The sequence below is a fragment of the Vanellus vanellus genome (genome assembly GCF_965231255.1).
Source record: "Vanellus vanellus genome assembly, chromosome: 3".
NCBI classification, from domain to species: Eukaryota; Metazoa; Chordata; class Aves; order Charadriiformes; family Charadriidae; genus Vanellus; species Vanellus vanellus.
The window spans coordinates 88,825,031-88,969,209 of record NC_138907.1 but is presented as its reverse complement, the minus strand read 5'-3'; the positions used below and the strand labels follow the sequence as shown (position 1 = coordinate 88,969,209).

At 41.3% G+C, this 144,179-nt stretch overlaps 3 protein-coding genes across 3 annotated transcripts; 2 read left to right on the top strand and 1 right to left on the bottom strand.

Moving 5' to 3' along the window:
• Window positions 1-16,119: 16,119 nt before the first annotated feature.
• Window positions 16,120-17,226, top strand: HTR1E (5-hydroxytryptamine receptor 1E; the record flags this gene model as incomplete). Its single annotated transcript, XM_082480828.1, has 1 exon — window positions 16,120-17,226. Exon 1 carries the CDS (start codon window positions 16,132-16,134, stop codon window positions 17,224-17,226), a length of 1,095 nt encoding a protein of 364 aa, XP_082336954.1. The 5' UTR covers window positions 16,120-16,131.
• A 37,760-nt stretch (window positions 17,227-54,986) lies between these two features.
• Window positions 54,987-57,764, bottom strand: CGA (glycoprotein hormones, alpha polypeptide; the record flags this gene model as incomplete). The annotated part of the gene is made up of 3 exons (XM_082481583.1): window positions 54,987-55,064; window positions 56,548-56,732; window positions 57,665-57,764. The coding sequence occupies 3 exons, from the start codon at window positions 57,762-57,764 to the stop codon at window positions 54,987-54,989; spliced, it is 363 nt and encodes a 120-aa protein (XP_082337709.1).
• A 27,709-nt stretch (window positions 57,765-85,473) lies between these two features.
• On the top strand, window positions 85,474-139,717 carry ZNF292 (zinc finger protein 292). Its single transcript, XM_082480517.1, has 8 exons — window positions 85,474-85,662; window positions 112,770-112,924; window positions 113,462-113,540; window positions 114,939-115,074; window positions 125,117-125,319; window positions 128,155-128,291; window positions 129,546-129,687; window positions 131,412-139,717. Exons 1-8 carry the CDS (start codon window positions 85,501-85,503, stop codon window positions 138,591-138,593), a joined length of 8,196 nt encoding a protein of 2,731 aa, XP_082336643.1. The 5' UTR covers window positions 85,474-85,500; the 3' UTR covers window positions 138,594-139,717.
• Window positions 139,718-144,179: the final 4,462 nt, after the last annotated feature.

Below are 144,179 nucleotides of genomic sequence, written 5' to 3'. Positions count from 1 at the left end.
GACACTACTAGCCTCCCCACTGCTGGGGGAAGCAGTGGAGGAGGGATCCTGGTTGATTTTGGGTGGCTTTTTGTGACCCTCTCCTTGTTAGCATGATATTAATATCTCTTACTTGTTACGAGTATTAGCTGCTGCAGCAAAACCTAACCAAGGGCAGGACAAATGATCACATAAGCATTTTTCTAGTTAATAAAAGGATACGATGTGCTAGTCATCATAGGATGTTATTAGCATGAACCACAGTCTCCTGTATTCAGTATAACCAATTTGTGACAAAAAGGGAAAGTAGAAACATGGTGTATATACAGCATATAGCTGAAAAACCTATGACTTCCAGTGGCATTCTGCTAAGAACTAGAGCCAAATACTGTCCTTTCTCTTTCTCCAACATGCACACCAACTCCTGCTATCTTAATATATATTACCTTCAGCAGAGTTTGATTCATCATATTTTATTACACCTGTTAAAATACAGCTCAATCTTTATAGTGGATGAACTTTTGTAATTACTCTGTATTTATGTTGTATTTGTGGGTTAATTATATTGTGCTTATGGGTTTTGACAGCTAATTACCACTAATTCATTTAATGACATGTCTGAAATGCTTGATATTCAATTGTTTTCATAATGATATATTTTGCTTATCTTGTATTTACATGGTAATTGCTCCAGACATGTAGTTACAGTGCCAGTTATGGGAGCTTAGGTGCAACTAAAAGTCTCCAAAAGCAGAGATGGTTTAGTTACCCCAGGCAATGGACAAAATTAAACATTTTAGCTTGGTTGTGTGTATAGTAAAGGTTTCAGAGAAAAAGCATGCCTTCATATGAAAACTATAGCTAGAACTAGTTATCGCTAAGGTCCTGAAGAATGTACCTGCAGTATCACAACAGTGGCTGTATTATATGGGTGACCAAAAAATTGCCCATATGTGCTGTCAGCTCAGCGAGTGACTGGTATTGATCTATCAGTTCCCGTGGCTTCCACTACCAACAGCAAAGTTCCAGAAATAAAAGCAGTAATTCTCTTTTTCGTGTGATTTTTCAGGAGCTATTGACCAAGTTTAGCCTGAGGTTTTTGTTCAAATCATGGCCCAGGGCCCAAGCCCCACAAGCGTTTGCCTTAAGGCTGCGGTGGTAGCATGAGTTTGGTTCAAATACAAATTCACACTACCATAAAGGTACTGCAGCGCCCTTGGAACTTCTTCCCATGTGGCAAACTGAGGGTGCATCAGGCCACTGTGGAGGTCAGAGCTCAGACAGTCTAATATCTGAATGTCTCTTCATCAGCGGGATTTGCACCCAGGACTTGCACGAGAAGTGTTTTCTCATACTAAACAGGAGTCTGTCCTTGACCTTTAGGGTGTTGTACACCACGTAGGCTGTCAGTAACTCATTTCTCCTGCGCTTGCTGCAAGCACACTGGCCAGATGGAAACCCCACGCTCACAGTCCCCAGCAGCAGTCTCATGCCACCAGCCCAGTGCTTTTCACCAACGTGAGACATTTTTCAACATGAGTAAGGACCCACAGCACCTTCTGCTACAATAAAACTATTTGTTCAGTCATACAAAATTTTCCTTTCAAAGCAAGTCTAGAGCCATTGTGTGAGTCATCTGCTTTATTTTTTCAGCGAGAAATTGGGCATGTATTCACTAAGGCTTAATCTGAAACCTTTTGCTCGCAGTGGAAATAGTTCCATTGATTTCAAAGGGTCTCATATCAAGCTTCAAGGTCCTTAATACACTGTTTGGTTTTAGTATGTCAAATTTGGTCATTTGAGGCCTTTATGTATTGCAGAGCAGTTGTGTACAGAACCAAGTCACGTGGAGATTAAATAAACCCCATCGACATCAGTCTCCTGCCATAGAATAGCAGCAAGAAACAAATATTGACTTGAAAAACAACACATGTACAGTGACATTTAGCTTGCATAAAGTGATAGTCTCCATATAAATACAAATAGCACCATTTCCCCAGAACTAAATAAATGATATTCATCAGTAAATATTTGTGTGTCTTTGACATGTCTCTAAGCAGCAAGATGAGAAATTGCATTCTCAGGTGCATTCAGTGCGGATTTTTCTTACCGTTTTTCTCAATGCATTCAGGAGACCTTGAAAAGCAGATGTTTCTTTTTCTAGTTAGTAGCTTAAATGCAAAGCGACAAAACTGTAACAGACAATGGTGTAATAGGTTCTTGCCAGTAGTTTCCTGACCCTGCCACTCATGCTGTGCTAAGCTGCAGGGCTCCAAGCCTGAAAACACTCCTTAGAAAGAAAACCTAAAGTAGCTAATTAGTTTAGGAGCCTCGTACCCATCTTCAGAAAGGATTTATGGACCTGGGAGCTAATGTTTCGCTGTTTTTATATGAGAGTCAGTGATTTTACGGACCAGGGTTCTTTTCGGTCGGAGTTAAGTGACCTAAGCATCTTTGATAACGTAGCACCTGTACAATGGGCTTTTTCCTCTATTTGAGGAACAACAGCAGAGTTCATCAATATAAGGAATGAGTGCACGGGCCCAGACTCTTCGGACAGTAAAGAGAAGACTGAGGGTCCAACTGATGACAACAGAGGTCTTTAAAACCACAGGTGACGCAGGAAAGGTGGGTGGGCAATAACTGTTCACCATAGGGAATGAGTCTTCCCTATGAGGTGCAGTCTTAGAAACATAATTGCGTTCCCTTTAGGCCATAAAACAATGAAGATAAAGTAGGATTTCAGGCATGTGCCTAGCGGTAAGCCCAGTTCATCGGCAGGTTGTAGTGCTGCTGAATTTCTAGCGTCGGCTCAGCATTGACGCAGCAGGGACTGCAGGACAAGTCAATCCCGTTGTCTTTACACAGTCTCCCACTCACAAACTGCATTTCCCCTCCCCGAGGTGTTAATAAGTGAAGAATTGGACCGTGCCTCCTGCGGGGCCTGTGTGCAGTATGCGAAGTGTTAGGCTTGCAAACAGCATTGCGATCTTCAACTCAAAGAGAGTAAAAATAAAGATTGCCAGCTGGGGAGAAAACCCAACTGTTCCTTCAGCAACTTTTTCTAGTTATATCAGACGTAGTCCTCTTATTCTTCAGAGGAATTTTTAAGATGTTCCAGTGAGGTGCTTTAGTAGTTGACAAATGAAACAGATTTCTTTCTACTGAAGGAAATTTTTTTTAAATAGTTTTCCTACATAGGATTTTTCTCCATCAAAATCGTCTTTATTTACAACAATTTTACAAGTTCTTCATTATTTCTGTTCCAAAAAGACCATGGCAGTAGAGTCAGAATAAGGCAGTTTTGTTTCTAGTTACAAAACAAACAAAAAGTTATATTAGTTCAAAGGATATTAAGCTTCATAACAGCTCATATTATTTCAAAAGTTACCATTCCTGAAGCTCTATGAATAGTTCTTTCATTCTCCATATAACTGCAACCTCTGGGAAAGTCGAGAATTTTAATTTTTTTTTTAAAAGAGTAAATCATTCATCAAAATGGAGTTTGAATAATGCATTTTCTTTTTGTAAGACCATTCAAAGAGGGAAGCAAAGGGAGATTAAACTGTTAGTGACCAAGAGGACACTGAAATATTTTGCCTCTGGATCTATTTTTTAAAGCAAGAGAATTTTTTTCAGAAGATAATAGAGCAAACTCCTCTTCTCCCAACCCCTCCAGCGCCTTGTTGTGTCATTCTCTATTTCCTTCAAGCACCAAGAAGCTGTCTATGGTATTCTTAGCTAAGAAATGTGGATCTCTTCAGCGCTGATCTTCCCATTTCACGAAAACATGGTCCCTAGTTAGAATTACTGTTGGTTTGTTGGTTTGTTTGTTTTTTAAGGCAAATGTGACTGCAGTTCATTTTGCTTTGGTAAAACATTGCTGGGACTTGTTATGGAGGGATCTGCATCTAGCTGCCGCCTGGCTGATGGAGTAATGTGGCTGCAGGCAGACACCTGCTCAGGACCATTCACATGCTATCGGGAGAGCAAACATTGAGGGGCTTCACTTACAGTTCAACCTTACTAACCAGCTTCACAAATACCTGTCCCTGAGCCACCCATCGGTCAAACATCATCCCAAGCGTTGTTCCCCAAAGGAGGGCTGTAAGTGCTGGAAATGTGTCGCGGATGGAAGTATTTGACACAGTTATGATTTAGCAGCGATTTAAAATTTATTAGTGGTTTGAGGTAGATCAAGAGGTTGAATTTTTGCAGCACTTAACCGTTAACTGATTTAAAGGTTTACAAAGTGATTTAGCTGAATAACTGAACAGCAACTTAATTACAGATTCAAAGATAGCAACATTCACACTTACTATAAAGTATCCCAAATCAATACATATACATATGAGCAAAACCACAGATCTCGAATTAATGCATACATATATAAGTAAAGCATATAATTGTGCACACACACACACACGCACCCCAGTCTATAACCACTGAGATCAAAGATCTCTTAATGTCATATGACTCTAATGAGCCAGTGGGTACCCCTTCCAGCTCCTATGTGCGCGCGGACGAATGGAAGAACATCCACATCCATAAAGCTAATGTATATTTATCATAAACATATAAGTGGAGAGGCGGATGAAAGAGGAATAGCCTATACTTAAAATTTCCCTTTTCTCGACTTAGAGTACATACTCACAATACTTCGGCATTCCTCAAGGGCGGATAATTGAGGCTTGAGAGGGGTTGTCTTGCCCTGGCCTTCTAGTCCTCAAGGTGTTTGCCCAAGCAGCATCCCAAATCAGGGGAGGTACTGGCCACAGCCCACTGCAATCCAGAAGAGCTCAAAGGTTCTTTACTAGAATCACTACTTATAGGACCCAAGATAATTGACTTTTATCAGGTACTTTTCCACTCTGGTCCTGCTCAGACAATGGAGTATTCCGGTACTTCCCATCGGTTACGCAAGCCCAGGACTTGTTAGGAGTTGTGGTCTTTGTAACCCCTCTCTGTGGCCACGATCCATATGTTGTCAGGAGTGATTGATTACTGTTGTTATCTTCAAATGGCAGGAGCCATGGGGACCAGGCACACTAGGGGGTTGCCATAGTGTTCTAGTTTGTTGCTCTCCACCCTTTCTTTCTTTCATGTTAGACCATTATGTATTGCTCTGGTCGTTGTATTTTTACGTGACCCAGGTGGGGAGGAAATCAGGCCAAGTACCGAGAGGCCTAAGGAGGGGGCGGGGGCGAATTACACCACCACCAAATGGCATACTCCTCTGCCCTTCCCCCTCACGAATTACACAGAGCCATCACAGTGTTTAGCTGCCAGTGTCTGATAGGGTATCTCATTATCCAAGCTGTCCTCCCACCTGTATCTTATCTGATTGCGGGTCTTAGTCATACAGTCAATGAACAAACAGTCTGAATGGAAGGTGGAGCGGTAGGAGGAAGGATTATGGAGGGCTCCACAGATCTGCCAATACTCAGCATCTGCGCTCCTTGTGCCTGCGCGTGTGCCTTGCTGAACCATTCAGTAAAGCAAAAGGGAAGAGCAGAGCAAAGCAGCCATGCCAAAACCAGCAGTGGGTACAGTAGCAGCACAAAAGCTGGGGCAAAAGTCTTCCCTTGGAATGGCCGCCTGTTCCACAAGAGATTTGAGTCTACCACCAGATCTTTGAAGTTTATACGTTTTCCTGAAGCAGGTTTTGTGTTTGTCATCTTTAAAAATCCATAGCAGGGATCAGTGCCATGGTCAACCTTATAAACCAACATAAGTTAAGAAAAAATTAAAAGCTTTAAAAATTGAATTAAGAACACAGGAGAGGGCATGCTGGTAACACGACATCTTGTAAAGATGCATGTACAAAGACAGGTAAAACGGAAAGTGCAGAGAAAATGTCTTCTTTAGTGGTGAAAAACATTTAGAAATATGCGGTTCAAGTAAGACAGTCTAAGGTGTTTTTTTTTTTTAAAATTAATCAGAGAACAAGCTCTTTATGTGAGAGTAACTGCTAAGCACGAAGGTTGCAAGGGTTGGCAACCTGTGCAGACCGTATTTTTCTTTCCCAGATGAGAGGTTAAGTGTGTGGGTTACCTGTCTCCTGGCTCTAGCTATCTACTAAATTAGGAAATCACCAGGGATCAAAAGCCCTTTCTTTGCATTGAGACACAAGATCTGCTGATAATCGTAGCTTTGGAGCAGCCAAATGCTGCTGTGGGGCAATCAAGCAAGCTTGCACGTGTCTGTTAATGTAGATGTCCCACGTATCAGGGAAGAGCATGTCAGCTAGCTTTCCTCAGGTTAACTCCATGACAAGGCTGTCCAGCTGCAGGGACCAGGAACTCTTTGGAAACTCCCTGTTTCTTGGATGGGTGAATTAATCCATTCAGCACTCCGTGCCGATGTAGCATGATGTTTCTGGTACAAAAGTTATCTAATTTCAGCACTTAAACAAATACTGTCTGCACAACAAATGGATATCTTTTTATTTTCTGCGCTGTCAGGCACAGATTTACAGTGGAAGAAGATTTCTATTTCCATAACTCATCTCTGGAGAAAGAGGAGGCAGTCTTCCTGCCACAACTTGGTGGGAAAGGCAGCACTTGTTTTGCAACACATGTTTTGACAGTGTAGGGCTGTACAACTGATTACTATCAATTCTGCCCCAAAAAAGGTTGCAAGATCCAACTACCCATGTCTCTTGGCTCCATGGTATGGGAAAATACAGCCTTCAATGTTCATAGGTTAAACATCTCAGGATTTAATGTAATGCACGAAAAGGGGAAAGGGAAGTGAACTACAAGGAATGAGCTGAAGCTTAAACAATTGTTTTGTGTAGTATAAAACAAAAGGGACCTTTTAAATATACAGTGCTAAGAGCTTAAAGTGTTATAAGAAGTGATGATGAGACTTGAGGTGACAGTGAGGTGGATTGAGAGTTGGCTGTGTGACAGAACTCAGAGGGTTGTGATCAGCGGCACAGAGTCTAGTTGGAGGCCTGTAACCAGTGGTGTCCCCCAGGGGTCAATACTCGGTCCAATTTTGTTTAATATATTCATTAATAACCTGGATGAGGGGACAGAGTGTATCCTCAGCAAGTTCGCTGATGATACCAAACTGGGTGGGGTGGCTGACACCCCAGAGGGCCGTGCTGCCATCCAGCGTGACCTAGACAGGCTGGAGAGCTGGGCAGAGAAGAACCTAATGAGGTTCAACAAAAGCAAGTGCAAGGTCCTGCACCTGGGGAGGAAGAATGCTAAGCACCAGTATAGGTTAGGGGTGGACCTGCTGGGAAGTAGCTCGGAGGAGAAGGATCTGGGGGTCCTGGTAGACAGTAAATTATCCATGGCCCAGCAATGTGCCCTTGTTGCCAAAAAGGCCAATGGAATCCTGGGCTGCATAGGGAAGAGTGTGGCCAGTAGGTCGAGGGAGGTCATTCTCCCCCTCTACTCTGCACTGGTGAGGCCACAACTGGAATACTGTGTCCAATTTTGGGCTCCCCAGTTCAAGAGGGACAGGGAACTGCTGGAGAGAGTCCAGCGAAGGGCAACTAAGATGATTAAGGGATTGGAGCATCTCCCTTATGAGGAAAGGCTGAGAGAGCTGGGACTCTTTAGCGTGGAGAAGAGAAGGCTGAGGGGAGACCTTATTATGGCGTACAAGTATCTAAAGGGTGGGTTGAAGGAGGATGGAGCCAGGCTCTTTTCAATGGTTCCCAGTGACAGGACGAGGGACAATGGGCACAAGTTAGAACACAGGAAGTTCCGTTCAAATACACGGAAAAACTTCTTTAAGGTGAGGGTGACAGAGCACTGGCACAGGCTGCCCAGGGGGGTTGTGGAGTCCACTTCTCTGGAGATTTTCAAGACCCGCCTGGACGCAGTCCTGAGCAATGTGCTCTAGGCAATCCTGCTTTGGCAGGGGAGTTGGACTAGATGATCTCTAGAGGTCCCTTCCAACTCTGATAATTCTGTGATTCTGACTTTTTTAAATTCAATAGCCTCTTTAATGCAAATTATTATAAATTTAGAGTATTATTTATTACAACTAGAGTAGACATCTACTCTCGTTGTTTACGAGAAATCTGGGTATTTTACCATCACAGAGAATTTTATTTATGTCTGCTAAAGACAGGATGAAATCTGCATCGAATCCTATTTTGTATGAGGTCGTAGCTCAGCAGCATTTTATGAGCTTTCACTGCCTAACATTTACTATTTTTTTTATTGAAAGTAGATAAAAATGAGTAATCATCTGTGAATGATAATTATACCACTGCTTGTGGGAGGAAGCATGGTTTGAAGATCGTCACTAATTGTTGTTTCTCATTTGCATGTGTGAAGACCGACACCAGAAAAGCTTACCTCTGAAGTGTGATCCTGGAAGGATTTTTGTAAAAATAGCTTTGCAAAACTGCCGGTTTGCGGTCTTTCATTGATTCCGGGTCAGATTGGTTCAGGCCCAGGTTTGCAGTGGTTAGGTAAAAGGGTGCATTTTCATATGAGCTAGTTACACCATGGCAAAACTCATCCTGGAGATTCTTAAATGAGTTTAAAATACGTGTACATCAATTTGGCTTAAAAGGGTGCCTTACCAATTGAAAAGATATCCATAAGCCCAGCCTGAAGCATTCGACCTAACAGTATGCACTTTCTTGTAATTGGAATTTCAGGTTAGAGTATACTTGTTTTCATCTATAAGGATCTTGAGCGTTGCTAACATGACGCGTCTGTAGGAAGCTGCATACCTGTAGCAAAATGCATCACTGTATAATTTTTGTTAGAGAAGAGTGCAGCCAAGAATTTCAGCAATGAAAAAAACAAATTTCTCCCATTTTGAGGACATAAAGGCTGGGAACTGGGACATACTAAGGGAGGCGCATCTTAGTCCTAAACTAACCCTGAGCCAGAGCATCTCTTGCCCCTCCAGAGAGAAAATATTGATGGCCTACTGACAGCACCATGGCTTTTGGGGAGGCAGCACCTACATCTCGCGTCAGTTTTCCCCTGGACTCCTAACTGGGAAGGAAATCCTCCAGGCTGGTGGTGTCCATTAGGAAGGGAGGTTAAGCCACCCTGACAAGCAGGGGCAGATCCAGTTTCCAGTGCTGAGAGAGTTAAAACATCATGGTCATGTTGGCGGTCATCCTAAGCTTTTCAGCAAAAGAGCTGGAGAGCAACAAAACAGCAGATCCAGGGACAGAAATAACAGTGCTAAAGCATCGCTTCACAGCTTGCCACTTCGGAAACCCCGTAGGCAGCATTTAGGTTTCAATGGATGTTATTCAGAGCCACTCGGGCAAGCGCACACACACAAAACTGGACTGCATGAGCACTTTTTGCTCTTGCACAGACGAGAGGACACGGTCACACCTCATTGCCCTGAGGAGGTGGTGGGTAGATCCCAATGCCATCAGGTCTGGTGCAGGTACTGACATGGTGGCAACAGGGTGCTGCATCCTCCCGTCTCCTGGTTTCCCATGTCGGACAGCACCTGACCATGGTGGCAGGTTTGACTCATCCTCTGGTCTGAACAACAGTTTGGGCTATTGTCCTGATTTCAGCTGTGGGTGAGCAATGTGTACCTCCTTTTATCCTTGTTATCCCTTCTTCTACTTCTCAGCCCTCCTTTTCACCAGCCTTGACCCTCCCTTTATGCATCCCAGTCTCCTCCCAGGTGGACAACCCTGCCCGAATTACCTCCTCCCCATCAGTACCCATTTTGCAACATCCACACCCAAATCTGGTATTTCTGTTACATAGGCAAGTTCAGCCTTATATGCAATTACTGATACAGTGACGAGGTGCTGTAGGTCTTGCAAGGCTGTTCTCCCAAAAGGGTCCCAAACATCCCTCTCCACTTACCCGTGAAGCCATTTCTCACATAACTCCATCTCAACCACCTGCAAAACCCAGCCATATCCCTTGAGGCACCATCTATGACTTCTGTCAGGTGCCTGTGTGTATCTGTCACGTCCAGCGATTTCTCATGTCATGCCCAGCAGTGTTCCCTGCGCTGTTCACTCAGCCCATGCTCTGGCCAGGACCGAGCTGGGGGGCTCCCTGCAGCCCTAGCAATCTTCATTACACAAATACGCTGGAGAACAGGCTGCTGGCCATTATATCCTTGATTACAACGTAGTGTGCTCTGGTTATTTATATCAGGGTGGGTACACATATACGCATTAGTCGGATGCCCACAGGTACAAACAGCTGTGCCTCCACACGCCTTGCTTAGTGCTGAGTTCCTCCAACCTGTCTTTCCACCATGCTGCTCACTTCACCGGTGTGCAAAGGTCAAATTCATAGCTCGGTTCATACAAACTTCGTAGTAACTTCATTCTCAGGCTCATTCAGTCTGTGTAGAGAAAGGTCTCATCCCTAAATCTGAGGCCCCATAATGCAGCTAGGAATTTCTCAAAGGCAGGTTCTTGCAAAATGTCATATGTCACACAAAAATAGCCATTTCATTTATTGTCCTATCCCATTTTATGCTGTTGTAAGGCAACCTTGACCCACCTTCTGATAGTTTGCCTTCATTTTGCCTACAATACAGCTGGCATCAAAACCTCCTCCTGTGAGTGTGAATGTGAGCTGCCTGGTGACAGCAAGATTTTATTTTGCTGACGATCCTGCCACAGATTGGTGTGATTCTGACCATCTTCACTTTCTCAGCTTCTGGGTACTGCTTTTCCCAATATGGCATGTCACTAACAGCATCAGTGCTTGTATAAATTGCAGTCAATTAAGACCGCTGCCATAACATGACCTCTGCAGCACTGAGATCCGCAGAAGCCCAAAGCAACACCAGCATGCCAGAATACAATACAAAGTATTTGGAAACCTATAACCTTCAGTTAAACTTAGCTCTATCAGTTGGCGACCAAGGAGCCAAGAAGTCCAAGAAGATGGGCTGACTTTACAGGAGCAAGATGATCTACAAAGTTGTAAAATAAATTTGAAGTGAAAGGCTTGAATTTCAGTGCTTTGTATATGAACTTGGAAGAGACAACCTCTTTGATATAACAAGGAAGAATATTGGAAGTTTAGCATCTTTCCATAGTTTGAAATATTAATATTATCATAAATGTGCTAAGTCATATTTTGCATAAGATAACCACCTGTTCCACAAAGTGTGCCACAGATTCTTGCCCTTCACAGCTACAATCATGGAAATATAGAAAGTGAAAAGCACTCAGATCAATTCAGGGTTTAACAAAGTCAAATTGACTTACTGCTGCCAAGGGCACAAAGTTGCATCATTTGCACAGTGATGTAATTGCTTAAAGGAAATGTGAAACTGTGGATGTAAAAGAACTAACCTGCCCTGCTTACACATGTGTACATGTACACACGCACACAGTGTGTACGCACACACACATGCACACATGTGCAAAGCCAGTTCCCCTTTTTCTCTGCAAGTGATGTGATTCCATTTCTTATGAAACAGTGAAGAGTTCAGTGGCCAAGGAGTTGGAGTCAGGCTGTCCACAAGAAAGAGTATTCTGCTACATGGTGGTCCTCTGCTGAGAAGATGGAGGTATTTTCTGGCAGGCGCAGGTATGAACGTTGCCATCTCACAGCCTAAACCTGTCCAGCTGATTTTAAGGAACAATTAATCATCCTCTTCCCCCTTTCCTCCTCCGAGGCAGCACTCAATGCCTTTACCAATAATCAGCTAATACTAAATGTAATTGATTCCCATTTGGAGGAACTCATCTGAGTTTCTCCCAGCAAATCAGTAAAATTAGTCTATGTGTGTAAAATTCACTCTGTACGAAATGACTGACAGCCTAAAGGGATACAGCTACAAAACATAAACACGGCAGTGCTTTTAGTGAGAGTACTTTAAATAACTATGTTATTAATGTCCCGTCCAAGAAGTCACTTAAAAAAACACACAGTCATTTACCATAGTACTATCCTATATATAGCAATAGTTCGCAAGTGATACAGATACTGGACACCAGCTGTTATTGACTAGAGATAGTAAAATTCTCCTTGTTAACATACATGGCTTTTTCACTGGATCCTTTGTAGCTAGTCTCTCTACATGTGTTTGTCATAAATGACCTAACACTCAGACTATGAATTTTCCAATACTGTGTTTTCATAAGACCAGTTCTCAGAGTTCCTGTGCCCCTTCCCCAGTGCCGCAGGACTGGTACCTGTCCCGGTCACACCGGCCCTGCCTTTCATGCAGCCTCAGCTGAGAAGCAAATCGTGGAGGTGTCCTAGCCAGACCAGCAAATGAGTGCAAAGAATATGAAGCCACATCAGTTCCTCAAGCTAATCCTAAACTGAGCAATGGGAACCCCTTACACTGGGATTACCCCACGAAGCTTTGCCTTCCTGAATCACAGCGTGGGTTCTTTTGTTCTGTTTTGGACTGGATGGTCCCTGGCTTTGCTCAGGGGCTGCCAGGTACCACCAAAGACAGGCAGTAAACAAAGAATTAAAATACAAGACCTACAAAGTATATGACCACAACCACACCTGCATTTTTAAAGATTAATCATAGAATCGTAGAATGGTTTAGGTTGGAAGGGACCTTGAAGATCATCGAGTTCCACCCCCGCTGCCATAGTCATGGACACCTCCCACGAAACCAGGTTGCTCAAAGCCCCATCCAGCCTGGCCTTAAAAACCTCCAGGGATGGAGCTTCCACAACTTCTCTGGGCAACCTGTTCCAGTGCCTTACATGATAAGCATCATTTAAATCCTGCTCTTTATTAATAAGCAAGGTCAATCACTCATATTTTCTAGTAAATCGTTTCCCATTTTAAGACCCCATCTCTTTTCTGGGCCAAAATATTCTACATAAGCACCCTCTAATTCAAAAGCAGAGAGACCGAAGCTGAACAAGCAAGGACAGTGAGGGACAGGCAGGGGCACAGGCACTGCGGGAGGCTGGGCACGAGCCCTGGCCGAGCTGCCGGAGATAGCAGCTGAGATGGCAGCAGCTGGTCAGGGTATCCTCAGGCTGCTCCAGCACAGGAGGTGAGCTGGGAGGCGAACAGTGAGGGCTCAGGGACAGTGTGTGCACTGGGAGGAAGGAGTTGGGATTACGTTGTACAGAAACAAGGATGGCTTGGAAAGAGGCTCAGCAAGGGAAACAGCAGGAGAAAGGAAACACAGTGTCCACAGTCAATGTTACTAATTAATGTTATAATACCAGTGTGTACCCTCATAATGTGGGTAAGGGATGAGAAGAGGCGCAGCCTTAAGCCACAGAGGAAACCTTCAGGCCAACACCTCTAGACTTTTCAGCATGTGAATATACTCCCTTAATAATGTTGGTTTAATACAGTTCTTGTATGTGGTATTTATATTGTCTGAGTTGCTAAGGGCTCATAAGGAGCACAGGAATTAAAACCAAATAACTCCCCAGTGATGGGTTTTGACATGAAGCAATGGGCCTGCCTGATCTGAGGTACCTGCAGGCTCATGTTCTGCACGGAAGGCACTTTGTGTATGTTTTTCCTCATTTTCAATTATTGCAGTGGTTTTCCAAGGAAAAAAATGTTGGCCCCGCTGAGCAGTGAGCAGACTTAAACAGCCAAACTCCCCTGCGTGGTCAGCGTACCCTTTGTCCCAATGGAAACCTGGTGCTTGGGTCTGATAAGGTGTGATGGGGTTTGTTTAAAGACCAGTTCATTAAGGAAATTAAGAATTTATTTTTCAGAGTATCCTTGTGGTGCAGAGAGCGGATAGAGCTCAGAAAGGATTTCCTTGGGGCTATGTGGGTGTGCAGGGCCATTTGGGGAGAGAATCATTGCAATTCAGTTCCTATTGGATTAAAGATGCATATAGGCAGTGCTCAGCAGAGAACAAGGTGGGGACCACGCAGGATGGGGAGAAATGCTGAGGCCAGGAAACTTCAGAGCTCCCAGAGAAGTGAAGGACAAGCAGAAAAAAAATGCTGCTTACATCAAGCAGCAGCAGGATCTGTCTTGTGCATGAACCACATCAATAGGTGGTTGTGGAGGACATGTGAATCTCATGGTATCTTCCAGTACCTCCAAGTGTGCTTGTGGACCAGGGGGCACTTGCTAAGTAATGATGCTGAGGGAAGCATATGGACTACAATTGCTTATGGTTGGTGCTCCAAGAGTGCAGAGAGGTAGAGAAAGCCTCTTTGCTTTATCCTCTGGTCAAAGCGTCAGACATAATGAGGGTGCAAACTAATGAAATCAAGATCTGGCTTGACAGAGAAGATTCCCATCAACAATTTGTGAAGAAGGTTTGAGCTGAAGTTTGGCTTTAGGCCTAGATGACCAAATTGGCATTTCCAGTGCAGTAACAACCTGAAGACTGATTGATGAATTTCCATCTGGCTTGTGCAGTCTATTCTTAATAAGCAGACCTGATATTCTCTCCAAAGCTACTGATACTTTGAAGCAGTTTCTGAAAAGTGGAGTGTAGTTCTCGGGGGGCTTCTGCTGTCCTTTGGGTAGAATTTAAAACTCGTATTTTGCTAACCCTGAGTCTACAACAATACAGATCTGCTTTCCTAGGGCCTATCTGCAAAGAACAGGGTTTTTTATCTGAAGTTTCTATTTTTGATTGTTCCTCATTCAGCTCATTCAGAAGACAGCACTCCAATTCCTGAATAAGAGCATATGTACACAGAGCTAAGCAGCTGACTAGCTTTAAATTCATAATTCCTCATTCAAATTCTTAGTTCCCCATTAGCTTGCATGTGAAAACTCTCTCTCAGAGCCTAATCCAAGTCCCACTGGTGTCAGTGAGAATAGGTTTTACCTCTCAAATTTAGCCGTCTAAAAATCAGGCATGTATTCTAAATGCAATAGTGGAGGAGCCACTTGTAGTCAAAAGAGAGAAAGATCAGCGTTTCCAGGATGTGATTCACACCATCTGCCTTAAAGACTTGTCTTGAGAGGGGACAAGTGGATTCTCATTCCCCTGACTGTTGAGGGACCCTGTACCCTGGCCTGTAGGACTCCTTATTCTTTGATAAGTGAAGCCAGGGGAAAGAAACTTTCTGTTTATTTTAATGGAAAAGGATTCAGGCTTTCAGTCTCCTACATCCTTTATGCCAAGATAAATTACCAACGAGAAAGCAAAGCCCCAGAGGGTGTCCCAAGTTGCATCTCACAGCCTGCTAACTCTGGCTTCAGTCAGCATCTGGGATGTATGGAAAAGACATAAGAATTCCTGAAACAAAATTAAACCATTTTGTTTGTTTTTTTTTTTTTAATTATTGTTTGTACATTGCATCATACTGAACTGCCCGACAGGGAGCACAATTTGATAGAAATCTCAAAGCAGAGGCAAAAGCTTTTTGCCTGTCTCCTCTAAAGACACACACAGTGGGATACGTGAAACGTCAGGAATAATTAGACAAAACTATATAAGCTCCTAGCAACACTAATGCGCTGTGTAAAACTAAGCGTTTGCCATAAAGCTTTAAACATTGTTTGAAAGCTGCATGTTAAAGGTAACCTGAGTAATTTTTAAGTACCGTTTCCAAGATATTAATACAGACATGGATATGCAAAAGCAGAATAGAAAACTATGAAATGCTGGCATGCCTTTGCTGAGATAGGCTGCTCTCTTTCTTTTTTCCAAAGGTGATATCTAGAAGTAAATGATCCCTCTCATTCACCAATTAAAATGAAAAGGCAGTTTCCTCAGCTCTTCATCTGCTGTGGCTTATTTAACAAGCAGGAAAAGGACTAGCTCGCAGTATCAATAATTCACAGAGATCATAGAAGTGTTTGTTGAAAGTTAGTTCAACCTCCCACTTCAAGTGAGATCTCCAAAACCAAAGGAGAAACAACCAGTTCACATCAGCAGGAAATCTCACCCAAAGCACCCTTTAGAGAAGAAAAGGAAATGAACTATGAATGCAGAGAAAGAGGGGAAGAAGAGAAGGAAAATCAGACCAAAATTTTTATTTGAGGTGGTAATATTAGAAGCATAGGACTTTTTGCCGAAAGGTGGGTTTTCTAAGTTCACTAACAGATGTGTTTTTGTCTTCCAGGAAACAATGAACAAGAGGAAACCTGAAAGCTTTTTGCTGCTCTGTTGAATACGGGATTATAAAAAAAAATAAAATTGCGCCTGGAGCATCTCTGTCCCTCTTTCAAATGGGTGACTTCTGAACCTGGACCTATTCGCTACCTGAAGCAGCAACTTCTTCTTTCACTGTGCATCCTGGAGGGGAAAATGAATTTCACAAATTGCACCACTGAAGCCAATGTGGCTGCGAAGCCAAAAACAGTAACTGAAAAGATGCTCATTACCATGACCTTGGCCACAATCACAACCTTGACTATGCTGCTGAATTCTGCTGTAATTGCGGCAATCTCCACAACCAAGAAGCTCCACCAGCCGGCAAATTATTTGATATGTTCACTAGCCGTGACAGATCTCCTTGTTGCTGTTCTTGTCATGCCCTTGAGCATCACTTACATAATGATAGGTAAATGGACTTTGGGATACTTCATCTGTGAGATATGGCTTAGCGTTGACATGACATGTTGCACATGTTCAATTCTTCATCTCTGTGTCATTGCTCTGGACAGGTACTGGGCAATCACAGATGCTATTGAATACGCAAGGAAAAGAACAGCAAAAAGGGCTGGGCTGATGATAGTCACTGTGTGGACTATCTCCATTTTCATATCAATGCCCCCTTTGTTTTGGAGAAATCACCACAGCGTCAATATTCCCAGTGAGTGTCGCATTCAGCACGATCATGTCATCTACACTATTTATTCCACATTTGGGGCATTTTACATCCCCTTGACTTTGATTCTGATCCTGTACTACAGAATTTACCACGCTGCAAAGAGCCTTTACCAAAAGCGGGGTTCGAGCCGCCACCTCAGCAACAGGAGCACTGACAGCCAAAATTCCTTTGCCAGCTGCAAGCTCACACAGACGTTCTGCGTCTCGGATTTCTCCACGTCTGACCCAACCACAGAATTCGATAAAATCAATGCGTCCGTGAGGATCCCTCCTTTCGAGAATGACCTGGACCTGGCTGGTGACCGGCAACAGATCTCCACGACACGGGAACGAAAGGCTGCTCGCATTCTGGGCCTGATTTTAGGTGCTTTCATTTTGTCCTGGTTGCCCTTTTTCATCAAGGAGCTGCTGGTGGGCCTCCACGTTTGCACTGTCTCTCCAGAAGTAGCAGACTTCTTGACCTGGCTGGGATATGTCAACTCCCTTGTCAACCCTTTGCTGTACACTAGCTTTAACGAGGATTTCAAGCTGGCCTTTAGAAAGCTCATCAGGTGTCGGGAACATACTTAAAAGTACTGGGAGATGATGATGATGACATGACTCCCGGCCTTAAGAATGAGCAAAATAATTTGACTCTGTCACCATGTCCCTTGATAAAGGGGATTTTTGTGTTTGCTTATTTGCTTTACTTAACTTTAGCCTGTAATTCGTTCTGCCATTTTTTACCTCTGGTGTTATTCATGGTAAAGAGTTTGAAATAAATTTATTCTACAAAGGGACAGATTTTTTAGCAATGAAACAACAAGAAAAAAGAAACTATTAGATACTCATATTGAAGACATTTTGTGTAATCAAGGATTCAAGAAGCAAATAACGATATTCACTTTTATACTTTTTTCATGTAAGAATCAAATGTCTGAATTATCGTGCACTGTAGTAATATAAAGGCTTATAAACTGAACCCCATAAGTACATGTTCTAAAGTTAATAAATACTTCATGGTCATGACATCTAAACAGCAAATCTTTACTGTGGCGTTCTGAGAAAACTGTAACAGTCATTCAGAAGGAAAACAACCACCATTTCCAGAATAAACCATTCTTTTCTTCAGGAATAAACTCCCAAAACGCAAAGCAAAGTTCAGTTTGTTCCATCTAAAAATGGATCCTACTTCACACTCCAAAGTAATGATTTAAGTGGCTTTTTTTGTGTAACATTCCTGATTTATGTTCAAAGTATTAGACAGACACCTGTGCAGTTTGTCTGGCAGCTGAGAGGACGCAGCTAGTAAGTGTCACGCTTGTGAGACCAGCTGCACATCTGGCTGGTCACGCTTTTAATACCACTAACCATATCTCTTCAGGGCTCAGGCCTTGTGCCTTTGTCGATTCTGGGGCACCATTATTCACTTTTGCCACACTTCACCTGGACCTAATGGTGCACAGCCCCATGGATCGACTGATCTTACCCTGCCGACTAAAACCACTGGATATCTTCTCAGCAGGCCAGAAATATACAGAAATTCAGAAACATCATCTAATCCCAAATTATTTTCTGTTTAAACAGCAGCAAAAATAAAATTAGGGAAAATAATTTTTTTAAATAGCAGTCTGCATGTCTGCCTTATTGTCATCTTACAATTCACAATGGCATTCTTGTCAGCTTGACCTGTGATCAGGTCCTCTGACAGGATTTCTTGTTCTGGGAGTCCTTCACAGAGTTATTTCCCTTGTCTTGAGAGACAGACAGACAGTCCTTCCTATTGTGTCTTCTGTACGTAGGAAAGTTAAAACGTCCTGGTTCATATAATGTGGAAATCAGGCTGGGAAGGGGCAAAATCAAAGCTGAGAATCTGTTATTGTCCATTAGCAACTCCTAAGCACTGTTTAAATATTGCTGACTTACCTTGCACCATAATTTTCTTCCTCGTCCATCTTTCTGGACAACTTCTTTTTGAATTATACCGATATACCATATAGAAAATACCACATACATCAACCTGACATGCAATATCAGTGAACTATAGCATGGCAGCTCCAAATCCATCAAAACAAATATTAGGTGTAGCAAAAGCGTTGCAACAGCACTGGAAGCCATCTCTGAAAAATGTTTTGAAAATTTACAAGACGACAATCATTTTTCTTATCAAGACTCAAGGAAGTGTAAGTAACGTGAGTAATAAACTCTAGATGGAGCTGAGAAATGACATCCTCATTTCTGAGAGAAAGCGTTCGGTTGGAAATACGCAGTGCTGCAAGCTGAGTGTAAATCAAGTCTGAAGGTGACAAAAGTGCGACCTACCGCTTACCCACATGCAGGATTCTTCTTTAAGGACTCCAAGTTGTCCGTGCCTGAGTTTAGGAGGTTTATCTCCAGCTGCCCTTCTGAAGCTATTGTCACAGCTGCCTCCTCCAACTGCCTTTGGGTTCCCTGCTAGCTAACATTAATATCTAAAAAGAGGGAAAAAATAATCTCAGCCACTGAAAATGTCTTCTAGTGAGGAACCCTAGAGATCCATTATTGATTTCCCTTTTTGCAGCTTGTTGGAGGTAGAAACTGTTGAATGAAGCTGGAGATGAGTGGCCTGACCCTGCCTATTTATAAAACTTCCAAAGCAGCTCCTAAGGGTGCATACACTATTAGAAAAAAAAAAAAAAAAAGCCAGGAATTAAAATAAAAAGTAGTATTTGTAAGAATTGCTGCATAATATTTTTTTTTCCTTCAGCAAGCTCAATAGAAATTATTAATAAAGAACAAGGATTGTGCATAATTTCCCCAAACAAGGTGACTGCTGCAGGGAAGACAGGACACACAGGCAGTTGTTGCTAGAAGAGAGCAGGTTTTGGTGTTCCTTGGGCCATTTGCTGGTCGGCTACCAGGGTGCCCAGCTAGAGTAATTATCAGAAAAGGGAAAGTAAATACACAAGACTGCTCCAGCAGACAGTTCGAGTCACTCCGAGGCACCCACCCAAGACGAGGCAGAAGCTGCTCCCCAGCCAGGCAAGAGCTTGGGTTCAGCCATGGGGTGGGCTGCATGGAGGTCCTTGCTAGGATAAGGGAAGAGGTGGGAGTGACAATGCTGGTGAAGGGTTTTTCAGAAGGGAAATCCCCCAATATGAGATAGACTGTCAGCTCTGACTGCTGCCCCTAAGGCCACATCAGCGCACAGAATAATTTAGGTTGGAAGGGATCTCTGGAGGCCAACGAGTCCATCCGCCACGACCAACCCCCCCACCAAGGTGGGACCAACCCCACAGCTAGACAATGCTACTGGCACACGACATCCAGTCACATTTCTCACGAAAGAGTAATGGCTCAGTTTACTCTGTCACCTATACTGATGCTCATTTAGAACCAAAAATATGGCTGAAGGACCAGAAATTATGAACATGACCTCCACAACAGCTGTTGTAGGTAGGTAGAAATGTTTCAGAGACAGCTATGAAAGCTGTAAAATACAGGAGCTGCATCACCTTCATTTCTACTAATGTTTTTCTTTTAGTATCTGATCTCCACTGTTACCACTGAATCTACCAATCAGGTTGAAGACTGTATTCAATTTTAATATTTAGAGGTAATTAACAGGAAAAAACAGATGGATGGCTAATTTTCATGCTTCCCTGTTAAATAGAGACTCACTATTCACTGCCAGCTGACTACTGCTTTTCTAATTATGTCATTAGATAAACACAGAGATATGTTTTCCAACACATGCCACTAGACTGATGAAGATGTCCTGTACGTCTTCCCCACACTCAGACTCAAAGCCAGGAACAATTTAAAGGGTTGTTTACTTAAAACAATTTAACTTGATCAGAAATTACCTGTTGTCTCATGGAAATAGAAACTTTTGCTAGTCTGGCACCGTTGTTTGGCAACTTCATTTTTTTCTCTGTTAAGTATTTGCTGATTTTACGAAGGGCTTGTAGACATTTCCTAAACTTTGACTTCTTGTCCATGGCAACTTCCCATTCATATCCATCCTGGATCAGGCCCAGCCACACCACTCTCTGCAATGCAAGCTCTTCCCTGAGTGCTCTTAATGACGCATCCAAGACATTCAGCCTACATCCATCTTCCTTAGCCTCTCTATAACATCTTTCCTCCTCAAAGTCTTATTTTCTCTAATGCTTCCCTTGCTTAATTGTCTTCCTGCCTTTCCTCCTATACTTCTTGAAAGGTTTTTCCTCCCCTCTCCTCCCCTCTCTCCAGCAGGGTTCATACAGACCTGCCTATTCAGCCCCTCTCATCACTTCTACGTATTTTCTCTGAGTACTGTTTCCTCCTACCTTTGCACCCCAAACTCACCATCCTGCCTTTGGGTTTCTGATTCTCTGTAACCCCTAAATTTATCGAGGTCCTACTGGAGCGAGCCTCCACTCTCTCCCTCCATCTCAGCCCCGGTCTCAGTGCTGTTATCAGGATTCCCATGATTGTGGGTGTTCAAGTCTGCCAGGTTCTACTCTGTCTTATGTATGCCCAGGCTGTATCCGAAAGCTTTTTGCTTTGTGTAAATCAGCCAGTGCTTTGTGTAAAGCAGCCAGTGCTTTGGAGTGAGTTCATATATCCCTAGCCCAGAAGACTGCACCCATCAACCAGCTGGCCTCCCCAAAAGACATACTCTTCAAATGCTATTTTACCTGCTATTTTTATCTTGTCACCCTCCTTCTGTACACTATCTTTGTTGTTCCCTTTCTACCACATTAAAATTGACCCTCATATTATCATTTTAGGGGCTTGCACCTGCACGGGTAACAGTTTGCACTCTGTTTCTGCTCTTCTGCTTGTGCCAGCCTCAGCTCTCTTCTCTGCAAGGTTTATCTTCACCACCTCCCCACAGCACAACCTCTCTCCTGTTCCTTACAGCTGATGTTTTTTTCCTTCTTAAACCCACTTCTGACATGACTCCTGAAAGGAAAGATGTCGACATGGGGAGTAGAGGAATTATTGTACATGTATCATTTTTAATTTTTCTCCATCTTTCGCACATAGATGACATTGTCTCCCGAGGTGAGCTCTGTCTCTCTAGTCCATAGCCCATCCTAGACACAGCAAAAACACGTTAAGAGCTACACATGTCCTGAGACACTTAGATCTGGCTCGTCCACATCCTTTTAAAGCTTGGGGGGTCACCACCACAATGACACACTGAGCTGTTTGTAGCACGTGAGATTAATTTTGTTGATCTTCCTGAATGGAGATAGATGATGGGATTGAACTTTCCTAAGGGGAAAGTTTCACCAAGTTTATGTAAAAGGCTGCCACTATTCAGACTCGCCTGCCACTTACCCAAGCTGTCTACTTTGCCATAGTTGCCACTTCTTATTTTTCTATACTGCCAGCAGACTCTGTCTGTATGTGCCAGGAGGGAATAAAGAAATGCAGCTTTGCTTGAGACAAAAGAAAAAGGGAATCTTTTCTAAGGTGTCTATTTCCACTCCTCTGTTTTCAACGCCAGTTATCAAAAAGTAAACAGCATTGCAGTTTTGAGGGGAAATACAGGCTTCCAGCACAAGTGTAGAGATTGTCCTTGTGCCTGCGTATTGTTTAACCACTGCAAATATCAATAACAGACAGACTGGTTTACGTTCAAATTTTACACACCCAAATGGTTTGTATGAAGAATTATCTTAAATTGCTTTATTGTTTAAGTGGGCACAGTAAATATTGTGATATCTTTTATTGGTCTAACCAATATATTACAAGTTGTATTTCATAAAAGACCCATACAACACATACTCCCTTTGTAATTGCTGTTTTTCTCTTAAGGCCAAAAAGAATAAAATCCTTAAAAAAATATCTGTTTTGATAAATGCCAGGTTCATCAACTGTAGAATTGTTCTTTAACATTCTCTATTTTACGCTATGTACATAATATTGCCAATATTGCTTTTTTGCCCCTCTTTTCCTCCCCCTTCCCCCCGCCCCTTGCTAAGGGATTTTTACTTTTTTATTAATCTCATGTAGGTGATCACATGTAAATGATATCATATGATGAAATTATTCCTTCCCACTCAGTCTAAACTAACCATTTGCTACATTCAAATTAATGTAAACTGGAAATGGTATCCTGCCATCTCTATCAGCCCTCGAGAACAATTCATAAAATTTCTCGTGGTTTGATGTGTCTCTGCCCAAGGATGCGATAAATCCACTGCTGATCACTACTCGGTAAGTGTGACTGGGAAGAATTCTGCTAATTTCTGTAAGCACTGAATCAGCCCTTAAAGGTAAACTTTTAGTGTTGCTACTGTGTAACCGTGAGTAAGCCCTGAGAAAAAACACATCCTGGGAAATCATATGAATCTCTGCTCAAAGACCTAAGGAAGAATGATTTGTTTCAACTTTTTTCCTTCTGAATCACTTTTCTTTCCTCCTCGTCTCCCCCTTTCCTGGTCTGTGGCTCCTGTTCATTAATTTTTCCCTCCGTTTCTTGTCCCTCTCTCCTTCCTTTCCTTTGCAGCCTTCCTCTGCACTACCGCAGCATCTAGTAACCTGTACAAGAAGCAAGGCTACTTTGTGCTGTGTGGATACACACTACTTAGGCATCACTCCGCTCTTGATTTTAGGAAATCAGGTTGCAGGCTCTGTTCCACATCAGCGCTCTGCACAGCCTCTGCTACTGTTCTATTGCAGTTTTACTACAAATAAGACTTCTAATGTGTGTCAAGATTCTTCCAAATGAAAAATGCTGCGTAATACAGCACGATGTCTTCCCATGTGTCGTGATTTTTAAGATCTCTTTTTAATAATTCTCTCTCCTCTCCTCTCCCATGGGGCTTCTATCAGTAGAAACTAAAGCCACAGCTGATATGGTTACCAGATGCAATAAGCAGTGTTGGAAATACACCCCTGCACCACTCACCCCCCCCTCGCCTCCCCCCATATTTCACCCTCTTCCAGTTACCCACACTGCATTCTTAAAATACATTATTAGCATATAGATCAGCTCTCTGAAGTTTTCGTGGATTAATTTCCTGCATGACAAATTCTCACCCTCATTTCCCTCTGGTGCAAGATCCCATGTCATTGGGGTACTCAAATCTTCTAAACCACTATGTTTCCAATACTCATTTCATACACCCCATGACTGCAAATGGACACATTTCTATGAGGCGAGGCACAAAGCACTGTCTCCTTTCAACTACACTTTATAAAATACACACGTTGATTAAGAAACAAAATGTAACTTCTGGGAAGAGGGAGGACAGAATTACTATTTCTTTGTAAACTGTTGTTTTGCACGTAATTTGAAATGACTCAGCTTCTGGCTATTAATTTTAAAGAAGCACTATGAAGCAAAACACGAAATCACACGTGCATGCCTGAACTACCTGCAGCAAGCAGAGTGACCTTCCAGTGGATTTTACAATAAAAAAACATTGTTTCTTTCCAAAGCTTTCTACAACAACCTTTTCAGTGGAATAGAAAGTTCCACACAAATGCCTTCCAATTCTGTGATGCCACTAGAAATAATATCTTAGTCCTTTGTAGGAGGAACAGCCTGACCAGCTGCTAGAGTGCTGGGATAAGCCTCAACAAGCTTATTTCTCCAATAAATAAAAAAGCAAGCTAACAGCTCCAGCTTGAGAGTTTTTAATTTGGAGAATCTGACCACTGAATTCAGGCCTATCAGCTAGAGCTTTATTTTTATTAATACATATTCCAGTGCAATTCCTCATTATTGTATCGCTAAGTCTGGATATGAGAAATAAAAAGAATCACTTTTTAAATTTAGAGTAACAAGAAAATACTCTCCCTCTTAATTTTGCAATTTCAGGAGAAGATTTTTGTTATTATGGCTGGCTGGTCATTCTGAAGCAGGCAGAAAGGAAAAATTAATCCAATTAGGTCACAGAAGTTAATCTAGGATTGCAAAATTAAGAGTGGTTGTCTTGGTCCGATGCTTGCATATACACACAAGTCACAGATCATAACCCTTTAATTTTTCACTATGGCAGTTTTGCTTCTTGCTAAAGAGCAGGTGATCTGTGGTTTTAATTAAGATCGGTGGGAGGCCGTATCCCTTCCTACCATGCATGCAGGGCCCATGGGTGGGCAGGGGCTGAGTCCCAGAGCTTTGTGGATGGCAGAGGCTGCGCCTTGTCTTCCCCTGCGCAGTGGGGACACGGTGTCACCACTGTCACCTGCCTTCCACAGAGCCTCCAGTCAAACTGCTGCTTCCACCTTCACCCAGGGGACTCAGGGCACCTTTGACTAAAATAAAAATGGAGGGGGTGAAGGACAGGGCCACCGCTCCCCTGGGCTGTGCACTAAGCAAGTGGCCACAGCTCTGTCACCCAACCCCGTTGCACCAGCACGCAGGTGACAGCGCAGGACCGGTGTCCAGACAGGTGACAGACAGCAAACAAGCTGCCTACATCAGCATTGTGGCCTGGGCACTTCTCAGGGAGGCACAGCCCCAAGGCAGCCACTGTCCCCCTCTCTGTGGCATGGCCATACCCATGGCTCCACTCGGACCTGCAACAGAAACCCCCGGGAGAGCAGTCCCGCCTGGGCTGAGCACGTGCTACTATATCCCTGCTACTTTAATCCAGCACAAGGCAGACAACAGAAAGGGCCGACTGTCATTCCTCACAGGGTTGTACACATGCGTCAGCCCATACAAAAGCTTGGGCCACAGCATCTTGACCAGCAGTACCCCAGTTAACATAGAAAGGACATGTGAGCTCATGTTACAGGGATGCTTTTGCTTCGCTCAGCTGACCTGCGCTTTTTGCCACCAAACTCTTCTTCATACTGCAGGGAGGCACATATACCGTGGGCAGTAACAGATCAACTGAGGTGGTAAAACAAACACACCGGGGACAGTTTCTAAACCTCCCTATTCCATAAACCAGGATAACAAGTCCTGATTTTCCACAGAGCAAAACACTACCAAGCAGGAGGTTCAAACCCAGAGTTAATATCTTTATCAATGACCTGGACGAGGGGATCGAGTGCACTCTCAGTAAGTTTGCAGATGACATTAAGTTAGGCAGGAATGTCGATCTTCTTGAGGGTAGGATGGCTCTACAGAGAGATCTGGACAGGTTGGATCGATGAGCCGAGGCCAATGGTATGAGGTTCAACAAGGCCAAGTGCCAGGTCCTGCACTTGGGTCACAACAACCCCATGCAGCGCTACAGGCTTGGGGAAGAGTGGCTGGAAAGCTGCCCGGCAGAGAAGAACATGGGGGTATTGTTTGACAGCTGGCTGAATACAAGTCAGCAGTGTGCACAGGTGGCCAAGAAGGCCAATAGCATTCTGGCTTGTATCAGGAATAGTGTGGCCAGCAGGACTAGGCACCTGTAAGGCCCCACCTTGAGTACTGTGTTCACTTTTGGGCCCCTCAGTACAAGAAAGACATTGAGGTGCTGGAGCATGTCCAGAGAAGGACAACAAAGCTGGTGAGGGGTCTGGAGAACAAGTGTTATGAGGAGTGGCTGAGGGAACTGGGGTTGTTTAGTTTGGAGAAAAGGAGGCCGAGGGGAGACCTTAACACTCTACAGCTACCTCAAAGGAGGTTGTAGGGAGGTGGAGGTCAACCTCTTCTCACTAGTAACAAGTGATAGGACAAGAGGAAATGGCCTCAAGTTACACCAGGGTAGGTTTAGGATGGATATTAGGAAATAGTTCTTCACAGAAAGGGTTGTTAAGCATTGGAACAGGCCGCCCAGGGAACTGGCAGAGTTGCTATCCCTGGAGGTATTTAAAAGACTGGTAGACGTGGTGCTGAGAGACGTGGTTTAGTGGTGATTTTGGCAGTGTTAGGTTGATGGTTGGACTTGATGATCTTCAAGGTCCCTTCCAACCTAGACAATCCTATGATTCTATGATTCTAAAGGAGAGCACTGCCATTCTCCACATCCACCGGTCCTGGCTGGAAAGAAGCCATTTCCCTAGCACAGACGCCGCACCCACTGGTCAGGCTAACAGAGGTACTGACAGTGCATACACCTTACCGAGGCCAAACCGAGCCTGCACGCAGAAACCCAAGGCACACCAGCCAGTACTCAGCACCAAGACATTTAAAATGTTGTGTTGACAACACCAAAGGAGGGGCTGGTAACACCCACCACTCAGTGACACCAGTAACCCCCAAGCATCACAGCTGGGCTTCTCGTCTCACAGATGGAGTGATGCACTTCACTCATAAGACAGAAGCAGCGAAATATTTATTGATATAAAGCAGTGATTTAACAAAGTTTGATAGTAAATGCGAACAAGGTTCGATGGCAAGGCACACTTGGTTATTTACTGCATGGAGGACAGAGTCAGACAGAACTGTCAGGGAGACCCTCCTGTTGAGTCATGAGGTTCAGAGAGGACCCCCTTGCTTTCTGAACTCCTTCTCAGAGAGGACTCTAGGCGTGGCTGAATCCAATCCTAGTCCCAGACTTGGTCAATGGTTTATGTCTAAAGGGTTATGTATGCGCAATCAATCCTTTATACCACTTAGCTAAGAATTCCAAGTTTAGCATGCTATAAACCAGTGCTGCAGCGAGGAATCTCTCAATCTTGGGAAGTAACCTTGAGAGGCGTCCCTACTCAAGGGGAGATCCTGGCGTGCAGCCTGCTGCTGCTCAGGATAGGTCAACAGGCCCTGGACTGTCCACCATTTATAGAGTGAGATGGTTGATCTACAGTCATATTTGCATACCAGTGAGACATCTAGGTCCCTGTTGCCATCCATCCCCCAAAGTCCAGGTGCAACCTGTCACAACACCTACTGACAGTTATGGCTTGAGCAGGAGCTGGGGGGAGGGAAGAGCTCACTACCACATCCCGACACATCACACAGCAGCCACCGACGTTCAAAACAGCAACCATTGCCAAGGCGTTACCAGTCTTTACAGGGGATGTTGTGGTGACAGTGACTTCGCCTAAACCACGACATCAGCTCAGCACCCAGCTTGAGCAGCCAAAGAACTGCAATGGAAGAAACCAAAGGCCCTTTCTGCCCCCAGGCTAGAGAACCACAAGGTGATGCCACTGCAGGACTGAAGCAGCCACAGACCAGTGGCCCTGCTGCTCTCCACCTCTGGGTGGGCACAAGCATGGGATAAGAGAGTTTTGGACACAGCTGGTAGCTTAGCTTGCCCTTAAATGTGCCGTGTGGCAACCATCAAGAGCAGCTGTGGCACACAGCTGCAGTGAGGCATGTAAAGGTATATGAAATGGGGACTCTGTCGTGGTTTAACCCTAGTCAGCAGCTAGGACCAAACAGCTGCTTGTGCAGTTTTTCCCCTTCCCCCCCAAAACAGCAGGGAGAAGAGGGAGGAAAGGAAGGGAAAGGGAAAGGAAAAAACCTTGTGGGCTGAGATAAAGGCAGTTTAATAGAAACAATACCAGAAAAGGAAAATAACAATGATAATAACAATAATAATAATAATAATGATATAAATCACTGTCACCACCCAGTGTGTTGGCACCATCTGGATCAGTGATCGTGAGTACTCGCCCCCCTGCCAACCCCCACTTATACTAAGCATGACATCTGTGATATGGAATATTCCACTGGCCAGTCTGTTCTTCTGTCTAGGCTCCTTCTCAGCTTCTATGCAAAGCTCAAAAGAGTCCTTGAAAAGTATAAACATTGATTAGCAACAACTAAACCAATATGCATTGTTGACATTCCTTTCAGGGCAATCACTAGAAAGAAAATTAACTCTTTCCTGGCTGAAACCAGGACAGGCACAGAGTGCTGAGCAGCTCCCATTGGCTCTCCTGGCTAATTTACATCCTCTCTTCTTCCATACCCCTGTTTGCTCCTTTTCTTCTTCCTCTTTGGAAAATCAATCATTATTGATGGATCCTGATGGAGTCAACACAGTCACCCCAAATCAATGGTAATGGCCAACAGCACACAACAGCTGGAGGTCCTCTGGGCCAATTGCACTCCCTTTGGAGATTAAAGTTATTTCTATATTGAAGAAACAGCCTGTAGGATATCTTCTAAAGGATAATTGTTTTGAGATGACAAAGTTTTGAGAAATTCTGGAGCATGGTGATCTGCTCATTGTGTATTGCACACCCATAAAATTTTGGGAACCAGATCCGAAGTCACAGAAGTCAGTATTAGACTTGGTACTGTCTTCAGCTGCCTTTGAATCAGTCTCCTGATGCACAAAATTTGGAGCTACTTTTGAAGGTTGCTTGAAAACTTGATTTATAATCTACCTTTCAGAGTTACAATAACCAACGATATCTGAATGCTGATTACTTTAGATGAGACATCTTGTCTTGATTCCGTCTATTTCCTCCTTTTTCCACACATTCCCCCTTCTTATCCTGTTGGACTAATATTTTACTGTGCACCATTATCTTAGAGGCAGTCGTCAGTTTGACTTCAGCAGCAGCCCATAGGTTAGCATGTACATTCCCCAACCAGTTAACTAAAAGCCACAGCAAACACAAGCAGCAGGACGTGAAATACCAGTAGAGTCAGAACATACCCAGAATGAGGGTTGATTTGCCCTCCTGATTTGCTCCCTACATGTCCTCCCTGCATTTCTCAGCAATTCTGTATCTCTGCAAGAGCACTCTGCACTTTGTGCTAGTCCGAGATCAACACTTCTGTCATTGGAGTGACAGGGGGAAAGCTAAGTAAGCTGAAGAAGTGACAGGTGAAATGTATTATGCTTTTACGCATATATGTGCACCATTAGGGACAGAACTACCATCAGTAGCATGAAAACCACGGGTTGCTGTCATCTGAGCTAAAAGGCATACTTTTCTAATAAGAAGTCTTTCTTCCGTGGCAGGTCAGCAGCTGGTGGCAGACGTAATTTCACGCCCCCACACAGACCCTGGCCCCAGCGCCGATATTAGGCTGTCACAGAGCAGAAACTGTCACCCCCACGACACTTGTCAGGGATGCTCCACTCACCTTGAACACTCACATGGCTCAAGTCTGGGTTTAATTCACAGTTGTCAAGTATTGGCTTCCTCTACATAGGGGTGTGATTGCAGAGTGGAGATGATACGTTGCAAGGAAAACAGAAGTATGGAAGTGAACCTCCTGCTGAAGCCTGTTCCTCATTCATCCAACTGCAATGGACTTTGCCATGGGGCTGGGGACCCCAAGGAAGCCGGATGCAGGACTAAGTGCGTTGCTTTCTCATGTGCTATAAGCTACAGCACTTTTACCTGTACTGAGTTTGCCTTTGTTTTCTCCCTTGCAACTGCCATCACATATTTTCTATAACATTGCTGAAGAGTTTGATTCGAAGGGGCAGCCATCGACCGACCTCACCAGGCACACCTCGCTGGGTTCAGAAGCACAGCCGCCAGTCCCGGCAGCACGTCGGTGTCGTGGATGTCACTGCCCTGCGCCAGGGCAGGCAGCGGGAAGGCAGTGGCAGGCAGCGGGAAGGCAGCGGCTGCACACCCGGCACCCACTGCTCCCTGCCTATGCGTGGCCACCACGCAGCAGTCCACAGCCGAAAACTTCCATTTCTCAGGACGGCCATGACCTGAGACCTTGGGAAACATTCTGAAACACCCAGCTTGCTTCGTAATGCCGACAAGTGCTTGTGTTAGAGCTACAGTACCCTGAGGGGAGTTTGGGTTGAAAAAGGAAAGCTGCTGTTTATTAAGTCATCTATTGGGTTCTGTTTAACAGGAGGGTTTATTTCACAACCAGGCTTTGAACATCATTTGTTAGACATATAATTTGCCAAAAAGTGATCAAAAATCAACAAGCACAAGCCTAAAAATCAAGCAAATCCTATTTAAAATTTTCACGGAAAACAGCAGAAAAACATTTTCAAGGGCATTTTGAGCTAAGTAGAAAGAAACAGCCAGGTGTGCTGTGGAGATTAAACTGCTCCTGTAAGCCTTCATTTATGTTGGTGAGTGGCCTCCGTGCCCTAACTTTTCCAGTCACTCGACACTGAATATTTTCCAGTGGTCATTTTCTAGCTTTTTACCAACATAGTACACATGTTGTTTTCACTGCTTATCGGGTGTGTTAGGCACACAGTTCTTCACATCAGTCTTCATTTTTCCTGGTAAGCCACAGTTTCATGATCTTTTAAACCTATCTCTCATTTTATGTAAGGTAAATGACAAGTGAGCATCTTGAGAAACCACATTAATTAAAGAGGAAAAACCAAAAGCTTCCATAGCTACAAGATCTCTCATTGGCTTTAAAGCAGGTTTGCCACTTATTTTTCTAATACCTCCTGCCAATGTAATTGCTACATTATGCCTTACATGAAGTTCATTCTCTTACTATAACAGGGAATGTAGTACCTGGCTTTGTGGGGTATAGAAATTTCAATGATCCAAAACTTTTTGGTGCCCAATTACAGAATCACAGAATGGTTAGGGTTGGAAGGGACCTCTGGACATCATCTAGTCCAACCCCCATTCATGAACACTTGGTTTTCAAAGACAAAAATGAGTTCTCATTATTTCATGTAATCCTCTGCTAAAAAAAGGAGAGAGTGTAGAGCTCAGCCAGCACCTGCCAGCAGATGCAAAACAAATTGAAATCCCAAATGGTCAAGGCTGCATCATATCCCTATCCTAATGAGGCTGAGATTGGGAGCACAAGAGGGATATCAAGATGTGCCGGGAATGGAGACAGATAGGACGGGATCTGGCTGCAGATGAAGACACCAAAATTTAGATATATACTGAGAAGTTCCTACATGTGTGCTGCGTCTGCCTGCTCCCACTGCAGCCAAGAGAGATCTGTCCAGTGCAGTCTTTGGAGTCAGGGGTTGTGATTCGTTTCATCCTGGAACAGACACCTGCACCCAGGTGTGACACAGGCCTCACAGATCTGTACCTTTGCAAAGCAACAGCAGGACACTGCAGGGCATCTCAGGTGTCACTAGATGCCTACCTGTGGGCAACTGAATTAAGGCCTAGATTCTCACTGGCTCCAATGGGAGCTTGGACTCCTGCCTTGTCTGTAGGAAACTGCACATGCACACTTGAACTCTGGAACACAGTCATCCAAGAATGAGTTTTCTAGTTTGACCTTTTTAAAATAAAGTCTTTAAGAAACATGCTCTGTGTGAACAGCCCGTCTTCTAGGGAGAGATAGTTCTCCTCTTCTTCCCACCAAGCACTTGCTTTGGTCTTTCTTTGAATCACATAAAAGTATTTTCTACTTCACTTCTTCAAAATAGTCATGTGTAGATCAACGGGGTGCTCGAAACAGCAAGGCTACCCAAGGAAATAAAGGTGAGAATATATGTTCAGATGAAGGAAATGGCCACCTTTCTGCAGTTAATACATGAGCACACAGGGGAAAAGGGGTGCAAACAAAGCCAGACTTATAAGTCACCTAATTCCAAGCAAAAGACATGAAAACCTGGAGATAAGAATGTTTCTGAACAAAAAAAAAAATAAAGGCTCCATTGTTGCAACCAGGGCAGTACAGCTTCTCTGCTCACAAGCTCGTGTGCTACATGTGTCTGTGTTAACACAATTTTCCTTGAGTTCTGGGTTTTTTTAACTGACAGTGTAGCTGTGTTTTTGAAATATTTGCTAACATACTGTATAAAAACATCCTTGGTCTATAGGCGGAGAAAGGAAATGAAACATGGTGGAAAATCCTTGCCTTGGCAATAGCCATGAATCCATGTGTGACCTGCACCCTTATGCAGCTTCTCTCCAGGACAGCCTGGTTTGCACAGCTGTGCAAGAGAGAGGCACAAGTGCTTTGAGGAACAGCATGGTGAAGGGTACAGTCTCCCAGACCATGGCTTCACTGAGCTGTCAGGTTGTCATGACCACAATGATACCACTGGTCAGTCACAGCAGCTACCCCACAGGCATTTTTAACGCACCAGCTAGGTTCCATCCTCAGCTCATCTCCAGTCAGAGGCTCCTGCCCACCCACAGGCTCCTCATCTTGCTGTGTCAATGCCCCCCACCCACTCAAGAAGGGAGAGAAAGGCAGCAGGAGATGCCTGCACACTCCAGGCACGTGGGGCCATGCCACAATCCTCTTTGTCATCTCTATTGCAGATATCCCAGGGGTATCTTAGGAGCTGGAACTCCAGCAAAACCACCAGCCACAGCCAGTCTTTCACACACGAAAAGCACGGCCCATGGCCAGGAGCTGTTCCTATGTGTTGTAGACCCACTATGTCTTGACCATTACGGATGAGTCACAAGCGCCCTGTTGGGACTCCCCTATGCTCCTGATTTGGCAGTGTTACGCCACTAATTTGAGGATGTGGTTCTTCATGGTCCTGCGCCCAGAGCAGCCATCAGCTTTGTAGCAGCAGCTCACCAATGTCCAGCCCTCAATCCCCATACAGATATAGGTAATTGCTCTCTTTCCTGTCCTCCCTGCCCCCGGTTAGAAGCTCACCATCAGCAAGTTCACGGTGGCCATCCTTATGGAAGCCTACAAGCCATACTGTAATCTGCAGCTTGTTTCCCTCTGTCCCAGCCCAGGCCTCGCCGCCCCCTCCTGTGTGAGTGGTATGCCCGACTATTTTGGAGACATTGACTGGACATCTATACTCCACCCAGTATCCCTCAAGGCAAAGTAGTGGCTATTGCAATCACGGGAGGAGCAATTTCTTCGTGCACTGAGGCCTCACCAGTCACTGCCACAATTCACACACATCAACATCATTTGCAAATACTATGCTGACAGACTCTGGGGCCCTGAATTTTCTCTGAGACATGTACCTATACTGACACCTAGGGTGTAATGATGATGACACTTGCCAATTTTACCACCATTCTGCTGTCCCAGCAATCATGGTGGTTACTGGGAGACTGACCATGTTGTCATTTCCCACCTGATGCTGTCAAGCACAGTTTTTTAGTGGCCAAAGGCCAGCTGGTATGAGCTACAAAACCAACCAGAGGCTGTCTAGGTCACTGTGACCAAACTGTGCATGTCACACACCGTGGGAAGCACATCCTGAGCCTCTGAAAGCAGAGTGGACATTGTGAAAGGCCCTTGCCCAGCCAGCTCACCACCTTGGACACAGCTTTGGTCCACGTGGATCCTATAGGGGACATATATCATGTCACCTGAGGCTCTGTTGAAAGCCCAGTGAGAGAAGGAGAGCCAGGGAGCACAGGGTGCAGGCAGGGAAGGGTTACCGTGCACAGGGCAGTGTCAGGAAGATGCTGTCATTCACGCAGGTCTGTCTAACACCACTCAGGTCTCACCTGAATCAAGAATAACTCACACTTCAAAACCAAACCAAACCAAAACCCCCTCCATAGTTCTTTAGAAGCACCTTATAACCCAATTTGCAATATTAGAAGCAGCAAGTGCTACACTCAGACCTTTTAAAATAGGCTTCCTAAACAGATTCCCCAGTCCCTCACTTCATTTTGGGAAATTAACTGCAATTAAAAATGAAGCATTACACTCGCAGCTGTTAGGCTTAGCGTGTGTACCTGCAGGGGTCTAACAGTCCGACAAACACATTGCTGTGGTGTTGACGCCAACAGACTTGTCCATAGCAGATAATCCATCTCGGACAGCCGGCAGATCATAAGGCTGGAAGGGCCTCATCCATTCCCCAGCCTCAAGACAGGGTCACCTACAGCCATGTCACTTCTGACAAATGTTGGTTCAATCTGTTCTTAAAGTCCTCCAGTGATGGAGATGCCTCATCTTCCTCAGACAGCCTATTTCCCTGCTTCATTTCTTTCAGCAACAGAAAGCTTTATTCGCTATCTAACCTGAATCTCCCTTGCTGCAATTGAAGCATGTTGCTTTTCATCCTGTCTACAACAGACAAAGAGAAAAAAAAAATGCACTATTCTTTGCAGCAGCCTCTGAACACTTATCACTTGACTGATCTTCCTTCCTATTCTGCTTATGTCTTGCCCATAAACAGATTGAAGCTATTCAGACATTATGGTTGGAAAAATCTCCCTCAAAATGTTGTGTATTTTTAAGGCTTCCAGTCTGAATACTGCTGCTTTGCTGCAATTTCTCACACACCCCAATATCTCTCCTGCTCTGTTCAGTTGTGGAAGAAGGCACTAATACTTACACTCCAGCTTCTGCTGATGATGTTTGCTGATAGCAAACTTCAAATTTGCTTAATATTAATATTTGCTGAGTAAACTTTGGCCGCACAAAAATATTTGGGAAGCAAGACAAAAAGTTTGGTTAAAAACACATTTGGTGTTCAGTGCAAGGAACCACACAATGTAAAAGAAGGTATTTAACACCAGTTTCCACCATCATCTCCTACCTGCACCCTCGCTCAGGGTCTGCCTGCTGGCTCCCCAGTGCTCTGTTTCTCCTGACCCATCAGCCTCCTCCTTGAGACACCACCAACCACCTCTTCTTCCTCGGTGTCCTCCTCTCTGCCTCAGAAGTGCCACTGCGGAGCCCAAATTTGCAAGCTGAGCATGGCTCAATAGGGTGGATGCTGCTCTACGGTCATGATGTATAATGAAAGAAGCACTTTGAGGTTCATCTCACCAGTGAGTGCCTGGTGCTGTAGGAAACACTCAGGTGGGGTTCATTTCACCTGCTTTTGGCCATCCATAAATGAGGCACCTGAGCTACTCATGTATTCTTCACTATGCAACAAGGACACAAATGACCCCTATACAGGGACGTGCCTCTCTCTACTGGTTATAGAGGTAGCCCTAGTACCTAGGTAATTGAACAAATCCCACTCCTAGTGAAGAGAAATAGTTTCCATCATCAATGCCAAAGCCATTGGATTTCGTATGGTTTCCAACAAAACTCGAACAAGGAGCAGAGTTTGAACGAAATTTTACTATCTCATCCCTGCTAATGAAGAGATCAAGGTCAGTATCACAGCATCACTGCACAGACAATTACCTATTCTTTAGATGCTTTTTTTTCTGCAGATCTCGGGGCACAAAGAGTCCAAGACCCACAAGTTGTAAGTGAAAAAGACAACAATCAACTTCCCCTCAAGTCAATAGAAGACAAGAAACCAGCCTACATTCAATAAGTGGTTCAGAATGACACTTTCTTTTTATTCCTCTCTAGTTGAGTGCCTATTACAAGAAGTACTTACAAGTATGAAATGCCCCATATGGTGTACATTAAGTTTCAGAATACTCTTCAGCAATTGCTATCTCAGGAGAGAAGTATTCTAGGAAGCACACCACTTTAACAAGCATGTGTTTACCAGAAAAAGAAATGGCCTTTAGCAGCAAGAGAAATCTCTTATGCATATGTCTGAGCTCCAGGTTTTACAGCCAATCGCTTTTCATATGCCTCACATATATGCATGGAAAAGTTGCTTTCCAGTGAAGTACATGAGCCCTGTCTATAAAATAGCCGTTTATCCTCAGGTGGCGTTCTCAAATATCCCTGGCAGGCACTGACTAAGGAAGAAGAGCACAAGTGATTCCCTGCTCAGCCAGCAGATGGGATGTCAATCCACGCGTCTAGCAGGTCTAGGACCAACCTGTACAATAGTGCCAGCCCTTCTCATGAGTCCATCTCCCTCCTTGTTCCACGTACATTGAGTAGCAGAGCCTGTCTGAGGTAAGACAGAATATATCCACACACCTAGGACTGGCTGGGATGTCCATGTGTCTGCCCTGATGTTGTCCCCCAAATGCAGTGCCATACGATCTCTTTTACGAAAAGACCACATACCACCTTAGTCTAGTTTCCCTGATTCTTTGTCCACCTCAGAACAGGAGTTTCTTCCACATTCTCCTGATTTACAGTGTGAGCTGGTGGAAGCTTGGAGCTCAGTGCTCTTCAACCCATGCACTGGGATAAGGCTGTTCCTCAGCAGCCATCTGGTGGCATTATGGATCTGGGCTTACCTTTGCATGATGAGTTTCTGATCTATCAAAACATTGTTGAATGGACAAATGTGACAGTCTACTATTCAATTTCTAGTTCTTCCAGGGCCTCCAAGTACAGCCTGTCCAAGTACAGCCTGGGCTATTACAGCTGCAAGAGGGAGCATGTCGCTGGGAAAGCTGGGAGACTGACTTGTCTGTGACGCACCCTTCTTCTTCCAAGGAATTTGGGACAGTTCCCCCAAATCAGCTCCCAGATTTTGGTAGTCAAGCACTTAAAGACAGCCATTCTCCAAAGCATCATACCATTATCATTACACTGGGCAGCCACTTCTTCCTTCCAGTCCAGGTACAAACCAAGGTAACTGCAAGGGCTGCTGCAGGATGCCGGTACACCATGACTTCCATTGCATGGTGTTGACATACCCTGAGGATCTCTCTCCTACCTCTGTCCCAAGGGACAGTAAGATTCTGTCATGTATATACATGACGATGGAAAAGACCTGGGTTTGTGTCCCTCCATCCCTGAGCCACAGAACTGGCACAAGGAGAAAATGCAGGTTCATTTACTAGCAATCCAGAGGAAAGCTCCAGTTTTGTCACTTTTCTGAGCCTCCTCTTACCAGAGTTCACTGACTGATTTTGGGTGGCGAGGTCAGCTGGCACAGCTGGAGCTCTTACGTGGGTTCCCCACCTCTCTTTCCCAGGTTACCATTCCTGATGCAGGGATGGCTTAAGAGGACAAATATCTGCTCTTGAGTAATTTACAGTTCAGTGATTTAATAATGTATGTAACATAGCATTAATGCTACTATATCCATTCTCCTCATCCTCCTACGTGGCTGCACACTACAGTGGCAGCTGCAACCCGTGGGGTTTAAAAGGCTATCAAAGACAGGCTAGAACGACCATGTTTCCTGAAGTCCATTTTCAAATGTTTAATTCCTCCCTTGGAGAAAAATTAGACAAAGGAATCTATTTCAGGAGATTTTCAATACAAACCAGCAGTATGACCCTTAGCCACTCATGCTTTGGACTTCTTCCCAATTAACCTCAGTGTTAAATCACTAATGTTTATTTGTCAGATCTTAACATTTCCTTGAAAAGAATTTCCACGAAACAAGAGGTAGAAACACTGTGAAAATGTGTTTCCAAAACTGGCAGAGTCCCCAGAAAATCAAAGTCCAGGCTTCATTTGTGGCTGTAGAAGCAACAGGAAAGCAAATGACTTCATGAAGTGTCACCTAAACTTGGGGCTCATTTGCACTTCAGAGGAGCATTGACCGACAGCATTTGTTGGAGAAGCTCTGCAGATGATTTCTAGACAAGAGTGTTGATGCACTTTCCAGCACGGCAGCAGGAAAAGTTTCCTAGTTAAAAGTTTAACAGGCTGACACAGAACAGTAATTTTTCATGCAAGTTCTCCCTTCCATCCTTGATAGACTGAAGTCTGCCAAACTCGCCTTCTACAGAGAAGATGTTTCAGCCCTGGATTTCTCTTGACAAAGAAAATGAGGGGAAAATGGTGTGGTCATCCTCTACAAGGGGAAAGAGCCTTCCAGAGTTCAATCTGATTCAGCTCATTGTCCTGTGGGGTTGTTTAGGTTCAGAGACCTCCAGTCCTTGGGGTCTGCAATGCTGATCAGGGAAGCACCTCAGCACTGGATGCAGTGCTGCTGCAGACACCAATGGTGCCAACAGCGAGTGGGAACAGTCAGACTGCAAGTCGGTGGTGCCGCAGTGAGGTGTGCCACACCAGTGTCCTGCATCTCGGGCTGCTGCAGGACAGGGCAAAGGAGCAATTGTCTGAAGTCATGCCTCTCCCCTGGATGCTGTGCAGAGATGAAGCCTTGAAAGATCCTCCTTGCAAAACCAATTCACAGACAGAAACTCCTGTCATAGTTTATAGCCCTCAGCTGGCAGGAAGAAAAGAAGAGCTGCCTTCACTAGCTCGCTCTTCAGAGCAGTCATCCAGGATCTGAAAGATTTGGGACTAGACTTTCTTTAGCCTACCAAGATTTAAAGTTCCTGTTTCCCAAGAGCTTTCCCAAACCACCAGGGTAGAGCCTCAGCTCTGCACTGACTGGGGTCAGACTGCTTTCTCCTGCTGGATTTGGACTACTTTGCAGTCTCAGTTTTTTATCTGCTATCCATCCACCTTACCCATGTACTCAGGTAATACACCACAACAAGTCTTCAGGAGAATAGGTGAGTTGCATTGCCATAATGATGGAAAAACCCAGATCAGTCCACAGAAGACCAACAAAACCTCGTCTGTTGACTTCAGGTTGGGCACGTTGGGTTCACATGTATGTAACATAAATAAAACTCAAGTGCAACTGAAGGAAACTCAGTGAATTCAGTAATCGCTTCTGGGAAATGCCTTTGTACCTGCAAAGTTTTCTCCGTGAATTTTTTTACCTAAATCTTCCTGGTTGTATATTAAGCTGATTTTTTTTTTTCTCGTCACATCCCACCACCCTGTCTATATAAGAATTTTCTGTCTGCTAGAAGACTATAAAGTTCCCTCCAGTCCCTCTCTTTCCTGGGCTAAACAAGCCCACATCCTCCAGCTTTCCTTCACAGCTCATGTGTCCTGCACCCTTCATGAGATACAGTCTGCCCACAAACGCCTTCTCCCCCAGAGCTGAGCAGAGCCAAGTAAATACCTTTCTCTTGCGTCCAGCTAATTCAGTACAAGGTGTCATCTGCCTTTTTTTTTTTTTGAATTAGCAATGCCAGTTTTACTCCGTGCAGCTTGTGACAAGAGGCTTCTATCTGTTGCTGCAATGCTTTTATACAGATAACTATTTTTAAACATGAGCTTTGCATTAGACTTCCTATGTGTGGCACTTTCACTTGCCTTTGGTTTTATTTTATTTCCTTGATTTTGGAACATTTGCCCAATTTATCAAAATCAGTGTGAATTCTTCTCCTCCAAGGTACATAAAACCACTGACTACTTAATGTCATTCACAAACTTTGCAAGTATCCCATCTAGTTTATCATCCAAGTCATTAATAAAAATGATTAGAGCTGCTCTCAGGTCTTGTCCCATGAGACTGCATTTGCAAAGTCCTCTGTCTTTGATAGTGAATCCTTGAAAATTATTTATGAGCACAGTTTTTCTGCTAGCTGTGCACTTATCTAGGAATGAAAATTTTCTCTAGACTCAGACATGATTTGAAAATAATATATCCAATAACTACAGAAGTTTGACTTAGGTGCTAGGTAAATTACATTTCCCACTTCCCTTCACAGAGTAGGCCATTATCCTGTCAAAGAATGAAAATAGTTTTCTTTGACACAATTTATTTTCAACAAATCTATGCTGACTACTTCTTTTTACTTGAGGAGGTGTATACAGATTGATTGCTTGAAAGTGTGTCCTACATCTTCTCAGGTGTCAGAGTTAGTCTGGTTGGGCCCGTAGAAGGTTTTTTCTTTTTTAGGAATATTGTTCAAGCCCTGTTTGCACTTTTCTAAATGCAGGCACATTAAGTGTGTGTCCCCACACTCCTTTAATTCACTGTGACAGTTGTTAATTACACAGAGGTGGCTTTGGCTAGTTCTTTCTATACTTGTTTAATCAGATGTGGCCAGCCTGAAGACATCAAACTTACATGTTCTTTAACCTGTTCTTCGAATTATTTTTAGTTATTCTTTAATCACTTATTCCCCTTTCTGGCCTTGTTGTGGAAAGCAGAGGAGAAAGCAGAAAATAAGCGGGGCTGTCCTCCTCTCCTGAACCTGTAGCTTCTCATGTTTAATTAGTTTTGATGGCATCTGCTGGCAGACACGGGATATGCCGCTGTGAGGTGGAGAGGAGCCAGCAGACAGACACAGACTGTCAACAGGAATATTTTCACCCCCAGTGACAGAAAACAAAAAGTGAGAAAGAACCGTAAGAATAGGTCCTGATGAAAATGGGGCTGTTTTGTGAGGAAATTATCTCCACCCAGCGTCCAAGCTTGTTCCTGTGCTGCTGGAAACGAGAGTTTAACTACACTATGTGCAAACAGAGAGGAACACATCAAACAGCACAACACTACCCAGACTCGTAAATACTGAGAGATGCCCCAGGCAGAAGCTCTGCCGCAAAGCAGAGAACACGCTTGTGCAGCACTAGGATGGCACAAGTCTCGACGTGGCTGCACAATATACCCGGCAACTTCTTCAGACGTGAGAGCCACAGCCTCTGATTGTGCAGGACTGACAGAAAAGCAGGTGTACCTGCAGGAACTGGGGACGGCTTTGCCCAGACCGGAGATCTGTGCTGCCTGCTGGTATCACCACCGTCCTGAGCACCAGCAGGACACGTGGCTCTGACTGCAGGGTACTGTACACCCACATAGACGGTATCTGTGCCTCTCTGCTGTCAGGATTAACTCAGCATAGAGATCCCATTCCCTCTCTGCTTCCTGAATCAGATTCCTCTATCCCTCTACCAGGAATTACTGGTTAACTCCAAAAATGGAGGGAGACGCTGAACCCCCTGGGCAGCCTGAAGAGGACAGTCAGCACTGGGGACCAGAGGCAGACACTGGAAGGACCAGGGGCCCTGGACCAGCCCTGCCTGTCTCTCTCTCCTCTTGGGTGCCTTCCTCCAAGATGTGGGGGTACAAGGCAGGCAGGGAAGCTTGAAAAGTTGGTACCACTAAAGATTGTAAAACTAGCCGGCAAATGAACTTACAATCTATTGCTGCTAATAATTCCATTACATTTATGCTAGGCTCTTAATTTTCAAGGCTTGATCTGTGCTTGTGCTTATTTTTCAGCACTTGGAGAACTGCTATGAAACCCAGTTTCTAAGAGCACTTTGTTCCTTGAGAGATGCAGCAGATAAAAGAGAGATGTGGTTGGCCTCATCAAGAGAAGTGTATGCAGGATCTTCATGAAAAAGGCATTGGGAATATGCCTGTCAAAGCAAAGGGTAAAGAAAAGTAACATCAACAGAACTGAGCGATACCTCTTTCCTGGGATTAGCGTTCAGAGACAGGCAGACCTGGAGTGTTAATACCAAAACGTATACCACTGTTGTTGCAATAGCTTCCCTGAAAATTACACCTGGGAAGGTGAGTGGCATTGTTGATCCCATCAACATCCCATCCCATAGCAGTCCTCCCAAACATGCAAATTGTTTAAAAACTCAAGACGAAATGAAAACAAGAGTAGTTACCATTTCATGCCTCACCACAACAGCTAAGGATTAAGTAGGCATTAATGTCAATGCCAAACATAATCATAAACACTGTCTGGGATTCAGGATTTATTTAAGTGAGTACTATATTCTGCCCAGCACTTGTACACGAAAGGTACAGACACTCAGCCATCTAACAGTACAAGTCTTTGCTCCCCGCTCCTGAGGCCAGCTGGCACAGTCTGTCCTTCTCCAAACTTGTCCTCCAAAATTGGAGCTACACTGGGGTAATCCCTAATGCTTACTCTTGAACCAGGTCTGGGATTTGTCCTACATGGCATAAACAACACAGTGACATGGAACGTGCTAATAGGTCACCAGTACGAATGACCAGGTCTGACAGTAGCCATGGAGAAGGGAACTGTTAGGTGGAGACAGCGCGAACATCTGTTCATCTCTGCACTCCAAATGCTTGCAAGGCAATCGGTGAGGAAGGGTCTACATAGGAGCCTAAGGCTTCAGGACAAGGGCTGACCCTCACTGCCAAATTGGTGGTCAAGCACTGGGCAGCGTAAATGGTGCCACCTCAGGGGCACCTGGGGAATCTTGCTGGGGGTAAAGAAATCACAGTTTGACATGCATCTCACTGAAAAGCAGAGGTGACTGGGCAGAAATTATCTTAAATAGGAAAATTTGCCCCAAATGACATGAGGTTTAAAAGACTGAAAATCATAGTTTTGCAGAGATATAAAAATGAAGATGCTCTTCTTCGTAAGAAGAAATAATAAAATATTTTAACTTTTTTTTCCTGTTTTCTGGCCATTTACCTCTTTTCTCATTCTATATTGCCATCATTAAGTGGCACGGACGGGGAAAAGCAGAAACTGGGTGTGGAGAAGAAACAGTGAACACTTGGCTTTTTAAGTTGTGATTTGAGAACTGAGCAATGATAATTATTTGAAGAACTGTCCTTATTCTGTACATTTGTTGTTTGGGGTTTTTTAATCAAACCCAAACTTTTCAAAAAACAGTATGTGGTTTTAACTTCCAAACAAACCTGCTGTTTACTGGACAGGCTGAACTGATAGAGATTGTTGTTACCTGCAGTCTGTGTTTTTGTAATTGCATAGAATCAAACCCTTACTGAATCCACACCATAGGAAAATCAGAAAGTACTTTTATTTAAGTAACAATTTACTCTCAAGAAGGCATATTTTGCAATCTCTGCATGTCAAGTTTCTGAAATATCCAGTTATTGCAAAGCCTTGCATGGAAATGGTTAACGAATCAGTGTCCCTCTACGTGAGCTCACGTTTTAGTTCTCTTGATCAAGCAAATCCCAAGAGGAAATTCTGCCAAAAAAAAGATGAAGATTTAAAAGTCAGCTTAAAGTTGTTTAAAGCTGTAGCTTTAAAGCTAGACAAATTCAAACTATAAATAGGGCATATTTCTGTCTCGCATTTTAAAGAACTGTGAAACACCAGATGGCTTTTCTGTTGCTGTAACCTGCCATGTAAAATATATTTTTATGGTTTCTGATTTTACTACAAATAGGGCATAAGAATGATATGCTGTTAATGTAAAAATAATTTTATGTGCCAACTTGGCGTGGCTGGAGGCAGTTTATCAGCAGGCTGGAAGATGCCCTGCCTTTCCACCACTGGATGGCATTCAAGGGCCATAAATACTCACACCGGGAACTGCAGCAAAATAAAATGCCTCTTAGAAAATTAAAACACAAAGCATCCAAAGCCTTTGGATTCTTGGTAATGCTTCTGTAATATATTCATGTTTTCAAAGTTCCAAGGAAATAAATCCGGAAAAATGAAAAAACAGTTTCTGAGGGGAAAGGAGCTTTCCTCTGAGACACAACTGAATATGCATGTAGGATGCAGGACAGGAGATCTGAAAGCAGCATTTCAATTAGGAGAATCCAACAGTCATATCCAGGCATCTCAGTCTACATCAGCATTAATACGGGTTGGCAGGAGACAATTAGATGGGACTTTTTTTGTTTTTCCTTCCAGATATGGATCCAGCAGGGAGAGAAAAAGTGGGATGTATTAACTTGACCTTGGGTCTACACAGACACAACACCCTCGTTGTGTAACACCTGCACACACAAAAAGCTCTTTAAAGCATTTCTGCCTTTGTCTTCCTTCTTTAAAGCTCAGACCGGTCCCAGCATCATTAAAAGCCACCCCATCTCCCAGCTGAGCCAGCTGTGAGCAGGAGGTCGGGCTGGAGACCTCCTGGGGTCCTTTCCCACCTCAACTGCCCTGCGCTTCCACGGCCTCATTAAGAATAAAGACAGATTGATATTTTTTTATAGATGAGAAGAGCACCCTGCAGTGGTAACAATACTTGTGGGGGTGTAGCTGTAAGGGTCTGGGAGTGCAGGTAGGGTCAGGTTTGCGGAGAGACAACTGCTTTTACACGCCAGCTGATATACCTGGGAAAGAAGGGTGAGCTCTGGAACAGCAGAGCATCTCCTCAGGCCTGAAAGAGCACAGCAAGCTTCAGGCTAGCTGCAGGCAGGCAATGCTTGCTGAGTTTCACCAATGAAAGGACTTTAAAGAAAAGGATAGCTTGCACTTCTGTGGTACAAAGAAAGATTTGGAAGAGGAGAGGTAACAGAGCCACAGCCCCTGTGGTGTAAAGACCGGGTAGAAGCAGAGAAAGACTCCTCAGGAAAAGCTGTGGTATTCTAGGCAAGCAGTGTTCCTGCCAAGTCGGTAATTTTTGCTACAACGTCTAGCTATGAATTGTAGTTCTCTTTTTAATTTTTGGAAGTCTGCCTTGGGAAACCACTGTTCCTGCAACTCGCTGAAAGTGTGACTGGTGGTGGTGGTGGTCTGGTCTCACCCCCACAAAGGTGTTTGGTGAGCTGCCAAACTCTACTGCCTGGGGTACTCATCACAGTGTTTCTAGAGGTAGGTGTGCTCAGGACTCTTAGCTCTGCTGCAGTTTAGTTCCATTTAGGGTATAATGTCTAAAGGACACATTTGCTTCTGGACAGGATTTTACCATAGCTCAGGGGATTGATGCCTGAGGGTAAAAGGAGGGGGGGATCTGAGAATACCTAAGTTAAAAGGTGATCTTCTTCAGTTCTTCTGCAACAAAGAAGTGTACCATAGATGGGGCTTCTTCATCTTCCTATTGTTTATGTGCTGTTTAGGTAGTTCATTTTATATATATATTCATATATATTATATATATATACATATATTTTATACATATATTCATGTCCCTGGAGATGTGTCCTTTGTTCAGAGAAGATCCCCAGCACTGCACAGGGTCCTGTCCTCACAACAGGCTGGTGGCATCTTAAAGCTACATACAGCTTTTAGGTGTGTTTTGTTGCTGGTTTTCTGGAGACAATCATGTTGGTCTCTGGGTCTTTGATATATGATGACTTGTAATTACCTCTCTGATATAGATTAGGATGCCTAGAAAGAAGATGATGGAGTTAAAACAGTCCTGCACGTACAGTCTTGTTCTCCCAGCCTTTGCACTGTTCACATCAGGGCTTCAGGGTGGGGAGAGGCCTCATGGAGCAATCTTCTGGTCTTCTTTTACACCATCTGCTTAAAGGACTCCTTATCAGATACAGACTGTGTCCAAACCCTCTTCCCTGTAAGGCCCATTTTGTGTTACCTGAAGAGGTGGAAGTCAGTGCTTGTGGCTTCCAGCCTTAAACTACTGTCCATCTACCATACACAGGATTTTCTGCCCAGTCCATTGAAATGAGGTTTTAAAATAACAAAAGCAGAAACCCACACTTTTTTCCTGGAGGAAAACAGTAACAAATTTACTTGACACTTTATACTACATAGTAATATAAAACAGAAGAAATAGGAAACATCAAGGCCAGAGTTTTAACTATAAGTATCAAAACAGTGATAAAATTGGGTTTTAGAAACTACAAAGCACAGTTCAAATATATGATAATTTCTCAACAGAGATTATGTATACAACAAAGGCATTATGTTTAAACACATTCCTCATTTGAGATTCCCAGCATTATCGCCCCTTAGCCCCTCTCTAATCAAACATGCAAAAGGAAAAAGACCCGCGCTATGTTCATGGACACCCAGAATCCCATCAGCTAATAAGAAATGTTGTTTCACAGTCATCAGCTTCTGCTTGTAGAGACCTAACATCCAGTTCAACAGCCAGGAACTACAACTCCTTCCTGAGCTGATCGAAAACGCAACCACCGCGCTGATCCATAGTATAACCACCGGACTGATCCGTAATGCCACCCCTCTTTCTCTTCCCAAGCACTTCACAGAAAAATATTGCATCTATGGCACCAACAAAAAGCCAATGGGCTGATGCTGCCCAAGGATGGGGAAACTGCAGAGTGCACAAAGTCTAGTTGTTATACTAAATAGCTTTACACTGCCTCCGTGGGTTGCTTTGCTTATTGCGAGCACTCTGCTGTTTTTGTCGCCCCTCTGCCTGGCAACACATGCAGAGCAAGATTATGTTTTCTCTTCTGCTTGGGACAAAAAATATTCAGTAATACTAAGAAACTAGAAAGGATCCTTATTAGGAACCCTGTCTCACTAGGAACACCTGTGTCATTACCCCCAACAATGGTTAATGCCGTATGCCCAAGGAAAGGTAAAAAAAAATTAAAAAAAAAGAAAACCTATCACAAACAAGTATTTGATCTGATCAAAACAGAATGAAGAAAAACATTGCTCCTAATGCCTACAGGGCCAACTTACTTCTTGAAGAGCTGGATTTGTTTCTGCTTGCCATTATCTTTGCATTCATAGCTGAAAACGTTACTAATGGCCATACAATTACCCACCTCTTTTTACATGTTAAATCAGACCCATTTCAGACTCTTACCTCCAGCCCTGTGCTTGGAGGCCCCATCAGCTGGAGCGCCTTCCCCCGGGGCTTCCAGGCAACTGTGCGCCCTTGTGTCTTTTCAAGAATACATGGCTCAATGTTTTGCGCTTTAATTTATTTGGTGACTTTTCAGAATTGCTTTGTTGTTGTATCCTCCTCCGGGAGTATATTTGCATGAAAGGAACATTATGAACCGCTTAGTATAAAGACATAAAACAAGTGAAATGACAAACACATGTAAAAACATAGCTATTCCAAATCAAGCTAACTCAAAAACTTGCAGGGGGAAAAAAATAATTCTCCCTTCGTGCCCTCATCTGGCCTTATCTTACTTGGAAAATTAGTGATGTACACTCATGTAAAGGAATGAGAACAAGGAAGAACATCCTCTAGCACTGTCTGCTGAGGATGAAGGCTGATGGGCATCTGGTCTCACAATGGAGAAGATGGGCAGAGAATGATGAGGGGGCAGAAAATGGAAAGAAAAAAAGAGAGAAAAAGAGCATGTTGACTCTTTCTCTTTAAACACCAGTTAGCTTAGCTGTGACCATGTGGTGGAAGTTATTGTGTTGATGTAGGCTAGCAATGACTTACTATAACAGTTTCTGGAAGGAGGAGAAACAGGCATAGGCACTGTGGTCAGAGTGGTGGTTTTATTTCTGGACCAATTCTTCTCTGGGCTCTCTCCACGCGGAGGTGTAGAAAGTGGCGATGCAGCCAGGAAACTCAAACCTTGCGTTCTCTGAGCCTAACTATAGATAGGCTTGGTCCAAAAGAAAATATTTTTATGAAATTTTCAAGAAAGGAAAACTGACTCAGCTGTAAGGAGACCTGACTCCAAACCCAGCGGCAGGGTAAAGACCATCTTAGCAGCCAGCGGGTGGTCATTCAATCTCTGTCAAGCAGCAGCTTGAGACAACTTGAGCTCGATACTAAGATTTGGAGTGTTTTACAATTATAACACCGCAGAAAATGGAGACATGCCCAAATAATGCTGAAAATGTGTTTTTAAAGAAACTTAAGCGGCCACGGGGTTGGAGGAAAGGTTTCTCTTACAAAGTAAAAGCTGGCTAAAGGATAGGAAACAAAAGGTAAGGCTTAACTGGGCATTTTACTTTCAAGGAAAAATACTGGAACCAGTTTTATTCAACATATTTATCACAGATATAGTGAAGGAAATCCACAGTGAAATTTCCAGATTCACAGATTGTACTAAACTCTTTCAGACAGTCAAATCTTATGCTGATGGTGAAGGATCCCAGAAAGACCACACAAAACTAAATGGGCAAACAGGTGTCAGCTAAGCTTCAGAGCAGATAAATGTAACACATCTAGGGAAAAATAAGCCAAACCACACCTGCATGGTGCTGAATACAGGACTGACAGTGAGCATGTCAGAAAAAAAAGATCTTAGGAGTCATCATTGATAATTCTCTGGTCATCAATAGATGCCAAAACAGTATGATGAAAAAGGGTACTGAGAACACAAGAGGGGGCATCATTTTGCTGCTACGTATAACTTTGGTGTAACCACACTTGAATACAGTTCATGGTCTGCTCTCTGCATCTCAGGAAGAATGCAGTAGAGTTAAAGCACATATGAAAAAAAAAAAAACCAACCAAAATGATCAAGCAGCTGCCTGACAAGGGAAAAACCTAAAAATGCTGGGCTCTTTATGATGGAGAGAAAAACACTAAGAAGAGAAACATTTGGGTATTAGAAAATAATGAAGGCAATATCTAGGACATCAGTTTAAAACAGATTGAAGTAAGTACTTCTTTATACTTCTCTAACTTCCTGTGACAGGAGGTTATGAAGGTAGATAATATCAGCAGGTTCAAACTAGGCTAGATAAATTCATAGAAAAGAAGTGCATGGGTAGATACAAAAAGAACAAAGGCAGAGAAGTACCTTCTAATACCCCCCAGTAAACAAATGTGGATACGGGAGGTGCTACCAGGGGAACTGACTGCAAGTGGCCAAACTCATGTGCTGCCCTAAACAGCATCTGATATTGCCAGAGTCGGAAACAGAGCACTTGGGCTAGAAGAATGATTACTTTGACCAGAAAGGCATTTCTTATGCTTTTAGACCGTCCAAACGATGGAGAGAAACAAGTGTTTTTTTAAAACAAATTATCAAATAAATAAAAAACAAATTCCCAAGAAAATACACCGAGATTAAATCCGCTCCCAAAGCAAATTTGCTGGCTTTTTTGTTTCCCTCAGCCAAAAGAATACTGGTTTCTCTCATACCTCAACACCCAGAATGGTTTGGCAGGACAGTAACTGTCAGATTTATTGCTTACACGTGTGCATATAATGAGATGGCATCTTACTCCAACCTGACTGTGAGCCAAGTGCTGGGTTAACATATGCCAGAGACGTGGGAAACTGCAGAGCAACAGGGAAACCCCTTAAATAGGGAAACCCTCCAGACACTAAAAAAGTGATTAACTGTTGGTCTTATTCCATCACCAAATGTGTTTACATGTTTCCCGATGTCATCTTCAGATCTCTCTATTTTCATGGCAATCCTCTCTGACACAGCCAAACAGCCTTCCCTCCACTGCAAGAGGCTCCTGAGATATATATATATATACTTTTTTTTTTTTTAAGTGACTTCCAAGTTAGTAAGGAGCTTTCACCCAGCTGTGAAGGGGAGACATATAGCCTGTACTTATCCAACACAAGCCTTGGGATAATCTCTTTCCCTCTCACCACTATTTAAAAAATCATTGTTTAGGCAGGGTGACAGGGAGAGAAAAAGAAGGCTACTGCTCACTTGCAGCTTCTCAGGCTTGCTAAGAGTAAGAAGTCTGGTCTGAAATTTCAGTTCATTAAAATCCCTACAGCTCGAGAGCTTTATCTTTCTGCCGAGAAGCCACCTTTCCTGCACTCAACAGCTGTGGACTGGAAATCGCAATACCTCTGAATCATCCGAAGGATTTTTAGCCTGGCATCTCGAAGCAGTGAGGCACTCACGCTGTCTGTCTGTCCACACAGCTGTCTGACAGCCGGTCCTCAGCAACTGTTTAACCCTTTGGTTGGTTTTGAGCATTTTTGGGTGATGGGTAATGATCTCAAGGCCTTGGAAGGTCTTACCAGTTTTGTGAAATTCAACACCTGCTAGTGGCAAGATATAAAAATTCGGGTCTGATTGAAAAGAAGTCAGCAGCAGCCCTAAGAAAACACACCGGACAGACAAAGAGTGGTGCAGCCCTGGCTCTGGCTGATGGCTCTGCAGCAGCTTGGGAGGGCACCCGATGGGGCTGCCCAGGGAGGAGGGAGAGGGTTTTGCTGAGGACATGGCAAAATGGGGCTTTGGTAAGGCAGGGCACAGATCGTCAGGAAATCAAGCATTATTAGTCCTTCTGCTCACAGAAAGAATTTGTTATTAGGACTATGGTGATGTAGGTTTATATAGGTCACTGTGACAGTAAAAACATATCATTTTTATCTTCAGCTTGCTTGATCTTCAGCATTTTTAATCCGCAGTATCAGCCTGACTGATTTATTACTACTTATAAACCACACTGACAAGGACTTCATTTAAACTCCGTGCACAAATACACTGTTCCTAAAATATCGAAGATGCACGTTGGCTATCTGTAAACAAGAGATTAGACTCCCTTCTGATTTCATGACATTGTCTCTCTGCGACCTCTCAAACATATACGACTGATCTAGCCTCGATCTCAGCCATTTTCTAATGTAAGGAAACTATATTGTACTTTTTTTCTGCTTTCTATTCCTACTGGAAATCTGGTATTTAATCCCCAGAGATATAAATCTAGATTGTCTTCCAGTATATATTCCCATGCATAGCCTATTTATTCTCTATTACAGTCAACTGTATTAGCTTCCTAATGACATGTAGCATTGTTTTTCCTAGCCCTGACTGTGTATGGGCTCACTGACCTACCACTACCACTCTTCTGACTATGGCCTTGGCTTTTACACTCACCTTCAAATACGAACAATTAAATTCTGACCCGATTCTAACAACTACAATGTAAAAAAAAAGTATTTGTATATGCTGAGGATGTAAAGGTGGGCTGCTGAATCCTGTGGACTCCAGGACCCAGGGATCCCTCCTTGCTGACCCTCGCAGCCCAGCCAGGGACACGCAGGGACTCGGGAGTCTCTCCATCCCAGTTCGATGGACACAGATCCTGTCCCCGCGTGCAGGTTTGGCCAGCAGCAAAGCTGAGCATCTGCCCCAGACAGGCACACACACGTACACACAGAGGGCACCGAGGCAGCCAGACACACAGACTACCCGAGGGACCACTGCCTTTGGCTGCACTCATGTAAAAACCAATAACCCTCACTTAAATGGAAGTGAGCCCAGTCCTGTTCCTCCTCTCTGGCTGATCAGTATTGAAGTCCTCTATGAAAACATACGTACCCTTATTTTCTAGATTCACAAGCACAGTCACATTCTCAGATGCCTGAATATCACCCCAGCCTGTAAACCCCATTAATACCCACGTCTGGGCTCTCTTACCCTTTAAGCAGGTCTCCTCCTAATTCCAGCCAGTCCAGCTTGAAGTTTGCTTGTAAGCAGAGGTGTGCACTACACACCCATCTCACAAGCACCCCCACAATCACAGATCACTTGTATATTAACACAGGTCCTCAGTCCACCCGTGCCCAGACCCTGGGTTCCCTTACCCAGCACAGGCTCTGACCTCAAGTCCCTCCAGATGCAGGCTTCCTCCTGCTCACCAACTAGTCCGTCTTGAAGTTTGCTAGTAAATTATGCATACACGTGCACACAGGATTAAATTCACTGGGGGAAAAACAAACACACTTAGGTATTTACAGGTGCTGCTATTTAGACCTCTCCCCTATGAGGTCTCTCTAGTTGCTGACACTTAGACCTACAAGCCTTATGGCCCCCAGTCCTTCCAGTAGGGACCACCTACACCTCTCTTGCATGCTGGGCTGTCTAGTTGCTGGCACCAAGACCTGTGGATCCCTTCTCCAGTTGTTAGCACTTAGGCCTTGCAGCACTCACGTAGAGGATACACAGAAAGTGAGATTACACAGGGAGGGGGGGAAACTTAAGTAAAGATTTCAGTAAGAAGATAGGACAGACTGCAGTGATGAAGCAGAGGGCTCGGTCAGACAAGCATATTGACTGGCAGCTTGCACACACGACCGGCCCCTTTAATACCCCTCTCCGTTTTCCCACACTTGCTTCTCCCCAGTCCACCCCGAGCCCCACCACCCCCTTCTCCACCTCTGCCCCTTCCTCTAAACATCTCATAACAAGTTTTGCAGGGTGCCACAAGCCCCTTCTGATATCCCGTAAGGAGTTCTGCACACCTTCCCCTCCCCCGTGCCTCCCATAAAGAGCCCTTCACCCCGAGGGCAGCCCGGCGCTCCGCCCTTCCCACCGCTTAGAGCTCTGGCTGCCCCTCCGCCACTGCTGATGGCCCATCCATGGGGGATGAAGAGGTCCGGCCCTTCTTATTGTCCTGTCCTTATCGCCTGCTGTTAGGTTTGTGTATCCACATGTTTATTTTATCACTTTCCTTGTTATGTGTTATTTCTCCTGAACTGAAGAGTGGGAGCCAGATAATGAGGCGGATGCTCCCGCATTCCACATACCCTCACAATACACATTTCGGGAGCTCTTGATGCCTGAGGTCACCTTCGAGGGGAGAGGGATCTGTGAGTTGAGGAGTTCATGACTAAATGGCTTTGTACAAGCAAGAGGGAAGGGCCATTGAGAAGGAAAAAGAGATCAGGCATCCTAGAATGACGCAGGGCTACACCATGTCTTCTTTAAAGCATGGGTTTCACTCTAATCAGTTACTGTTTTTCAATATTTCTGTGGTTTTATAATGAAAAATAAGGAAATTGATTCAGAAGATGCAAACAGAGTTTTGTCATATCGCCAACCTGCTACGGTGGGCAGCACAGGCATAGATGGACAAGCAAGTATTTGATACTGCCAGAGGAGCTCACTTGAGTGAGAAGTCATCCAAGAAGTTTGGTAGGGTGAAAAGGCACATCTGCCCTGCAAATGACCTTCAGAGAGTGTGTTTCCAAGCTCTCCCTTTCAGTCCTGTCAAAGTTATGAGAAAATGCAATGCCATTCCCAAAGGTAATCAGTTTGCAGCTTCATATCACTCCCCTCTCGTTGCCCAGAAATCCCAGGCAGGACCTGGCTCTTCTGCAAAAGTACCCGCATCAATCATGTTTAATAAAATTGTACAACAGCTTGGAATTGTGAGTCAGCTATAGAGGCTGCTGGATGTGTATTCCCATAATGTCTTGAGTGATGATCTAGAATAAGAAATTAGACTTCTCATTGTGAAAACCTGTGCTGCTGATGTTGTTAAACTTGTCCTAAAGACCACCCTACTGGACTGCCTACCCTTTCACAGAATCATAGAATTACAGAATGGTAGGGGTTGGAAGGGACCTTCAGAGATGACCTCGTCCAACCCCCTGGCAAAGCAGGTTCACCTAGAGCAGGCTGGACAGGAATGCATCCAGGCGGGTTTTGAGTATCTCCAGAGAAGGAGACTCCACAACATCTCCGGGCAGCCTGTTCCAGTGCTCTGTCACCCACAAAGTAAAGAAGTTTTTCCTCGTGTTAAGATGGAATTTCCTGTGTTCCAGTTTGTGCCCATTGCCCCTTGTCCTGTCACTGGGGACTACCGAAAAGAGTCTGGCCCCATTCTCTTGCCACGCACCCTTTAGATATGTATAAGCGTTGATGAGATCCCCTCTCAGTCTTCTCCAGGCTAAACAGACCCGGGTCTCTCAGCCTTTCTTCATAAGATAAATGCTCCAGATGCTTTGACCAAATGTAATGTCAAAGCAAATGAGAAACAGATAAAATGTTAAGGGAAAATTTTTCAGAAGATTGACATTTTCCAGCATAGTAAAAATAGTGAAGCAACAAGACCAGTATCCTTGGAAGATTCTGGAATAAGCACTGGAGGTTTTTTTCAAAAGCAAGTCAGGCGAAACATCTCCCAGGAATGGCACGGTGCAGCTGATTCTGCACTAGGACATGGGACCTGACCAGATCAGTGGTTCCCAGGGGTGAGAGACTGAATCAGGGTGTTAAGGCATGGAGATCAGGCTATTAAGGTTTAGTGAACATATCCTGAATAATGCTTCTCTTAAGAACCTCATCTGCCCTGTCTATGAGAAGTCTTTTCTTCTCCACAAAGCCTCCTGACTGTATTCTTAGAAGACAGCACTGGATTTGCACTCCAATAGACAGAAGGATGGATGAATAGTGGATTTAAACCATCATTAGGTCCTGTTGGTCTTGGGCTGCTCAAGTGCCCCATCACAGATTAGCCCTGGAGGGCTGTCCAAACTACTTCAGTCATTTGGCACTGCAGCACACATCAGCCATGGCCATGCCCCAGGACAGACCAGCCAACCTCACAGCCTGACCCTAGGCAACCTTCCCTGTCCGCATTAGAAGCTCTTGCTGCTACCTTCACAGCATCTGCTGCAGGGAAATCCCCCACAAATGTATCTGAGGCTTTTTGAGACAGGACATTTAAACCGTTGCAGCCAGTGACCGCAGCAAGGCTGGTGTTCTCGCCCCAGATATTAGGGTGAAGTGCAGGGGAATTAATTCACTTCAGTTCCTATGGGCAGGCTCCAGACCTGCAAGCAGTTCCTCCAGAGACCCCGATCCAACCCACTACAACTGAACAAGTGCTATGTCTAAAATACCGGTTTATGATGTTAAGGTCATGTATTCTGAATACATATTCTGTGGTCCTCTTTTCACCTAAGCTATTTCCTACCTTTCCTGTTTGTATATCTGAGTCCAGAACATTGCATTTGGGAATTACTAAAGCCCTATACCATGCTGCTCAGGCATACCTTAAACAGCTAATACTGTTGTACCACTCCTCTGTTATGCCATTGCTACATGAAACTGTACAATTCTTTAAAATGTCTGATTGTGCATCCATTTATCTATCTATATGGGAGAAGATTAAGTTCAAAGAAAAATAAAAGATGGCACAGAAAGACAGAGCTTCACACATAGATGATATACTTTTAAACTTTCTGCTCACAAGGTAAAGAAAAAGCAGAAGAGAAACAGGAGAAACAAAATGTTGAGTCTTCAGAAAAATCTAATCACTAAATGAATAAGGGGAAATTATTGCTTCTTTTTCTGTCCACTTTCCCATCCCTCCCTTCCTCCGTCCTCCCTCTCCCACAAAAAAAAAAAAAAAAAGAAATCTAGAAATTAACTGCAGCAGAATCTTTTTTTGTTTTAAGCTAGTAAATCATCATTTTTCCTCAAGAAACATTGATGATTTAACTGAGAGTTTATTTTAAAAATAGATCAAGCCTTCGGTTGTCATGCAAGTGCTGTATTTTATCCCTAATGGAAATAATTAAACTTACTTGAATGCATGAAGAAGCAAAGAGGAAATAAAACAGCCATCCATCTTATTCAAAGGCCTACCCAGTGTCTTGACCAGAAAACATAAGATTTTACACAGCGGTGCAATAAAAGCTGAAAAACAAATATTCCATTCACCGTTGTCTTTTATCAATAACAAATGAACAGGCTTTAGGATTTATGATAGTAGCAGGTACTGCAGTGACAATCTGTATGGTTCTCTATCTTCACATTGTCCTTAAGGGTAATCTTAAAAAAAAAGAAAACACACACATATAACAAATAATTAGAATTAGCTACACAGTAAAACCAGCATTCTCAAGTAAAATATGTCTGAAGCCCCTTTCTTAACCACAAGGTACACAGGCTCTTTGGGGCACATGTACTAGAACAGCCTCTGAATGCCAACCTGTGAAGCTGCATCATCAGTGGCTTTCAGAGACATAAAGAGAAGGTTTTCAATAGTGACATGCATAGTGACATAGTTTGGTGTCCTTAATCTGGCACTTCTTAAACTGTCTAATTTTCTAAGAATGTCAAGTAACCAATCTCAGAAAAAACAGCAAGTGTCCTGAAAATATTTCACATGGGGATTATAAAAACGGAGACCACAAACAAGATGACTCATCTTTTTTTTAAATCTCAACCAAATTCTAGTTGCTGCCTCTGGGCAAGTATAATGTTAGTGGTCTAGAAAAAGATCTATGCTTTACGCAGATAAAGAGCCAGGATGGGTTCAGCTGTAGGTGCCTATAGGTAAGTTGGGTATCTGGGCTCTCACCACAGCCAGTGGAGACCCAGCGCTCTGTTCAGCTGCGCACACAGAGCTGTCAATTGCCAGTTGAGATGCCAGAGGGGATCCCACCAAGCCTCCAGCTGCCACTCCAGAAGGTCTTTTTTGTGTCCTGCGTCTGCCAGCAGATGTCTTGAGTACCCCAGGGTATCTCAAATGGCACCAAATCTGTGAGTGGGTAACTGAACTGAGCCTTTATTCAACACACTCAACGACCCTGATTCAGATCACCACAGTATAGACACCTTAGCTTGTTTCAACTAGCTCACCATTTCTTACATCAAATGTAAGGTTTCTTCACCTGGAGCTGGATCACTCCCAAAATAATTAGCTTTACCAGATTCTCTCTATAAGAGAACCTTCCAGATGAGAGTGTTAAATGCTCAAAGTAGTTGCACACGTTTACAGTTCCCTCTTGGTTATATTATTAAAAGTAAACACAACCTCAATTAATCTAATGAGCACAGATGGTTTTGGTCCCTCATTCCCATATATGCAATTGATAGTATTGACCAGCCACCTTCCCAGAGAACTCCTGCCTATGCAGAAAAGATGCAAGGGAAATGACTACTTAAAATCAAGTACACACTGCATAGCATTTAAGGGGAGGGTGCACATCCAGGAGAGTTAAAAACAAGAGGACAAGAAGTCCACCGCCAGAACTTCAGGTGTCATGAGTCAAAATAGTTTCACTGAAGTCAGTGACACTGCATCAATTTCCGCATCCCAACTGGCTATCAGACTCAGTACTGTCTGACACTTTAATTTCCTCTTTAGAAAAAGGAAACAACCCAAGCACAAAGGATATAAATGCCAAGGATGTTTCCCTCAAACAGCTCTCCAATGTCCTCTGGCAAAAACATATTCTTTTATATTCACCAGTTCAGCTAAACATTGCATCCTAAAAGAAGCTTAAGCGGGTCTCATTCACACCCTCACCTTGGTAAAAGCCTTTGCTACGCAGCACGTTGCTTCTGATGTAATGTTCTTTGGAACGAGCATGGTCTTCTTGGACCTCATCGGAGTGGGATAGGCCCGGGAGAAACAGCACCCAGTGCACTGGTAAATGGGTGCTCCTGGCTTGGAAAAGAATCTGTTCTCCCCTAGCTTGCACTCTGGGCAACCTGCCACAAAAATATAAGGAAGAGGCTTTTACTTGGTCTCCAGCTGAATTTTCATTTTCAAAAAGAAAGGGAAAGTGTGGGCAGTAAGAGGCTGCGTTCTCCTGCTCGACATCTGCAGAATAGGAAAGCACAGGCACCAGAGCTCCCCTCTTTAGGGTCCTTCAACTCTGTGACACTCACCGGCTGTAAAACTAGAGTGTGGCTTTCTAGGTAAGGCACAAGCATTATTGCATCTTTTCTGGTTTTCTAACTTAATTTTGTTGACAGTTGTGGAGGGTTTTTTGTATGTCTACTACACTAGCTGTCCCTAGAAAACTTCCTACAAGCTACAGATAGTTAAATAGCACCAGCAGGATTTGTAGTGCTTCTTAGGCATTGCCTGTTTTCAGGCAAGACTGTTATCGAGAGTTTTGAGATTTTTGTAGCTCGCAATTTTCTATACCTAATTTGAGGCTGAATTAAAAAAAAAAAAAACAACCTCCAAAAGGCCCCTAAAATCTTCCTAATATGCCTCTTTTGTAGAATGCTACACCACCAACATACCATATTATGGGATCTACAGAGGAAAAATATTCTGCGTATTATGAAAAGAAGCTATGGTTCTGCTGTTCCTGACGTTACGTTGCCATTTAGATCTCAGGAGTACAAGAAACCAAAACGTTTCTATTTGATAATGTTTCAGGGATTAAGATCATCCACGTCAACATGAGGACATGGTCATATGGGAGACTCTTGACCTGGAGAAATCAAGTTTAGAGAAGAAATAGGAAGTACACTCATTGCAAAATTATCTTGATTTATTACACCTTCATATCTCAGTGTCAATAAATGCAACTGAATGATAAGATATATGACCACATTTATAAAACATGTGAAAGTTTAATACTCTTTACGAGCAATTGCCCTATTTCTGAATGCTGAAAGCAGCTTACCCTGCATGAGAAACTCTCCATCTGGGAAAGCATGAAGAAGATGCAGAAATACAGACAAAATGGTCAAAGTGACAGCTGCATACTTCCTGTAGCAATCCATGATCTGTCTGGAAATACAAGTACACACATTTTTAAAGGACCGTTTTGCATGGGGTACAGTACCAGTATCTAGGCTACACACTGATACAGCATTCAGTGCAAGTCACAGAGACAATTTAGAACCAGGATCGGAAACTGAAAATACAGTGTACCAATGTGCATTTTATAGGCCCAGAAAATTGACTTCATCATAACAACAAAAAATGTGCCTTTTTTCCCGGCCTCAACATTTTTTTTTCTGAATATTAACATAAGCCACAGCACATAAACTTCACATGTCATAACTGTCTAATATTTACGGTAGACTTGATAAAGCCAGCAAATGCTTACACAGAAGACAAAGAAATCTGCAGATCTGGAACATGGAAAGACTAATTTCAGGGAAAATAATTTCACATTAGGACATAATTCTGTGGATCAAGAATCAGATTGTTTGTCCACACACTGAAACAGCCTCCAGTTACACCAGGGGAGGTTTAGATTGGATATTAGGAAAAATTTTTTCATTGAAAGGGTTATCAAGCCTTGGGACAGGCTGCCCAGAGAAGTGGTTGAGTCACCATCCCTGGAGGTATTTAAAAGATGTGCTTAGGGACATGGTTTTGTGGTGGACCTGGCAGTGTTAGGTTAATGGTTGGACTCGATGATCTTAAAGGTCTTTTCCAACCTACATGACTATGATTCTATGACTCCTTTAGTGCTAAAGTCCACATGAGCAGATTTTCACAGTCCTGTCCCTTGGTGGAAGAAAGCTCCTCCCATCTATGTAATTAGAGAGGCACTACACACTGTGCTTCAGAGAACCCAAGGAGACATGGTGCTGAGAGAGAGCTCAGGAGGGCTTGAAACACCCTCAGGGCCACCTGCATCTTTCAGGGTGTATTGGGTTTGCATGGCAAGGTTTTGGGAGTGGGGAGGCTACAGGGGTGGCTTCTGTGAGAAGCTGCTAGAAGCTCCCCTATGTCTGAAGAAGCCAATGCCAGCCGGCTCTGAGATGGACCCGTAGCTGGCCAAGGCCAAGCCCATCAACGACACTGATAGCACCTCTGGGATAACATATTTAACAAGGGGGTGGGAAACGGTGAAACAGCAACTGCAGCCAGAGAGATGAATGAGAATATGTGAGAGAAACAACTCTGCAGACACTGAGGTCAGTGAAGAAGGAGGGGAGGAGGTGCTCCGGGCGCTGGAGCAGAGATTCCCCTGCAGCCCATGGTGAAGACCATGGTGAGGCAGGCTGTCCCCCTGCAGCCCATGGAGTTCCACAGTGGAGCAGATATCCACCTACAGCCCATGGAGGACGCCACGCCTTGGAGAAGGTGCATGCCCAAGGGAAGCTGTGACCCTGTGGGAAGCCCATGCTGGAGCAGGCTCCTGGCAGGACCTGTGGCCCCGTGGAGAGAGGAGCCCATGCTGGAGCAGGTTTGCTGGCAGGACTTGTGACCCCACGGGGACCTACACTGGAGCTGTTTGTTCCTGAAGGGCTGCACCCTGTGGAAGCGACCCACACTGGAGCAGTTCAGGAAGAACTGCAGCCCGTGAAAAGGACTCATGTTGGAGAAGTCCATGAAGGACTGTCTCCTGTGGGAGGGATCCCATGCTGTAGCAGGGGAAGAGTGTGAGGAGTCCTCCCCCTGAGGAGGAAGGAGCAGCAGAGACAACATGTGATGAACTGACCACAACCCCCATCCCCCATTACCCTGCACCACTCAGGGGGAGGAGGTAGAGGAATTTGGAGAGAAGTTGAGCCTGGGAAGAAAGGAGGGGTGGGGAGAAGGTATTTTAAGATTTAGTTATATTTTCTCATTATCTTACTCTGATTTGATATTGGTAAAAAATTAAACTAACTTCCCCAAGTCGAGTCTGTTTTGCCCATGACAGTAATTGCCGAGTGATTTCTGTGTCCTTATCTTGACCCACGAGCGTTTTGTTATATTTTCTCTCCCCTGTCCTGCTGAGGAGGGGAGTGATAGAACGGCTTTGGTGGGCACCTGGCATCCAGCCAGGGTCAACACAGGGTGAGGGGAGTCCCAGGGGAGTCTCAGGAGTCCAGTATCGCTATAACCTTCTGGACCGAGATTTCTTTTAGGCTTTGTTTTGCTGATGAAGCAACTTGGCTTTTGGGTTGTAACACAAAGACGGTTTGGCAGAAACAAACCCTGTTCAGCTCAAACTTTTAAAAATCTTTTCATCGGATTAAAGGCTACATGTGGCACTGCGCATCTGTCTTTCTACAGCCAGTGCACAAGATGAAGTGGCCATAAATAGCATATCACATGTTCTCTGGGTAATTCAACAGAAATGCAGTTGTGTGGTTATATTTGATCCAGATCAAATCTATACCACAGGGTAATGCATATCTCTGATATGAATAACTGGGGGAACTCTAACATTAAAGACACAGAATCTATGTTGCAACTGTATGAATATCATCCCAAATTCTCGGCTTGATTTTTTTTTTAAATGAATTTACTTTTTTCATTAATATTCACAGTAAGATTCGGGGGGGGGGGGGGGGGGGGGGGGAGCATGGATGGACACGTGAAACTTCAGTTCTCTCTGTATCCAAATACCAGATGTACAAGTAAGGGCTACATGCAGATCGGCAGGATGCTTTTTGGCAATTACCACTGAACCTTTAATATTATTCTGAAGTATTTTGTACCAGCCTGGTCAGAGACAAAAAAATGGTCATAAACTGGTCATAAGAAACTGGTGTTTCTTTTGAGCCAGAGAACTCCTGTATGCCTGTGGCACGGCCTGGGATGACCTCCCTTACTGGAAAGTCAGGCAGGATCTGAGCTAGGTTAAAGATGCTACATCCTTTTTCAGATCTTCATGTTTTAAACATCTGGTCAACTAATGTTACTTTTAAAAAACTTGGGTTCATCTGAGCTATAAACACATAAAACAAAATACCAAACCTCACTTCTGCTCTTGTCAGTATTAAAATGTAGTATTTTAGGCATGAAGTTTGTAACCCTCCTCTTCAAGCACTAAGCCTCCGTATGGAACTGACAATTTCACTGTGCTCAGTCAAACACCGTTTTGGCCCAGTCTCTCCTTCAGAAAACAGAATTTCCCCCTTAAAAATTATTTTCTTCCAAAGCATAGACCCGAGCCCTTCTTTTATAAATGAGCAGGAATTACTTCTGTCCCACAGTGAAGTAATTGCATCCATGGAGAAAAGAGCCATATAAAGGATGCTGAAGTATTAAATTCCAGAACCCAGGCTGCCTGCGCAGGTGACAGAGGCAGCAGCACTCCTTCGCCCAGCCCAGCCGGCCGGGACAGCCTTGCCTTGGAGGATTGAGTTTTGGGGTCTTTTTATTACTGAGACATGGAGAATATTTCAACAGGGGGACCTTCCCTGCCCTTGCAGACCATCCTGTGAGGGATTCTGGGCTGAGCACGGCTCACCTTCACCCTGAGGAGAGGGTGTGTGGCTGTGGCCATGCAGCAGTGCCTGGCTCACTGGCCCCAGGTGTTCCTGACTGGCTTCAGCCAATCGCCCCAGGCAGCATCCTAAGCCACCAGCCCCTAATCTCCAAACTATTCTCAGAAACATTACCTGATCATGCAGATCTCTACACCTCTGTAGTAATCCCCCGCTCCCCAGGCTCTGCCTGGAGCTAACACCACAACTTGTTTGGGCTATGCCCAAACCAAACCACAGCGCTGAGGCATCACCAGATTCTTGCAACTGGACCTTTTGAACAGTTTCTTCTGTGCCTTTGCAGATGACCTGTTCCCTTGATTTTAAAAGCCTGAAAATGTCATACAAGGGCATGATGTGCTAATGACTGGTTGACTGATGGGAGGGATAAGGCCCATAAGGCCCCAAGCTGACAACAGAGATACACATTTTAGATACTGAAAGCTACTGTGCTTAGCAAGCAAAAAAAAAAAACAACCAAAAACCTACTTAAGAGCTTCTCTTCTTCCATGTACACCAGTCAATGCTGCTACTCCATGACAAATATTCTCAAGGGGCAGATCAAATTGTAAATTGTGGCCCCAAATATTTCAAAAAACAAGGGGGAAATGAGAAGGACAATAATGTCAGCAACAAAGAAATTGATCTTGAGATTTGGTGTAGAGGCTATTTAAGCATGCTATACTACTACATGCCAGAGAAGGCACTGCCAACCCTAACCAGGAAAGATGGTAGAAAATCAAGTACAATTAAACAAAGTCATAACGGAAACTCATTTCTTTGCAGATTTTGCACCTACACAGCAGAATCGCCCCAACTGCCACGATGATGCAAACGTTCAAATAATGCCTGCTCTCAACTGGAGGGAGAGGCAAACCTGAAGTGGTCCAAGGAGTGAAGCCACTTGCCTGGTATCATTATCTGAGGGCGAACCTGGAGCACTGGGATGCGTGCAAAGAGAGTATTGATTAGCAGAGGGATGCTCCATCGCTGCACAAATTCCCAGATATATACAGGGACATGAGGCTGCTACACACAAGTCTGCAGATCTTGGTTCATTGATTAAACAGACGTACAATGCAGTCATCAAAGGTAGCCATTCAGATGGCAGCAGAGCACAGGCCCTACAAGGTAGCTTTGAAACCAGGAAACAAAATCAAAGAGAGCTCCATCCTTGCAGCAATCAGAAAATTATCATGCCCAAGCAGATGAGGCTGAGACCAAAGGCAGGATAAGAGCATGGCCCTTGCCTGACTGGGGTTAGCAAAGTGGAAAGAAAGAAAGTTTATGAGCAAGACAGATATGCAATGCTCGCCGATGCAATGAATGACGGCACAAAAGTGGAAATAAGCCTCTTTCTAATTAAGACACCAAAAACTAGAGGTGAGAGACTGATCTTAAGCCCAGCTAAACTGAATGACTAAGAGGCCAATGAGGTCGCAATTAGCGGGTGGCAAGGGTTGGGTGCCTTGGGTAACTTTGCCTCCTCCCTCCCACCTGCCCAGCAAGTCAGTCCATGCTGCCAAAAAAAAACAGAATAAAGGAGTTAAAAGCAGCCGATAATGAAAAGGAAGAAAAAACATTGGCAGTAATTGTGGAAGGACTGGAAAAAAGCATTTGGAAGAGGTATCAAAAAGCCAGTTCAATGTATGTACGTATGTATGCAGGCTGAATGCAACCTGTACTTACTCATCTCTGCTTGGGCTTTAACCAAAAGCCCATCTGAGTACAATAGATAGTCTTCTGATGTGAGCCAACAGGTGGAAAAGCAAAGAGGATGCTGTTAACATGGTTTCCTCACAGGAGTGTTGAACATAGCTCTCTGATAAGCAGCTGCCACCTCTCTGCGCCTTGTTCCCTTGTCAAGAGTAACCTGTCTCCGCAGGAGAAAGGTGGTCCATCACACCATTTAGATCCATAGCCTCTTATGGTCCTGCCAAATGTTTTGGGAACTGAACTGAGCTCAGCTGCATCTATGGAGTTGTGCTGAATAAATTGGCTGGATCCCTCCATCCAGCAAATAATTTTTTTTAAGGTTATTTACTGTATATGCTCTTTCCAGCCCCATAGAGGCTGGCAGTGTGACTGCTGGCAGACTTGCCTGCACTGGGACACAAACCCACAGTTTAATGTCAAGCCCTGCTCCATGCAAGGGGACATTCCCCAGAATGCAAGGAGCTGGGTGGAGGGGCTCATGCACCACCAGGAGAAGACAGACAGGCTTTTCCAAAGACCTCTTTCCACATCATCCTGAGCCTTTTGATAGCCTAGATGCTCCAACAGCTCCAATAAGATGCCAGCCACAGGAATAACACCACAACTCTTGATTGATTATTCTGTGATTTCATGCTCTTTGCTGAAGGTACAGCGGCATTCTCCATTCTAATTTCTCTAAGAATGTATAATGCTACGATTTGGTACATTATAAGGGTTTGAGGCAATCCCAGAGAGAAATTGTTTAAATTACATTAACCAAAAGGGGCATTGAAACTGCAGTTTTGCACCACTTCTTTTGAGTCAGACTGTCAGGCCTGTACCAAAACCACCAAAGATACCCATCAATAAAACCCAGATGTGATCTCTCCATTACAATGCAAACAGCCATTTTGCCTGATGGTCTTACTTGGTTTTTGACTGGGCGCATGGTGCTAACCCCGTTAGTGCCTACACTACTCATTTCATCTCACCATCAAATCAAAGGAAGCTTTTATTTTGCTCTATTAATTACTATCTGTCTTAAACTACTGGAGCATTATGTAACACATGAATTTCAGCAGCTCTTTAGAAAGATGGTAATTTTAAGTCTTCCCCAGCAGTTAAAAGTCTCACCTCACTATTTACAATATCTTGTCTTTTTCTGTAAATCAGTTAACATATTACCAGTTACCATCATAAAGACAGGCAATCATCTGTATTTGCAAACAGCTTCTCTCTTCCGGTACGCCTGGGACTCTGTGGATGTCTTTAAATTCAAGTCAAGTTCCACCAGATCAGACATGCCAGCAAGCTTTTTTCAATAAGCACCCTTAGTACTGATTGTATGAAATAACCTAAGGTTTACAGCATAAACTTAGGACATCCCTCTATAATCTTCTATAGAGTGACACTGGTGCTGTCATATCCAACAGCAGATAAACACTTTGCACACTGTGCTCATTTCTTTCTGGGGCGCTCGGCCATAAGGTACGGCTGTGTCACAGCAACAATGAACTACCAAGCGCCAGCGCTTCACCTGCATCCTGGTGTCATGTACACTGCATTAGCAAACCGCTGAAGCCCAAGAAATCTTGACTCATGTTTTTTTTTTTTTTCCTTCCTTTAACATATTTAATCACGACTGGCAATTTAAAGACTCTAAAACATGCGTTACTACCACAGATTGTGTAACATTCAACATTTGGTAGCAATACCATTGACCAGGAGAAAAACACAAGCTTACTGATGAAGCATTAATGGACTCAATCAGAAATAACAAAATATTACCATTTAGCTGCATTACAACTCTAGAACCTCATTTTCTCTTACTTACAAATCTAGTTTAACCCCAAGCACTGATGTTTTAGTCCCAACACAAGGTTTTAAGTTAATTTTCAAAGGTAAAACTTCGACAGAATGGAAGAAGAAGAAAACTTTTGGAAAGAAGGGAAAAAGAATGTAAAAAAAAATATGTAATTGTTCCTCTTTACAGCAACAAAAATTTAAAAATATATTACCTCCCCTGTTCAACAAGAATGAATCAGACAGCTGAGAAACTGCAGGATGGCATTTAAAGGTGAGCTGTTCCTGATGCTTGGATGTATGATCCTGAAATTGATGTATGAAAAAGTTGCATCTTTCTTTTATACCAGTAAAACTAGATCATATTCCTCGCCCACATCTAAGCCATAGGATCAACTGTACATTTTATCTAATGATGGAATATTACTTTATGTAATTACCAGCCCACCATGCTGATCTTATCTTCAACTTGACTTTCATAAAGATTGTTTTTTTCTTATATAATGAAAGAAAGGTCAGCTCACGAGCACAAACTCAATGCTGTATGAGTTTCCTGGGGAACTCAAATACCGAGCACCCAGTCATTTGCTGCAGTTTTCAGTGAACAGAATCTAATTTTAAAAAAGGAACAGTTACTAAGGTTTTCTAATGCTTTTTATTAAACTGGAGAATAATATTTAAAAAAAAAAAACAACATAAAATACTTCTACAGCAATGGCATTGTTTTAGTAAAGAATAATGAAATAAAGAGCAGCAGAGATCTATACAAACATTTAAGAGTAATCTCCATTTGAATTTAATGCCCAGAGAATGAATGCATGGATAAATATAGAAAGATTACCTTTTAAAGATAAGATTTCTGGCAAGATCTCATTTTGTTTTCAGAGTAAAGCTAATGCAACGGAGGCATTTCTGAAAACTGCACCAGAGTGCAGATTTTTAAGGCTTAGGGGCTTGTAAGTCCTCATTTCCAGGTGACAGTCTGTGTCGATGCTGGCTAAATTAGACATACCCTACTCTGCCTTCTGTTACCAAGGCCAAGCAGCACAGCTGGGCTTGCATCTACTCAACTCTTCCCTTCCTTTCCCAAAGGGGAGGCGCCCATCCAAACACACCTATTGGGAACAGCCCCTGGCAATGCAGACAGTCCTGGGTCGGTGGCTCAAGGCCATTCCTGCAACCCTATTGCGTTTCCAAGTCCTGAAGGCTTGAGGGAAATTCACTTTCAGATGTCAGAAGCCCACTTCAGAAGTTAACTGCCTAAACCTCACTCTAGGGTGCCTTTATAGTCAATGGAAAGAAATAGCCCTAAACACCTATTTTGATACAAGATTAAGTCACCTTTTCAGTGCACCTGTTTTTCACCATTGAGATCCCAGGGTAACTAGCTTGGACTGCTCACTGTCCTGCCCTTAGAGAATTACAAATTTTATAGCTTTAAGAAACTCATAAACTTAAGCAACTCCTAAACTTTTTACACACCTACTTTTTGTCGGTCACTGTTGTGGATGTGATACTGAAGACACCCCTATAGCTTCTTGTGTTCCTATGAAAATGAAGCTTTGATTTGCAATTCAATCAATCTCTTCCAAATTTTTTAGCATACAGTTGTGATTTGGTGAATCGCACCTGTCCAGTTTTCTGCCATTCAGTTTTCTTTTCCCTTGACTCGACTCTCCTTTCAATAGCAGCAGCACTCCTGGATTCTGTTAGCTATTTCAGACACATTTATCGCAACCTTATCACCTCTACCTTCACTAACATCTTCATCTGCTTCAACATGTCAAACACCTGAATCTTCTATTTGCTCAGCTCATCACTGTAACAAAGTTAAACTCAAAACAATTGTCCCCAGCCTATACTTGGCTTGAAATTGGCTTCTGTTTCAAAACTGAAGACGTATTTCTGCACCTGGAAGCTTGTCTGGTTTTTATCCAACAATATAAGCTGGTCTAATAAAACATAAATAAAAAAAAAGTTTCTCTCCCTATAATCTTGCTTCATTTAATAACAAAAGCATAAGGTTGACATTTGAAAGCTACTGGTAAACATATTTTACTGAGAAATATTCCCCTGGAAGACAGAACCTTAATATTTCTTGTAATTCAAAGGAAAATGGATGAAAATTGCTGAAGTTTATAGAGTGTCTCTGACGTGGCTCTGTCCTGCCCATTTCATACTCACCTCAGCTTGCAGTCCTATAGGAAACCCAGGATGACTTCTGATGCTTTACAAAAACCAGAAAATTGTCTTCATCATCAGGAAAATAAGAAATTATCGTATTGTCTATTAACATTTGGTAGTTATTTACCTATGTATTGTAGCATGTCATCAACCAGTAAAAAGGAAATGCTGTACAAAATAGTTCTTTCATTAGAAGGACTCAAGCACAGTGACAATGTTACCTCTACAGCGTAAAAGAAAAATAAAAATGCCCACAACCTGGCACTCTTTTCCTATCAAAATGTATTTGGAATAAATCTTGTGAAGTCAATGGAATTACACTGGTATAAAAGATAGTTTAAGAAAAGCTCCTATTTTTATTAAGAGGATTTCTTACTTTAGCCGCTCCAAATCTCCAACTAAAAATATTTGGTCAAATCTGTCTTAATGTGTGACTAAATGAGAAATGAGAGAATATGGCTCACTGTTTTAGATGGGAGAAAACCCCCTCTAGTTTATTAAACAGGGTATTTTTAAATCACTTAGCAATACTCTCACAGTTTTTTGCTACACTCTGATATTATGATTTTATGGTGCATATGGATGAATAGGTAAATATATACATCAAAGTGGACCATCAAATATTCTTCACCAAGATCAGTATTTTGTTTCCTATTTGTAGGAGCAGAAAAAGCTATTCCAAGGTGGAAAAGGCAACAATCTGCTAAAATTTTCAAGTTTCTTTGAGGCCACTGTGTTCCTAAATTGGACTGGGACTCTATTAAGGAGCATAAGTGAACCTAAATATAGCACTTGTTAAGACTGAAATCAGCTTGAGCTCAGCACCTAAATATTATGGAGTTTCAGAACTTTGGGCTCTTTTCTAGGAGCTGAGTCCCTACAGCTCCTTCTCTGGCTTTCTCTGGAAAGGAGGGTTCACGTCTCTTCCCTTGCTTTACCAGATACTGTCTCAGGGTATCTGTCCTACTTCCCTACTTAGCGATATCTGCTTATCTACAGGCTGCTGCCTGATGCTGCCTCTTCCTCGCTAGAGGAAAGCTTTTCTACTTTGCCACGCAGCACTGTCAGTGCTGGGCATCCCCCAGCACTGTCAGTAAATAATGGGAAAGGGCTCCCTTGCTTCACAAAATAAACTCTTTTATTCAAAAATAACTCCACTCAATCAATATACAGACAGACACCCCGTAAGTGTGATCACAGATTGGCACTATTAAATAGAATCTACCTACTTTTAATAAGGGAAATGCAAGGTTTGCTTTACCTTACCCCAGTAGAAAAGACAGTACAGAGCACAGCTGCTTTTTTTTTAAACACAGCTGTATTCATCAGAACCATTCCTGTCTTCTTTCTTGGTTTTCCTATTCTTTGTAGATAAGGAAATGAGAAGAAACAACCTTTAAAATGAAGTTCTGATATCATTTTTGGCTTGGATGGACAAGCAGTTTGAGTTCTGGAGGATTTTTTTTTTTTAATAAAAACTAAATCACATTTCAGAACTTGCTCCAAATGCAGCCAAAATCCACCCTTCATCATTCGTGCAAACTCAGAAAACAACAGCCCCCCCATTTGAGAACGGATTGGCTCACCGAACGCCAGAAACTCGTCTTTCCTTCTCTCTTGCAATCTGTGAATACCTCCTTGGCTTCTTTGTCCAGCCCTGCCCTACAAGCTGACACAGCACCCACAAGTCCTAGCCTGCACTGGACCCTGCACCAGAAGGCATCCTGAAGCACTGGTACTATCTTTTGCATTTGGGGTGTTACTTCCTTCATTTCTCCTGTTATCTTCCAAATGTCCCAGGAGGAGAGAGGCTCCCATGTACCACAAGCTGCTCTGCACTGACGCAGGCAAATTATCAGAGTTGCTGAAGAGAGATAACAACGAAAGGCCCCACCAGAATGAGTGAGAGCATATCCTGGAGAGAAAAATTTGCTGGGGATTCAAGGAAAAAAGAAGTAACTAGAGTGTTAAACAAAAAGATATGCAGGTATTTCAATATTTCACTGAGTCTCCCTACTCCTTCCCAGTTTGCTTGTAACTTTTCCAGTTGCCATCCACCTATTCCCAGAGACAAACACCAGCTCAGTAGATAAATACTTAAACAAGGCTCCCCAAGGCAACAGAAAATACAGATATACACCGTTTTGTCAAGAGTTCCTGTCTGCTGAAATACTTCATACCGTGTTATGCAGAGAGTGAAAGTCAAGTTTTTTGTTCTTTTACAGATGTTTTCAACTGATTATCTAAAATTATCTCTCAAAGCAATACTTTTTGGCCTCATCCTCCTTCGCTTAAAATCAATAGGAGTTCTGCCATTATTTCAAATGACACTGGATCAGGACTTTTAAGATTAGCTATTAGCGTTCTCAAGCTTCAGCCAAACATTGATTATTCTGAGATAATAAGGCTTTCGGTACTTACTGCACATAAATAATTGACTGCAAAGCCTCTCCTATTCGAAAATCAGTGTAAAGAGGGTTCACTAATACATCTCTTTTTTTTTGTTTTTGAAGGGATTAATATTACAAACGATGGCACTTCAGAAATATGTGCAATAATTATTTCACCAAAGGTAAGTAAAAATTGTGCCTCTGAAGAAAAATAGTAAGAGTATAAGGAATACATACACTTTTTTCTCCTTTTTTTACTGTAACTTGTCAAGGTCAAAATGTGTTATTAGGCAACCTACGGTACTAACAGGATGATGGCTTCTGTTTAGCTCTGGTTTCATGCTTCTTTTTGGAATAGGTTTATTTGAAATCCAATTCCTTTGAGCAAAATTAGAATAGATAATATTACAACTGTCACAACATTATGGAACAGCAAACAAAATGTCATTAACATGTAGGTTTGACCTCAAGGGCTTTAGATATTGTATTTCAATATTCTTTTTCCCTACTTTTAATTAATTAAAGTAACTACACCTCATAGAATGACTAAACCAGCTCACAAGGTCAGGAAGGACTATTCCTGTTACGTATAATATTGTTCAGTTGAAGTAACCAGGTTTGTTAGATTCCTGAAACACTAAGTGCTTATTATCAGACAGAGGTAAAACACTAGACTAGATAGACTACTGATCTAACTGATTATGTCAGCGAATATGTTCCCTCATCATAAGGGTAGTCCGCGAGAGACAAATAATGGAGCTTTGCTTTAACCATATTTCAGTATTTAGCTTTTTTCACACAAAAAAATATTACCATATGAATGGATCATTGCATGTCAGGTTTAGATCTGATAAATAGCCATGTAAGTGAAATGTATATTTCCAGTGCAGCTAAAACAAAGAAGCTTGATCAATAATGCAGGATGTCTCATTTATACAACTAGCAATTTCAGCAACTCTCATTATCTAATAAAGAAATAACTGTTCAGACAATTAGCCATTATCTTTCTCTAGCCCCAAAACTGAACACTTTCATATTCTTGCTGCATCACCTCTTCTATTAGTACAGATTTCTATTATGAATTGCTTTCAAATTTCATAGAACTGCATTTCTTGCTTTTTACAAATGAAAACAGAAAAAAACGCTCAAGTTCATCAAATTCCAATCAAATCGCGGCAAGCTAGAAGTAGCCTACAATGCTGATGATTAAAAAAAAAAAAAATGCACTGACATAGAAATGTAGCCGGAAAATGGAATCTGAAGAAAACAGCTAATTTCTATCACATTACCAAGAGGCTTGTTACCAGGTTGCTTTTACCCTCTCTACTGTCACCGCACAGAGAAACCTGGCTGCCAGGTCATTCAGCTCAGTAACTCATTCGCCATACTTATGATCCATATTGCAGCAGCACCTAAGAAACCCACACTGAGACCAAGCAGTCGTGGGCCTGCACGGCACGGCCTGAGATAGCAGCAGACGGGTCTCAATGATCCACAGTACCTCATTACGCTCCTGTGCATGAGAGTCATGAAGAGATGGTCCCCCACCCCGGAGAACTCACCATCTTGTACTGGGTTTGGAGGAGTAAAGCAATTCCCCCAAACTCCTCCTGTTCCACTCAACTGGGCATTTTTCTGAACACATCACATCTCAAACTGATGTTCTGGGCTCCACCAAAATTTCCAGACGAAGCTCTAGGTCTCCGTAGTGCAGCAGGTCAGTTCCCACACTCACAGCGGTCTCTTCTGACCTGCACATCTAAGCAACCCCTTCACACAGCCACCTGCCCCTCTGGAGGAACTGTGCATAGCATATGTTTCCTATTTGCCAGAGACTTTCAGAGCAACGAAGGAAGGGCATTACACATGGTACTTGGTTATCAGTGTGACTCAGCGCATGGAAAATGGGCTACTGCATTATAATTAATGCCATATTGGAAAGTAAAGCAGGCCAATATTGCCCACCTCCATACAGTTACCTTTCAGACATAAAAAGGACTTATATTTACATAATAACACTTCAACATAGATCTTACGGTGCTTTGAAAGCTGGATATTAAGAGTTGATTTCCCACATTGTTGAAATTTAGCTACTCTCAAGAGGCAGAACAGTAGCCGTTTGCTGCCAGCAGCATTACATGGTTGTGCTCAGAGGGCCAGCAATGAATCATAGTAATGTCTCAAATTTAAGCTAAACGTCTATCTAAGTAGACTGTAAAGGTCTAAGCTGTAAATCTGAGGGGAAAGGAGAGAGGAAAGAAAGAGGTCCGAAAACCAGTAAAAATTTAAAAGATGCTGTTTTATATTATTTTGTGGTCCAGGCTATTTCTTAAGCTAAGCTTAGATTATAAAATGAAAGAGCTGAGCAAGGACTAAATAAAATCTCCTAGTTCAAATGGTCTAGATGGTGCACGTGTCCTCTTTCCAGACACAAGAAACACAGTGAGAAACGCTTCAGGGGACTGCTCCCCACTTCAACACCCAGGAATTATTTTGTTCATGCAAACTTCTGCATGCGCTTCAATAGCAAGCTGTCAAGAAGTACAGGCTGTTGATATTTTACCCTTGCACAAGTGCACAGAAGGAGAAAAGATACCACACTGGGAATCAATTCCCCCAACTTTAGACACCTGCGGTACAGATGGTGAATGTCCAAGCTGGTTGCTCCAGCTACCCCTATAGTCAACAGGAAGAAACAGGCCTTTTCAGGGTGCAGTTCACCTTATCTATATTAGCACCCTCCTTAGAATGAAATCAGTGATGCCCTACAGTTACTTGTTTCACTCCACTGGCTACAGACGGTCAAGAAAACTGGCTTAGATAGTCATATCTGTTTTTTAGATGTCTGTACTTGACCAGATGAAAGCAACCCAAAGCATCTTTCATTTTATGGCTAATATGCAAGGAATAGGCATCATCATGCTTTTCTTTACACTTGAACGATCTGAGGTCCATTCTGTTTCCCAAGTTCTCTGTAACTTCCTTCAGCCTATCCAGGAGGCTAAGACAGGGAAGAAGGTAAGAATTGATCTTATCTATTAATTGCCTCATATTCTTTCCCTTTGTCTGCGCTCATCTGTCATCCCTTGTCTTATTTGGTATTTAGCTTGAAAATTCTCTGAAGCAAAGGTTATCCTTTTATTCAAACTATTTTTATCCATGACTAGGGCTCCCGGATAGTATAACTATTACAGACCAACACTCACCTTGCTTGATAGTAAGAAGGGAATGTACCACACCATTTCAAAGGATGGTGCTACCAGTGCAACTGCTGGGGTGATAGTAAGCAGATTTTCAGAAGCTTAATCACCTTCCCAGAGCTATTCCCAGGTAGGTAGGTATACACAGAGACCTACAGCCTGATAGAGAAGCCCACAGAATAACACAAAACACATTTAACAGTACTTGTTTTGATTTCACAGAAATACGTACTGAGGTCCTTCAGCTTTTAGAGTCTTTGGTGAAAAACTACGCTGGTAAGTGCCACACAAGATCCTGCAAGCAAAACCTCAGCTCCAACTTTGGGATGCTAATGTCTTTTTTCAGGAGTGCACTACACACTACTCCAAGAACACAGCCTGAGCTTTAGGCTAGCAAGCTAATAAAACACTTCAGTGCCACCATTCGTTAACTGACGGCATTTTTTCCTGGGAAAACCCATTAGAGATTTTTGGTAATTTTTAAACATTTAAAACTCCATATCTAAATGTTAGATGGGAAATTCAGAGCTAGCACAACTTTACTACTTCTGTTGGCTAGTACCAAATAGTACCAAGTAAAGTATCGTTAGGAAGAAATGTTAATATTTTATATGCCTTTATCAAGCTTAAACATGCATTTTTTATTTTAAACAGAGCTTCACTGCAGCACTGAAGCAGGCAGAGCACACTGGCCAGTGAAACCAGATTTGCTGCTGTTTGATATGCTGCAGAACATGGCAATGCAAGTGATTCATTACAGCAAATAAGGTCACGAGTTTGCCATTGATTTATTGGTTTAAAGGGTCGTGTGTGTGAAATCAGCTCACTCTGACAGGGAAAAGTAAAGCTCAGTGCCAATGTCTTTGTGTTTTAACAGTTTCCTGGCTGCCTGCTTTAGCTCTTCTACCAATGTTGCTTTAATGTGCAGTGAAACAGAAGAAGCAATGTCCTTGGAAACATTTTCAGCCCTGATACCCATAGTAGTGTGCTTTAAAAAGCTGTATTAAGCAGATAATGAATTAGGACTCATAGACATATGATCAGTAGTCCCCAGAACACAACTTCCAGAATTGCTCTGTGCAAACGAGTGGGACAGGGAACGTAGTGAGCAATGGGTTCAGTTTCCTGGGGTGTACAACAGAGTTCTCTGTGCCTGCCTTCAATTTATGTTAGTTACTCATCTCGCTGCCCGCGAACCACTGCTGGGTCACAAGATATCTGGGTGGTGGTCTAGAAAACATTTGGAAGAAGTTGTCTAAATCCTATACACATGCTTCCCCTCCCACTCAACCAAATCCTACATACAAAGTTGCAATCAGTACCATCTACAAATGGGGAATGAGCAAGCACTAACCACGGAGAAAGTGATTCATCAGTCTAGCAAATTAAAGTCTAACAAAATAAAATTGAATGCAGATGAAAGAGTGGGGAAGAGAAATGAGAAAAAAAGCAGGCGTGGATATGAACTGATACTTTCATTATTTCCCATATGTGGTATGTATCTTTGATACACATATTCTGCAAAATATACTTGAATAAGCCTGAGATTTGTCTGATCGAAGGCAGGCAACTACAATGCCATATAGACATCTGAGATGACTGTCTAGATTCCCTCAGAATCAAAAGAGAAAAAAGGCATTTTTAGACCTATTTTTAACAGCTATCTCAGGGCAAGATAAACTGACCACTCTCCTTGCTTATAAGGGGAACCTATACAACTAGCTCAGATGCAGGCATCTACAGCAGCACTGCAGATTCTTACATTTGGCCAGATAAAGCTCACAGCAAGCCCCAAAAGACCAAAAACTTACTTTTTAGCAGCCTGCCTAAATTTACTGATAGAGTAAATTTATTCCCCATTTCAATCACTACAGCTTTTCTCAGGGCATCACTACAGATACTGAGGTTCTGAAAGCAGGTTAAAAAAGGCCAAGGAGGTTATCAGCGCAGGATCTAAGGCATTTTGCAGGCACTGAACGGTTCCAGGACATCCACCAGCATGGTATGGAGCTGTACAAACACACCAGCTCAGTCCCAAAAGAAGCAGAGCCACAGCAGTGTGCTGCCGCAACTGAATGACTAAGCTCAGCTGAGAAGCAAGGCTGGCCACCAGAGTCACAGAGACTGTATTGCTCGCGTACTCAAGACCAGTACAACTTAGGTGCCTCTGCACACGATTCCCTGCTTGGCGTGGAGCTCACGCGATCAATCTGCCCGAGGCCAAAGACAAGACTCGGTGCTTGAAGCCAAGCTGGCACACACCCTAGTTTAACACCTTGGCACGCAACACACTCCCGCCCAGCAGTGACTATGCTCACCTCTGCTCTCCTTCCCCACCAACACGCTCTCTCCCATCCTGGTACACGGAGAGAGAGAACTTACAACAAGAAGATGACATTCAAACACAATTTAGGGCAGGGGATCACACCAGGTCCCCGATTGAGCAGTCTGTGGTTGTTTGCAGAGCAGCCACTGGTGCAAAGTGTCATTAACTTTGGTAATGTAGCAAGTCCCAGTGATTTCAGAAGCATTTAATCATGTACTTACACGTTGACTGAGCAGGGGTGTACATAAGCACACACGCTTTGCTGATTACAACAATTTTTTTGACACTAAGCACACACACTGCAGAATGGTATCAGGATTGTCAAATACAAGGTTAGAGAGCCCAGCCCTTGATCCCATGATACTTGGGTAAAAAAACCAAACCATAACGTTAGAGGTGTTTGGGCTGTGGCAAAACTCACCATGAATGTTCTGAGAACTAGCTGAAGTAATGTTTGAATCACTGATGATCATTTTCAAGAAGTAACAGCAAGCAAGGGAGGTTCAAGCCCTAGAAAAGTATAAACACAATTTTTAAAAGAGAGGATAGAGGACTGGAAGCATTTTATACCTGTCAACCTAACTTTTACCTCTTGAAACTGAACAAATTATTAAATAAAGAATTTGTAAATACCTGGAAGATGATGATAATTATTAAAAAACAGTTGAAATGGGTTTGTCATGAAAACAAGTGTATCAATTGATGCCAATCTCCTTCTCTGACAGGATAATTGCTTCAGCAAATACCTGAGAATAGCAGATATGATGCATCTTGACAATGACAAGCTTTTGACACTGTCCCACACAGCATTTTCCTAAGTAAGCCACGACAGTGCATTCCAGAGGTAATTAGCAAGGCAGTAGGTGCACAACGTTTGTAAAACTGTTCTCAAAGTGCAGTAATTGATGGTTTGCTGTCAAATCTGGGAAGGTTTCTCCAGAGGAGAGCCACAGGACTTTGTCCTGGCCCCACTTTTATTCCCCACACACATTAATAGCCTGGTCATAATAGCACGGGTGTGCTGACACAGTTCGGTGGTGACATCAAGTTGGGAAAGTGGCAAAGTGCTTTGAAGGATGGAAATAGCACTAAAAACAGGCCTTGGAAACTGAAGCAGCAGCCTAAAATCAACCAGACAAAATACAAAACAGACAACGCTTTGGAAAAAGAAACCTAATGAGGGAAGAAAGTTAAATATAGAATAGGAAATGTCTGCGTAGGCAGAAAACAAAGTGGGAGATGACAAACTAAAGAGTCAACAATGTAAGAGATGACATAAAAAGTAGTTATTCCACTTAACTCAGCTATCCCAAAGTCCTAGAAAGCGTAGTACTGGGTTTGGCATTGGTCACTGTACTCCAAGAAAAATAATGGCAATCCACTGGGGGGGGTATACGACAGCAAGGAGAGTTTAGGAAATATCAACTGTGAGGAAAGCTGAAGAAACAGGGTTTATGTGGCTTAGAAATAGAGCAGTAAATTGAGAAATGAAGAGGTCAAGGTAGAACATTATAGCAGCACTCCAAAACGTAGAAAGCAGCCATAAAAGATTTGGTGGCCATTGTTCCACTGTGACAACTAGAGGAAGGACAAAGATCAGACGAATTTGCAGCAGAGATTTAAGTCAGGTATTATGAATCCATTCAAACAGTTAGGATTGTGATGCATTGAAACAGGCTATTTCAGAGGCTGTGAAATCTTCCCTCCAGAACTGCTGATCCTAATTGTTTTGAAATAGCACATAGCAACTTTGTTTGCATGATTAATAAGAATACTAAACGTGTACATGGTCATCACTCAGTTTGAAAGGTCTGTTTGGTCTCTGTAAGCCAAAAGTTATTCAACTCCTAACAACTCTGCATCACTGCAACTCCACATCGCAATGATTCGAGGTTTCTGTAAGCACAGGCTTGAATGGCAACAGGATCAGACCTACATTTTTCCTGACACAATGCTGTGTCAGGAATGTGCATCTCAGATCTTTTAATGTAACATAATTTAATGCAGTTTTTGTATTTGAATAGTATGCATAAATCACTGCAAAAAGAGCTGCTATCTCACTGTAAGAAGAGAGCTACTAAACTGTGTGTCCTAGACAAAGGAAATATTTTTCAAGTGGTTTGCCTCAGGGGGGATTTAACAGAGGAAGTTAATGCATTCCAGCAAGAATCTCCATCACTATAATACCAGTGGATTAATTGTAAGTAAAGCTAAAGCTGTGAGTGAGGAAAATTTGCAGCATAGGGAATGTTGATGAAAAGTGTGGGATGGCTGTTGAAGATAAATACATAATTTGAAATGAATTTTATTTTAAAATGGTTATAATTTTTTCAGCATTTTTTCATTCCCATGACTAACTCTCAGCTATAAGAATGAGTTTTTCATTTTATTCCAAGAAATCATTTTTGAATCAAGAACTCGCTACATTTCCATCTTTTCATTTTCACTGCAGTGGTTTCTTTCTCTGTGCAATGATTTTATCATCTGATTGCAATCAATATTGCTGTAACAGGCAGTACATGTAGTTCATCATCAGTCAGAAATGGTAAAGGATTACAGAGCATTTATACTACCCATGCCTAAAATCCATCCCTCTACCTCCTCCTCCTGCCCTTTGCAGGCTGTACCTTTTTTTCTCCTTCTATTGACAATGGGATCTGTATTACACCAAAGGTTTTCAGTATTAATTTGCTGAAAAATTCAGTGAAATATTCTTTTTTTAAAAGAAATATGTTGCTGTAAAACATATTATTGAGAAGTGTTTTTATGCTTTATCACAGCAAAGAGCTGTGTGCCACTACTAACTAACAAACTCATCATAAAAAAGCTAAATCACAGACAGTCAGGAGTGCAGAATGCAGATCAACATGGAAAACAAAATCTTTTAACTGACCTCACACCTACCCGCAAATTATTCCTTTACCTCTTAGCAGAATATTAACAGTTTTTATTTTAAATACACTCTTTTCTCACCCTCCATGAGTTGTTCACAAGTATTGCCCTGTCCTGATGCCCAATCCCATTTTTCTGTGGTCATGAAAAAGATTCAGTTCTTAGACACAAAACCAAAAAAAAAGTGTTTCTGTGGAATCCTCCTAATTTAAATGCTTATCTTGTCACACAGGGAAGGGAATGAAGAAAAGAGTGCAGTGATGTGAAAACATATCCATCTCCAGGACACCCTTTCTTTCTTTTAATTTTTTTTTTTTTAGAGTACAGCTAGAACACTTAGATTCTCTCAATGAGAATAAAACTATTGAGAATTCAGGCATTGTGCACTGGGAAGTGAACTAAAGAAAAACGATAAACAGAAAAGACAATTGTAAAGGTAGGAAGGCACCATTAATTACAGGTAATAGTATTGTGGTTAGTATTGAATTATGTAAAGTGAGAACTCAACCACTTCTTTGCTTTTAAGATAGCTCTGAAAGTATTTTGTAAGAATCCCTTTTGAGAAAAAAAAAAACTCAAGCCATGATCCAGGCTGTATTTTCAAATGTGCTGTCCTCCCTCGTCATTAATTTGCTCCCTCTGGAATAAAAAGATTCTCCATGCAATCTGAAAATGGACGTTGCAAAAACTTTCTCCTTTCCTCCTCTCAGCTCATGTAGAAGACAACCTACAGACCTCACTCTGCACAGTTGTTTTTTTTCCTTGCTGACAGACATTTAAACCACTTTGATTACTGAGTCATATATAGATCTACATCAGTGATTTTGAATACACGTGAAAATGGCCCCAGTCTTGACAGAAGCCAGCAGTATCATTAGGAAAGATGTGACTACATGAGACTAATTTTCTTCCCCCTTTTGGACTTCACATGTCATTTGCAATCAATTTTCATGATCAGATGCCCTTGCACAAATTTACCATTTTACTGTTTTCATGAAGTTTCTTTTGTAACATTGGGGAGGAACACATAAGTGCCTCAGAAATAGCCCTATTTATTGTCTAACATAGCAACTATGTCTGTTTTGACAAATTCAGCAATCAGTTAAGAGCAGTTTTTCTTCACACAGTACCATCCTTTAGCTTGAAAAGCTTTTGTCCTAACTGATGCTTACTTTTAGTGTTTCTAGACTGAAATTATACTTCTGAATGAAGCAGAATGAAGCCCCTGTAATCCAAAGGGAAATGGTGAGGGACCTGCTTCAGCACCTGGAGGTGCACAAATCTATGGGGCCGGATGGGATCCATCCAAGGGTACTGAAGGAGCTGGTGGAAGTGCTCACCGGCCCACTGTGCATCATTTATGAACAGTCCTGGATAACCGGGGAGGTCCCAGCTGACTGGAGGTTGGCAAATGTGACACCCATCCATAAGAAGGGCCGGAAGGAGGATCCAGGGAACTACAGGCCAGTCAGTCTGACATCGGTGCCTGGGAAGGTCATGGAGCAGATCACCCTCAGTGCCATCACACGGCACATGCAAGAGAACAGGGTGATCAGGCCCAGTCAGCATGGGTTTGTGAAAGGCAGGTCATGCCTGTCAAACCTGATCTCCTTCTATGACAAGGTGACCCACTTGGTGGACGAGGGAAAAGCTGTGGATGTTATCTACCTGGATTTTTGCAAGGCTTTTGACACCGTTTCCCATAGCATTCTCCTGGAGAAACTGGCTGCTCATGGCCTGGACAGGTATACTCTTCGTTGGGTAAAAAACTGGCTGGATGGCCGTGTCCAGAGAGTGGTGGTAAATGGAGTTAAATCCAGTTGGTGTCCAGTCACGAGTGGTGTCCCCCAGGGATCGGTGCTGGGGCCCATTCTCTTTAATATCTTTATCAACGATCTGGATGAGGGGATCGAATGCACCCTCAGTAAGTTCGCAGACGACACTAAACTAGGGGGGCGTGTTGATCTGCTTGAGGGTAGATTGGCTCTGCAGAGGGATCTGGACAGGCTGGACAGATGGGCTGAGGCCAATGGTATGAGGTTCAACAAGGCCAAGTGTCGGGTCCTGCACTTGGGTCACAACAACCCCATGCAGCGCTACAGACTGGGGACGGAGTGGCTCGAAAGCTGCCTGGCAGAAAAGGACCTGGGGGTGTTGGTGGACAGCCGGCTGAGCATGAGCCAGCAGTGTGCCCAGGCAGCCAAGAAGGCCAACACCATCCTGGCCTGCATCAGGAATAGTGTGGTGAGCCGGACTAGGGAAGTGATCATTCCCCTGTACTCGGCACTGGTGAGGCCTCACCTCGAGTACTGTGTTCAGTTTTGGGCCCCTCACTACAAGAGGGACATTGAGGTGTTGGAGCGTGTCCAGAGAAGGGCTACAAAGCTGGTGAAGGGTCTGGAGGACAAACCTTATGAGGAACGACTGAGGGATCTGGGGTTGTTTAGCCTGGAGGAGGCTGAGGGGAGACCTTATCACCCTCTACAACTACCTGAAAGGAGGTTTTAGAGAGATGGGAGCTGACCTCTTCTCCCTGGTGACAAGTGATAGGACAAGAGGAAATGGGTTCAAGTTATGTCAGGGCAGGTTTAGATTGGATATTAGGAAGCATTTTTTCACTGAAAGGGTTATTAAACATTGGAATAAGCTGCCCAGAGAAGTGGTGGATTCACCATCCCTGGAGGTGTTTAAGAAAAGGGTAGATGAGGTGCTTAGGGACATGGTTTAGAAGTGGTGGTGTTTTTATCAGGGTAGGTTAATGGTTGGACTTGATGATCTTAAAGGTCCCTTCCAACCTCACTGATTCTATGATTCTATGATTCTTTTCACCTTTTGCTTCACTAAGCTAAATGAACCATTTTTATTCTCCTCTCATAGAACAGATTCTCCATTTTACCAATCATCCTTTGAGTCCTTCTCTGTACCTCCTGAAGTGCGGTCTCATCTTTTCTGAATATTAGTTACCAGAATCACACAAATTGTTTCAGATGAGATGAGACCAATGTTTTTATCTGCAGTACCTAATGGAAATAGCTGACCTGGCATGTCATGTGATTTTAGTAACTTTTTTTGCAGCTGGATCATATCTATGATTTGGCCATCGTCGACTAATACAATGAGCACTTCCTACCCACTGTCACTTCCAACTAATGAGGTTCCCCTCCTAACAGAAAGTCCTGCTATCGGTCTTCTTGCATGTTGTGTTATTAAAATTAATTCATTCTATTATTTAGGTTCTCAAGGTCACCCAGTCTTGATCTCTCTCATATTGAAAGTGTCTCACTATTTTGTGTCATCAGCACATTTCATTATTACAGCTCATATTTTTGTACCTACGTCATTAATGGAAATTTCTGGCTGAATAAAGATCTTCTGATGTTTTAGATGGGTATGTGATAGGTTTTTTGCTTTCATCTCAAATGTGGAAACATTCATTTTCATATATTCTTTCTCATTAGCCCCTGCTTTAATTTCCTTTGTAAGGAAACTCAGCTGGGCTTCTGACAATTGTCACTTTATTCTTACCCTTCTTAATATTTTTCAAGCAATCATTTTGTTTCATTCCTTTCAAGCTTTTGATTGTTCCCAATAACTCTTTTGAAGTGGCTATTTATCCAGCTGGGACTGACTGTCCCTCTTGTTTGAGATGCGAATTCAAGATACTTTTTTGCAGAGAGACTTGACAGATGCCAAGCCTTCTCCACATGCAAGTCCTCAATCACCTAGATGCAGTTGTCATCACTCTTTCCCTTAATTTCTCAAAATTTGACCTTGAAATTAAGAACCTTGGTTATCAACCTACTTTTGCTCCAAGTGGTATTTTTCCTAATAAACTCATGAAAACTTTTTCTCTCCAGACTTGAACCCAAACATCTCTAGCATGTCTTTATGCTAACAGAAGCTCTTTGCCTCATTTCCCCAACACGGACTCTAACAAGTTCTACTTTATCTTTCCTATCACTATTCATTTCTTTAATATCTATTGCATTGCAAATTCTAATCCTCCATCGATCCCCTTTGCCTCTCAAACACGATAAGTGTTTTAATATTTGTGTGTTCATGTCCTAATTTCTATTCTGTCATATCTTCTCTTATCCCCAAAAGATCTAGTTTTGTTGCCAGGGGTGCAACGATACACAAATGTCACAGTTGTTTCTTGCTAACGTGACATTCTCCCTAGAAGAGTTAATAGTCTTCCCCCCAACCATTAGCTACATAAAGTCTAAGCAACTCTCTCATCACTCTTCCAATCCTTTCTCCTTGCTGTCCATCATCCTAACCTCTGGTACTCCTCTTGCTATTCGCTTGATTTTCTTCTTCCAGCATCTTAAAGCCAGTAGAGGGACATCACATGTTTCTTCCTTTAAACCTATTTCAAACAACTGATAGGTAAATAACCCACACACAGGGGAGCTTGGATTGTGCAGACTCCTTTTTCTCTTACACATTTCTAGTCAGTCCCAGCATCACAAAACATGCAACCAGAGTATCTAAAGAGTCACAGGATATGCCTCCTCTTAATGACAGGTTTATCTAAGACATGAGAATCAAAGTGTGGAGCTAGGAAAATGCCACACTGAGTCAGTCAAGGAAGTAGCAAGAGTAAGAAAGTGGGGAAGAACATATCAGAATCCCAAAAGAATTTTTGAGGATGAGGAATCTTTACTGCCACAAGCCCTTATCTTAAATCTTTATTTCTAGCACACCCTAGTAATAAGCCTGTCAATTCCCCTTAACGAGGAATTCCATCTTTGTACTGGTGTAAAACTCAGGTCCTTCCCCTTCCAGTCATCCATCCTTTTTCTGTTCTTTCTCACAGTCTCCAACCTCTTTTTATTTCTTGAACTGTTTTGGTTGGGTTTGGTATTACCGTCCCCGTCCCGTCCTCCCCGCCTTTCATGGGATCCATTGTCCTTCCCCATACACACATCTTCCTCGTCAGCTTCTTTCTCTGTATTTTCCAGTACAGCAAATGCCTTCCTTGGCTATATTTCCCCTGCAATAGTCAGCCTCCTCTCTCTCACATTCACATTATTTCACCATTGGATAGTTTGCCCCACAAGTCTACAGAGAAAACAGGTACCCGAAAAGCCTGTCTTCTCTGTGCAACTGCTTTCTCTCCTATCACTGTCAAGCACCAGTTCTTCTCTTCCATAAGCTCTATCTACCACAGTGTAGTTCCTGTCAGGATTCAAAGACAGGATGAGTATCAGAGCTTTGTATCTGGTCACGCCCAGCATTTTTTTCCTCGTCCTCAGGCCACTGCCACGCTTGCCTCAGTAGTTGTCATCATATTCTCACTATTGTCAAACAAGAAAGAATTACTCCTCCCTTATTCACCACTGTTTGCGGTTGTTCCTTCTACTTACTAACACCTTCCTTGGTCTCTTAGCTGTTAGCATGGCAATTAGCTGCCTGTGAACTGTGATTAAAGACAGGTATCCTCCCTTGCAAAAGGCCCCTGGAGGCATAAGTGCAAGTCCTCTTCAGTGTAGGACAGCTGAAGGACAGGCTCCTTTCCACTTGATCCTGATGAGAACAAAACAAACAACCCTTACTCTACCATCCCCGAGTACTAACCTTTCACATGAGCAAGAAACTCATGCTCCACGTTCCACCTTTGTTCCTGGCCTGGGCTCAATTTAGAAAACCCTCTGGGCAAGGAGGAAACAAGAGAACAAGCTGAAACAAGATCAGACTATGAATATGAATTTGGCTATTGTGGTTTGCCCTTAAGTGAAAATAATTACGAATAGCACAATATAGGACTGAAGGAGTTATCCAGAGGAGAAGCTATTGTAGCTCCTTCGGACAATTTAAGTGATTGAGAAAGAATAGATGGTCTTTGTGCAGTTGCTTCTAGTATTTGCATCACTCATTAGTGCTGGTATTATAGGCAGTTTAGTAGTGAGGAATACATACAAACCAGTTAGATTTTTCTGGTACTATGTTAAGCCTTAAATGGGGAAGCTGAAAGTTTTCTCTTCTTCTGCTTGGAACAGAAGAGGTTTCACGTACAGTAAAAATCAGAAACTTAAAAGGTTTCAGGCTTACAATGGCAAAGAAGATATTTACTTGTTTACTTGTATGGGAAACTAGAAACATACCACTTTGGGTTTACTGCTATGACCCAAAATGTGGTCCTTTTTGGACCAGATCCTCAGGCCTGAGTCCAAAATGTTGCATATTCAATCCTGTCACTGTGTCTACACTTGCAGACCAACATTTCTACAATCTCTGAAGAACCTCTTTTCTTTCCAGCTCCGATTTAGTGTTCATTCCATCATACACCTCAGCTTTCAACAGTATACAAGAAATAGGTAGCATCACTTTTCCTGTGTGACAAAGAAAGAGAATATCATCATCAAATCGGTCCACAGTCAAACAAGCTAAGTTAGCGTGTGTAGGATGTCATACTAAACTTGGGTCAGAGCAAGACTGACTAACACAGTGAGGAGCCTGCAGCTACAGTCTCTTCCAGCAGAAAAATATATTACATTTGATTAAAGTTAATGCCAAATACCAAATTCCTCATTTTCCTGGTGATGTGAAATGCCCAGCTTAACACAGTGCACCTTTTCTCACCGCTGGCTAAGAGAAATCATCCAGTCCCGACAGCCAATGCTCTCGCTGCAGTAACACATTTCCTCCACACTTCCTTTATGAACATTGGCAATGCAAACAGTGTGAAGCCACCAACATGTGTCACCCTATACAGCCTAGAACACAAAACATGTAGCCATGCCAATTCAGTGCCCATCAGGTCCATCTCTTCCTCAACATCATATTCAATGCCTCAGGCCAACCTCTAGTATTTCCAAAACCTGTGACAGGTGCAAGAGTCTCCACAGCTTCTCAGGCAGAGGCAGGGGAGGTCAATGCTTATCACTGGAGCCGAGGACATCACCGGTGTGTGAAAGGCAGTTCAGCCGAGCACCAGTGCTGCATGAGAGCAAAGCCTTCCAGAACCTCCAGACCTCAATTGCTTCACTTGAAGAGCACAGCTGTACTTCTCACTTCCAATGACAGTAAGAACTGCATGATGCAGACTTGAAGAAGATACCTCGGTGGCATCCTTGAACTAACACACCCTGCTGCTTCCTATAAAGGAAGAAAGAGGAGGGAGCAACATCCACCAACGCTCCAGCGGTGCTGACCGTGGCTGACACCACAGTGACCGGTGCCACGCAGCACTCTCAAGCAGAAGCTGAGATGGTATAACCAGTTGAGGCCCCTGCGGAAAGCCACAGCCTGCCCCCACACGAGGCCGGCTGGCGATAAGGCCGCAGCTCTGGTACAACCAGGCCACACGTAAACTGTTGCTGTCCATAAAGCTCAATGGACGGCGGTGATGGCTGCCCCGGTGAAGCTCATCCACGGCAGCCCCGAGAAGCAAAACCACCGCCAGCAGCCCGGACCCCCGCCATTTGCCGCCAAAACCCGTCGGCGGGAGGGCGGGGAGGGCCGTCACGTGGCCGCCGGGCGCGTGGCGTCGCGTCACGTGACGCGCGGAGGCACGCCCCGCCCTCTTCCCCTTTCCCTCCCCCGCTCCGTTAACGCTCTCGCCCCTCCCCGGCCCAGTCCTGCGCCGCAGGGAACGGAGAGCGCGCGCGCGCGCGCGCGCGCGTTCGCGCGCTCACACCCCCCCCCGCCCCCCCCCCCCCCGTGTCTTCTCCGGCACGTGACCCCTCCCCGGAACGTGGCATTGTGTAATCACGTGACCTGGAAACGGAGCGGGGAGGGGGGGACGCGGAGGCAGTGAGGGAGGAGAGAGGGGGGGGGCTGCGTACGCGACGGAGCGGGGTGCGAAGATGGCGGACGAGGAGGCCGAGCAGGAGAGCGGTAGCCTAGGTGGCGACCTCCTGGAGCTGCGGCGCCTGCGGGAGCGGCTGGTGGAGCTAGAGACGGGGCTGCGGGAGAGCCCTGAGCCGGCGGTGCAGGCGGCCACCGAGTACTGCAAGCAGCTCTGCCAGGTCAGGCCGCCTCTTCCTTTCCTTCCCTTCCCTGCCCCCGCCTGCGCTCTCCCCTCCCCCGCGGGGTGTGTGTGTGTGTGTGTACCCGACTGAGAGGGAGAGCGGGGGGGCCGGGCGGGAGCAGCGCCGCCCCCGCCGGGGCGCCCCGGGGTGTGGGGGTGGGGGGTGTGAGGGGGAGCCGGAGCTAACGGCCCGGTGCGGCGGTTGGGCCGGGCGGCGGGGGGGGGACGCTGGGAGTTAGTGCTGCGGGCCGGGCCGGGCGCCGCGGGGCGATGGACGCCGCCACCGCCGCTCATTGTAGGTTGAGATGAGGCGGCCCGGCCCCCCCTCCCTGCGCCGGGAGCTGCTCCGGCCGGGCCTGTAATCCCCTTCCCCGCCTCTCCTCACCACCACCACCCCCCCCTCCGCTCCCCGGCGGCCGCCCCGGTTCTCGCGGTCTCTAGGCCCCTTTGTTGTGCTCTGCGGCTCGGCTTATCGAAGGGCCCTTTGTTCCTGGCGGTGGCGGACCGAAGGCCCCCCCTCTCCCCGTCCCCTTCCCTCCGGCACCCCCTCCTCCCCTCCCTTGGAGGCGAAGGGAGGGAGGCGGCAGTCCGGGAGAGGGGGGCTCCGCTTGGCCGCCGAGGGGCCGGGGAGGAGCTGAAAGTCCGTCCCGGGTCCCCTCTGCGCGGGGCTCCTGCTCTATGCCCGAGTAACCCCCTCCCCTTCCCCCTCTCCCTTCCCTATCTCGTAGCCTGGAGGGATAGCGGAGTTTTTGCCATCCTGGGAAAGAGAAGGCGGTGAAGTGGGGGACTAAACTCAGATTCCGGTGATGGTGGCAGGTCCGTGGGTCTGTGATGCTGCTCACCCTTTTCTCGCCCTGTCAAGGGAGCGCAATCCCACCTTGGGAGAGGGCTCCTGAGCTGGCAGTGCTTGAAGCACCATTGTGTGCAATTATTCTGGCTGTGACTGCCGTCGGGAACAGGCCTGCTTCCCGAGGGCTTGGGCTGGTCCTGAAGCAGGGATGTTTGCAGGTGTTTCTTCTGAACTGGTGACCCTGCTGAGTATCCCTTTCCAAACAAACTTTATGGTGCTAGCTCTACAGTTAAAACAAACTGTTCCATTTTAGTCACGTATGTGTCTATGCATTGCCCTGATTTCTCTTAGATGTCCTTTCTCAGCTAGCATTAGGTATGACACAATATATAAAGCAAGTTGTTAAATATTTTAGGCCCCAGAAATACACGGAAACCGCTAAGGCTGTAGCTTTACTGTGGGTTTAGTAGGCTGTCTGATAAAAGTGATAATGTTTGTTTACACATTACTGTCACCCATTCATGGAACGTAGGCAAATTTTTAAAAGGTGGAACAGATAACAGTGAATTCACATGGTCGGTTTGAATTGTGTTTTATTTGTGATTTTGTATATCTTTAAGAAAACAGTTGATTTCTGGTGGTAGCCATTGTAGCATGCTAATTTACGTGTTTGTCACTTCTGGATTAAACTGGGCTCTACTTCTTGCTAACCAGGGAGATTCACTACTAAATATTTTAAGCATATTCCTTTCTTGTATTTTATTTTATATATACAGGAGTGTTATTTCAGGTTCTTTTTCTTCGGTCAAAATTTATCATATTGTATTTGGGGTAGAATGTCCGTGTAGGTGCACAGAAACAAGACTGGTTTATATTGGTTCAGATCGCTCTGTTCTCAGTCTATTTAATCTTTGTGCCTGCTTTCTTCAATTCATACACGGCAAGGTGGGAATCTGGCTTTCCTGGCTCTGGCTCGACTTCTAACTTGTGAATGAGCTGTTCATTGAACTGAAGTAGTTGGGTAGGTGGCAATGAAGACACCATCCTTGACGTGTACAGAGTAGATCACTGGTGTCTAAAGCAGATTTATCACTGAAATTATGGCTGCGTGTGCTTAGTGAGTGGCTTCAGTAGTTGATTGATTTAAAGTTTAACAAAAAATAGTAGTATTACTATTTTAATAGTTGTTGCAAAAGTGCGGTGTAAAGCCCAAGTTTACTAATTTTCCTAAACATATCCCTCTTAAATACAAGTCTCACTGAACAAAACAGTTGTGTAGAAACTGACTTAGATAAAAATCCGTGCTGTTTTGAAATGAATTACTGTCCCTTCTGTACCAAGATTTATAGGAAGGCTGTATCTTTTCTTGCAGGCTGAAGACTGATGTGTAACACTGAGAGTCGAGACATGCCATTCAATATTGAAAGAGCTTGCTTTTCAGATTTTAACCTGGGGTCTAAACAGATGCTTAATGTATTAAATAGTGTTGTTGTCGGGTGGATATTTTTTATACTGGTTCAACAGTGATTTTTTTAAATCTGTTCACCTGCCCTAGTGGTGCCAAAATACTTATTCAGCCTCTTGTACAGTTTTAATCCTTTATTGGGTCTAACACAAAATAATATTCATGATTCAGATCGTAGGCTTAGCTACTTGGCTTGCACTGCATGACAGAAGTTATAGAAGATTCATGTAATAGTAAAAGCCATCTCAGAAATCTCTTTTAAATAACAGTTTAAAGGCATCTGCCATGATTTCTAGACTAAAGTCTTTGAATATATATGTATGAAAGAATAATTTGACTGGTCATGTATACAAAACTTAGAGTCTTATCTTAAGTCTGGAAGTGTGGTGCTGAAGAAATGTTTTAGTATTTATCTCTGTGATTTCACCTGCTTTTTTTCATGCTTAGTTTCTAGGTATGAAATAACTACGCAGAACTTGGAAAGTCTTGTGCCCTTATTTTATCTTGCCAGGTGTTGACTCTGGAGCCCAGCAACCACATAGCTTGTTGCCATATATCAACTTTTAATTTATTTTTTTTTTAAATTAAGTGGGAAGCACAATTGAGAAATAAGCATATTTTCATACTGAAGGAAGCTAGAGCAGTGGAGCATTGAAAGATCCTTAGATTCAAAGAATAAGGGATTTAAGTGTTCTGCTGTCATTAAATGAGGTGGGAGTTGTATGGCCAGATCCCTTATCTGATTTTGAAAAATCTCAATTTGAACTATTTCAATGTTTGTACCCCAACAGTGTAGAACAACTGTTACAAACACAGAAAAACAAGACCTCTTGTACCTTGACAGAAAATGATAGAATATAATATGTATATTATGAATATAATATATATTGATGTTCTCTTGTAATAATAAAGTTTACTGTGATGTATTTTATATGCAGCATTTCATTAGCTATAAATATTTTTGTGTTTTGCTCCTGATTGCACTGTGAAATGATGGAATTATTCTTAAATTTTAAGGGGATTATAGACTGGACCTTAATCCTGTACCATGTCTGTGTGAATGTAGTGTTCTCCATTGTCAGCACACAATACAGAGCATTATTTTTAATTGTTATCAAGTGAAATTCACATCTGTACAGATATATGTAAACTGACTTTTTAATTGTGATTCATGCTCTTTCTGTTGCAATTTGGTAATTAGCAAATCCGTGACAAACGGTTATGTTGTCACGAACAATATGTGTGCAGACTGGGGTAGACAAAATAAGTATCTTCAGCTGCAGTGACTAAAAATTGAAAGTGTGAATTTTGCAAGAATTCAGAAAGATTGCTATTCTTGTCACCATGCGGTGGCTGATTTAAATTCTTTTCAAACTTTGCTCTTAAAGGTGATCTGTTGATTGTATTCCATTAGAGAAGACCAGAATGTTTTTGGGTTTTTTTGCTGAGAGCAAGGTGAACATGATGCTGATGGGTATATCGGAGTTCTTCACTATGGGCTGTATTCCCTTCCAGTTTGTCATTACCTAATGTAACCTTTGTTTTCTTAAATACCAAGTTGCAGTCTGGTAACAAATTTTCTTTTGTCACTAGTTAGTTCTGAAATCTTTGTGGTACCTCTGCTTATCCTGACATTTTCTGTAGTTGACATATTTCATCTTCGAGCTTATTAGTCTTCCCTACATTGTTATTTTTGACTTTTCAACTCTTTTCTGAATCTGTTTCTGAGGTTTTGTTTGTTTGATGTGTTTTTTTTTTTTCTTACCTGCTGTGCTTTGTGTTACAAATTCTCCAAAACTGTAAGGTGGTCATGTTTGTTGTACTAACATACAAGTTGTCAACACAGTGACCTATATCAAAAACAGAACAAGAAAATATTTGGACTGTTGTGTGGTCCTTTCTCAGTAACTTTGCCTGTGCTTTTTCTTTTATCTGTTGGTTGTCTAATCGTTTCTGACTTTTAGGAGAGAAATCCCGTGTTAAAATATGTTAACAAGTGTGCTTAGCCATGCCGTTAGTAGGCACATTAATATCCATTAATATCCTTCTAGTGTAGCCACTTTACCCAATAGTGACCTAGGCTCTTCTTAACACTAGCAGCAAAAGTGTGATGATGATAGAAATATAGGGGAGGGGATGCAAAGGTTTTTAGCTATTTAAAAAACAAACAAACAAAAAAAAACTAAACCCCACAACTTCTTTTTAAGAAAGCTTGTTTTTAACTGATGCAACTGCATAGAGTTTGCTTCTACTGTTTTAAACTGATTTTTATTGTGTGTTGAGGTACTAGGGAAGTATTAAAAACTTAAGGTCCTACGCTATCTTTTTTTTCCTGTGTGCTGACACAGTAGAGTAGATCATGGCAACATTAGGGAATGTATACTGTACTAATCTGAATATAAGATGTCCCTCCTGAAAGAAAACATACAAAGCTGTACATAAAACTTTTTTTATTACATACCTATAATCAATATACAATAAAGTTACAAAGTTTTCACTAATGACTTGTTTCTATTGGAGGTTGGTCTTACTTTCTTCTCTTATACCTTACTACTATTGGCTTTCAGTTTTTACACCTCACAGACCACAACTTTCTGGTGCTGTCACCTGCTTCACTGTCGTCACCTTCCTCCCTTTTAGTCTCTGTATTCGCAGCTTCCTCTTCAGACTCAAGATGACAGAAATAATCTCCAGTTCTGTCCATAAAATTTGAAATAAAGCCTTTCTTAAACCTTTTAGCTACAACTTCTGGATTTACCCAAGCCCAGTCCATCTTAATCCAATGACAAAGAAGTGTTTCAGTAGGCTGCTCTATTTTTTCCTGTAGGACTTAGAGTATGATTCCTTGCCAAGAGTCATTCTGTATATAAAGACCTCAACAGTCTTTGAACGGCTTATTTGCTGTTTCATCAAGCGCCTGCAGTTGTGATGTCCTTCCTCCTGATGTGACCATAAGATTGGTATTCACTGACAGTGAAAAACACCATCAGCAAAACATCAGGTGCCCTTTTAATACGGATAGAAGACATTTCCTCATTTTCTGAAGATCACACCTGGTCTTTTACTCCAGACAATATCCAACAAACTCTTCATTGAGTGCGTAGGTAGATATCCACCCTTAATTTTCTTTGGCTCAACAGCTAATAGTGGTCTTTACATAATATAGTCACAAACTGCTGGGAAGTGAACGTTGGTAAGACTGCTATTTTTTGAGCTTTCAGTTTAATGATTTCCTGGGTAACCAGGTCTCTGTCTCTTCTTTTGAGTATGCACGAATTCTATAACTTCTTTAAGTAAAAACTGTTTTCTTTTGAGTCCAGTGAGTGATTTCTATGCTGAGCTAACCCTTAAATGCTTCTGTTTTGTCTTTGCAAGTTTGCCTCTACCACACTGTGTTTCTTCCTGGTCTCACAGTTGCTAGTTTTTTTCTACATACATTACCATGAGTGTAAGATTTCCATCATAACTTCTAATACTTTTCCATTTTGCTTTCATACCTGTGACCTCCAGATGATCTGCTATTCAGGGAGAGATATACAGCTGCCAGAAATCACAAGAAATCTGCTAAACTTTAGTATACTACACAGATTCCTAAGTGCATGGAGAAAAACAACTGTCATCACTGTGTCATCTCATGCAAAATTTGAGCTGCCTCAAGCATTTTTGTACTCCTTCATCACTATAAGACCTGCCATGCCAAACAGTCATATCATCTTATCGACCTGGGGAGAGGCGGAAATAACACCCCATGATTTTTTTAAGTTAAACTATGGAAAGTCAGAGAAATTGTCTTGCTTTCAAATAAATATGGTGTGTGTGCATATCTGGATATAATTTGTATGTGTTTAGAAAAAAACACCCTTGCTGTTTAGGGTAAGTCTAACCACCTAGCATAATTGTTGTAGTCCTTGTCCTCAGTAAAGGCACCAAGCCTCAACATCATTCCAGATTGGAGCTGGTCTTCATTAGAACTTCTGAGATCTGTGTGATAAGCTTTTTTAATACAAATTTTCCTGTGTCAAAGTAAGTGGATGTGACTGCGATAGTGGTTGTTTTGTTTTTTTTTTTTTCTACCTGTGTGTATCTCTCAAAATCAGAATCACATGGATTTGCTTTTCTAATCATGCTAATGCCTAAACTTTCTGCCATGCTGCCAGTCCTTTTTTTTTTTTTTTTTTTTGTCATGATCATTTGAGTCAAATATGTTTGAGCATAAAAAGTACCAAGATGTGATACATGTGGATTATTGGATTATTTTTTATTTTGAGAGATAGGTAATGTGTTCAGGCAGCAAGTTTCGTTCAGCGTGTATTTTGTTCATGTTTTACCAAGTGTAATGATCTTATAAAATGTAGCTTTCTGTAGTTTGAATTGTTTCCCAGTTACATATAAGTTTACTTGGATAACCAGTACTGGTGCAGTTAGTTTTAGATGTGTGTTTTCTTTATAATCTGCTTATGAAAAAAAAGCCAAGTCTTGTATAACAGTCTTTTAAAATTATTGTTGGGCAGATGAGGGGAATCTTAAACTCATTTGGTGGCAGTTTTGAGTTAAAGATCTGCTATAATACAAACTGAGTCTTTTCATTTTTGTAAATTGCCATCAATGTAAAAAGGAATGATTTGTGTTCTTGATTTTCTTAATAAATTGTTTCTTCTGTATTAAAAACTCCTTAAATGTAGGTAGATGGTTAGGAAAGAACAGTCAAAACAACATCGTGTTTTAGTTTTGAAAACTTCACTTTTGAACTAGCTGGGTTTGGCAGTATTTTCCCCATACGGAACATGTATCTGGAAGAGATTTCCGTCGGCTAGACCGTGAGTCCAAAGCAGGATTAAATATTGGTAAGCCATAGCTACAAATGCTTGTTTAACCTGTTCTCAAAAATTTCCAGTGAGGAAGATTCCAAGAAGACTCCCTGGATAATACTTTTTAGTTCAGTTATCTTTGCCTTCAAACGTTTGGGGTTTTTTCCCCCCTTACAGTCTAGCTTGATCTCTAATCTCTTGTTGCAATTTAAGACTACTGTGTTTTATCCTATCCCATGTAGACATGGCAAGCAGCATATTCCTTTTCTGTTGGAAGCATCTCTTAGATTTTCAGGGCTATTTTCAGTCTCCATTTTTCACTTTTGTGAACAGTTTTTGTAGTCCCTGATTTTAATTTTTTCCCTTTTTCCCCCTTCCTTTTTTGCTATGTTACATCATCCTTGGAATCTATGGTTTTGAAGTACTTATCTGCAGGGAAGATAGCAATCTAGTAAGAATTCAGTAAGAAGGTGACAACCCATGCAAAACTTGGGATTTAAGTACTTTTCTTATAAAACATACTATTTATCCTTCTGAGTACAGATAGTCCAGTGAAGAGAGCAGTTCTCAAAAGCGTAACAAATTAAGGTAGTTAAGATGATGACATGTAGGTGGAGGGATTAAAATTAATAAAACTTCAGAATCTTTACGAAAGCTCATCTTTCTGTGTAAGGTACTGCATATGATATTAAATTAAAGCATTCCACTTAGTTACTGTGGGAAAGAAAAAAGCTTTCACTTTGGCAAATAGATACTTATATTCATAGTTACCCTGATGCACAATTTTTGCTGAGTTAAAGTTACTTGATGCTTTTACTGAAGTTATTAAAAAAAAAAAAATTCCTATAAGCAAACTGCCATTTCTCTAAGAAATACTTTTAGCCAAAAGTTAATACTTACAGGGTATGAAGTGTGGTTACAGTTAGTTCCCCTCCATAATATCCTTGATTCTTCTTACCTATTCAAATCCTGAGAGGCATTTTGCTTTACCCAGTCCTTCAGCCATTTAAAAAAAATATAATCTGAAGATCTTACTGTAGACTTCAGTTTACCCATAATAGTTGGCTGCAAACAATAGCTGCGCATGTATGCTAGCATAATTAAACAGATTAAGTACTTTCTGTACTGCACATATATGCCTGCCTTACTTTTTCCCGCAAATCCACACTTCCCCCCCCCCCCCTTTGAATAATGTATATCAATAATGTCTAGGTTGCTTTCTAAAACTGTGGTTACTAAAGATTCACTGTTCAAAAAACATGAAATATTCACTATGGAAAACAACTTCCTTTCTGTGCAGGACTGTACAAAGAATATATATTTTTGTTAATATCAATGTTCAGTAAGGCATGTCATTTTATCAAAACATCCACCTTGTGTGTCTCAGTTTCTTGATAAGGAAGTTATGTCTATTTGAATGTTCAGTCCATTTTCTATCTCTCAAATGTTTTTTTAATTATTTTGATAGAGAATGAATACCTCAAACCACAGATCTTGAGGGAAGGCACAAAAAAAAGTGCTCTTCTGGGGAATCTTTGCTTCCATTGTGACTAAGGATCAGGGAATTTCATCTGGCCTTTTCCATTTACTCTGCCATTTAAATGTCATAGTATTTTTTTGCTCTAGTCTTTATGCAGACATACTATATATCATAGGTTGTTTCCACGTAAGACTTCCCTAAATTAGAGATCAAACTGGAACCATTAGGAGATACCAACATATTGTTTCTTCAGTATGATATATTATCTAAACTGCCACACAAGTCAAATAAAATATTTCAAATTCGTGTATGTATGGAGCATATCTTCAAGAAATAGTGCTCCAGGCATTGATTTATATCTACCAAAAATATTTTGTTAGTGTTGCTTTTCAAGGCCTCCATATAAATCCTTGAGCAGTTATAGTACAGTGTGTATAATGCTTTAGTTTTCATGAGGTAAACTAGCATGACATTCTTATGCCATCATCTTCTCTAAAATCGTGTACAGCAGCTTGTAAATTTAAACAACAGGTAAACAATATGACTTGAAACTATCTCTTGAAACAGTATTCCCCATTTTATTAGGTCTGTGCTTTTGCATACATTAAGAACTTAATGTCTTGTATTTTAAGAAGTGTGCAGGTGTTTTTTCTGAGGTGTGGTGTATTTTTTTATCTGTCTTTCCAAATATGTGCTAAAGACAGCTCCATGGTATTATTTCTGGGATCTTTCATCTCTAAGGATGAACCACACTGCTTTCATTTGGCAAAAGTTAATCTAATAACACCTAGTACTTGGCATAACAAAGACATTCAGAAAGAAGGTATATGTAACATCAAAAAGGCAACAGAGCTTTATAAAATTATTCTCTGAAAATATGCCTGATCCAATAGGAAATTGGACTAAACTTGCAAAAACCTGTGCCTGTAGTTTTTGGTAAGAATAGTTTGATCAGATTTCTTTTCTATCTTCTTTTCTGTAACTGTTGTACAGTCTTCCAGTATGTAATATTTCTGGCTTCATGATTCCCTGTATGAAGCGAAAGTAAATTAATCTTTCATCAGAGAATCGGGAAAATCCTGTGCTAACTGATGCAGTTCTCACTTGATTATTTTCTTAGGTGTTCTGAGCTAGTCACACAATTATTTGTCCTTACAGGGACTCATGTAACATGGACAACTTCTGCTAAGGCTCTGTCCAGCTTCAGTTACTGACTCCTAGTGTTCACGCTCTCCAAACTGCTGGACAGATGCATTTGTTGCTTTGCGAAACTTCTCCCTGGAATAAAATTCTTTAGGATAAAGACCAGTCTTTATTTTGTAACTCTGTCTTGTCTTTTGGGTTGAATATAGCAGTTATCTTAAGAGTTTTCATTTAAGCTGATAGTGAATATAGTGTTGCTTTCTCAGGCTCCTGTATATTGTAAAGAACAGAGTTTGGCAGGACTCCTTTTGTCTTCTGGTATTCAAAATGAGGGAGAGAATTGATACCGGTGAATAGATAAATCCTGTTTGATATTTATGTATCTAATACACTGAATACTGTTTTGATGAATCAGGTAATTGTATTCAGTGATCAGGCATTAAATCAAATTACAAATAAGGAGTTTCTCAGTCTTGTGATTCCTACTTGTCTCAGAAACTTGTGAGAATATACTTTTTTATTACTGAATGAACACAAGGATGAGGAGAAGAGATTAAATGTTCAGAATCAGAAAAGACGTAATCTGAACTTCATTTTTACTTTAAACATTGGAGGGTAGCTCTTATGAAGGGAATAGCTGGGATAAAAAGTAACTTCTGATTACAAATCCATAATAGTGAAGATAGAATTGCGATAATCAAGTTTTATTATGGACTGGGAATTTGCATAACATTCTAGTTGAAACTGGAATTGCAATTGAACCCTGCTTTTGGATACCACGGATACTTCATGAACCATGTCAGTGTGATGGCAGGAGCTCTGAGTTCTGCTCAGGGTTGCTAACATATTCAGGAGGAAGTATAATCTTGGCTCCTCTCCTTCCTTGCATATGCACACTGGGGCAGTATCTTGACACTCGTGTAAGGACACAGTTGATTATTAGACTCTGTATGAATCTGGTAGATGTTGCCTTGTTCTTTCACAGGAAACGTAGATCAGTTGGAAGCTTAAAATGGCAATTAAGTAACCTTTCTACTGAGGAAGGAGATTAGCAATTTAAGTTCTCATCAGAATTAAAAAGGTTTGATGTATCAGGGGAGAAGTTGCATTCAGCTGATAAAGACAGCTAATACAAAAATGTAATACAGATGAACTACAGAAATATTTGTAATGTGTCATTTCACTTGACCAGGAGAGCAGATTCAAGTCACCTATACTGCAGGAAGTGCACATATTTTCAGAATAGACACAGTTATTTCTGGCTATCTTCCTATTTTTAATCTCCCCATATGCCAGTCTGATAATTAAAAGAATAGGTAAATAAGATTTCCTGGCAGTGGATAAAAGTTTACTGTAATGAACATCCCACCACATTCCTGAAATGCCTGTTTAGTAGCCAACTGCTGAATATTGTTTTTAACTAAACAGACTAAAATATGAACGTTGGGATGACAACATTAAATTGAGACCTGAATGAAAACCTGAGTAGAGAGAAATGTAGCCTAGGACTATGACAAGTTCACTTCTTATGTAAAGATGCAAGAGGGAAACCAGATACTACTGACAAGATCAGAAAGAGCATATGGAACGCAAAATGTTGAAAGATTAAAGGCAAGCCTAAAGTAGGGTAATTTCTACTACTGTATATGACAAAGCATGAGGCTTAATGAAGTTATTTCCTGGTATTTTAAATAATTTACTTGTTTTAAAACAGTTTATGGATGTAAGCAGACACTGTCCGTTAATTTTTTAGGTTTTTGTAGTTCTTTTTCTAAAACTAGCTGGATTTTAAATTTTAAACACGATAGTGACTAAAGAATAATGGGAGGAATAGCACCAAGGTAATTTATCTTTCGTTTTGCCTCTTTCAATTTAATAGTTAGCAGTCTGAGCTCATGTGGTATGTTCAGCGTGCCCAGGTGAAAAACATACAAATTGCTGCCACCTTCTGACATATATTTGGGGAGCGAAACATCTCTCTCAGTTAACAGAAGGTTCTGTGTTTGGTAATCAACTTTCCAGAGTCTCACTTCCTTGCTGCATTTTTTGTGATATTTTCTTGGTGACAGTAGATGACATAATTGCTACTCTTGAGAGTTGTAGCAGAACCCCACAGCTTTTCTTCTATTTCTGCGTCTGTATCTGCTGAGGTGCTTTTTTTTCCAAACCTTCCTCCAGTGTAGACTCAGCCTTAGAAATGTAAATGTATTTTTTGTCGGCATACTTACATCTGTCGTGGTTTTGTATCTGTAGATTTGGGACGGTGGTACTTCCCTGCTATTCAAAGTTACATGCATTAGAAGAAAAACTGTTTTGGTTTGTGTGTGTGTGTTAATTTATCTGCCTAGTGAAGTAGAAATACTTGGATAAAGGCATGGTTAACTTTGTGTGCTGAAGTCTTAGGGTGCTAATATCCTTACAAACTGAATTGTAACAATAGTTAAGTCTTCAAAAAATTAATCTTAAGGGTGAGTTTCTATATGTTGCCAATTATCATTACACGGATTCTTCCCACAATTAGTCTTTGTCTTTACTGGAGATGTGCAACCATGACAGTGTGAGTTACAGTCAAGTGGTTGTAAAGAACCATCAATGTCATTAACATCTTAGGTTGTGTAAATAAGTGTAGGGAAGGAAGGGGGGAGTTCAAATAATCAATGCACTCTTACATTTTCAGAAGCATTGAAATCTGTTTAGTTATTACATGCTGCAGTGAGATTTATTTGGAAAAAAGTATAATCCATGAAGACCTAAGTAGACGTGGGTATTTGGGGAGAATCTTTTTAGGCAAAAGTCAAAAAATAGATAATGATAATTCTTATTTAACTTCCTATCTTTCCTTAACTTTTGTGTTTTGTAATTTTTGTGGAATGATATTCAAGAAACTTATTTTGCATAATAAACTGCTATATATAGTGTATGGATCGGTACACTGTATAAAGTACTATGTAGATGTATGAATGTGTAGGGATTGAACATACTGAGAAAATTAATCATTCATTGCAGGGTATTTGATCACCTTTAATGGATTTCAAATGTATCCTAATTCTTTAAATCAAAATTATTTAGAAGTTTGTATCGGTTCTTTGTTACCTTTTCTGTGTGTGTGTATTTCTCTGAACTTATTTACTGTTGTCTCTGAAAATCTCCAGGAGGATAGCTTTCCTTCAGTATCAATATACATGAATTACTGCATGATAGATGTATAAGACTTGATTTCTTGCTGGTTTTGTGCATCTCCTTTTCCCTTTCTGGTGAGGCTTGAGCATAAAACTTAGATCTGTATCTTCATATTTTTGCAGTATTGCCACAAGAAAATTGTGCAGTTATAATTCAGCTTATTCTTTGTGTTCTGGTTTGATAGATAACATTTCAGATCTACATGGTTGTTCTGAAAACTCAGACTGAATAAAAAAAATAAAGAGGATGGGGAGAGGTAAATGTTTGTTTAAAAGAAAAATGAGGCTTGTAGATGGGTAGAATTTTGCAAGTTACCTTTAAAACTGTTCAGGAAACTAGTACTTGAAATTATTTGAGCTAACGTTTTTTGGTTTAGATAACACCTAAACACATTCATTCTTAATAAGCGATGGCTATCTATACCAGAGAGTGCATACCTATGTATCTGTGTACTGAAGATCCCAATAGTAAAAATCAGTGTCATCATGTAGATTGTACTTCATTCTGAGTACAGAAGAGAGTGTTGTTTGGGTTTAGGTTTGTTTTTTTTTTTTCCTTTTTCTTTCCTGTGGAAGGAGAAACGCTGTAATAGAGAGATGACTATAAAAACATACATGTTTATATACTATAACAAGACTACTTTTGTTTTTCTGAATACTTCTCTTCAGTAGATGAACAAGAAGTGAATGGTTGAATGAACAGTTTTCAGATGACGTAACATACCCATAGAAGATATATGTGAACCAAAATAGTGAGTGCCTATGCACTAACACTCTGGGTCAGACAAGAAGTTTGCTTTGAAAGTGATCTTCTGATTATCCCTGCTTACCACACTCTGTTTTACATTGTGGAGGGCCTTTGTGGTGTGAAAATTGAATGCATTTGGGGTGAAACTCAACCATAAGCTGTGCTTCAGAACCAATTGCAGGCAGTCTGTTTCATACAATAATAGCTATCTAGTTAATGGAACCAGCTGAAAGCTACTCCAAAGTAAGATCTGCTGTAGTGGGTACACTGGGGACTTAGGTTCTCAGCACCAGCTTTTCTGCTGTATGGATCTGCTCCTTTTGCAGTGCATTGCACTGAAGTGCTATAGTTGTGAGTTGTTTTTTGGATCAGCACTTAATTGCAAACTCAAATTTTGGTTTTGAACTTCATCTCTAGATGAGTCTGTCTTGACTTTGAGTAGTTCTTGGACTCACTAATTCATTACTCACTAATCTTGACTTGACTTTCCTTTCCTTTCAACTACAGGATAGAGAAGCCCATAGTGTTAGGATGTGGGTGTAAAGTGTAAAAGCAGCTGGAGTTTTCTGTTTGAAGGAAAAGGAAAAAACAGTGAAGGTTGGAACTGCAGCCTATCAGTGGAGTAGTAATGGGGAAAAAAAAATTGGATAGCTCTACAGCATGCATGCTGAAATTGAGAATGAAAACAATTGCTTAAATACAATCTAGTAGTAACTGATGGAATTTAAGAGTCTGGCTTAAGTCTTCTCTTCTGGGCACAAGTCAGTATCTCCATTAGAATTAAAGCAACATCAGCTGACTCTTCAGCCAGAGGCATCTTGGCTTTCTAGAGCTATACTTTGCTTAACAACTTTATTGTGAAACAATTCAGAAGGCACATTCAAAGTAAAAATAGCACATCAACAACTTAAGTCTTGGAAGGTTTTAAAAACGAAAATTGAGTAAAAATTGGGATTGGTGTTCTATGATCATAACCATAATTTAAATAGTAATTGTACACTAGAAAAGATAATCATACTTATTGTGTCATCCTTCACTTTGTACATACAGTCTCATGTTCTCTACCTGCTGAAGTTTTACTGTTTGTTTCTGGATTGTGTTGTATTGTAATAACAAACATGTAAGAGCTAGTATTCTCGCGGCACTTGTCTAGCTACAAATCAAGGTAACAGTGCTAACTGAATCAGTTAACTAGTGCCGGTTTTAATTTGCCTAATTAAACTGCTTTGGAAAGGAATTAGAAGTACAACGATGTGTTGACTTGCTATAAAGTGACCTCTCCATGCACAATGCTAAATAAATAGAAACCGATTTTGTTGCTTGTATTGATATGACGTGGTTCTTTATATTGGCATATCTGTGAGGGCAGTAATATTTCAGATGACACTGTTCTGTCTGATGCTGGACAGATTTGAAATATCTGTGCTTTTCTATGTAAGTTTTATTCTAGTCTAAAAATCAGTTTGCCTGTAGAGCATCCCAACTGAAAAACCGAAATGGAAACAGGTCATTTATGATTGGTGTTCTTTGTTGGAGGCAAAGATGAAATGGAAATAAAGATGGATTATGATAAAAGTGATAGGGCGAAATGTCTTGATCAGAGAGTTGTCATGCCACAGAGAAAGGAATAGATACTAATCTTCGTGTGTCATCCATCTGTCGTCCCATCCCGTGTGTGTCGTGTCCCGTCCCCACCCCCACCCCCCGCTTTTTAAAATGGACAGGAGGTATGATGGGGTTTGTACTGTGTGTAAACATTTAGCTTACCCTTTTTAAATGCTTTGAAAACCATCTGTTGTAGCATTTGTTTCTAATGCCTTAAATAGTGAAGTCTCATGGGAAGTCTGAGGTAGACTTGTTTTAAATTAGACATTGTATTAGTAAGATATTTTTAACATTCAGAACTAGTTAACATTTTTACTTGAATGTTCTATTCAAGTGACATTTTAGTTCAGTAGTCTGTCCTCGTACAACGCGGACATACGTGCTGTTTTTATCCCAGCTACTCCTTAGCTGCGTCTAGCGTTCTCCAGTTAAAGTGCCTTTCATGGGAACCTTAACAACTCTTTTTTTTTTTTTTTTTTTTTTTTTTTTAAAGTTGCAGCACTTAGCAAAACTTTTTATGTTATGAAAGGCTTGTTCTCCATCTTCCAGTAGAATACTGAACAACAAGAAGGAGAGAAAGCAGATCACATAACAAAAAAAAGTGATCTTCAGCTCTAGGAGCTGTAGATCATCAAGGCTGAGAATAATGTTAACACCTGTAAAGATTGTTTTGGTGTCCCTTTAGGATGCAACTTTGCTGTCAGACTTCACAAAGAGATCACCTGGTACTGATGCATTGGTACTAAAGCCTCTTGACTCCAGAGATGTCTAAACTGGGATATCTAATATATTTTTAGTATCCCAACTACTTCATTAAAAAGAAAGCATTTTATAAGGCTATTCTCAACCAGTCAGTCCATTTTTCTCATGCTACAGAAGAGGGACATCACAGACAATGTTAGTGCATTTTGCTTTTAATCAAGTTCTGATGGTCTGGAAATGCTTCTTGAACCAACTCCTTTTTAGATGCTGTAGGGCTTTGAGGACATGACTGCCCAGTCCATCTTCTCTTGCTCAACGGTTGTGCCTACTATCATCCTAGTTGTCTTCTAATTGACAGTGGGTTCTTGGGGCAGGGATGATTTCAGTATTGCGAACCAGGACTAGTGCTCCACTTTGAAAGGAAAGATCTGTTCACCTACAGGTTTGTTTTTATTTTACTAGTTTGGTTCCTTGACTGACTTTTCATTTGATCCGGTAATCATACAATCATAGAATGGTTTAGGTTGGAAGGGACCTTGAAGATCATAAAGTTCCAACCCACCTGCCATAGGCAGGGACACCTCCCACTAGACCAGGTTGCCCAAGGCCACATCCAGCCTGGCCTTGAACACCTCCAGGGATGGGGCCTCAACAACCTCTCTGGGCAACCTGTTCCAGTGCCTTACCACCCTTAAAGTAAAAAAATTCTTCCTAATGTTCAATCTAAACCTACCCTCTTCCCTATAATCACAGCATAAGATGTTTCATGGTGCTCTTAACTCCCTTGGGAAAGGAAAGTTAACAGCAGTTTCAAATCTCGTTCCATTTTCTTTTGAGTAATAGTTAAACATAAGCAATTAGTTGCAACTGTTGACTACCATGCTTAAAATGTCAACAGTGTGAAGCGTATGCATAGAAAATACTGTTTCAGGGCAAAGCAGATAGGTTTTATTTTTGGAAGTGAAAACTGACTTAAGATCACAGACCCTTGGAGTTAGTATTGGGGGGTCTTTAATCTTACTAATTGGGCTCTTTTGGAACTGAATAGTAGACAGCTCCCTTGTTGGAGAAGCAATACAGTAGAGAAATGATCTAGGTCTACTAGTCAGACTTTTAAATCCTTATGTTCAGTTAGTGATTATCTGCAAGGTATGGAGATAAATGAAAAAGGGAATAAAATGAAAACCACATTCATGAAAGGGAAAAAATATTTTATTACAAGAGAGAAAGTAAATTCATTTGTCTGAGCTTCAGTAGAATTACTTTTAAAGTGTCAAAAGCAGAAAGATGGAAGTTTAAGAATGAGGAAATGCGTAGGGTACTCAATATTGGGATACAGTGGCCAACGTGTCCATTTTGATTTCGTTTACATTTTTGGTAACAGTCACGTAGCTTACTTTCAGGACTGCATTTCAATTATGTAAAACAAAAGAGAGGATTGTGCTCGTAATAAAAAATTGTGAGGTATCATCTGTTTTGTTTTTCTTTGCAAGTCAGTATGGCTGCACTGTCAGTGTTCTTCACATTCAGTGGCCATCAGGAAGATTTTCAATGGGCACCATAAGCATTTTCATATTCTTAGAGCTGCGGTGTCTGGCTTTGCCAAGTTCACTTGGTTCATCGTTGCATGCTTTAATAACATGGACATTGACAAGCAGGAGGTATCTTAGATTATTATTGTGCATTACATTCTTAAAATACAGTTGTGTATATTTGAAAGGTAGTTCTTGCTCATCTGAAGTATTGCAGAAGAAATTTGAGGAAGTAAGAGCTGAAATAATTGCAAGCAGACAATAACATGGAGCTTTTAAAGGTTGCGGTATTAAAGTTTCCACTTTCTTTTTGCACTGTTCATTAGCTGACCGCAGGCAATGTATTTCATGACCTGAAGGAAATAAATACATACAGCCTTGCGTTTCCCCAGTTTGCATGGAAAAAGAAAGCTACACAGATGATGAGTAGCGTTTCAGCAGTACTTCTGTGGAGGAAACAGTACTACAAATACTATTCCCTTTTACTTTTGTTATGTGTTTTCAAAAGGCAATGTCTGGCAACAAATCTGAATTTATAACAAGATCTAATATAAAAGACAGCTGTTTCCAAATAACATCTATTTAAATCATATCGATTTGCATATCTCAATCTCCTTGTCTTATAGTCAGATAATAGTATCACCACGGTAAGGTGATTTATTCCTTCAAATAAAATATCCCTGTCTTTCAGGATACTAACTGACCGTTTACTTATTTCTGTGTGATGTGTGTATCTCTGGCATTACAAGCTAAATTAGGAGAATTGTCTGCTTTTCTTAGTATCTGAAAAGTTACATAGGATTTTGACAAGAAACATCTTTTCATGCACTTTTTAGAAAAGGAAAAATAAAGACTTTCACAGTTAGTGGTTTTGAACTAACTCTTTGGCAAGAATAATTATTTGAGATTTTTCCCATAGCAGTCTAGTAAACTCCAAGTCTTAGACAAACTTCAGACATTCAAATACAAAAAGAAATCATGGATATATCTCTTCCCATGCTTTTTAATTTCTCTTCCCTAGGTTATAATCTTCTAGGGAGGAAAAAAATGCTGCAGATAAATTTTATGTATTGTCTCGCTAAATTGAGAATAATGAAAATTTTATCAGAACTGTTTGAATGTAGCAGTATTCATGCAATATTGATTTGAAGGTTGAGAAATAAAGCAGGTACAGACTGTACAAAACCAGAGGAGGGACCTGTCTATAGCAAGGAGAGTGACTCCTTGGGGCTTGTATCTATTCTTGTTGCTTTGCAAATGATGCTTGAGTGAGTTGCTCTGGATAGGGTGCAGTTTCTACAGGAGCACAAGGAACTGTCACTTGTCTTCAGCAAAGCTGGTTGGTAACATACTGAGGTTGCCAAAGAACAGTGAAGTGAATTAGAAAATTAACTCAGAAGACTTAAGAAAGCAAAGAGAATTTTAGCTTTATGACCACTGAAATTCTTGCTAGTTTAATTACTAGTCATATTCAATTCATAAATAATGAATTGAATGTATATGAAACATCTGTGGCCAGTTCTTAATTTTCATACTGTTTTAGAGGAAATTCCGGTTGGTCATTTAAAAAAAAAAAGATACATTTTGTTTAATGCTTTGAGTTGCATGTTTTGCAAGTATTAGCATATAGGAAATAAAATCAGGTAACATAGAAGTGGTGCACATGCATTTATTGTGAAAGACACTGCTTGTATTAGTGTTGTTCAAAGAAGAAATTGGATAAATCTGCTCATGTTGTCCTACTGATTTCATGCAGTAGTTTGAGTCTTAATGTTTTCCTGAAAAGAAATATTTCTGCTTGCTTTGTGCTGGCACAAGCACTTGAGTCTACACACTAAATATATTTGGGGAGCTTATAAGAATTAAAACTTGTTTCTTGCTGATTAAGGATTAGCTCTGGTCATGGATTTTCTCAGGGTCCTAATAGCCCTTACTCCAAAAATGTTAGTTAAAAGATGAGAAAGAACAAACATTAGGAAAATTACTACAGAGTAACAAATGGAGCTACTAGTATGCACAGAATCACACCTTTTTAAAACTGTCAGTAGCATCAGTAATGCTGAAAAAAGAAAATACTACGCTCTTTACGGGAGTTTGATTTAGACTTTTTTATTGAGGAAGATATAATTCAGTATTTTGGACTACTACAACCCATAGGAGTGGTATAAGCCATTTTCCTGATTGGAAGCACTGGTTAAAATCCTTTTAAATTTACTTTCAGTCCTTGTTCTTTAAAGCATATTAAAAACTTGCACTGCAGAGAGAAATTGAAAAAGCTGTTCCATCTCAGTTTGTGTAAATGTGTGCAAAGCTATTCTTTCCACCATCCGATTGTGTGTGGAACAATAAAAGAATGAAAATGCTGCCCTACCTTTAAATTGGAGGAGACAGAAAAACAGGGCAGTAAGTTGGGGTCATCTTTACCCTGTGTATCTTGGTCTGTTGTGGGAGCTGGCAATGGTGTTGGTTTTGGTTGTTTTTTTTTTTTTTCCTCAGACTGTTGGAAACTGTAAGCAGTAAAGACTCTGATGTTTGCCGATGCAAGAAACTGGAATTACTGATTTAAATGATCTATATACTGTGCTGCTTCTTCCAGCTACTTCTCAGGTTTTCAGTTTTGAAATTGTGATGACACCTTGTAACAAGAGAGAGGCAGTGAAGTCATTGAATTCCCAGTACTACCTCAAGGATTTTGATCAGAACTGGTGTTTTGTGGGGAAGGGCAGGTTGTATGCCATTTGAAGAACTGAGTATCTAGCATTATATCAGCTAACACCAGTAAAAAAGAAATCCAAGAGCTAGAAATGGTTCTCTTTTGAATGAAAGCCAAGATATCTGTGGGCTGTAGGCCACACATCAAGTTCCAGGGACAATTTTCTGGCCTGGTTCAGTGTATCGGGACCTGTTTTTTCATACATTTTTGTGCACATGTATATACAGGAGAATGTTGATGGCATCTTCAGCACAAAATCAGCTCTTTTCTACTAACTGATACTGGTGTCTTGATAAATACCTCTTTCTGAGATATTCTGTATTTTACATAATCATAAGCTTTTATTTCAAGTCTAGATCTTCAAGAAAATACAAGTAGTGACAAAATATTTTCACAATCTGCTAATTCTTAAAGCATGTTTTATAATAAAATATAAGTGCTGTGATAGTAAGTTTTACATGAAGTTGGAAATATATCAGGATACCAAAAGTCTGGGTGGCTTTTGATTTAGACAGTCAACCAAAATTTTGTGTTCAACTGTGATGCGTTATGATGTCACAAATTAAATACTACATAGTCACATTTTAGACTAATGTCTACCTTACGTTCTTGCAGTTGCTGGCAGTGTGATGTAAATAATCAAAACTCCTTTAACTTTTGTGGTGCTAGTATGTATTAATCCTGGAAGATCTATTCCTGTACTGAACTACTTGCTGGTCACTTTGGCAGGTGGAAAAATGTCAGGGTTTTTTATTTAAAAATTACAGATGAATTTTGATTCCAGGCAGTTGGAAGTGAAAGCTTGTGAGCTTGGCTTAGTTGCTTCACTGATACACTCATAATATGTTCATAACCTTCATACAGACCAATTATGGCTACACGTTATTCCTGACATAGCATATTAAATCACATTACTGTGATAGACCTAATATACCATGCTGCAATCAGTACTTTGGGGTTGTTGACATTCCAAAGCATTTAGCAGAGTTTAGTAAGCAATGTCAGCCTCTTTTCTCCTGATCTTGTCTTTTGATGTCTTTTTTTCTGGATCAAGTTATGGTATATGTCTTCTTCCCTTCAGTCCCTTTAATCTTAAGCATCCAACTCTAAACAAGTCCAGAGTAGTCAGTGGAACCTGATTTGACTGAAGTAGTTACAGCGTCAGGTTCGTTAGGGCATACAGCATCTCTCTGCATCTTCCTCTATATGATGATACCAAACTCAGGATTCCCAATTCATTTTCATTTGCTTATAATCCTTCTAATGGTACAAGCTGTGAATGGCTCTGGTCATTATAGAGTGTCCCCGCTTTCTTCACAGGGGAAAATCTTAAGCCAAGGAAAAGGTTCTTAAACCATGTGCATGATTGATATGGGAGACCTGCTTCACTGATTTTCTTATGTTATCCCCTTTGGATAAAGCTTGCTCTGTTTTCTTGAATTGGACCCTTTGATGGTTCCTGTAAAAACAGCTGCTCTTCTAGACCAGTTCGTTATTGACAGGTACTGGAGGAGTGGGTGGTAGGGTTGTGCCAACTGAAGGGGAGCCCTGCCTTTGTGGGAATGTGCTCCACATGAACATGAAGTGGCAGAGAGATCCCACTGAGAAGTGCTGTCGCTCATGAACTTTGCTATTCACATGAAGCTCAGTCATCACTTAGCTGCTTCTGCAGAAGTTGACTTCATGGAGGGTGTTCTTGCAGCCAGTCTTTGTGTGCAGCTCCTAAAAGCTCATCTCCAGCTAACTTGATTGTATCAAGCTTGTTGCTTGGACTCTTCTCCTGTGTGGATGTGCTTGAGGAAAGTCACTGAAATAGAGGTTTTGCTAGTTACTGGAGTGGTTCGAGAGGTGCAGCTTACCTGTGAGACCAGTCTGTCACTTCCCCTGCCTTTTAGTCCCTTGGGCTGAGCAGGGAATGGAAATGGTAGTCCCAGGCACATTCTAACATATTTAAGTAAGCTTGCCCTCATCCAGATACCTAGAGGGGTGAGAATTTGATCTTAAGAGTTGAAGAAACATGTAGATGTGGGCTGTACATGTGAAACTCTGGTTAATAGTAAATAATGCCTTCTTTTAGTATGAAACATATTTTGATACAACTTTGATATTGTAGGGCCAGTTTTAACAAAGAAGATTGCTCGGTATAGCTTCTGAAAGTAGAAAAGCATCCTCCGGCGGGTGCATTGCTACTGCAATGTTCATGTAAGGGTTCTGATAAAAATTGAAAAGGACAAAATGTATTGTCTGAATATAACCCATGGCTAAATATTTTCCACAGTTTAAATAACAGATATAATGCTTATTGATTTTTATTGTACAAATTGAGATTATTCCATTTTTTTTGAGCATTCTTGACTGTGTAAGCTGCTGCTGAAATAAAATGCTGTTTGTCTCACAGAGGAATAAAACTTTGCTGCTGTGCTCTGAATACAGTACTTGGCTTGATTAACAAGCATGTCCTGACTAGGGAGATAAATAACTTAATGAGGCCCAGGGCTGGGGGTAAAATTCTTTCTTTTTATGGTTGTAAGCAGAGCACAACAATGATTCATTAGGCAAAGCAGAATGAATTTGATTTTCTTTGTACAGTGACAGTGCTGTATAGTCTGGGGACATCCAGACAAGGAAATCTGTCATACTGACGAATACTTTTGAAGGGTGTGGTGGGTGCAAGTGCTTAATATAGTTCATGTAATGGCTTGGAAGTGGCTGATCTATATATATGAGATAAAAATAGCACTATTTAATGCTGAAATTAGTGCCACTATGTTCTAGTGCAAACTTCTCTGCTTGCATTGTACGGTGTGTTTGCATCTATACACCCTGCTTTTAAAGGACAGTATGAGTAGTAATAATTCACCAACATACCAAATATTTTTCGTTAGGTGGTGGAAACTGAGAAATTGCCAGTGTGTTGATTACATCTGCTTTTGATTTGGTTTTGGTTAACTACTACAAAACCTCAAACTTTCAAAATTAAATTTTATTTGCTTCAATTTGTCCTTATTAATCTGGATGTGGATTGGAGTAATGTTGGTTGGGCTTTCACAGGTTCTGCAAGTGCTTTTGTAGTTCTTCACCACTCCAATTTTCTGGTGTTAATGACTACATAAGTATTTCTGTAAAGTTCCTAATTATCCAGGAGAATTCCAGCTGGGTTCCATCATAATAGGCCTGCGGTCTTCAGTATCCTCCCTTGTGTGAACTGGATGGAGATACTGCCCAGCTGGTTTTTTTTTTTTTTTTTTAGCATGCTGACTACCTATAAGGTCTCTCTTTCCTGCCCCGTTAAACTTGAGGTCTTCTGCTCTGGTTGTTACAGGTCTCCATGGTCACTTGTCACGGCTTGCTTTATGAACCAGTGGCTCTCTAGTGAGGCCATTTGTTTCTTCTTTACATTCTAGATGTTGATGTCTTGCAACAGCTAGTGAGAATCCTCTTGATAGTTCTTCAGTCATGCTTCTCAGGTGACCAATTGCTCGCCACTTCTTCTTCCTCACCTCTTTCTTCCCTCTTCTGCGCAACTTAACACTCTAATACTTTCAGGATATACAGTATCCTGAAAGTCCTGGCTTGGTAGCTAACTTTGAAGTGTCTGTCACTTGCCAAAGGTTGCATTAATCTTGTTGCTTGCTGCAGTCTTCTGAAGAGGACACTAGTAAAGGTAGATGGGTCACATTCAGAATGAGATTAACATCAAGTCGTTAGCAGGTAAACCTAGTGTTTCTAGTAGTAAACAGGATTCATGACTTCATATATCAGCTTCCTAAATATAAATTTATCTTACTGGTAGAAGCTATTTGGCAGATTTATGATGGCCAGGCCAGCTCTACCAAGTTTGGACAATCAGCTGGATAGAACTGAATGGTAGTTTATGCAACCTGTTGCTGCCTCGAACGGAAATGTTGGCTAGCACTTTGGTTTTGTTATTCGTCGAGGCTGTTTTTAATTCGGCTTTGCTGTTTTACCACTAGGATCCTTAAACATGTCATCTATGACAAATCAATAACTGAAATCGTAGTACATCTGGTTATGAGAGTATCTGGGCAGAGGGAGACTTCTTACTGGAGTTTCTTTAAAGATTCTTTGAAGCCAACTCCTTTGTTCTGATCTGATTGTTCTGTGTATTGATCAAAATTGCCAAATGGTACCGAAATAGATGTTTGCTAACATTGTTGGCTTGTTTATCCAGTCCTCCTTTGTTGCTTTCATGCTTCTGCTGTATTATACTCATCCTTGATTTCTCTGCTGTGATCTGTGGTGCTTTTTTGCTGCTGTTAGGAGACCATCGTATTGGGTATTACAGTAAAACAGACAATACTCCAGTCGAGTGTGAGATTCAAGTAGGGAGCACTAGATGCTGCAGAAGCATCTTCTGCTGCAACAGGAAGATCGGGTATGTAACTTCTTTTAAGCTGACTGTGTATTGAGATCTTCTTTAAAATGAAAATAGGTTTTAATGCAACAGTCTGCCAAAACCTGCATATTTCTTACCTGTTATGTCCTTGTCTGGGATACCTTTGGTCTCTATTTTGGCTGTGCTATAACCTGGCAGTGGCATTGTGTCTGCAAATAACCACATTAAACAGTTTTCTGATTCAGTTTAATATAGATGACTTTTTTTGTTTATTGAGGAGGCTTATTTTGGACACTGCCAAATATGAGAATCTTAATAGTACCACTAGCTAACTCAGCACAGATATTTAACATAGACAGGCCAATGCTGAATTTAACTTATGCTAAACTTAGTAGAGTTGCAGACAGGATTAAACCCAGTTTTGTTTTGTCTCGTCCTTTAACGTTACTGACTTTCCTTTCCTGAAGAATTAATGTTCGTTTTTCTTACTTTCTAATACATAAAGCCAGAGACAACTTGCTTGAAGTCTGATTTTATCATGAGTTGCATTATATTCCAGATGTAGCAAGTTTATTAAGATTGTTACCATTGCATATTAATAATTAAACAAGATTTGTAGTGCTTGCATGTTAAAATGAGTTGAGAACTACTTTGGTCTGTTTTTTGTTAAGGTATGCGGGGAATTCTGTAGCAGAAGAGCTTTATTGTCCATAGGGCTCTGATTTTCCTTACCCAAACAAACCTTGTCAGAATTGAACCAACATTGTCAAAACTGTTTTAATTACTACTGATGTTAATAAAAAAGGGAACTGTGACTTTTGCTAAATTGCCTTTACATTATGCGCGATGCAAAATGCTTTCGTACTGGCAAGTCCGATTTCCTTCTGTGATGAAATAGCTGGTTCTGCAGATGAGGGGACAGCAGCAGATGGGTTTCTGCCTGACATCAGCAAGGCCTTGGACTTTGTCTCCCATAGTATCCTTTTAAACACATCTATGAAGTAGTCCACTTATCCAGGCAGTATGACAGGGTGGCTGAACCATGGGTCTCAAAGGCTTGTGCTTGGTAGTCCAGATGACAGCAGACTACTTGTGGCATCCTGTCAAGGCTTGTCACTGGAGCAAATACTCTCTAACTTCATTAGTGAACTTGATGAGGGGACAGAGTGCATTCTTAGTGCGTTTGCAGGTGATGCCTAATTGATGGGAGCAATCAGATGGGAGATCAGGGACACTATTCAGAGGGACCTCAACAGCCTGGGGGAATGGGCTGACACCTAGTTCAGCTAAGAGCACAAAGCCCTGCCTGTGGGAGGGAGTAATCCGTTCACCAGTAGAGGCTGGGGAGCAGTGCTGGGCACACCAGCCTGCTGTCCTCCTGAAGAGCCAGCAGTGTGCCCTTGCGGCAGAATGCCAGCTACACCCTTGGCTGTCCTTGCAAGAGCATGGCCACCAGGCTGAGGGAGATTAAGCCCTTTATTGAGAACCTGTGGGACTGCATCTAGGTATTGGTGGGGGAAAATCCCAATAAATGGTAGTCAGAGTCAGAAACAGGTTGCCCACAGAGGCTGTGGAGTTTCATCAGACATTGCTCCAACCAGCTTGTTCTAATGGCCCTGCTTTGAGCAGGATGTCAGACAACCTAAATTGCTGTTAGTCTGAGCTTTCTGCCTATTATGCACCCCCAAGAAGCAAACAGCAAAATTGATTATCTTAATATGACAGGCTGTGTGCAACCTGCCGTAGTGTAGGAATTAGTTTGCAATCCGTTAAGCTGCCCCAGGCTTGAGAGCAGAGATCCAAGGAGGACATGGTTTGGACGCTGACATGAGAACCTTACTGGTTACTCCACCTTAATGTGTGTCTGAGTCCCCAGTCCCTGACTGAAATGAATGGAAGCCTTTTGTACTTTAGGTGGTGGTGGTTATTCCATCACTGTCATGAGTTTTATTTCTAAATCATCGTTTGTAGGTATCCCTGTGGCAAAGTAGGAAAACAACTTTTTTGACTAATGAGTTTTGGGTGTATATATGCTGTCTTTAAAATGGGTCGGTCATATTCCTTTCAGGACCATGTAAAAAGCAATATCCTGAAGATGGCAAGAGAGAGGAAATGTGAAACAGCTCCTGAAAGTAGACAAATTAAAATGAAGGCTAATATTTTCAAATTTACTTGCTTTAGAAGCTGAACTCTAGAGGTGAATGTCTAAAAAATGAGTTTTCAGCCCTTAATTGTGAATTCTGAAAAAAAAAAGTTAAGTATGTGTATTCCCAGATATGCTCTTCAGGCTTCTATATTTGGGAAATATGAATGTAAAATGAAGCGTATGGTGGTACCATAGGGGGAAGTGTCAGTCATACCATTTTTATATGATCAGAAAATGATTGTGTGTGGAGTTTAACTTCCAGTTGTTAAATGAAACAACAATTTTTACCGAAAAAAGGCATGTTTTGAGAACATGTAATTCATATGAAGGAGATAGATGTAATCATTAAAAAGGACAGTCTACTATTAAGGAGCATAAAACTAAAAACTTACATTTGTTCATGACTTTTGGGGTTGTTTTTTCCTCTTCCTAAACAGACTTTGCTGGAATATGCAGAAAAGTGGAAAACATCAGAAGACCCTCTGCCCCTGTTAGAGGTGTATACAGTGGCTATCCGAAGTTATGTTAAAGCACGACCTTATCTTACCTCTGAGTGTGAAAATGTAGCCTTTGTGCTTGAACGTTTAGCACTGTGAGTATGTTTTTCAGTTACTAAAACCAATCTGTATGGTATTAACACTTCACTGTCTAAATGCTTTCCCAATCCAGTTCACAATCTATAGAAATCTAAGTAGGTTGGGAAGCACCTTCCTTCCTCATGGTGAATGCTGTATGTGAGAGAGAATATCTTTGGTTGTTGGAAATGGGGCAGTTTTGAGAAGGGCTCCTGATCTGGGACGAGCCAACATCCCTGGCTTGAAACACTTTCCTACTGTTGATCTCTATGCAATCTGAAAGTGCATCAGTTTACACAGGCTGTTACAGAGCTTGACTTCAATGATAAATCCAAATTGTATTTTTTCAATCGGTGTCTTTTAGAAAGTTTGCTTTTACAGTTTCTGCCAGAGTGTCCATGACCCTCTTTTCTTTATATGTTCAAAGAAAACAAACTGGTTTGGGACGTTGGCATTTCTAACAAATAACTGTTTGGATACTAGAATAAAGAATTGTTGATTATGCATCTTAAAAGCCAAAATTGCCTCGAATAATATTCCCATTTGACTTCCAGAAGCTGTATTGAACTTCTACTGTGTCTGCCTCTTGATTTACCTGACAATAAGTGGGAAGAATTCCAGGCTTTTGTACAGGTGAGTTTGCTTCATGAAATGAAGATTTAATAGCTTTTAAGAACGGTTTGGAAACCTAAGGGTATTAAGTATGTAGCATATGTGAAGACTTGTTTCCTGGTGGCTGATAAAGATCAAGCCCTTCAGCTGGAAATCCTATGTACTCTGCAGTAATTGCTGTCAGTCATATCATTTGTCTGTCATAGTTCGTGTAGCAGCTGTGAAGAAAAAAATAATTTCAGATACCTGAAAGAAAGCTCATGTTTTAAAAGATATTTGTCTATTAACACTGTTAGAAATGAAATAATATCATATAAGTCATTTACTATTTATGGTTGTACATTTGAGACTTACTATCAATGAAAGATCTATTGATACTGCAGGATTGTTAGATCTCCCACAAGGCACTAGCAGGTTAAGGATTAGAGCTCTGCATTAAAGGAGAGTGTTGAAACAAGTTCTGCTCCTCAGTATTTATCAGAAATATGTGGTGGGAGGTTCTGCCTACAGTTAAAAAAAAAAAAAAAAAAAAAAAAAAAAAAAGTAGGGGTTAGGTAGAAGGAAGGAATAATAGTGGAAAAGACCAGATACCGTTCCCTCAGGATTATCAGCCTAAATAATAGGAAGGTGCAAGGCTAATTTTTAAAGTGAATTTTGACTAGCAACTGTCTGATGTAAATCAATTCTGAAGAGGTGTGTTTGGTGCTGGGAGGTTCCACAGCCTTCAGAGCAGGTGGAAAAGTAAAAGAAAAGTGAAGAGGTAGGGATGAACCCTTTCTTTTTTTTTTTTTTTTTTAAGGACCAGTGTTACTTGTGCATTGCTATCTAAGCCATGGACTTTTCCAGGTATTTAGTTTGCTCCCAAGAATACATCTGCTTCCAGAATCTATCCTAGTATCTTATGCAGTATAAGCTATTTAATTGATTTTAAGACTCCAGCCTGTCTTCATCATATTTTAGTAGAACCATGCAGTGCAGTCTTATGGCTTAAATCTTTCACCTTTACAAAAATATTTGTTTCAGTGTCTCCAGGGCCTAGAAGTGGAACTGCTGAAGAGTCTTAAAAAAATAAGAGTTTAGGCAGCTGGTGGTAGACCAATATGTTGACCATAGAATTTGTTCATTCATTTTTAAAAGTGAGGCCTATTTCAAAATATAGTTTCAGAAATTTAAGAAGTATCCCTGTTAATAAATCTCAAGGTGAGGCTGGGGCACTCAGTCATTTTGGTTTCTCAGCCTTAGGCGACAGAGGCAGAAGTAAAACCTATATAGGCTGAATATTAAGATTGGTTTGTTACACATTTAACTCTTTATCTGGTAAGGTTTTTTTTTGACAGAAGGTATAAAGGAGCATGAAAGACACATATTCTTAATTTATTTTTTTTTAACAAACTTTGTTTTGTAAAATACATTTTTCAGGTGGCTCATAAAAACCTGATGGAAAATGGCAGCCGGGAACTGCATATTTTAACTACACTTACACAAGAGAAGGGAGTGTGGAAGAACCCAGTGTTGTGTGGTATTCTTTCCCAGGAGCAGTTGGATCCAGATAAAGGTAAAATTTAAAACGATGATTGGGATAAAATATGCCTCATTTTTATAATATATTGAAATATTATTGTGATATATGGAAGTCTTTTGTTGAATATAGTTTATGTGATAATTTATAAGCTATATAAATACAAATACTTTTAGCATTGTCTGAGTTAAGACAGTATGTTCCTAGGAATATGCAAATAATTTAACATTGGTATTTTGCATAGAACATAATCATAGCTGGAGATCTCTTGTCATTTTCTTTATAAGCCGTGTGAAGGGAGATTATGTACATACGATTTTACGATAGGGTAATTTCAGTACTGGTATACAAAAATTATTTGACATAAACCAAAATAAAAAATATGGGGTTTTAATGAGAATGGTGTTTACTCAGTTATGAAATCCAGAGGGCCATTTACCAAAAATTCATTTAGACCAGAGTTCTGAGAATGGCTAACAGAGTTGCATAGGGAAGGGTATATGATCAGCAGAGGGATACAATGATATTTTCCTGATGTGTTATTTCCACTGCTAACAGTTTGTAATTCAGAAGTAGTATCCTTGTGTAAATAAATCTTGGCTGTTTTTTTGATTCTTTGCCTAACTGGTTTTAGAATCTGAACCATCACACCTAAGTGTCTGTGGCAGTTACACAGTTCTCGCACCAAGTAAAGTAGTTACTCTTACTGTCTGCCTCCTTTTAGCCTGATGCCTGCCTATTTTGTGTGATATTCTCTATTTATAATAAATTAAACTATTCTCGTGTCTTTTAATGAATGCATCTTTTCAGTAAGACATGATTTGTTAAAGTGCTGTCATATTCCATCTTCTCTCTTCTGTAGTGTCTTTACTCCATACTATCTTCCGGCTTCACTGTCCCATTCTTCGTGGCAGACCAAAGGTTTATTCAGCAGTCAATGTGTACTGATTTTTCTGCTTCATTCTGCATTCCTTTTGTAATATTTCCTCACGTTAGGCTTATTTCTTGACTGAGCATTGAACCAATGTTTTCTTAAAACTGTCTGGTTTAGTCTCTGTTTCTTTCTTGAGGAGCAGTATCTATTTCAGTGGTAGGATATTCCCCTAACACACAGCCTGTTTTTCTGTATGTACAGTTAGGATTGCATTTTTTCCCCATGAAAATCACTTCAGGGTTTTTATCAACATTTTAATTTTTTCTGTTATGCCATGTTATGGAGTGCAGTCCTCTTCAGTCTTTTACAGATGCCATGTTTTTACTACGTTGCTTTCATCAGCATGTTTTGTCACCTTGTTCTCTACACCGCTTTTCCAAATATCTATAAAAATGCTGGACAGCAGAGGTCCTGGTATGGATCCTCAGGGAACCCACTGAGAGATAGTTTTCTTTTTTCCTTTTTTCTTTTAATAGGTAATTTGTCTGTATAAGAATCTTCTTTTTACTACCAAGATAGGTTAACGTCTTCAGGGGTTTTGAGGGACTTTTTTTAATGCCTTTAGAAAATTAACTGGATCTTCCGTATTCATAGTATCGTAACTCCCTCAGATAAGTCCAGAAAATGTATAGTGTGATTCTTTCATATTTTTTTTAAAAAAGTTGTGCTTTTGTACTCACATTCACATGATTTACATTTTGCCACTTCTTTTAATAATTCGTTATGCTTGTAATATAGATTTTGGATTGGTATGCAGTTCTCAGAGTCCCCTGGAGTACTCTTTTACTAGCTTCATATCAACAACCTTCTAGTCCTCTTAACAGTAAAGTATTTCTGAGAGAGGTTTAATTAATGTTTTACTTGCCTTATATTTGAGGGTTTTTAAGAACTCCCTCGTGAATCTGGTTTTGCTGACTAATAATTTTATCTGTGTTTTCCTGCAAAGTTTTTTACGGACGTTTTAGGATTCCTCTTACTCCTGAATGTTGTTTACTCAAAGATGCTTCTGCCTTGGACTGACTGAATGAGTTCTGTTACAGTTATTACTTGTCTTGATGGTAGAAAACGCTGCTTAACTAAGTAGCACAAGATTACATGTCATGATAAAACGTCATCAAAAGTGAGAGCTCCCCCTTTTCCAAAGTAGGTAAGGCAAACACCTTTACCATGTGAGTGACGTTCAGGAGGATTAGAATTCTAAAACCATGCATCAGCTTCTTGACTCTTGAGTTCTGTTCACTGGAAAATGGGTAACAAAACCATGAATAACAAGGTGCTTGGTGCTTAGGTGTTTGTCTGACTTTTTTGTATTCAAAAGCCACATTTGCCTCCCCGTCCAGGTAACGATGGCAATGCACAAACTATTGTTGACATCTGTACCAGTAATTTTTGTGGTTTTGAGACTCAGTGATCCTGGATATAAGTTCAACTCACTTCCAAGGAATTAGCTTCCTTGTTAATGTCACTGGGACCAGTGCTGACCCCAAGCTGTAGTTACCTAGGACACTTGTGTGGAAGACCAGAAGACACTGGGACACTGAAGAATTTTCTTTTTCTCAAAAAATTATTAAATCTTGCTGGTTTACTTTTCTAAGCGAGGACCACATGAAGGAACCTTCAGCTTTTTTGAGTGAAGATGAACAATCTTTTGAAAAGAAAAAAAAAAAAAAAGAGTTGTCAGCAGTTTCTTGTTGTAACCTCATTCTGTTCAACTTCAGGGTCCAGGTTGGTAGGTTTGGTGATGTTTCCAGCCTGGAGACTGTCAGTCAGCCTTTCATCATTGTCAGTTTTATACCGTGTTCTCATCCATTCAGCCAACACGAACTATTTGGTTGGGGGTGGGGTGCCATCCTGTGGATACGTTTGGAGGTTTTTTAGCCCCCTTTTATCAGTGGCAAGATTGTGGTACTGCATACTCATATTTTTGTTACTCAGCTGACAAGCTGTTCTCTAGTTACTGTCATCCTCTGTGGTACTGCATTGTTTTGTATCATCTTCTTGCTAATTTGGAGGATATTTTAGTAATACCAAAACTGCTCTGCTCAGAGAGCTGGCTTTCTTGTCTGTAATCCAGCACTCCAACTGGCTACCATTTACCCTCTTTTGGTGGACGACTGTCTCTCAGCAGTCTTCAACCTTAACTCCAGTGTAACAGTCTCTGGAATATTTGTAAACTTCACTTACAGGATTCTGGTTTTGTTCTTTATGTTGCCTTTACCATTTGCTATTTCAGAAGTTCCCAAGTATTTAAGTAGTCAGCTTGTTACACTGGGATGTTATCATTTGGCAGATTTGATGAATTTGGTCTTTGAGTGATAGTTAGTGTAAACATTTATCTGTTGGAGATGAAACTACTAGTTGAGACTGGAGGTGTTTTTCCTAATATCCTCTTAAACTTTTGTTGCTTGTATTTTTTTTCAGGTGTTTCATGTTTGTTTTATTTTATTTCAGTCTTGATAGTCTCAATTATGACCTATTCAGGGTAATTATAACCTATTCAGAATCTTTGACATAACTGGATATCTGCTGAATTTTAGGTCAGTGATTCTCTTCTTGAAGGCCTCTTATGTTGACTCCTGAAGGTCAGTTTGCTTCTTTGCATCTCTTGTAGGAAGCACAGCTAGGTGTCTGTTTCATCTCAGAGACAGATCCTTTTGAATTCCTCTATTTTCAAACGGTACAAAATCAGGACGTAGTGAGAGACCAGTTCACTTTCTCTGACCACACAGCACAGCTGATTTCTTCTGGTTACAGTCAAGCATATGCAAGCTTGTCTGAACTGGACTATTCTCCTGCTCTCCTAGTTTTGGGAATAGATTGTTGCACTGGTTCCACCTAAATATAAGCAGGAAGTACTCATTTCGTAAGACAGTAGGGAGACTGCTCTCTGAGTGTTATATCATTAAGTAATTACCTTACTCCTGACTGCCTTGAGCTCAATTTTCTGATGGATGCATGTCTGTAAGGATTCATGCACTAAGGAGCTCAAAAAAAAGAGAGGATGGATACCCAGTTGTTTGGAGCACTGACAGGAACAGCATGCCAGTCACTGATTTCTTTGATGCTGATGGGTATTACTGCATTACTACAAGACATTCATACAGTACTGTGATATGTAATAGTAAAATCTGTTTTGAACTGTACTGTAGGAACTACATACATACAGTAGATACAGATTTGTGTGTATGTGCACATATAAAATCTTTTCACACCGGAAATATTTTCCAGCTACTTGATTTGTCATCTGCTTGGGTGACAAACATTGGCATTGCCCTGGATTTTTTAGCCCATCTCTAACCACGAATGTTGGGAAACCTGTCTTAAGTTATCAGATTCTGTGCAATAGATGTCACCAAAGAAAATAGAATCTCCTCTTGGGAGCTATTGTAATGCTGATACCCCACTTGAGTTGTTTCTGAAGAAGATTTATCTCTCTCCCCCTGCAGGTAGAACATCAGCATTGTCATTTGGGGCTGTGCTTGTTCCCACAATGCTAGTCTGTTTTGTATGGAGGACTAACCTGGCAATGGGAATTTGGATTCCTAATGACCTGAGGGTTACATTTTTTTGTTATTCTTGACTGGTGACTCCAAAGAGAATTTATTTGCAGAAACTGAATCGTCAGCAGGGTATTTGGATGTAATTTGTGGACCCCCTAAGTGGACATCTGGAGTTGATAACACTACTCATGGCTGCCATCTGAGAGATTTCCTGAGAGAAACTCCTTTTGAGTTTCCTGAATCTGTTTGGTATTGATTCATGAATCAATCTACATTCATTTGAAGAATGTCCAGGCAATTTCCACTCCCTCAGAGCAGTTCAGTGCCAAAAAGAGAGATCCTAACCCTAGTTCCATATATCTTAGTGTTTCTTGCTTCTGTCCCTTACCTATGTCTTTATGCAACAGGACCCATAACAATTATGCAACTAGGCCTGCAACTTCTTGATTCAAATTCTGGTTCCTCAACATTATTATCTCTTCAAGGTGTGCTCAAGAGATGTAAACTACTTGTTTGTTCATGTGAGTTTTCTGTTTCCACCTAAACCTGTCTCCTGTGTCTTTAAAGAATGTCTGTCAAACTTTGAGTTTTGTCTATGTAGCATTATGGACGTTTTAGACTCGAGAGATCACCAAAAGGTACATGATCCAATCAGGTCATGATAATAGCAGAGTACTGATCTTCTCAAATAATGTTTCAGAGATCCCTTATGAGCACGTTGGTAACATTCTTTGCTGTGTAGCAGCACTCAGCCAGTATCCATCAACCTCAAATAGTGGGAACAATTAGTCTCAATACCAAAGCAGAATGAAATTTGGAAAGATATAGTAGATGTGAAAATAAAATATCTTATCCACGTCATTAAATTCACAATGGCAGTATTAGCTGTGATCACGGACTAGTCTGAAACTAAGTGGTTTACCTGCTTTAGCACTCAGCAGCTGTATTCATATTGCTGTCAGATGTTGACTGCATTTGCATGTTGACTGGGCCTGCTACTACGTCAGGTTTCAGCTGCATGGCTACTTTTTTTCTTGAAATTGCATATGATGAACAAGAAGCACTTGTACTTGGAGGGAGGAATTTTTTTTTTTCTCTGCTTCATTGATTGGTTAGGGAAGGAAACCTTAGTAAGATAGTCTTAATTCTTCACATGATAGTGGATCTTTTGTCTTTTTGGCCTCCTCCTTAACTACCAGATAGCTTAATTTGAGATCAGGACTGATTTTAATCTTGATTTGAAGCTGACTTGTATTCGTGACAACTGATGTTTCTTGAAGCTGTGTGGCTTATCTGGTTGGCCTTATTGCTTAGTGCACCAAAGACTAAAAGTTGAAGTATGCCGAAGTGTTTTGGGTTGTGTGATAGCCTGTGCAATGGTAAAACACCCTACTACTGCACTTCCACCTTCAGTTTCTGTCAGTGTGGCTTGTGCTTTTCAGCATGAACCTGTTTTTCCATCCTCAAGGTTGTCATTTTCTTGCAGTGATGGTGAAATCCTTCAAAGCTGTCATTGGTACTTCCTCAGCTGGCACTGAGGGTGAGTGGAGGTTCCTGTCTAGAGGAAAAGGATCTGAGATAACTCTATAAAAAGCCAGGCTGCTACTGCTTTTTATTTTATTTGATTCTGATAATCCTTAGAGATCTAAATCTGGATGTAAAAAATTAAGTTCTTGAATTTTTTGTAAGTTTAAATGTAGTAGGCAGACTTCTGCACTATGTCCCACTGAAACGAGGATCAAGGATACAGCCATCACTATTCAGAGATTATCAAGGTAGACAACAGGCAGGTTAGAATTTAAACAGCTAGCATGGAACTTTTTCAGTAATCACAGCATCCGCCACCAGAAGCCAAATGATACCAGCAGCCTCGCTTAAAAAAAAAAAAAAAAAGTGTTTGCATCCTGGGTGTATTCAAAGCAGCCACCTGGAACTTCTTTTACCCTTTCACCAGACAATATGCCATCGTAGAAGCATCCAGGATTGGTGCTGCATTCAGCAGAATTGTGCTGAGATGTTGTTTGCTTGAAGGATTCTGAGACCCAGCTCCAGGTAAATATGAAAGTATCGAGTACAGTTCAGAGTCACCCACAGTGTGAACGCACATGTGGACTAACACTTGAAGATGGCTAAAGAGGTTACTGACTAGTAACTGAAGTTCTTTGAGATGGATAGTCCACATGTACATTCACCTCCTGCCTTCATCTTTCTTGGCCAGAGCGAAGTTGAGAATAAATAAAGGTCTGTGGTAGATTAAGCTATATCTACCCAAGAATTGGCAAAGGGTAGAGTTAATAGGATTACAAGTGCGTTGAGTAAGGCAAAAATTCTTTGCGTTGTGCTCTACAAGTCATCCAGTCAGCCAAAACGTGACATACATGTGGACTTTCCACCATAGAGAACTTACTACTACAGAGCTGTGCTCATGCCTTATTCATGTTCTTGTGTGCTACTAATCTGTGGATTATCTTTTCTCTCTTTTTTAATTCAAGTATGGTATAAGCATTAACTATAACAAAAGTTCATAGTAGTTCTTCCAGACTTGACATGGAATCCCTTGGTAGTATGACTTGAGATCCCAGGTATGGGATTCAAGGGAATAATGGGGAAACTGTCTAAAAGCTTAGATTTCGGTATCTCCAAGTTTATTTGCCGGAGTTAGTAGATCATAGTACCGTCTGTCAGATGTCATCTGCTTGTCTTTTTTTCTCTCATGTTAGTTCTGTAGCTTTATGTGAATTCTGCACATGCCTTGCACAAACCCAAGTTTGTGAATTTTAATGAATGGTCAAGCATTGCATAAAATGACCTTTAATGGTTCTTCTGAAAATCATGCTATTGATTAAACTATATCATTCTCATGAAATACTTCAAGTTTTGTGCTCATAGAGGCTAACTAACTTGTGTGCTGAAAAAGCACTTTGTGCCTCAAAGCATTTTTATGAAGTTATATTTCTTATGGTAAACTAACAATTTGTTTACAATACCTTTTGAAATAGACATTGCACTATAAAATATATTTATGAAATGTTTTAAAAAAATAAAAACCTTATACTTAAGACTCTTCCCCACCATAGACTTGCCCTTGCAACCCTGGCACTGTTTTTTATCTTAAAATGTCATACATAGTTCAGTTACGAAATAAATATGATTAAAACATGTGTTTTGAATGAGCTTTCAAATGTTGACTCTAATGATTATAATCACTTGGATTAGAATGAAGGCTTAAGAGCTAATATGTAGCTTTAACCCCGAGGTATTCCTTTATCTTGTTGAGAAGATAACAGAAAATGTTCTGATGCTTATGCAAGGTAGGCTGGCTGAAGCAGTAAACACTAAAGGAAGGGGATTACTGAGAACTAGCAGATAGAAAACAGTCTCTAAGGTAGTAAATGCAGTAATTATAATAATAAATCAGATGAAATGTCTTGGGTTACCAATATAGCTTAAAGTCTAAGGTCTTCCTGTATCCTGTTACAGACATAAGGTAAAATGTTCCAATGTTATTCCAGGCAGACTAGCTGGGAGTAAGCACTGAGGGCGAAAGGATTACTGGTACCCAGTAGGAGGAAGAGCAAGGCTAAAACTATTGAATGTAATCAATCACTGGGTCATTTGTGGGTTGACAAGAGTATGAACTTTTTTTATAAGGCATTGGTAATGACGCTAAAGGAACATTTATTCTGCTACTTAAAAGGCAAATGTCCTCTAACAAACACGAAAATGGTTATCATCTACAAATTGTCTGTTAGTGCACTCTAGTTTTCCTTTGTTCCTACATGACGAAAAATCTGGTCGAATCTTCACTGACATGGAGAGAGGAAGAAAGAACTCATATTTGACTGAATATTCTTACACATCAGTGAGCCATGGCTGATCATTTGTAATAGTGCACAAGGATCCTGAACAAATAACTAACAATTTGGTCGAAATGATAATTCAACCATAAATCTGAAAATGCGTGAAAGATAATGATGGGGTCTAACAGGCATGATTTCTGCAAAAGGCAGTATTTTCTGCCCTAAAATTCTGTGCACTAAAATGATAAAAAAGAAAACGGTTGACCTAATTTCGATTGCAAGATGGGCTTTTAGTAATATCCTGTATAAGTAGCTAGAAGAAGGAGAAATCATGAGATAAAATGAAAGACAGTCATGAATCAAAAGCTAACTAGGATGGGAGGAAGCAAAGAATAAAATGAGATGATCTTTTTTATTTCAGTAAACCTTGTGTTTTGGTATACTAATATTCTAAATACTAGAGAGGTAATTAATTCTGCAGATGCTGAAATTACTTAATTATTTCATCAAGACCAAACAGGACTTCAAAAGTCAAGAAAATATAAAGTAGATGAATGGGCAACATGATTCAAGTCAAATTCAAGGCGAGTAAATTAAGAGGAATATAATGAATGTTTGTACTAAGGTGTGTCAGAAAGTGAGCACTGTAAATGCCCAGAAGGATTCAGGAAGGGATGATGAAAATACTCAAAGACTGGAAAAAATCTCATTTAGAAAAGATTGAGATTTTACCCTAACACTTAAAAAATATCACGAATCTGCTATTTTTAACAAAATAATGGAAACAAAAAAACAGTAGAAAATTCTGTTGTTTTTAAAAGATGAGCAAATGTGTCATGAAATTAAGATGTGGATAATTGAAAACCTAAAAGATTTTTCAGGCAGTATATAACTAGCTTGTGGAAACAGTTGTGACAGGGGAGGGGTTGATATCAAAAGGATTAAACAAAATTGATTGTCTATATGTCTATGTAGTTTTAATAACTAACTTTAAATATTTTGGAGATAGTACTAAGCCTCATGCTTCAAAGCTGAAGCAATTTTGATCTTGAAGATCTGGATGAGACCGGAGATGTATATGTAAGAGTGGGATCATTACCCGGTGCTCCCCTTTTTTGTAGGATTCTTACGCCTTCCACATAAGTACCTAGAGTTGGGTTGTTAGCATAGACAGTAGAGTTTTAACTCTGGTAGCAGCATATCTACAAAATATAGCTGAATAAAATGCAGCCATTCCTGTGTCTTTGCGTTTTAAACTATACACAGTCAAATGTATACAAGATAAACCTCTTTTTGTCGGAAGCTTATTTGGCTGAAAAACTTTTAAAGCAGTTTGACTGCATTGTATGGATGCGTAACACGAAATATTTAACACCAATAGAAAGGACTTCAGATACTTCTACACTAGTCACATTTATTTATACTTTCATAGCAAGGTCTTTAAAAGGCAATTATTGGCAAAGGCATAGCACAAATGTATAAAGAAGGATGTGAGAGTAGTGGCTTTGTGTTATTTGTCTTTCTGTACAACTATAATCAAATGGTATCTAAATAATTTAGTATTTATATGCTTTCTAAATCTGTTTTGTGTGCACCTATTTTGTCAAGAAATTAGAATGAATTAAAACCTGCAAGTAGATAAAAGGTCTGTAGCAGGAAATCGTAATAAACAAGTACGGTTCTCAAAGATGCTTTTTCTTATCTTTGCCTCATACCTTTTGTACCTTTTTTGATTTGTATAAATTGTAGGGGTTAACCATCAATGAGTAAATGCCATCTATTAACTCTGTAACCTGCTGTGAAACGTGTATGTAATACACGTTTTTCTTTGTTTTTCTTTGAAGTGAATGAATTTTTAGTGTTTGAAGGCCCTGTCCTGCTGGATATGCGTATTAAGCACCTAATGAAAACAAAGCAATTAACGCAAGCTACTGCCCTGGCAAAACTGTGCTCCGACCATCCAGAAATCAGTGCAAAAGGCAATTTCAAGCAAACCTACCTGGTCTGTCTTTGTTCAGGATCACCAAATGAAAAGCTAATGGAAGAAGTAAGTAAAAAATGAAGAACTCCTTTAGACTTATTTCCTTAATGATAATAAAGTCACTAGGCTTTAGAGGTTTTTCTTTTAAAATATGGTCTAAAATATTTTTGGTATTTTGTTTTTTCTTTTCATTTAAGTCACTCTTAAACTGGCTAGTAATGACTCGATTAAAACACTTGTGGAAGTGTAATATTAGGTCACCACTAGGCATTTTCTGGCTCTGCCACAACTTTATGTTTAATTTTGCTTGAAGCATTTTAAAACTCCACCTCAGTTGTTGTTAGTAAGGTGAAGATAACAATTTTCCCACTCATACTATTTTAACTGTAGCTTTTCATGTAGTACCTAGTACGTAGATGCTACTTTAGATGCTACTTTCAGTTCAGAGAATAATTGTAACCTTTTTTGACCCAAATGTCTGGGGGGAAATTGAAGGTGAAATCACATATTTGATCTGGTTTGAAATATAAAATCCTTCTTATTTAAATGCAAATGTCATCTCTTCTTTGACAGTTTTGCTCTTCTGCATTCTTTCAGGTGACATCTTCATTTTTCACTCCACCCCAAAGTTTTATCTGAGCTTTTTTCTTTCTTAAAAAACAACTAACTGCAATTGTCAGTTGTCTTGACTGCATATCTCTGCTGTCTTTTTGTCTCTGTCATCTATTTACGTTGCTAATACGTATTAAGCATGTTGAAATAGATCCTAAAGGGATGAAAACTATGCAGTGATTTAAGTTGGAAAAGTTTCCTATCCTAGATATAGACTGAATTCTAAGATGATGGCTTCTCACTGGGCATGTTCTTCCAATGCTCAGTAGGACTGAATTGGACTTATCCTTCTGTTTCTGACTGCTGTAGGCCCTGCCAGAACAGGCTTAGGGGGAGCTGTGGCAGGGCTGTGCAATCTCATGTTGGTTCACTGAAGACTCTCAATGGAACTTGGAATTTGTGACCCTGCAAACATGCTTCCTTCATTAGTGAGCCCCACTGTGTTCCCAAAGCAGAATGGGCTCAATCATTGAATGAACTGTGAATCCCATGGACAAAAGGAATGGGGTAGCCTTGTTTCTTAGGATGCCATAACATACAGCTAAGTTCAAACCGAGTTATCGCAGAGAACTTAATTCAGGTATTTCCAAACCATGGATTGCTTGGGTTGCTTAGCTTTGCAGCTTCAGCTGCAGCACCGTTTGCAGTATTACTAACCATTCTGGAAAGTTCAGGTATTACCAAGAGAAGGCAGGTATGCCATTAACATGTCATGATGGACTTAGTGAGAAGGATAGTTGTTTCCACAGTGTGAGAACAGTAAGAAAATGGAAAAAAGAGTAAACTGTAAAGAAGCACAGCTCAATCTTTAGTGGTATGGAAATTTTGATGTCCATTCAGAATAGGCAGAAAAGTAGCATCTGAGCTCATTTTCAGCTCGGATTAGTCTAATAGTTTGCTTCAATAAGGTGAAGAATTCAAATCTGCAGTAAGTGAAATGCTAGACTTAGACTTGATGGCTGTACCTGTAGAGACCCTTGTTGGAAGCTGAGTCCCTTAGCAACTCTGAGAGGTTGGGAAAACACTTTAAAAAAAAATCCCTTTATTGTAAGTTGTTTCCCATATTCTTCCCTAAGCTTTTAACTCATGGTCCCTGTCTGAGATGGGGTACTGAGCAAAGCAGACCTTCAGTCTAAATTGGTATTACAGTTATAGTAATCCATCCTCTCTGAGGTATTGAGAAATGCAGGGTTTGTTTAGAAGATGACTGAGGTTACTAAACCTCAAATTAAGTTCAATGAAGGATTATTAGTATATTTACAAAGTGTCGACTTAGAGGAAAAAATGAGTTGCTGTACTCTGCTCTTCAAAATTGTAGTTTGATTGCTGGACCGATAGCTGGACATCATGGTGCCCAACCAAGCTGTGCTGCCACCTTATCCAAAGTACCAAACTAGCTGGGTGTTTGAGTGAGCGCTTGTTTCTTGCTTTGGGTGGTCTTGTGATTTCTCAAGAGAGACTTCCAGCAGTGCTGTTGGAATGGTCAAGTTATTCTTCAGCTGACAGTGTCAAAGAATAAATACCAGCATGTCCTGCCCAATATGCTAATTGATGCAATCAAACCAGTCTGCTGAGAATCAAATTAGACAGTAGTTGTTATAACAAGTGCACTGATTCAGTACTGATAAAACTGTCTAGCACTCCCGGGCACTGTGGTTTTACATTTGTTTTGCTACAAAATTAAGTAATTCCATCGTTGCTTGAACAAATAAGTTACATTGCAGAGACTGTAATCTTCTTCTAGAAGAGCATTCAGTTGACCTGCGTCTTACTGTACAGCTTCCCTTTCTTTTTATTTTGATTTTTTTCAAAAATACTAGAACGTTCACATTAAACTTCATGATCATTAATTGCCCCACTATTGTATATAAGCCATAGTAACATCAGTGACTAGTAAACTGGGTTAGAATTTCAGGTAATAATCTTTTTGTGACTGCAATTTAAAATTATAAATCTGCTTATTACAATTAGCATATGTATGTAATATATAGGAATAACTAATGTTGTCCGTTAAAATTTTTAGGTGACTGGGACAGTAGACACAAATAAGTTATGTCTAAGAAAGAATTTTGTACTCACTTTAATAAAACAGTGTTTCTGGTGGCATAATCAATTTTGACATTCTATCTAGAAACACACTGATTTGCTTTCAGGTTTATCTCTATCTGATAGAGTTAAATATTCACGAAGTTCTAAATTACTGTGTTTTTGCAAAGGATCAGATGAATGTATGTCTGAAAATGAAACCACTTTCTTAGTCTTGGTCTTGTTTTCTTTCCTTCCTTCTAGATTGCAGAAGTAGATTGTAAAGATGCTCTAGAAATGATTTGTAACCTAGAATCTGATGGAGATGAAAAAAGTGCTCTAATTTTATGTGCAGCGTTTTTATCTCGCCAGCTGCAGCAAGGAGAGATGTACTGTGCCTGGTGAGTTTGAATATTGTTTTCTGTGTAGTGGAACAAAAATTAGTTTTGGGAAGATGGAGCCAATACATGAGCTATAAGTTAACTTTCGTTAGCTGATAAAACAAGAAGGAGCTAAACAAGAAGGAGATAAGGCTCTTGGAAAGCTAAAAAAAGAAAAGAAAAAAAATAAAGTATTTGACAAGATTAGCTTCCATTATAGGAATTTGAAGGCTGCATATATGGTGAGGCATTTACAAATACCAGGAGCTGGTTAATAATTTTTTTTTTTTTACAATAATCTTACATTACAGAAATAAGGAATTCAATATCTGTAGGCAGCTAGTTAGCATTATGTCAACATTTAATGCATAAGTATTGTTCCCATCTGTCCTTTTTTCATAATACATTATTCTTTCTCTAACAAAATTCTAGAAAAGAAGGCACTCTTTATTACTATAACCAAAATAGTAAGCTGGGTGAAGATACTTATTGTTTAGGGCTTGCTTTCATTAATGGGGGAACAAATAACTGGTCTTTTGTTGGCAGATATTTGAGCTGTTAGGCTCTGAATTTGCAACTGCTAACAGTTTGGTTGTACTTTCAAATCTGTACAATTCCTGAAGAATTTGCTTTGTATGTGCACCTCCATTTTATGTGCAGCAGGCAGGAGAACATCTGCTAATACAGGATTTTGCTTTAACAGATTCTACTAAAGTTTTGGGGGTTACACCATTCCACAAGGTACTAAATACTCTTGGCAATTTGTACGTAAGGAGGAATGAACTAGTGAATTAATGTAGATGTTTGGCTTTGGGGGCTCATTTCTCACTAAATCACAGTTAGATTCAGCTATTAAAGGAGAGCAGCTCAAGAAAAATGTACCTACCACAGAGAAAAGCCTTCCTCCTATAGCTGTTAGTAATTACTAAGAATTCAGAAGTGTAAAATGCCAGTCTGCGGAGTGAAGAGTAAACCACTTTGCAAGACATTTTTCAAAGCCACATCATGAGTCTGTAAATTATGTAGCATAAATTGTGGTAATACTGGTTTTATTCTGATCTGTCCTTCTGGAATTGAGTCATGATAATTTTGAAAATTAGATACTAATAGTGTGGGTATATTAATAAAAGCTTTTCTGTGTAAGAAAAGGTATGAATAAATTCAGATTTTTTTCCTTTACCAAGGATAAAATAGAAACTGTTCTCAACCTTGCATTTCTTGTGATCAGATTAGTGGTTGCATTGCTGGCCCTGAAATATTGTTCTCTTGTTCTAGGGAACTGACTCTTTTCTGGAGTAAACTGCAGCAAAGGGTAGAGCCTTCTATTCAAGTGTATCTAGAGAGATGTCGTCAACTTTCTGTGTTAACTAAGACTGTTTATCACATTTTCTTCCTGATTAAAGTAATTAATTCAGAGGTAAGGATACTCCTGAAAGAATATTTTTGGCACTTTTAATGGAACAGTAATCAGGAAAATTTATGAAAGCTGCTTAGACATCCTATCTCTTTGTCTAGCATTAGCTTTGAGGCAGTCCTAATTGCTTTTAGGAAAGGTAGTAGCAGCTTCCTTCTGTGGGTAAACTATAAGTTGATTCATTTAGAATCATGAAAACGTCTTTGTTCCTTTGGAGAAAAAAAAAAAAAAAAAAAAAAAGGGTGGGGGGATAAAAGGAAGAGCTGGATGCCACAACTGAGATGAAGGAAAAACTAAAGGCGAGGTTATAGCCTCTACTATTGTCCATGTCCTCTAAATGAGGTATTTTCTGTTAGCAGGTCCTAACATTCCTCTTCATGAGTTTCTGTATTTCAAATAATACAGAAAATAGAGAGGAGAAACTTAGGAGGAGAGGAAACGAAGGCTGTATCTTAACTTTCTGTAATTTTCTTATATATTAAAAAAGAAAAAAAAAAAAAACAAACCACTTTTGACTTGCCACGTAAGAATGCAGTTTGTTTTGATAAATGAAATACTTGCCTTTTGTGGACTTAGATCCAATGTTGTATTAAAAATTCTGTTCATCTATCACAGCTAACCTTGTCATCTAATTTTCCTAGTTTTCTCTCATTAGTAGTTGCACTATTTAATGTTTATAGCTAAATTGAGCTCTTCCTAAAGCTTTTAGTAGGGAGATTTTTGTAATTCCATATATTAATTCAAAGAATAAAAATTCCTTTTTTCTTTTGCAGTGGTATGGCTAGTCATGGGTTTCTAATCTTAAAGATTATTTTTTCCCAAAGATCTGAACTAAACTGGAGTTAGGAGGGGGAGGAAAATAACTTTCACAGAGGCTTGTGATATTAAGATCTCTGTCTGCTCTGTGCCATACCGATTTTTCTCTAGTGAGCTGTGGATCATTTCATTGATGGCAGAAATTGGAGACCATGTGGGTAGTAGACTTGCGCATTCATAAATTCGCTGGACTTTGTTCTCATGTATACCACAGCCTTTCTGTGCATCCTCAGCAGCATAAAGGGACTGTAAAGTGGACATAAACGTAATTTATGTTGCCTGAGGGTATAAATGAGAAAAGACCACATGACCTTTGGAACACTTAAATGATGGAACTTTTAACTGTCCTTATTACTTTCAGTTGGAATGAAGCCATGTGTTCAGTTGAGGTCAGTTGACTTTGAAGTGGCATAATCTTTAAAAATAAAAATAAACCTTTATACCTTAAGTGATTTCCAAATTATAGATCTTTTTGAAGATCACAGGCTTCCCTTACTGTAGCACTTTTCACCACTTGAATTCTACCCAGTGTTAACTTAGTGCTCCATAGAAGCTCATGTCAAATAACTGTGACAACTGGCACGGTTCATGGAAAAGGCTCAATATTGCTCTAATATAAACCAAACACCTCTAACATACAGTCCTAAAGTCCTCAAACTAGACAGAACATACAATTAATTGGGGCTTTAGTTGTATCTAAATTTTCACATTTTTTTAGTAGCATGAAGATAAATCATGCAACTTAAGGAATAGCATCTAAAGACAAACCACTGTGTTTCTTAAAGTAAAAAGTATTATAAACTCCAGGTGCATTTTTTCTGACACTTAGGGTTGTATAATGATACCTTTTATTTATAAATGTAGAAAGAGTTATGATAAGATGACTTACTAAAATTAGTCTTGCTTTACAGATTGATGGTGCTGGACTTGCAACCTGCATTGAACTGTGTGTGAAAGCATTGCGCTTGGAATCCAGTGAAAATACAGATGTCAAGATATCTATTTGCAAGACTATCTCCTGCTTGCTTCCAGATGATTTGGAGGTTAAACGTGCTTGTCAGCTGAGTGAATTTCTTCTTGAACCCACTGTGGATGCGTATTACGCTGTTGAAATGCTATATAATCAGCCTGACCAGAAGTATGATGAAGAAAATCTTCCAATACCAAATTCTTTGCGCTGTGAGCTCTTACTTGTACTGAAAACTCAGTGGCCTTTTGATCCAGAATTCTGGGACTGGAAAACTCTCAAGCGTCAGTGTCTGGCACTTATGGGAGAGGAGGCATCCATTGTGTCATCAATAGACGAACTAAACGATAGTGAAGTTTATGAGAAGGTTGAGGGTTGCCAAGAAGAGACTAAAGAAACTTCTGTGAATGGGCTTGCTGGCACTTTTGATGAAGCTTCAAGCCTTCTTAAGGGTATCAGAGATGAAAAACAGAAAAAGAGAGAAATTAAAAAACTCAGAGAGAGGGGGTTCATATCAGCTAGATTTAGGAACTGGCAAGCTTATATGCAGTATTGTGTGTTATGTGACAAAGAATTCCTAGGCCATAGAATAGTTAGGCATGCACAAAAACATTATAAAGATGGAATTTACAGTTGCCCTATTTGTGCCCAAAATTTTAATTCTAAGGAAAACTTTGTTCCCCATGTAACTTTGCATGTTAAAAATTCCAGTAAAGAGAGATTGGCTGCTATGAAACCACTGAGAAGACTGGGAAGACCTCCTAAAATAGCAACTGCCAATGAGAATCAGAAAACTGATTCTGTATCCAAACAGGAGCAGCGACCCATTAAGAAGAACAGCCTCTATTCAACAGACTTCATTGTGTTCAATGATAACGATGGGTCAGATGATGAAAACGATGACAAAGATAAACCTTACATACCAGAGATAGTGCCAGTTCAAAAGCCACTTCCTGTTAATGAATTCACCTGCCCTGTAACATTTTGTAAAAAAGGCTTTAAATATTTTAAAAATCTAATAGCACACGCAAAGGGGCATAAAGATAATGAAGAAGCTAAACGTTTTCTTGAAATGCAAAGCAAAAAAGTGATTTGTCAGTACTGTAGACGACATTTTGTAAGTGTTACTCACCTGAATGATCACTTACAAATGCACTGTGGCAGCAAGCCTTATATCTGCATACAGATGAAATGTAAGGCTGGTTTTAACAGTTATGCTGAGCTGCTGACTCATAGGAAAGAGCATCAAGTCTTCAGAGCAAAGTGTATGTTTCCTAAATGTGGCAGAGTGTTTTCTGAAGCCTATTTACTCTATGATCACGAAGCACAACACTATAATACCTATACCTGCAAAGTCACAGGCTGTGGAAAGGTATACCGTTCTCAGAATGAACTGGAAAAGCACGTTGAGGATCACAACAAGCCACCTGAAAAAGTGCAACAGCCTGAAGGCCAGACTAATCAGCCTGATCTTACTCAACCTTCTAAACCTAATGAAAATACTGATGGAGTTGCTGTTAAAGAGGAATTGACATCTCTGGCTGACAACCATAGTAGTTTTACCGAAGGAGAAAACGTTGTCTGGAATCAAATCAAAGCAGAACCAGTAAGGAATGAAAGTGTAAATGCATCAGCAACTATACTGCAGCAAAGCGATTCCTTGCCTAATGCTGGTTTGGAGCAGTCTCCTACAGGTTCAGTGAAGACAGAATTGGCAATTCCAGCAAGCAGCATTAAGGTGACTGCTGTTAACCAGAAGATCCGAGATAACTTTGTAAAAAGAGGTAAATTGGCTGCTACTGCCAGTAATGTAGATACCACTAAACCTGGAGCCCAGCAGTTGTGCTCATCGGTTGACTCTTGTCTTCCAGTTTTCCAAGAGAGAAAGGAAGAAGACTGTCTCAATCAGACTCAGAATATTCAAAATATTTCTGTGACCTCAGACACACTAAAACCAGAAGCCCTTGAATCAAAAAGCTTAGAAAGACAAGTGAGCATTGTAAATCCATTCAGCGTGCAGAATCAGGCAGTGTATCGGAACAGTGTACCCATTTCCAAACTTGAAATTGAAGACAGTATTAAGGCTGCAGCTAATCTATATAACCTGCCTTTAAAAACTTTAGAAAGTATTACATTTATTCCTTCACAGCCTAACATAAATAGCTCTTTAGTTTCAGCTGTGTCACCAGCAGCCCCAATTCAGAAATTTAATTGTCAGGTTGAGGGGTGTACTCGAACGTACAACTCATCACAGAGCATTGGCAAACATATGAAAGCAGCACACCCTGACCAATATGCTGCTTTTAAAATGCAGCGTAAAAATAAGAAACCACGAAAATCCAGCAATCTGCAAAATGTGCCGAACGATGGGAAAATTGTATATCTTATGCCGTCGCAAGTGGGCAATCCCAGTGGTGCTGCTTTTACTACACAGAACAAACCTAATGTGAATCCCACCTGTTCCAGTCAAGTGCAACATGTCTCAAGTACGCTTTTTCCAACCCACCTAGAAAATTTGTCCAATCCTATGTTGCCTATAGTGGAAAGTGTTATAAATCCAAGTTTGTCTACTCGTATTAAAAGTGAGCCTGAGAGTGTTTTATGTTCACAAATGGAAAATCTGTCTGGTGCAACTTTACCTTCCCAGTTGGATGATCTAGCAAAAACAGTTATGCCTCTGAATATTGATGGTGGTTCAGATCCTTTTCTTCCTTTGCCTGCAGAAAACGGTCCAATGTCTCTCTTTCCTTCGTCAGCAGAGAATCCTCCAAATTCAGTCTTCTCACAACTGGAAAATAACACAAATAACTTCTCGTCACAACTAGAAGGAAATACTAGTTCTCCTTTTCCAAAAGAAGAAACTGTTGATCAAATATTTCCCTCACGATTGAGTAATGAAAACAGCTTCAATGAAACTAGTTCTCAACATCCAGCTTCAGAAAAGGGGAAAAAAGATCGTGGCAGGGGCCCAAATGGGAAAGAAAGGAAACCAAAACATAACAAGCGGGCAAAGTGGCCAGCAATAATTAGGGATGGTAAATTTATCTGTAGCAGATGTTTCAGAGTTTTCACTAATCCTAGATCACTTGGTGGTCACCTATCTAAGAGGTCTTACTGTAAGCCTCTTGAAGGATCAGAAATTTCTCAAGAAGCTCTGCAGGCTAATGGACAGTCTTTGCTTGCCAGTATGATTCTTTCATCAAATTCATTAAACTTGCAGCAACCCCAGGAGTCTGCCTTCAATCCAGAGGTGTGTTTTAAAGATCCATCTTTCCTCCAGTTACTTGCAGCTGAAAATCGTTCCACAGCCTTACTGCAGACTGTGTTTCCACGAGTCAATGTGGCTAACTTTAATAGTGGTGGGAATGAGGAAGGAAATCAAATTATGAAACAAGCCTTGGAAACTGCAGGCATCCCAAGTACCTTTGATAACACAGAAGTACTTCCACACATAGTTACAACAAGTGTCGTCACTGGTACGACTCAGATAAATGCAGCTGTTCTCCCCAGCTCAACCGCGTCCCCTCTGCTGCAGCCAGTCTGTAACCCCAGTACCCTGCTAACAGACCAAAACAGGACCCTCAATGCCAAAATTCCTCCAATAAATGAATGCAAGAGTTTGCCTGTTTTTGCAACAGAGGACTTAATGCTAAAGACTATTGAAAATGGCTTATGCCCTAGCTCGTTTTCTAATACTGTTGCAGCAGCGCAAAACTTTGCAGGGAACAGTTCACGAGTTTCAGTTATAAGTAGTCCCAAGAATTCAGGATCGAACAACTTGAATAAGAAGGGAACCAGTGCTTCAAAGAGGAAGAGAAAAGCAACTACGCCCTTGCTTGTGCCAAATGCATTGCAGAAAGTAGAAGTAAATAATACAACAACAATAGGACTTCTAACCAAAAGCAATGAAGGAAATGCGCAAATACAGGGAGAAGGTTTTCAGTCCAACTTGCTGGCAAATTGTGGCTCTCAAGCAGTAGTGGAAAATCTCACACAGAAACTCAATAATGTTGACAATCAGTTATTCGTGGCCAGTATCAAAGAGAATTTCAAAACAAATCTCGAGGCTCATGCATTACCCCCTTTAACAGTAAAAACCGAAAATGGGGATTCTCAAATGATGGCTGTAAATGCTTGTGTGCAAGCAAATTCGGAGGAACAGATTTCAGAAGACAATGTTATGCAGAACTTTGAAAAAACCCTGGAAATAATTAAATCTGCTATGAATTCACAGATACTTGAGGTGAAAACTGAAATTCAAGATACCGTTGCTGCTTCTGGACAGAACTCACAAGTAAATAATGCACAGGCTTCTTCGGGAAATTCTGCACATAGTGCAAAGCTACCCACTCCCACACAGTTTTCTGTGCACACAGGGAATGTCACCACTGCAAAGTGTAGCTCTGCTCAGCCTGAGACACCTCAAAAGGATGATACTCAGATACTGGAAATTTTGGAGGCCTTGCAAAAACTGAAACTGGAAGATGATTCACCCATTCAGGTCTCTGAGACTGTTTCCCAGTGTCCTCCGGTAGATACGCTAGCACCAGCAGTTCCTGTTGTAACAACTGAAACTAAACCTCTAGTCCAGATATCTTCAGAGGCAAGTAACATTCAGTTTAGTGATAAAGTAAATAAGCCTTTTGTATGTCAGGACCCAGGCTGCAATTATAGTGCTATGACAAAAGATGCATTATTTAAACACTATGGCAAGGTTCATCAGTACAGTGCAGAAATGATACTAGAAATTAAGAAACATCAACTGAAGTATGCTCCGTTCAAATGTGTTGTAGCTACCTGTCCAAAAACATTCACAAGAAACTCTAATCTTCGAGCACACTGTCAGCTTGTACATCATTTTACAACTGAGGAGATGGTAAAATTAAAAATTAAAAGGCCTTATGGCAGAAGATCTCAAAATGAAACTGTAAACACAGCCCCACGACCTGTTGAAATAAAAACTTTGCAGACGCTAATAATAGAAAACAAAACTGCAGCTCCATTGGTCAAAGAAGCTCAGATAAAGGAAGTTGTAGAGCCTGTAAAAGTCTTGGAAAACCTTCTGCCAGAAAATAATATTCCTGAAAGACTGGAAAAACCTCCCCAAGTGGTTTCTGTTCCACCGGAGCAGCATAATGCAGCCTCTTGTGGTAGTACAGAGGCACAACCCAAAGTACGCAAGGTTAGGAAGTACAGGAAGGAAAAAGAGGAGAAAAAACGTAGGAAGCCCGTAACAAAATCTCTGGAGTTTCCCACTAGATACAGCCCTTATAGACCATACCGGTGTGTCCATCAGGGCTGCTTTGCGGCTTTTACGATACAACAAAACCTAATCCTTCATTACCAAGCTGTGCACAAATCTGACCTCCCTGCCTTCTCTGCCGAAGTGGAGGAGGAGAATGAGCCAGGCAAAGAGGAACGCGATGAGGTGGAAACCAAACCCACCGTCAGAGAGTTCAGGTGTGAGGTGAGTGACTGCTCTCGCATCTTCCAGGAAGTTACCAGCTTGATACAACATTATATGAAGCTTCATGACATGACCCCAGAGCAAATTGGAAGCATGAAATCAGCGCCAGAGGCGGGAAGGTTTTCTTGTGATCAGTCTCCGTGTAAGTCTTCGTTTACAGCTTATCTTAACTATGTTGTACATCTTGAGGCAGATCACGGTATTAAGATAAGGCCAAACAAAGTAGAAGATGACGGCGTATTCAAGTGTGACTGTGAAGGCTGTGACCGTATTTATGCTACGAGGTCTAACCTCTTGAGGCATATTTTTAACAAACATAATGACAAGCATAAAGATCATCTAATAAGACCCAGGAGACTGACACCAGGTCAGGAAAATATTTCAAGCAAAGCAAATCAGGAGAAACCATTAAAGTCCAAACAGAGAGGACTGAAAAACAGATTGGGAAAAGAAGGTAACAAGCTGTCAGTGAAAACAAAACGAAAGAAAAATGTGAACTTGGAAAACAAAAACGCAAAAGGAATGCAAGTTCAAGAAAATAAGGCTTATTCACTGAAACGTGGCAAGCACGTGTATTCAATAAAGGCTAGAAATGATGCCTTATCAGAATGTACCAGCAGGTTCATAACTCAGTATCCATGTATGATAAAGGGATGTTCGTCGGTAGTTACGAGTGAAAGTAACATAATAAGGCATTATAAATGCCACAAGCTGTCCAAAGCATTTACTTCCCAACACAGAAATCTTCTTATTGTATCTAAAACGCACTCTGTCTCACAAGTAAAGGAAGACTCTTGTGAGCAAGAGGAGACTGATAAAAAATGTGATGTGAAAGAGCCCGAACCGAGTTTGATAGCAAGCAATAATGATTCAAGCACATCTACGTTACCACAAAAGGAAACTGAAAAAGGTGAGAAGGATGAAATGGACGAACTGACAGAACTATTCATTACTAAACTGATTAACGAGGATTGTTCAAGTGCTGAAAATCAAGCAAAAATCTCTTCCAGTGTAAATAGTGACTTGCAGGAGACCAGCTCCTGCCCTTCAGAAAAGCAAAAATCCAACAACTTAAAAAGAGCAAACAAAGAAAAAAATGTGTCTCAGAATAAGAGGAGGAGAGCCGAAAAAACTGAGGAAGTACTGCCAGTTGATGTGAGTAGCATGCACAGGGAGGAAGAGACTGCTGTTGCCATTCAAACGGCCGAAGAGCAACCTGCAGCTTTTGACTGGAGCTCGTTTAAGCCTATGGGTTTTGAAGTGTCATTCCTCAAATTTCTTGAAGAGTCCGCTGTGAAGCAAAAGAAAAACACTGAAAGAGACTACCATAGCAGTGGAACCAAAAAAGGATCCCATTCGAACTTACGAAAATCCAATGAGAAGACCTCTGTAGCAAGTAATAATGTCACTTGGTCGTGTTCTGAAACTGAAACCCTTGTACCGTTTGCCAACCCATCGCGGCTTCCGTGTGCTGAAAATGTAAAGATAGTTTTAGACAAGAGTCTTAAAGACTGCACTGAGCGTGTGTTGAAGCAACTTCAGGAAATGAAACCTGTCGTCAGTTTGAGAAGGCTCGAAGGACGTTGGGAGGATAATCCAGAGGTTACAGCTGCAAAAGTAATTGTTCTGAGTACCGAGGAAGGGGAGCCAAAATACTGAAAACCTAATGTGTTTAACCACGACCTGTAATAAAATTTATATTGAATAGGAAGCCATCAAGCATGCTAGTAACTGTGGAGCTCTTTTATTTCGAAGTGATTTAATCTAGCAAAAAACATGACACGAGTCATGTAAATTTCTTATTTGTTTTTATCCCTATGGGACTTGAAGAACAGAGTAATTGCTTCAGTTTTGTAAATACTTGATCAAAACCTCAACTTTCTATCCGATCCTCCTTTCCATGAACTAAATCTTTGTGAGTCGTCTGTGATTGGTATCTTTCACCAGGTCACTGCTCATGTATAACAGTCCTCTTTATTTGTAGATACATTTTTTTGTATATATTTATTATTGTAAATCATTTGCTGCCACCAGCAGTCTGTAAGTCTAAACTATTAAATGACACATTTATATTCGGAATTTTAATTTGTAACTAAGTGAGCAAGTTTTTAAAACTGTCCTTTAGTCATTTTAAATTAAGAACTTTTGAACTAAAACTAGCTAGGTCTGCCATATCCAGTTTATTTTGCATAAAGCATTTATTTACAGGAGAGGAGCTGGATAAGATCACATTTCATAGGTTAAACATACTGACACGCTCTCATTTTTGTAAATTTTAACATCCAGTATCTATGGATGATATTCATATGTAGTTAACTCATAAATATAATAGTTTTCTTATAGCTACATTTTTCATTGCTTTTAATTGGATACAAAGCATTTATGATTCCATAATAAAAATGGAAATGTGAATAAAAATAGTTTGCTACATTGGAGATTTAAAACAATATTTGGTATTAAAGAATCCGTTGTGAATGTGATAGAAAATTAGTAGTGTGGAGCAGTGTATATATTTGAGGTGGTGATTTGTGAAGTAGCCCAGTATTGCCTTAAATAAAATCACATTTCATTTCTTGTTTTATACATGTGATCTTATAAAGGTTATTTTTGTTTCTGTAACTTAGATTGGTGTATAGTTTAATTTTTGTTAAAAAAACAAAACAAAAAAACTTCAGAAACCGTTTTTGTAAATAGTGGGTTTATAAAACAGATTGTTTATTTTGATAATACCAATTTGGTATCTATCTATAAAATACGTGAGTCCTTATGCCATACCATTAAAAACTGAATAAACAAGGCACTTTCTGAAAGGGAAGTGAGATTGTGATCTTGCAGATAAACTCGGTGGTTGTGCTCTATTGATGGCATGGGCTCCATCCGCGCTCTTCTGCCTCTTGCTGACTGTACCTGGCAGCACTCTCGCCACCTCTCTTTTTTCCACACTGGAACGAGCCTCAGAAGCGGTGCCGCTTGTAGTGCCCGGGATTGGAGCAATTTCTCTCTATGCTGCTAACCGAAACAACAGGTATCCAGTTTGTTGAGTAACCAAAAGTGTGAATGCATTGGTGGGAGCTGTCAGTACCCAGGAATCTTCAATGTTGGTTTTCATGCGGGATTATTCTTAACTCGGATGGGACAAGCCAGCTGGGTTGTGTGGTACCAAAAATTTTTCTTGGATTATTCTCATTACTGGATGTGACCTACCTTCAGTAATATAAAATAGTCTTTATCTTGGGAGAGATTGGCTGGATTTTTTTTTTTCCCTATAAACTTGTCTTGCCATGTAAAGCTTTGCATTAAATGCTACACTTGATTGCTCTTAAGCTATTCACCTGGAATCTTTGACAGTTTACTTGAATATCAATGCCAAGGGCACATTCCTACGACCAAATGAAGTGACTTCTTGTGAGAGTGAGGGTTATGTATGAAAAAGAGGAAAGGCAACAGCATTTCAACTTGGGCATAGCCCTTGGTTTGCTATCTGGTGCTAAATTGCGTACCTTCTCAGAAAGCCTGTGCTTCCATTTAAACAGAGCCCATTCCTTCCTCTCGCTTTCACTCCCTCCCAAGTGACTCAACTGGTAATTCTGGCAAGTTAGTAAATCAAAGGTGCGGTCTGAGAATGATAAAACCAAAACAAATCCCTGTGTTTTAACTTTATGAGAGATGATTAATAATCGTTGCCACGTTCTACCTACCAGAGGCCACTCAGTCTCCCTGAATGGAGTTGCTGTTGGATGTCAGCCATGGTGATTGTAGAGCGGATGTTCTGCAGGGGAGAAGAGGGTAGAGAACCTCCTCTGGAGAGGACCCACAAAGCTCGCCTGAAATCTCTGGTTTTCAGATGTACCTAACCATTGCAGTCACTGTCAACAGACCTCACAACTGTTAATTTTTAGAAGAATTTTGTGTTGTGTAAGTTAAATAGTTTCAGCATTGACATTCCCAATGATAGATACCACGTTATTTGCAGTTTTTAAACTGAGAATAGCATACAACTATTTAGCTACACAGTGCTATACTAGAATGCAATTTAAAAAAAAAAAAAAAAAAGAAAAAAGATCCAATGTCATAAATATCCAGGAAATAATTTCTGGTTTGGATCTGAATGTAGGGTCTGAATTTCTGAGAATGAAACTTTTAATATTGTCTTATTCTTAGCCCAATTAATCCAATTAAAGTGGGTGCTGTACCACTACAGTCAGTGTCCTCTATGGCACACCCTGTTTTAGGTGGGTACTGACAGCCTGTCCAACAGGCAATTTAGTATCGTGGGGTTTTTTCCTTTTTTAAAAAAAAAGTATTCTAAACTTGAAGCAGGGGACCAAAGGCAGGGTCTAATTTAAGATGTCATGGGCTGCAGAGGGCACTGTGGTTTGCTAAAGCTGCCTACAGAAGGTCCTGAGAAAATAGATTTGGTATTTGCATTTAGATGTTTTACCTTGAGTGATGTATAAAACCTCCTGCTATAGCTGCGGCAGCGTGCCTGAACGGAGAGCTCCTGCGGAGCCTGGAGCAGTACCCCTTCCCTTGGGGCTGTCGGCAGGATGGGGTCCAGGGCGGCCAAGCCCAGCTCTGGCAGAACCCCCTAGCCTACGGGGTGCCCCAACACCCACTGCCGGCCCCTGCCCTGCCACCTTTCCCTCTGTCTTCTCCCCCCTCTTTTTCTCCTTCCTCCTCTGTGTCACTGTCTTCCAGATGTGTCACACAGGAACTGTGGTTCATTTGAGCAAAGACACTTTCTTTTAATCTCCTTGTCACCATCAGGAATGTGCTGACTAAACCAGCAGTTGTTGCTGATGGGGAAGCAATGAAATCCAGGAGTCTGGATGCAGAGTACAGACTGTTTTGAGATTCAGACACATCTTTGAACTGGCAGTCAGGCTCTCCTGTGGCTAACTATGTTTGTAAAGAAATCGTACATTGTATGAGCCCTAATTCAGTGCAAATAAGAGTAGTGGGTTTGTCCTCATGTGTTTTGGGGTGGTTGTTCTCAGCAGGATGGGGGGACTCAGCAGGATGGGGATGGAGGCCCTGCTGGAATGTCCCATCTGTGGCTGATGGATAGCAAGGGAGCAATGCTTGTAAAAGTAACACTGAAAACAGTCATTGGTTGAGGTGAGGAAAAGTAGATGGCTATATCCTTGCAATTAAGTTTCTGCACCAAAGAATTAGTTGGTTGGGGCTCCCACCTGCGTGGGCAGGGACACGCTACCCCGAGGTTTGGTCCACCTGGGCTAGAGGAGCTCCAGCTCATGGCCTGCTCGCCCCAGGCTGGAGCCTTGGTATGAAGAAAGTGATCCTGCTGAAGGGGTGGGAAATGGGGCCCAGGGCACTGGAGGTGGGAGCAGAGGGAAGAAACTACCAGCAAATAGGGAAGAGTTTTTTTCTGTGACTTTTTTTCAAAGCTCATCTGTCACAAGACAAGGAGATTACTTGGGTTTTAAAGAAAATGAGAATCTATGTAAGACTTGGATCTTTTAGTGTTTGCAGAGATGATTTGAAATATGAATGAGGTAAATATTTTTGTATGAATGTGCATTATGTTATTTCTCCATTACAGTATGGGCTCAGATCAGCTTCCTACCAATTTCCATGTGCTTGAGGAGACTGTACTTTTACACCTTAAAAAGAAAAATACATAGTACTTGAATTGAATTTTGTTTTAATTTTGTCTCTCTGAGGGACTTGGAAGTTGAATACACAAAAACACCCTTAAACCTTTAGTTTAGGGACTGAGCCTACAAACTCACTGGAACCAAAAATGTAAGAGCAAATGACTTCAGGGATGGATGGATGAGTGAAACTTTAACTGGAGCACAAAGGAGTATAAAGGCAGGGAAAGGGCTGCGGAAGAGAAGTCAGTAAAAGACCAAATGCTGGCTAAGAGCAAGTATTCAGAAAGTAGATGAGTTTCTGTTCTCTCAGGTTAAGTAAAATGACAGAGCTGCCTTGCATGATGTTCTTTTCCTTCTCATTAGTGGCTCTGTCAAACACACTGATTTTGCAGCACATGATGTAAAAGCCGTGTGGCAGTTTGCTACGAGTGAGTTGGGGGTTCCACAGAGTTGGTCCATAATAATTTTTCAGAATATTTCTTATGTAACGTACTGGCTTTGTCAAAACTGAAGTATCCTCCAAGACTTGAAACCTGTTGGTTTTGGATATTTATTTATCATTTCATGGCTGTTAAAGATAGAATTAGAAATAAAACCTTGAATATACATTCCAAAGAATTAAAAGTTCTTGTTTCACAGGAAAATTTTTGGTCTAAGCGGGAAGCTCTGACCAGCCACAGAGTTTTAGGGGATGCTCTAAAACCCTTCAAGCCCTGACTTAATATGCTTTTTTATTAGAGAGCAGCTAATGCACATATTTAATCAGAAACCTGTGTCGGCTAAACCGTGTTTGCTTCTCTTCATTTTCTCTCAAATAAACATTGCTTTAAAAAAAAATAAATACTTTTTCATTAATGTGCTGTCTTAAAATCTGTCCTCAATAATTAAAGAACAGTCATTTTGGAAGCATTTTTTATTTTGACAGTGTTGCCCTTGTCTTAAAAAGTGATGCATTAGGGTACAAAAGGCCAAGATGATTTGGGGGTTTGCTCTTAGGTACTCAGACTGTGGCAGTCACAGTTACACAGGGCTGATGGGCAGTGGGTTTGCTTCATGCAACTCCTCGGTGGGTTTTGTCCAGTAACAGCAAAAGAGTTTCCAACTGCATTTCTGTTGTGAGCCATATCCTGCATATGTAGAGATTTAACAGAAAACATTCTAAATTCTGTAAAGCACGGTACCTCGATAGACACACTGATTTGGCATCACTCGAGATGTAAAACTTTAAGTGGCCACAAGCTGGCAAGCTCGTATTTGAGAGACTGCTGTCGCTGTTCAGTTCAGCGCAGCAAATATATTTTCCCCTTTTATAAAAGTAGGTTTATTTTAGGAAAAAAAAAAATCTTGAAAATCACAGTCAAACCCACATAGTTTATTCATTAGTTCTTAAAGCTAATTCTGGAAGTGCTACCCCAGTGCTCAGAAAAGTAATGCTTTGTAACCAAAGCTGGGTTTTGTTGGAGTGAAAAAATAGTCAACGTGCTTTTGCTACTGTTTCCTCCTCTTTATGCTGGCATGAACAATAAAATCAGTTCAGCGTTCAGAGAGTTCCATTTATTGCAGGCAGTGTTTTTCTGTAAAGCGTGTATTTTGATCAGGCTCAGTACTGATGTATGTCTGAAGGTCT

Coding starts and splice junctions, on each gene's coding strand:
- ZNF292 (XM_082480517.1), top strand. CDS start 85,501: ATGGCGGACGAGGAGGCCGAGCAGGAGAGCGGTAGCCTAGGTGGCGAC. Junction 128,292..129,545: donor GGAGAGATGTACTGTGCCTG/GTGAGTTTGAAT, acceptor CTCTTGTTCTAG/GGAACTGACTCTTTTCTGGA. Junction 129,688..131,411: donor TTAAAGTAATTAATTCAGAG/GTAAGGATACTC, acceptor CTTGCTTTACAG/ATTGATGGTGCTGGACTTGC.